Source organism: Brachyistius frenatus, unplaced genomic scaffold (genome assembly GCF_029030835.1).
Source record: "Brachyistius frenatus isolate BFR_SWC_R1_liver_20210118 unplaced genomic scaffold, ASM2903083v1 Contig_29, whole genome shotgun sequence".
NCBI lineage: Eukaryota > Metazoa > Chordata > Actinopteri > Embiotocidae > Brachyistius > Brachyistius frenatus.
This window is the reverse complement of record NW_027210628.1, coordinates 1,723,278-1,867,456: the sequence shown is the minus strand read 5'-3', so window position 1 is coordinate 1,867,456 and position 144,179 is coordinate 1,723,278. Positions and strand designations below refer to the sequence as shown.

Here is a 144,179-nt window from a genome sequence, read left to right as displayed (position 1 = left end):
AAGAGATGTTGGTGGGCCATGAGGTGGAAGCAGGAGACAGTGCTGCCGGGAGCTCCCGCTGCAAAATGGAGGTTTGTTTTCGACTGACAGGAACGAAAGGAGGGTGTGTGTGTGTGTGTGTGTGTGTGTGTGTGTGTGTGTGTGTGTGTGTGTGTGTGTGTGTGTGTGTGTGTGTGTGTGTGTGTGTGTGTGTGTGTGTGTGTGTGTGTGTGTGTGTTGAGGGTGTGGTGGGGGGTTAATCAGGGGGTAGATGGGGAAGAGATGACGAGAGGGAGGGAGAGCACTCAGGGTCTTTGGTTGTGAGAGCCACTGTGTCTTTAAAATAATGAGCCATCTCCTCCCTCTATCCTCCCAGGTTTGGTAGGAGGGGAGGACACACACACACACACACACACACACACACACACACACACAGGAGAAGCAATGTGAGCGAAGGGGGGTGGGGGTTCGGAGGGAAGAAGGGGTCTGCGGGCAAAAAAGAAGCGGAAAGAAGCCCGGGGTGAAGGGGGGCAGAGGGATGATGGGAGGGGCAGCGGGTGGGGGTGAAAGTGTAACCTGAGCCCAGGCAGGAACGCAGGGTGAAGTAAGGGACCTACAGGACGGTTGGTGATCACATGCATGAATGGAGGGCCGCTATGGACCACTGTTACATGACAAGCAACACGCACACAGCCTCTCAGGGGGAGGAGGACAGAGGAGGCGGGCAGAGCTCAATACCTACTGGCCACAAACACAGCAACAAGCAATGTCCACCTATAATATATAGAAACCCTCAAATTAAGCCTACGACTGGCTATAAGAAGAAGGAATCAGAGACTAAATGAAAGACAGAAACATGAAACGGAAAGAGGAAAACACCTGCTACACAATTTTTATTTTTGTTACATCTAAAGTAAGGAATTATTCAATTTAAAAATGCTTCAAAAGGCATAACAACTATAACTTGAACCTATATTTTAATTTACAATTTGACAAACACAACTGCAGATAACATTTAAAAAAAAAAAAGCTGTTGGACATTGTGTAGGTGGGAGGTTTGGTGGACAATGACAGTGATCCCACTATAGCCCACCCTGCCACTGAGGACCACCCATAAGCAGACGGCTTGGTGCTCTCACTGGATGCACAGGGTCCCTTAATTACAATAACAACCCAATCAGCCACTAATGAGCCCCTGTTTTTTTGTTTTGTTTTGTTTTGGGGTTTTTTTTGGCAGGGGGGGGGGGGCAATAGAGCCCAGACTGGAATTTACTGTACCATACTGTCATCCTGTAGACCTCTATAGGGGAAATTTGGGCCATGCACCTGCCTTCCCTGTCTGTTTGACACTTAATTTGGCAGCAGGAATGAGAGGAGGAGGAATGGGGAGGGAGGTGTATCTGGGGGCGGGGGGTGTCAGACAAACAGAAACAGCAGAGAAAAAAATTTGGATTTGGAGCGAGGTCTTCAAGAGGAGATGAACAAATTTGTCAGAGAAGTTAGATTTTTTTTTTTCCTGACCAATTATTAAGATAGTCTAGACATTTGTCACTGCCTGTTGCTTGAAGAGCTGCGAGGTCGTTTTTACACGTTCATGCTGCGACATGAACTGAATAAATTATGCGAATGGTTGCAGTGAAGACAACAGCTTCTGTTGTTTACACACCCTTTAATGTTAATTTGATGGATGCTGATGGGACCATTCAAAGATCACCAGGACTGCAGAGGGTCCATACACAGATGACAGAATAGTACAATATGCCGTGTGGGATAGGGCTGGACAAACTGTGATTTGTATTTTTCTAAATTTAGAGACCAAGGTATTTAAAAACTAAAAAGATGCAGTTTTTAAGATCTGTAAATCAAAGAGAAAACAAAGAGTGCCATATGTTTTGATCCAGATTATCGTTTCTATATGTCAAGGATTTTCCCACCACCAAATCTATTTATTTATTCAAACATTTAAATGTTAGAAACTCTGGATAGGACCCTCACACTGCTCTGGGGACAACTATTAGAGGATGCATGTGAAGCCAGTGACCAAAATGTAATTAAATGGGGCTTAATTATAAGATTAGGGACTGGCTGTTTGTCTCTACTACTAGTCATGAAAAAGAGAATCGTTATAGTTTTCTCTTTCTATCAGGTTGTAAAATGGTTTCTTGGAGCCCGACCGATTTATTGGTTGGCGGATTTCATTAGCAGATATTGGCCTATCACAGATATGATATTGCGTGTATGTTGTCTGATATAAAACTTCTCTTTAATGTGCAGAATGCAGAAAAAGATGCTTGGGGGGTAAGAAAGATATTGTTCTATTTGTGCACTGGAGCTACACTCTAAAATATACCATATCTCTGTCCCAAGTGTTTGGTAACCCCATTTCGGTTGATATATAGATATCTGAATACATTATTTTTCCTCTTTACTTACGAATATCAGCATTAGCCCCCAAAATCCAGTAGAAGTCAGGCTTTAATTTGGCTTATTAATTTGCATGGCTTGCAATTTGACCATCGCGTGGATTTGAATGCTGAAACAATATATTTTTCGGCCCCAAAATAAAACTTGTGTGGTCCAGTTGCTTTTACAGACAATAACCAGGATATTATGGCATCATCTTATTGATCAAACAACCCTTTAACAGAAAAATGGAGTCAAAAAGTCAGAGTAAATGCTGCATCTGTGCAGCCAGTGAGCACCGTGTAGTGATCCAGCATGTGTATAATCCACTTCTGCTTTCCATAATGTGCGAGTGTGTAATATGAAACTAATCTGTCAAAATTACTCTGCACTGACAACTTCTCAAAAAATTCCAGCACTTTTCCTCGACTTGGCAACTGATCAGATTTTGATTATAAGATTTAAAAAAAAGGAGATGAACACTGGTATCCGGTTGCGATATGTGCTGGTTCACGGGCACGCAGACCATCTTTACGCTGTGGGCAATCCAGCCACAGTGTGAAGAGGCTATATGGTGCTAACTGAGAAAAATATATTCCGATTTAGGTTCGATCAGAAATTTATAGCAGCGCGTTCAGAGGAAAATGAAAGCAACTCCGCACCTCCTCTCCTTTACTGCTCCTCTTGCACATTTTCCTTAGATCATAGAAATATCTGTCACAATGGCTTTAAATCATTAGTGCTGGCTGTGTAGTTATGAGTGTCATCAAAAAAATTTAATTTGCACTATTACTATGTTACTATATTACTATATACTATATCTAATCACAGTATTAAATGTCACTTTACTCCCTGCCATCATGTGTCAGGTCTTTCTCTCCTCGTCAAATATGAAGCAGAATTAGCTCATCATTATTACAGCTCAAAAATGACTTGACTGGTGCAACTGAGGTCAGACCAATGTATCGGCTATCTGTGACAGAAACTGCCATCTCCACTGTTGGTGAGCACCCACAGCTGCAACCTCCATTATAGCGTAGCTACAATTTCAGACAGATTCTTCTCTTATTTTTAGAGTTGTGCTCCCTGCAGAGAATTTAATATGCATCGACTAACCGAAGCTGGCTGGCACTGAGAGAGCGTATCATGGTGGCAGGTCTTAGAAGGCGAGAGCGGAGCCCTCTGTGGCCCGCGGATAGGCCTGCCTCTGCCTTTCACTGAAGCAGAGGGCAGCCGCACATTAGCTTAGCGTGAAACCAGACCTGTCTAGCATGAAACCAGGTGGCAGCTAACTCTGGACTGTGAGAAGTTTCCTCTCGCTGTCAGCTTAGGCACATGTTCCCCCTGATGAGGTGATCTGCCAATTATAGATTTGTCAACAGCTCAGTTGCTGAACAAACCCCTGCGAGAGAGAATATGCGTCTGCGGTGCCAAGTGGACTGCCAGCGGAAAAATGCATTTGTTTGTTAATATAACTGTGGAAAGTCCTGAGAAGTAAAGCCAGCTCCCCGTGCGCCCACTGCCAAGCTGTGGCTTCTACAGAGAAAAATGAGGCTGAGAAACTGCATGTGAGGCATTTTGATTAACATGTACCAACATGTACCTCCAAAACAAAGAGAGCTGACGACCAGGATAACAGTGCCTGAGCCAGGGAAAGACACAGAGGGGGGCTCTGTAGGCTCGGTGCCATCCAGTTAAAACACACAGGGAAATGTATTTAAAAAAAAAAAAAAAAATCTGTTGACAGACCAAGTGACAGAGCAAGCAAGCGTAGCTAACACGTGCATCGTGACTGTCCTGTACTTCCACATTTGAGGACATCAGATAAAGGTGAGCGAATCGAGAGAAAAGGAGTGTGTGGGTTGGAACACCTGTTCCTCCATTGCCTCAGCTTCCCATTGAGGAGCATGGCAAACGGTGCTGGCCCAGCCTATTTATATACAACGCTGGGTCCCGTTACAGCTGTGGCAGAGGGCCAGGCTGTGGCAGATTGAAGCTGGTAGAAAAGAGCAACATGCAGGCCCCGTGCTGTCAGATGGCTCGCCAAGAGAAGAGAGAGGCCTAAATCAGATCACACTGGTGACTTTGGCTCGCCTCTTTCTCTTTACCTTCCGGCACTGGCAAAGGAGAGAGGGAGGGAGGTGGAGGGGAGCAGAGGAAGAGTGGAAGGTGAGGTGCAAAGAGAGGGAGACAAAGGGAGATCAGGTAATAGATATATGTGTGTGTGTGTGTGTGTATATATATATATATATATATATATATATATATATATATAAACAAGAGAAAAAGAAGTGAGCGGGGAGGGGGTGGTGGCAAGGTGCTATCACTGTCACTTGTTTTTAAAAACAATGACTCCTTATATTCTAGTTTCACAGTCCCTCCTGCTGCCGGGAGGGAGGAGGAGGTGAAAGACAGGTGTAGAAGCAGAGGGGAGGAGACGCAAGCAGATGAAACCAAATTGACTCCCCTGTTTGACATGCTCTCAGAATGACAGGGTACCTGATAGGAACTGGTCTCTACCAACCATCAACACCAAATATCCACGATGCAGACATGTGGAGTCTGACAGTGAAACATGTCTCACACATCAGCTGGACATGACTGAGACTCCAAGGTCTGCTCAGTAGCTCCCTTTGTACTAAAAAAAAAACCAGGAACACAAGGTTAAAGGAAAGGTTTCAGCCTGCCAAACAATTCAGACACATTTTATTCTGCAATCTGGAGGACGGCTAACCTTCATTTATTCATGAAACCAGTAACATGTCATCCAGAGCAGGCTCGCAACAGCGAACCGAAAGAAGTTGAGACTTTTCTCCACACTTCTATCTACTTTAAACTAACCATTTGTCAAGATATGCCGATGAGTGGCTGTGAAGTTAGATACACCAACAATAATAAAAACAATTGCTTGCTCTGCTATTTCCTTAAAAAGATCCCCGCTTTACAGCTCTTTATGGTATTATACGAAGGGAAGACAACTGGACGCTGTGGGTTCAAATGTACCTCCGTCAGTTGTCACAGCAGAATGCTAATGTTCGCTAGAATACTGTTCATAGAGCAGGACTGAGCACTTCAATATTTCGCTCGTAATTTGCTTCCCTGGAGACCCAGAACGTTAAAAAGAGACGTCTGGGCCCGACACCTCTGGCCATTGAGTGGCATTGTGGCAATAGCTTCATACCAGCCGGGAGACTGAAGAGACACTAGTGAACAGGGATCAAATTAAAATGTTTCATCTATTTAGCGTGTTCAGAGGAGACATGTATTTACTGATAGTAAATTTAAAAAAAAAAATAAAAACAGTGTCTTTGGGTCAATTATAAACTAATTTAATTCTGGTGGTGTTCTAATTGTTTGGTTTTGTACCATAATCTGTGGCTACTGTCCCCCCCCCCCAAAAAAAAAAGAAAGGGCACAGGGACGTGTTGCAAGCCAAAGTTTCCGGATGTGCCAGTCTGATGTATACCTTCAATATACTGTTGCCTTGTTGTACAAAAAAAAAAAGTTATTTGTATTTGTCTTTGGATTGTGTCTTTGAGCTTTTTCCTTACTGCCCAGTTCTTCATGTTACTCCAGAAGAAAACAAACGTTTCAAGATTTTCAACAACTTCTTTATCGCCATGTGCACCATAAACTTCATTCAATCGAACAGTTTATTCCTTTCCTGGGGTTTCACAATAAAAGTACCCATTTCCAATGAACACGTGACAGCATGTATAACTTATCATAGGCCATTACCTGATCAAATGGATATATATATTCCCAAACAGAATAAACTAGTGCCTTTTAACTTCACACTTGATTCCCAGCCTTTTCTCCGTTTCTCCTTCTCCTAGTGCCATTCAGACTGTTGAGAAGGAAATACTGTCAAGGAATTTAAAACACAGGGCCACTGATGCCAGCTGTATCTGCATAATAACATAATACCTGTTATGACTGTAATGCACTTATCCATTCAGTCTTTTCCCTTTATTTCCATGACACAATTGCAACCAGCGTGTCTAGAAAATAATTGGACAGCTGGTAATACACAAGCCGGAAAACAAAAATCCAAAATATTCTGGCCACGCCTCACAAAAATAGCAAAAACCAGGTGGTGCTCCAAACAAATAAAAAAGCATGTTTGGAGGGGGGAGGGGAGGGAGGAGGGCATTCCTGACATAGTCAAGCATTTTGGAGTAGACAGACAGAGGACCGTGAAACAGGAGCAGGTAATCAACTGCAGGCTGGACTCTGCTGAAGATACAGTACAAGACAGACAGACAGACACAGACACAGACAGACAGACACAGACACACACACACACACACACACACACACACACACACACACACACACACACACACACAGAGAGAGAGAGAGAGTGAGTAATACAAAAAACATCTGATGTTCCTTTTCATCTTCCCACGTTAGCGAGCGGAGCACAGCGCAGCGTCTTGGTGTGGTGAGCCTCGACCCAAGAGGGAGGCAGCCAGGGCTCGGTTACCCTGCTTGACTTGCAGCCACACGGCAGCAGCTGCAGGGCCCGGCCCCACCAACGCTGCGACCCACATAACCAGAGCTACACATGAGGCTGGAGGAGCTACGCCTGCCTGATGGCTCTGCCAAATCTGCTCCTTCCATCCCGTATGGCTAGCTTTCTTCTTCCAGATCTGCCCGCCTCTATGGTTGAAAAGTGGCTGTGGCGCTACATTTCGGATCTTAACCGGCTTCCTGTAGGACTGAAGTTTGTGATTTATCCACTCGGCATTAAGAAAGAATGAAGGTTTAGACGTACTCGGGCAAGAAAAGAAAAGTACAGTCATTGTGGTTAAACTGCTGCCCTTGCTGTGTCTCCACATGGTAACATGCCTTTTTCTAAATGTTGTAGTTTTACTATCCGGCTCTAACAGTTTTGCGGTTTAGAGGTATTCCCTGTGTGGGGAATGGATGAGTGAGCTCATCCCGAGCATGGCAAATCCTATCGATTTGACCGGATTGCTGCATGGCCGCCAACTCCGAGCAAGCACCTGAATCCAACACTTGATGCAAGTACAGAAAACACCCAGAAAGGAGGAAATCATTTGAATCTAACTGCCTTGAAATTGAACTCGGATTGTTTGTTTGTGTACGTATGAATGTGTCTGCATGTGAGCCTCAGACTATAGAGAGGAGTGAGGAGACAAATTAACAAGCCGGGGAGATGTGAAAGCAAGAAGGAAAGAAAAGGAAAACGAAGGCAGAGTTTGAGCAAACAGCGAGACAGACAGAGGGATTTGATGTTTGGGGAGTTGACAAACTAAGATGGAAAAGAAGGAGAAGCGGAGGCTGGAGGGATGGAGAGCAGAGGGGCCAGGTCAGTTTAATGGCCCGTTTGTCTGCACTGTTAGACCACCAGCCCTCACTGGCTGCTGCAGGACACACACACACACACACACACACACACACACACACACACACACACACACACACACACACACACACACACACACACACACACACACACACACACACACAGCCGCCCTGCTTCCTTCTTTCCATATCTCTCCCTCCCTCCACCTTTTCCATTGCTCAGGCCTGGACCTGGAGCCTCCTTCCATTCACCAAACCACAATCGTGCCATAAATCTGCAGAAATGTGTTTTCACCACCCTCCGCCTTTGAACACCAGTTTCTTATTGATCTGATATGACTGCACATGAAGCAGCAGTGTACTGCAAACATGATCAATAAACACTCAGACCTGGGGTTTTGACTATGGACAAATACCCCTCCCTATGTTGTTGTTGTTATTTCTCTCTCTCTCTCTCTCTCTCTCTCTCTCTCTCTCACACACACACACACACACACACACACACACACACACACACACACAGCAGATGGATGGATATCACACCAGTACATTTATTCATAAAACTTTCTCAGTATATTAAATATTGTTCCTATTTTAGAACTATTTTAGTGACCAACAATATGATAGTTAGTCAGTGTTAAATCAAATGCAGAATTTTGTACAATCATGCTGATTGTTTTGTTCAGTGTTGTTCTAACCTGAAATTGATTTCACATGCCTTGTAGTTCAGAGAGTTTCTCATTTTCTTGTCTAAGAATGATTTTAACAGCCCTGCATGTTGGTTATTGCTAATGATTTTCAAAACTGGAAATACAGATGCAGAGTTATGAATCATTTTATATCTAAAATGCATATAGTTTTAAGTATCATGCAATTGTGAGCAGCAATGAGTCATGTAATCATCTATACACTCCTCATAGCTGGTTGATTGATCTGGTGCAAATCTGAGTGAGCTCAAGTTATTAGCTCTAACTTTTTTTTCCATGTTTGACAAAAGCTGCCCTCAGCCACTGGTGTGTACTGGGCTTAGTGGCTTTATTATTACATGTGTGACTGCCAAGGATTAACGAAAGGTTGCTGGTCAGCAGATCAAATTTGTCTTCACAGCTGAAATGCAGAAACATACCAGTTAACAGTTAATTTAAAAAAAAAAAAGCCCTAATAAAATAATACAAGCATGTGTTCTGTAATGAAAAGATTACATTTACTGCCTGGCTAGTGGTTTTGTGAGGCATGGCCAGACTCTCACTCTGGTTTTATGGCTGCAGTGAGTGAAGTGGTGCAGAGGTGGACTGAAACTACAGTAGGTCTGAGAAGGAGGGAGCTTTGTACCCCTTCTGTAGGTGGGGCAGGTGGTTTCCATCTCCTTCTATCTGCTGGTGAGGATGCAGTGATGAGTGTGTGTGTGTGTGTGTGTGTGTGTGTGTGTGTGTGTGTGTGTGTGCGCTATAAGTTGTTGGAGGATATGAGGAAGGCTGCAGTCTCGAGCAGGACAACCGTGGGTGTCTGTGATTAGTAAGCACTGACCATGCAAAATTGATGAGTAAACCACAGGTCACAAGTATGTGAATCAATAAAATCACTTCAGTTACTGCAGTTAGTGTAGAGAGATTCGAGCAGTACAGTGGAGCTGGACTCTGCCTCTCACCAGTTATTGACAGACTGTTGGTGGGTTACTCCCACTAACTACAGGCTGATTGGCGAGAGGTCTTGACTTGATTACAGGTGTTAAGGCTGATTTTTATTACACAGGAAAACAATCACGACAGATTAGGGTTTGTTAATAGAGGACACCTATCTGGGGTCAAACAAGGGACAATCAAGACACATTTGTACTGCAAGTAGCAACATTCAATAAAATCAATCAACAGCAGCTCAATAGACAACATTAAAGATCGCCTCCGGGCATTGATTAAACCCCTACATACTCATCTGTCCATCAAAATTATATATTTATTTTATAAACATTAAAATACATTTTATTTATCCATTTTATTTTCTAAAAATAAAAAACACCCTAATGCCTTAAAGTGGCTTACATAAAACCATAGCCTTGATTCAGTACATGTGGATCTATATGTTAGTAGTTCCTGCTTCCACTCACCCCTTCGCCATTCACCTGCAGCTCCAACTGACAGTTTGATGATATAAAAAGCTCTACCATGCAAGTTGACATGGTTGGTTCGTTAGGTGTGTGATGTATGAAACCCTGGCTGTCTGAATCGGTGGTGTTTACTGCTTATTTTGCTCATTGTGTCGTGTAGCATATTAAAAAAATAAAAAAAAAACACCACGTGGACAAGGTTAAGAAGTGGATTCTCACAGGAGGCAGTCTTTAAGACAAAACTGATTATTCATCACACACTAAAATAGAGAAATGCATTAAGTGCAGTGAGGCTAGAAGTGTCTTTAGACAGGGGAGGTGGGGGAGCGCTGAAGCCAACTGCCAGCACAGCCAGTGCTGTCACCATAGTAACCTATCTCATTCTAGTTCATCAGGACAAAAACAGACCCCCCCCCCACACACACACACACACACACACACACACACACACACACACACACACACACACACACACACACACACCCCACAAACACACACAGTCGCTGAACGCATTACATGTACAAGCATGAGTGCTCATAAAAAGATGCACAAACACATACAGACACACAGCGCAGCAAATACAACATAATCAGAGAGGGCCATGTGACTGGGTGCTGTTGTTCACGATGTGCAGGTGTACATGTTGAGCATCATTTAGGCCCAGCTGGAGCAAGCAGGCTTAATGAGAAGAGAGAAAACAAAAACGTGGAGGGAGAGAGGTGTCAGATGGATGGTGTTCACACCTTTAAGAGGTTTGAAAGAGGAGGCTTTCCCACACCATAGAGCGGGATTAGCAGGTGGGTATGTGTGTTTGTGCGTGTGTGTGTGTGTGTGTGTGTGTGTGTGTGTGTGTGTGTGTGTGTGTGTGTGTGTGTTAGTGGAAGGCAGGTCCGCAGGCTGTGCGCATCTGCAGTGTAAAAGAAAAACAAATCAGTAGATGACAGTGAACCCTCTTACCGCTGAACGTAGAAGCCAATGAAGGTGGGAGGGCGAAAGAGAGTAGAGACGGAGCTTCAGGGTAAGAAATACAGCCACGAGTGGCAAGGCACGGCCACAGGAGGGGGGGCCGGCGTGTGTGTGTGTGTGTGTGGGAGGGGGGGGGGGGATTTGCTATGGTGCATTCATATTTCACCTGTCACATTTAGCTGCATAAAAAAATATGTAATACATTAAACTATATATGCTACATTTTTATACAGGGTCATTTCTCTCCCTGTGTTTCATGCATTTTTCCTGACTTTCAAACTAAATTTTCCAGGTGCCCATTATGCATTGCTATGTGAAGCTAGGCTCATTCATTGAATTGCTTTATGTAGAAATGCCTGCTGATTAGTACATTTATTAATTTCTCTAATTTGACCAGATTTAACAAACCTACAAGCTGTTAATAAAAAAGCGTGGCTGAAACTGTGTGACAGTTGCTTGAAATTATAAAAACATAATGTGTGAATTATTTACTGTTCAATCAGCTAATGTCCCTGATTGATTTCTACATGACGTATTCATCATCTGTAGCCAATATTCCCTTATTTTACAGCTTGAATCGGTCCATTCTTCAGTTCAGTGATCAATATTGTCCCCGTGTATGTGTGCATGCATGCGCGCGTGTGTGTGTGTGTGTGTGTGTGTGTGTGTGTGTGGTTGTAATTAACTGCTAACGGGCTCACTGGGCAGTGTGTCAAAGGTCCACCTCTCAGTCATATGACAATCCTCAAAATAAATTTCACCCAGCAGGTTCAGTTAAGACAGCCTCTTGAGCCCAACAAACACACATGCACCCGTGCACCCAGTGCCCTCACACACTCAGACACATGATATAGATACAAAGAGAGCATCTATCGTTGCGCTCATACAGTGCTATGCAAAAAAATGCAGACATCCCCTGAGTTTTCGCAACACTGGTGAAGCCCGTGTTGAAAGAAAATAGAAAGAAAGGTCTATTTTTATGAAATTCAATTAATTAACAGCATATATTTGGCTGAAAGGCAGAATAATCATAATTTTAATGGTAATTAGTGTTCAAACCGTGTAATTACTACAAGAGAGTTATGAAATTAAATATAAATCACCAAGTCTTCATGGCACAGCTGACACATTTCATTTGAACTTTATTATCTACATCAGCGTAGAGTATATTTTATTACTTCATCCTATATAATGTATTCTAAAGATCTGTTAAAAAAAACTCAAGCGGTGTTTTCAAAGCACCGTCTTCACCAATGACTTACAAAGACTCTAGATTCATCTACCACACGCCCTGTAGAGTTGCTCAGTCCTCTGGCACAGCTTTCCAGCAGCAACAGTACAGAGACATTCTAGATGTGTATATGTTTTCATCCTGGATTGCATAACTACATAGAGTATGTGTAGATATTTTGGAAAAGTAAAATTTTTCACAAGACCAAGATGGACATTTTAACTTGATCAGTTTTGGACAGCATCTTTGCAGAAAGCTGCATTTTTTTTTTTGCTGGGAAATGACAACAGCCGTGACCTCAGACCGTTTCTGGTCCGGCCTGCAAAATACCCCCAAAAGATCCCCGTGTTGATCCCGGCATTACAGGGCCGGCTCAACGTGGATTTTACAGTGTGAAGTCACCAACGGTTAAAATAGGGCAGATTCAAACAGCAACAAGGACTATCAAATCAGATTGTTGCAGCATGGCGTAACGGCCCTGTCTGTGTGTTAGTCTGTGTGTGTGTGTGTGTGTGTGTGTGTGTGTGTGTGTGTGTGTGTGTGTGTGTGTGTGTGTGTGTGTGTGTGTGTGTGTGTGTGTTTCCCGCACCCCATCCTTCCCCTCCCAACTGGACCACATTTCTGTGCAGTGAGCAGAGGTTTACATAAACAGTCACAGTGCTCTATCTAGGAATGGGAGCTGGAGAGGAGGGCATCAGCTCAGCCCTGTGTTTAAAAACAACAGCTCTAACTGTTCACTAAACTGACGCATATATTTCAGACTGAAATCACATTGTGTTGCACAGGAGGAACTCATCTGCTCACAGCGGTCTCAGGACGGCTTGTCAATCGAGAGACAAATCATTTGTGTTTTATAATTGTGAGTGCTTCCTCTTCATCTTCCAGATGTCTGATAGGAAAACTAGAGCTGAGGTCAGAGTACACAATGTAAAGTTTCTGTCGTATGGAGTTTGTTGCATCTTTTAAGTGGCTTCATATTCTTTGTTTAAAGTTGACACTAATGTGCATAAATTATCTTTAAGTTTAATATACATTCACAATCAATGAGTACCTTAACTCAAGTACTATATTCAAGTACAATTTTAAAAAATAGTTTTATTTTAGTATTTTCAGTTGATACTATTTCATTCTTCCACTCAGAGGAAAATATTGTACTTTCTACTCCACTAAATGTAATTTCCAACCTGTTTGTCTGCTGCTATATTACAAACAGCAGTGTAGTTGGGGTCACATTTCAGATGTCTATAAGTTATTAACAGCTCCACCCAAGAGTGAATTTTTTTTTTCCTCTAAACTTCTCACATGGTTTCATTTTAATAAATCTTGAAAAGATCCGATATCTTACCAAAAATCTAGTTTAGATAAAAACTCCACAAACTGAAAACAGATTTGTGGATCAGCACTTTCCTCTCCAGGTAATCATCTGACGACCCCTCACACTTATCTGCTGTCCCAGTTGGGATACAAAGTAGTTCAAACTCGCTCCACCAGCAGCAGTTACAACAGTAACATGCTGCTCACACACAAATTTGATGTCACATATAATAATATACCAACCAGAGGGACCAAACCAAGACTTTTACTTTAATATTTTAAATATATTTTGTTGCCATTACTTAAGTAGGATTATTTATGCAGGATTTGTACTTGTAATGGAGTATTTCTGACTCTGTTATAATGAAATTTTTCCTTTGGTAAAGCATCTGAATACTTCTACCAGTAATAACTAAGTTATTTGCACAGTTTAACCTTCAACAAAACAGATGCTCGTCACTGGTATAAACTTGTTTATAGACTTAAAAAAAAAAAAAAAAAAATAAAATCAAGTAAGAGGAAATGTGGGAAATAACCGGTTTAAAGTTATCAGTAACCCCCTAACTGACATGTTATGCCTCAAAACTAGACTTCAAATCTTCAAGAGAGTCTAACAATGTGTGTGAGTTAGTAAGCATGCTGGTGTCAAAACCCTTCTGAGGGAGAACTTCCCTCCTGCCCCTTTAACTGGGTTTATATCTGTTAGTTGAAAACATTAATAATTATCATCTTTGCCATTGAATAGGTGGAAATTAAAAATCCTCAGCCTTTTCACATTATTATAAAATGTTAACATAGCACTGAAGTGTTTGTTGAAAGCAGACAAAGCGAAACAGACAAGCAAACACGCTACAGAAATGTAGTAATTTGCTTGTCGGCCGACCCGAGTCAACGGGCCGACCCGAGTCAACGGGTCAGGTTGTGTTTTTTTTTTTATCCACGACTTTACTGCTGTTGAAAAAGACTGCCTGGAACAGACGCACATACACACAAGCGCAAACAAGACGAAAAAAAAAAAAAAAAACATTTGGCAAGGAGAGGTTGAATGGGATACTTGGAAAGATAAGAGCAGTGGAGGAAGCACTTAGGGAAGGCACCCCAACAGTTAATTTCCTCTTGCAGTACATATTGCCTTCCTGGCCAACACACACAATGCAATACACAGCTGCTGGAGCCTCAGTTCATGACCCCCATTGTCTGATGCCTGTGTGAACACGGACTACCCAAATATACAATGGCAATTTGCAATCAGCTGTAGGGCTGCATTGTTAAAGATGATTCTGCGTGTAGCCGATTAAAAATACAGTACAGAGTGTGCTGAAGGCAAAGCACGAGAAGAGCAGATAATTTTTTTTTTTTAAAAACGAATAATGAAGCAAACAGAGAAGAACAACGACGCTACAGTAGAAAATCATCCAGAACCCATTCTGAATGTTTCAAACACTGCAACGGTTATTAACAGTCAAACCAATATTATACAGATTTCATTATATTTTACACCTTTGTGAGAGTTTTTCAGATGTGAGGATGTTCTTTCCTTTAGAGTAAAATTATTATCTTTGTGATTTTATAGTCGATCTGACAAAACTGTTTGAAGACATCACCTTAGTCTTTGGGAAACAAAGATGGGCATTTTCTAATTTTCCTGAATTTTGGCACAAACAATCAATTGAGTGTGAAAACAATAGTCATATCAGAATACAGACATTTTAAAAATGTTAATTTGCAAACAGTGCCTCTGTTTTCAGTCTGTTATCTGATTTTTCAAATAAATAGATAAAATAATCTTTTCGAAAATGACTGATTACTTCTTTTCTGTTCACTATGGCTGCAAATAATTATTTTCATTAAAGATTTATCTGTTGATTATATTTTCCAATAACTAATTAGCTGTTGGTTCTGTAAAATATCAGGAACTGGTGAGAAATGTTGAGCCTAAAATGTATTTTTTTGTCCTAACAAACAGTCCACAACCAAAATATATTGTGTTTATATCAGGAAGGACTGAAGGAAACATAAAATATTCACATTTAAAAGCTGGAATACATTTTTTTTTTGTTAAAAAAACGACTCAAAACGATTATCAAAATAGTTGGCGATTAATTTTCTGTCCATCATGAATCATTGCAGCTCTGTTGTTTGCCAACCATCACACAGACAGAATATAATTCCCTTCGACGTGTCTTGAAATGAAGTAATGGTTCAGCAGAGGATGCTCACTCCGCTTTACACGGTGTCATTCTTCACCTCCACCTCATTCATTGTTTTCATGTATCAGGACCACCTCCTAATGCAATTTGTCTGTTTGATGAATTGGATGTGTGGTGGGTCAAGGGGCCACTCAGGGCTCAGGGGCTAGTGCTAACAGGCAGCCCACTCGTGAGCCTGCCGATCGAGTACACACTGTTCTCATGCATGGCCACCTCCTCTAGACACACACAGTCTCTCACCGAAACACACACACACACATAGATATATAGAAAACATACATTGCCCGGAAGTGGGCAGGTCAGGAGCTGAGAGTTGAGATCCTGCAGACAGCACAGAGTTACTGGGGAGCATACCGATATATATATATACACACACACACACACACACACACACACACACACACACACACACACACACACACACACACACACACACACACACACACACACACACACACACACACACACAGGCAGGCACGCACACACACACACACACACACACAGGCACCTACATGGTGGGCCACTTCAAAGACATTCCACAACATGCACAGCATTGTCAGAAAATGCCAATGTGCACTTCAGTGAAGAGTGCCTGAGTATCCAAATGGGATACAGACAAACTCACACAAATGGAGGGCAACTCTTCTCGCCTTGATTTTATAACTCCACATGTTTCTCCATCAGCAGAGCAGGCAGAGTGACTATTCGACTGCTCCTCCTGAACAAATGCTGTGGACGTTGGATTCAGATGGTCAGAGAGGGAGATTCATGAGGCGATCTGTGTGACAGCGCTGCTTAAAGGAGCATATATACTGCAGAAAGCATACGTAATAACGCATGCATACACACATGCACGCTACCAACCAAGCTGCGCTTACAAGACTGAAAGGAGAAAGGCTCCCAAGTTGCACAACCTGTTTTTCACGAGTTCGACCAGGAGACAGCTCAGCGGTTACTTCAGAAAACATTTTGCTGATAACAAACAGTCCAATTAAAGTCATTATATTTTGTGGAGTGCAGTCAGCGGATCACAGCCACGGCAGTTTTATATCAATACTCCCTCTCCGTTTCCCATGGCTGAGGCTGAGACGTCAGGCAGCATGTGGATTCAGAATGAAACAGTCCAAGTATTTTGGTTGTTACACCCCACCCCCCCTTTGGCGTAAACATCTCAAAAGTTCCAAATATGGTCACTTCCCAGAGTACTGAGGAACCAGAAGCAGCCAATGACATGTACCCCACTCCCTGAGAGACAGAAAAAAGGAAAGGAAGGAGGGGTCCCAGCAGCCCAGTCTCATAAGACTCCCTTTCAGGGGCCTCTGTTCTGTCTGCATACATGACCTGTGTAGAGTAGTCAGATTATTTCCTTTGAACCTGGCCACTGGGAGACATTTTTAAGTAATACAACCAATTACCGTCATTACTAAATTCAAGACAAGAAACAGCAAGCGCCACTTTATGAATGGTTTCTTTAAGGTGATTTGTTCCCACATTTTAAACTGGTGTACCTGTTCATGTACAGAAAGACGTTATAAGCTTGTGCAACACACCATCTAAAACACTGAACATAAGTCTTACAGGGAGAAGTGTGGACCAAAGGTTAGACCGCTAAAAAAAACAGAGTTCCCGTCATTCTGTTTGTACAATGAATTTGTTTTACATAGAGACATTCGTCCATTTAAACTGAGACAACACAACACGGTATTATCTACCTAAAGTAATATGGGTGCTTTTGACTTATGTGAGTGTGAACGGCAATCACATGGAGGAGTGGGGAAGGGGGGCAGACAAACAGAAACAGCAGAGTCAAAGTGTCCCATATGGATAGCAAATGTGCTATTTGCAATGAGTGTGTCAGTGTGAGGAGGAGCAACGTTACATTCCTTTAACAACACAAATGAATAAAGAGAATATGTGCATATATCAGTAGCTGCATTGGGGGCAAAACCGTTGGAAAATCCAATATCAAGCATCCCTGTATCAAGTTGAAAATTGAATTATAATAGGGTAAAACATTTAATACAAAATTAAGTCAATTTTGCTGCCTATGACATAGGTGGTCAATCTGAAATTTCGTATATCAGCCCATAGAGATGTGTCTGACTGTTCGTTGACATTATTCCGCCGATTGAAAGCAGGCCATCCTGAACAATATCCCAACAGCAGCCTGCAGTAAACGCACCATCTGATAAACACAACTCCCTGGTCCACTGATATCATTATTAAGACGAGGTCATTAGGAGGCCGTTTAGAGCGGGATCGTTACCTCCAGCCCTCTCAGTGTCTTCTAGCAAACGCATCACGGGACTTTAAAAGATAACGCGCCGTTATATTGTTACAATCAAGCCTCTAATTGATTGATTAAAAACACAAACGGGGACAGAACAACACGCATCCTCCGGTGAGGAAGACGCCCGCACCTCGCTCCGATCTGGAGCCAAAAGCGCAATGTAGGCTAATCCACCACACGAAGAGACGTCTTAGCGTCGGCGGCTAATTTGTTTACATTCAGGCTGCTGCAGCAGCAGCGCCGCGCGCATGTGTGTGTGTGTTGTTGTTGTTGTTGTTGTTGGTGCGAGTCTGTCGCCATGAGAGGCCTAGCTCCGCTCACAGGGCCGATCCTGCTGCTCCCAGTTTAGACTCGCTGCAGCAGACCACCCTCGTCCAGTTACAGCGACTAATCTGGCCCTGGGGCTGACGCATCCAGCACAGGCCGCTCACAAAAAGATGTACCTTTAAGAGGCAGCGCGAGAGGGCGGGCATATTCCTCAATAACTTTACGGAGGAATATCAATTATTAGCGCGCGGCCACGCATACGCAACAACGGAAATTACAAGCCCCTTAATTGGAGCCGCGCAAGAGTCTGAGCATGCGCCAAAAATAAAAATAAAAACAATAACATAATCCTGCTTCTTCCTCTTTCCCCATAATATTATTCGGGACTTCAAGCGACCTAAAATGTGTCTTATTTGTTACCCCGTTGAAGTCGGAAACATATTCACGAGAAATATTTATACTTTAGGCGATTTATAAGGCTGTAACGCAAATTTGACATCACGATAAACGTGAATCAGTATATGCAGTATGTTAGGTGGCATTTAGAGCAGTTATAAATTTTTAAAAAAAGTAACTTGGTTGACAAACATGCGTTGATTCAAAAAGCAATACTTACTTTCTCCGTTGATTAGTCCACACTGGCATATAATGCAGGTGCAGATGATAAAAAACACCATTTGTGCTCGCATCTTCAGCGTCAGCCGCCTCATTTTGACGGCAGGATAAGTTGTGCTCTCCTCTTGAAGGTTCTCCAAAATGAAATGTTAATTCGAGAGTAAACAACTTAAGGTCCAATAACTGATTGAAGGTTGCCCCCCCTGTAAACCGGGGGCTGGAGGGGGCGGGGGGTAAGAAGCGGATGATTATCTCCCCCCAGATAAGTTTGTGATGTGTGTGGGGAAGATGCAGGCCATTAAATAACGTGATCTTGGGTTCTGGCAACACATGTGCGAGTAAAAATCTTCATTTTTCCATAAATGAAGGCGACAGTCCACGTTCATCTGTTTGGTTTTGGTGCTTCGCTGAATTAAGAGGAAAATAATAATAACAATAATAATAATAATAATAATGGTAACGCACGCAGGAAGCTATTTGGGAGGTCCCCGAAGAAGGTGCGCTGGCCCCGGGCTCATTTCTCTGTAGCGCACCGCTGCAGTCAGTGAAGAAAGAGCCACTTCGAAAACAAACTGTTTCTTCTGCACCGCGTTTACAAACACGGCGAGTCCTCCTGCAGACACGGGCTGAAGTTGGGAGACACGGCAGGAGTTGGCAGCTCCGTCCTCAGAAAGTCTTTATATCCCCCACCACCACCACCACCACCACCACCACCCCCTGTTTTCCTCGTATCTTCTCACGAGCACATCCCAGGAAGGAAGCTCCTCGGAGCCGCTACGTGCAGGAAAAAAAAAAAAAAAAAACCCAAGCAGCTTTCCCCACAACGACCTTCCTCTGAACTCCTTCACCCCCGCTGCTGACCACCGCGCCGCGCACGAATGAACACTCATAAAAGGGGGAGAGAAAAAAAAAACGCAGAGAAAGAAATCAGGAAAACTTGGGAGGCAAACGCTACTCCTTTCCCCATTCACCCGCGAGGAGGGGGAAACGACGGGGGGAAGAAAAAAAAAAAAATGTCCGTATTTCACCTGCACGTTGCTGCGAAGTGAGGAAACTCTCCCACCACGCCGCTCGTCTCTTCTCTCAGATTAGCTGCTGGGGAGGAGGAGGGGAAAAAAAAAAAAACACAGCTAACGTTAGCGAGCTAATCCAAAACAAACGAGGTTTCAGTGTCGGTGGAGTTAAAAATTAAAAAAAAAAAAAAAAAACACACACACATACACATACACACACACACACACGCGCGCGCGCGCGTAAAGTGAGTATCCCGTCTCCGATAGTCCCAAAAGGACGAGGTAAACAAACAAGAAAAAAGACTTTAACACCAAAAAAAAAAAAAAGACGGGTCAAGTTGTTAAAAAAAAAAAAAAAAAAACTTGGATTCCCGTTCCGTTTAGCGGTCGCTCTCCCTTCAGGTTCCCCTCTTTCCGTCTCTCTTTCTGCGAGTCTCTCCACCAGTAAACAAGTCCTGCCAGTCACTTCAGCTGGGGGTTCTCGGTCTGCGGGGAAACACGGAGCGCGCAGCCGCCGAAAAGCTCCAGCGCCGGGGTCCGGATCTGGACCGTCTGAGGCGGCGCTGCTCTTTGTCAGGGAGGGGAGGAAGGTGAACTCACTTGCAACACCTGAAAATAACATTTAAAAATAAATAAAAAATAAAAATGGAGTAATATCAGTTGAAACATGGAGAATTACATGTTAAATCCACTACTATATTATACTAATAGGCTATAATATAACATAGCTAATATAATACTCATACTCACCACGGTCTATTACTGCTGTTATTTAAGTTTGGACAAAATAATATAAACACAGGAGCCCCGAGGTTTTTAGTGCTGCAACATTTATTTAATCATTTGATCTATTTATTATTTAATTTATAAAATAGTGGAAAAAAATACACAATATGATTTATCATCCAAAGTTACAATGTGTACTATCATATGTGGCCAAAAAAAATTTAAAAATTTTAAAAAAATCCTCATATTTGAGAAAATGCAATCTGAGACTGATTGTAATTTGTTCAATTTGAGTTGATTTAAATATATAACATTTGCTGAGCAGCCGCAGCAGCGCGCTCTGTGGCCACATATGGTAATTACAGGACTGGTGCTTGCACGAGGGGGTAAACCCATGAGACATCGCTCAGGTCCACTCACTGTGGCCACACCTATTCTAGATGAGGTTATGGACGCTATTGAAGTCCTTTTCTAAAAGTAAGAAAGAAACAAAGACAATGATATGGGCATGCTGGAAAAAGCCAGAGAGAAGGCCAAGACCTGCTCCTCCCTGTGCTGTGTTTCAGTTCCCAGTCAGTTGTGTCCAAAGGGGTGCTGACTAGGGGAACTGTGCGGAGTTGGTCGGAAGGAGAGCCAGACCGTATTTCAGTATCTGACATCTGAAGTCCTGGAGCTGGGTGGAAATGCTGCCCGTGATAACAAGAAGAAGCCCAAGACCATCCCCGGTCTACTACAGTTACCCATCTACAACCACGAGGAGTTCAACAAGCTGCTGCTGGTGAATAGTGCACTTTTCACAGGGGGTCCGAACCACTTACCAAAGTCACACAGTGCGAGAACAGGCAGTCAGGATGCGGAGTGGGAGTGAAAGAGGTCCCGGGCTCCTTATTACACGTTCAGCCTACCATCACAATGGTTTTGAAGATGATGTTGAGGCTACCCTTAACACAAAAATCAAGTATTACATATGTACATGCCCATTCACTGACAGGTGCCCATTGGCTCATTATTATTCCTGCCCTTAACTACACCAGCCTTGAGATGGCAGAGCGGAAATGAAGGGTTTCTGCTATTAATTGAGAAATCTATCTTTTTTTTTTTTTAAACTCATGTCAGGCTCACATTTTGTCTGTCGCTGCAGAAGACAAACTCATGACTAAGTTAGTGTTGAAGTACAGGATTCATCTTGGTTCAAGCCCGACTGATACCCATAGTGGTCAATAGTATTTTTTTCAACACAACCACATTATGCAGCCTAAGTAAGTACTTTCATGTGTATCCCTTAAATTAGTTTATTAAAGATCTTCTAAGCAACTCAGTTGCAACTTCTAAATCACAGAAAGCAAATCTTTAGCGTCTCTGTACAGCAAATATGTGATTAGCTTTTATCATAGATGGTTTCTGAGGTGCTAATGGTGATACATATACTTAGGGGACAGGTATTTTTTGAGGACAATGTAATTTGTTAAAAAGATACGTAGCATTTTAGCATTAAACGTCAGCAATGTGCAAATGCCGCATTTATTAAAACCACAGGTGAAGCAAACACACACATTAACAACTTACTGCACCAAGTAGCACATAACAATCGACTATTTGAGATCAATCAGCACTTCACACCATCATACGGCAGGATAATATGAAACTATTTTATGATCCTTTCACCAGATTTTCTTTTCTGTTCAGACTAAACAAAGTCACCGTGTTGTAGAGCAGTGTAAACATCACACACTGCCGTAAACAAGGTACTCGTAGTTCCCTCAGATTTGCATAGCAAATATTAATTTAATGAAACCTGCTCCATTGAATGAGCTTAGCTGCACACAATACCTGGACGTTTTCCCTGCAGGATGGCTGAATCCAGTGTGTCTTCACTTCAACTTAAGAGAAGAGGAGAATAGATCAGAATAGAGGGGAACATTTGCTTCTTATTTATCACATAGGAGTGCAGTTTGTGAGCGTGGATGGGTACACACCGCTCTGCTCAGCTAAGAGCTGGCGGAGCAGGCTTGTTGTTAATCTGAGGAATGTTGTTACCCAGTGAACAGAGTAAATGAGGTCTTAGTGAGATTAAATGTCACAGGTCTGAAGGACTAAGGGTTGTGGAATCTAGTCAAAACAGATCTCTTTGTGGTAGTCACACTGTCTGACGCCAACTGGAGGCGTACACATGCCTCCTCTCTTCTCTTCTCACACTTGTCCCACTTCCTCTCAGGTGCAGCTTCTCTCCTTTTTTCAGTGGGAGTGGAGGAGGTTGCGTGAATGGCTTTTTATCCCACTAACCTACCTACAGTGCTGTTGTGCAGCACTACAGCCCTGCTGCTGCTCTGTTGTACTACGACTTCGTTTCAGTAGGTGGCACCAAAAATAAAAGCCAATTCACTCACTCCAAATGTCAAACAGGGACAAAGGGATACAACGTCGGGAATAAATAGGATTCAAATCTGATGAGAGAGCAAGCGAAGGGAGCTCCACATCAAATGAACATAATGGGATTCTGTCAGCGTATACGCAGGCTTGTGAGGTTGTAGGAATAATTCAGGAGAGGTCGCTTGAAATAATGACTGAATGAAGAATTTGAAATCGAGTGTGGCTTTTTAAAATTCCTAAACAACTTGAGTTCTCTAAAGTGCCCCCCCCCCCCGTCACTCACAAAGGCACCATTCTCCACTGGGAGCACGAATATTGTGAGGCAGTCGTGCCTGTCATTAATGTGTTGACACTTCTCTTTTTATCACATGCTCGGGGCAGAATTATGATGTTTCCACCTGGCAGCTGATAGTTTAGTCAGACCGGAGGACATGCAGACGTCCCAATGATGGCTGTAATTCGACTGCTGACGAAAAAGCGGCAGGGTCAGCACTCATCACATCACTGAAAACTGTTCCTCAAGTCTCCAAAGAACCCCCCCTTTCTTTTTTTTTCATAGTTTTAATTCTTTCTCTGGCAAAAACAAACACATATTATTTGCATATAAAACTGTCAGCACTGACACAACAAAAATATATGTATTTCTAGCCACCAAGGTCTGTTTTATTCCCTTAGGCCCAAGGAGGTATCAAAGCAGGTCAAGTGTTGTTCTCAGTCAGACAGAATATTCCCTCTGAAACCCAAAATAGAAATGTCCTAAATAAGGGAACAGGTGTCTCTGTCAAAGTTTGACTTGAAGACCGCCGCTCTGGTGATCACAGTTTGTCATTTGATGAGCCAGGATGCTGTTTTCACAAGTGGTACAAATTCACTATTGACTCATTTTTACTTATATATTTAGACTGTTTTTTTTTTTTTTTTACTGTACATAGGCATGTTCTGGTTTAATGCACAAAAATAAAGTTTCTCTGTGTTCAACATATGATATGATGAGATTACCTGTTTGTTTCCTTCAATTTACCACGTCAAACACTGGAGCCGAAAAGCTTTGCGAATCAACAGAATATTGAATTGGTAAATGTTCTACATTTATATAACACCTTTATGTCTTAGCGGTCTACAAAGTGCTTGACAATTTGTGCCTCACATCCACATCCAAAGCTATTTGTGTCTCATAATGTGTCGAATGCTTTAGCTTAGGCAACGGAAATGATGTGGTTAGGGTTCGGAAAAGATCACGGTTTAGGTTACTTAAAACAAATCCACACTGACTTTTGCCTTGAACGCTATGCTCCCAAGTGAATGTGATGGATTCGTGCCATCCAATCACCTCCAACCTTCTCCCAACGCAGACTTTCCCTCCATTATAGTACATCACATTACCGTTTTCGATCCTCCTCATCACTGTGCATACGACATGAGGTACTTTGTTTGTCTTAGACGCCAATAGCCTTATTTGATCCGAGAATGAGAACGATCTGAAATCTTTCACTAGTTGGGATTCTATTGACTAAACAAGAAATTGACTAATAAAAATAATCAGCAGATGAATAAACAATGACAACAAACTGTGGCATTGACCTAATGACATGAAGTGGCCGTTGAATGATTTAATTAGGGAGGCACCTCTTTCTCTCCTGACATCAATAAAGACCTCTTTACAAAGTTCCCCAGATCAGATCATTTTTCCGTACAATGAGAAGATGCCAAAGATTGTTGTGGCACTAAAATCGGACTCAACTGCCGCAGATGGTAGAAACACATCATTTTATAATAGCATGGAAAAAGATGCTTGATTGGTCACATTGTGGCCGATACCTTGACTTCATAAGAATCCGTCATTTTGGATTGGTGCATCGCTCAGTTGTGTGAGCATGAAATAATTCATATGTTGTGACCTTCACTGAACACCAGTGGGAGGTTGTTGTGTTTGTCTGTCCAGTAGAGCTGGAGAAGCTACAGAACACCAAGGACCATTGGAGCTCTTTCAGTGGTTTATATTTAGCCCCACAACCTACAAAGAGACTGCTGGTTCCAAACCCATTTCTATGTTTGTACATTATGGTTCCTTCATAATACACTAGTATAGTAGCAGTAGCCTATATCTACATGCAGCAGCATCAGCCAGCATCAGCCTTCATTAGTACACTTTGCATTCAGTACACACACACACACACACACACACACACACACACACACACACACACACACACACACACACACACACACACACACACACACACACACACACGAGTAAATAAATTACAAATCCATGTATTTCCATTTCCCCTCTGCTTCATGCCATAAACTTCTGCAACATTAACTCCTCCCTCTCTCTCTGACTTTCTCTCTCACACACACACACACACACACACACACACACACACACACACACACACACACACACACACACACACACACACACACACACACACACACACACACACACACACACACACACACACACACAGAGAGAGAGCAGAAGGCAAAACAAACTTCCGCTGATTCTCTCTGCAGCCTGTAAATGGAGGGATTAATATATTTGAATGGAGAGAGTCTCTTTCCTTTGTTGGCGTGTAAGGCTCAGTAATTAGCTGCCTGGGGAGTCAGGAAGCAAGAGCCTCCGTTCAGCCTCTGTGTGTGTCGGCCGGTGTGTTTATGCATGAGGGCATCTGTGTGTACGTGTGTGAGATACAGGCTGCGTCCACCAAGGAGAGGGTCATGAGCTTAAACAGACAAAGCGTTCCTGGATTATCCTCTTCAAACGGCTCCCTGTGTTACTGATTTATACTCTTTAGCACTTTGTGTTCCTGCACTTCAGACTCCGGACCCTGTGGCTGAGACAAACAACTGGATCTCGCACCATCTGAATCCCTCTCAATCAGACAAGCAGAATGCAATCACATAGTATATTGAAATTAAAGCCAGAGGGTGCACACCAATTCTCAAGTGAAGCAGCTGATCACTTGTCTGCATATGACGACGCTTCGGTAAGACAGGAAGAAGGCGTTTAGAAAAATATATACAACAGGACACATGCCTGATACACTGCACACACATCATCTGTGACCAAAGGAAGCTTTGAGTTTTGGTACAGCTGCAGAAAACATGTACAGCCGATCAGTTGATCCACTTTGTATCAGTCATCAGTAACCAAGGTTGAGATGCAGAACTATGAACCATCAGTGTGTGTGTGTGTGTGTGTGTGTGTGTGTGTGTGTGTGTGTGTGTGTGTGTGTGTGTGTGTGTGTGTGTGTGTGTGTGTGTGTGTGTGTGTGTGTGTGTGTGTGTGTTTGGGTGAGAGAAAGATCCTGAAAAAGTCTTCATCATCATCGTACTTGAATAAATAGTCATAACAGATTAAATCATAATGGAATCAAATTTGTCCACTGACATGTGGTTGTTCAGATACATACACTCATTTTTGTACGGTTGAGTCATTGCTTGTAATTTATAAAACCTGCTCTGTACCTCTCTTTGTTTACTTCTTTAGAGTATTCTATTTTAGTGTGTGTGTACAGTATATTCTATTTCGTAATGTGTCTTTCTTTTCTTGCACTAACATCTAAGAAAATCACTTTTACACTATAAGCAGAGTCCGTGTATTTCATGCTGCTTAACTGCTGTCTGCAGACACTTTACTTATCAGTCTGTTCATTCCCTCATATTCAATTTTTGTTTCATTTTCTTGGTACAACCTCCTTGTCTCCTCACTCTATTTGCGACTAGTTTTGTCCTGTCTGGTATCTCGTCAAACGAGTGTGATACGGCCAACGGTCTACCAGAGGATACCGTGTCACAATTCGCCTCGCCTGGGCGAGTACCCGCGAGATGGATCAAACCCAGGACTTTCACCTGGGAGACCAGGGTTTCACTGTGAGAAACCGACGCAGATTTTGTAAAGGAAATCTTTACCTAAACATAACCACTTGGTTTTTGTTTGCTACACTTGAGTGGACAAATGGGTGAATGCGTCAGTCGGTCCACACTTCGGTACAGACTGAAACATTTTGAACTGATGCCTTTAAGCTTTGTGTCGGCATTCAAGCTCCCCAGAGGATGAATCCTACTGATGATATACTTCTACAGCTCCAGGTTGACATTTTGAGCTATTGGGTTATGAAGGACAGCCATGAAATTTTATTCACACATTCATGTCCCTCTCAGGATGAGCTGTAGTAACTTTGATCGTCCCTCTGGTGGCACCATGAGGTTGAAATTTCAATTTATATGACCAAATACCTGCCAAACTAATGGTAGTGGTACTTTGTGTTTAGTGTGTTTAACCATTTCCAAACGAACCCGATGATTATTTACAACATGGTAAATATCAAACCTGCATCAGCATGATAGCATCGTGACGGCTGTCACGTTAGCACGTAGCTCTGAACACTGCTGCCTAAGTATAAAACCTTTCAACTGGCAGACACAGTTAATCCGAAATAAGAGCAGCGAGGATGATGCTGAGAGCTGCTGACTATAACAGTAGATGTCACTTAAGGCCATCGATGAGGAAGACTAAAGCTTTTGGAAAGAACACCGTGCTCGGGTCAACACTGTGATAATGAAGCCGCATGATGCAGTGAGTGATCTGAAAAATCTCACACACAGACCGCTCAAGTCATGTTGATAATCTAGGTACATAACTGCTGTCTTTCAGGTCGGCGGATTGATCACCGTTCCGTCTCTGTCCCATCAATCACTTATGAAACCATAACCAAGAGTGCTCTGAGCCATCTTTAAACCAGCTTGACGTGCTTTACTGGGGATTTATGAATCACACATACTGTACAGTACATACTGTGTGTCAATCAGCCTCTCGCATGAGGAATCTCTTATTGTACACAGTTTACTGTGCCCTCAGTGTCATTATCACAGTATGCATTCACATGTTTTTAGATATTTAAAGGGAACTGGATCCTTTGTTCTAGTCAGCGTTTAGGATTAAATTATTTATTAAGAAGCACTGATAAAAACTCTCCAAACACAACAGCATAAAAACAATGATAATTGACAATTTTGTACCTGTAATTTTGGGATTAAATTATAAAATGGGATTTTTAAAAGTGTTTGAAATTGACTATTGACTATTTTTATGTGCCCAACATTTAATTTGTTATTCAACAGAAAAACTTTAATGGTAAATAAAGATACCATGGACATTTGCATCACATTGGACGCTGGGAAGTTGTGATGAATTTTTCTTCACTATTAATATATTATATGCAACAAATGAATCAGTAATGACAATAATTGTTAGTTGATTCCTCGTGGAAAGTAGCAGTACATTTACGCAAGTGGAGGAATTAAGTGTTTGAGCAGAGGGGGAGGGAGTATTCAGGTCATTTACTTACTTAAAAGTACTAATACCACACTGTGAAAATAATAAGTAAAAGTCCTGATTTCAAAACCTTACTTTAGTAAAATTATGTGAGTATTATCAGTAAAACGAAGTATTCAATCCTTATAAAATTGTCTCTGACATTTACTGTTACATACAATGTTTTTGGATTAATGTTAATGCCTTAATGTGCATTTTACTGCTGTAGATATTTACTTGCTTTATATAATGTTTGTTGGTCACAGCAATGTATCATATTACATAACAACATCATGTATTTGCGGCTTACCTGTCCTTTGAGAACAATGACTCTCTAAACAACCTCAGAAAAAACAGTCATGTTTTTGGCTTTGTGACATTTTCTAACAAACAAAAAAGGGATGTGAGATAATCTATTTATCTTGAGAAATTTAATTTTATAACGCACCATTTCATCTTTCAGTTTACCAGAAACATTCAAAATTCAAATTCACCAAATTTGGAGATACATGGTTTTTACGGAATAGTAAAGACATGAAGAATTGTAATGGTACGAGTAACTAGTAACTAAAGCTGTCAGACAAATGTAATAGCGTAGAAAGTACAAGATTTGCCTCTGAGATTTTGTGGAATAGAAGTATTAAGTGACATAAAATGGAAATACTCAAGTAAAAAGACAACCATACATTTTTACTTGAGTACAGTGCTCGAGTAAATGTACTTAGTTACATTCCAGGTACTTTAAATCAATATCTCTATTTCCTGCGGCTTTGTGCTGTAAATCCAAAGTTAAAATATGATGCATTGGTAGAACGAAAACTCCCCAACAGTTTATCCGGGTGTAGACATTTATTTACCTCAACCATCTACAACAAATAACCTCCATAATCAGTCAGAAATGATCACCAGGGATCTCATTATGAGCTGGTTACTTTTCCTGTGGATATTTTAAGTGTATTTTCATGCTCACACATGAGTGCAGGACTTTAACTTGTGAAGTATTTTCCATGAGAAGTTGCTTCTCTTAGTAAAAGATATGAGACCTGTTTTCCACCAGTGGTCCTCGTAATTACCATCTTCCCTTGTTAAACAGTTTGTGTGTCAAACAGGAAGCTGTTAGTGAGGATAAGAGGCTGTTCGGCATAATTGTGAATGTTTTGAGGTGAATTAGTTACAACTAATGTGACAATCTGACTTCCTTTTGTTCCCTATTTCATGCTGACCAAGTGAATTCTGCGAGCACGCTGAAGAAAGAACGTACAGTGGCAAAGGTTTTACTTCCTCTTTCAGACAGCTCTATCTCTGACACAATGTCCTGAACTGTGGGACCCTTCAGTAAACCCAGCCTCTGCCCCTGCTGTACTCTGCTCCATCATGTGTGCTGCGTGTCCCTGTTTGTGTGCCCCTGGTCTGTGCGTGAGGCACTTAACCCCGGGTCACGTGCATGTCCCGGAGCGCCTTGTTTTCCCATACATGGACCACAACACACTTATCTATAAACAGATTAGACTGTCAAGGTCATCTCTGTTGCCCACTCCTCTGCATTCCCTGTTCAAACTCTCATCACCTGCTCGGTTCTGTCACACTTCTCCCCATTTTGGCTCCCTCCTCTTCCTCCTCTTCCTCCTCCTCCTCCTCCCTGTGAGAGCAACTGAAAAAAATAGTCCTCTTTCTCACACTGATGGGAGGTTCAGGGGGCCACGAGGCAACGTGCCGGGTCAAAGGATTCGTTTTATCATTAATAAGGAATGCTGCGTGGCGAACTTTAACCTGAATGCCCTTCCTGAGAGGATGTCAGTGACAGCTTTATCCACTTATTGTCAGAGTGTCAACGAAAGCAACACATCCAGCGAGAGAGGCTCAGTAAATACTAGAGGACAGTCAAGGTCAGGTCGGAGTCACAGGCCCCTGAGCAGCGTCGGCCCCTGGGGGGAAAGGGTGTATTGGCTCACGCACTTCCCATCACAATGGGAATATGGGGACACCGTTGTTTTATTGCTTCCCTTCACACGTAAATGTGCACACGTACGTGCACACATGCAAGGGGCTCAGTTCTTAGAACCATTTATTCTGGAAAGTGTCGAGATAGCCGGGTGACGAGTCATATCATCTCCTGTGAGCTACGAGTGAAAGAAAAACATGCAGTAAAAGCAAACAATTAAGTCACAATCACAAACAATAAATTAACAACAAAGGAGAGATTACGAGACTGAAAGATAATGACAAGTAACGGACAGAAGTATGGTGACACCAGAGTGAAGTCATGGCACAATTTGATAGAGCTGATTTTTTTTTTTATCTTTCATTGCATGGTGATACGAGACTACAGTCACTCCAGGAAATCACAATTAATACAAACTTAAATGATCTCTGGAATATTTGTGCTTCCTTAACAAAAATAACTCTTTACATACAATTAGCGAGGCTCTCCTCCCTCTCCTTTCACCATCAAAACAAACCGCACGCTAGCTAACTGGAAGAAATCGGAACAACCGGAGGAGACAGGGTCTGTAAGAAATGTGGTCTTTTGATTTGAATGAGGAATTTGTTTAAAGGTTTTAAACACACTTCCAGCTGTAAGAGACTGCACTTTTCTTTTATGCATGCAGTAGGCCTATGTGTCGAACTAATATTATTGAAAAAGCATTTAAGACCCTCGTTTTTTTCAGCAGATTTAGCTTTTGTATTCTACAATCACAGATTTATTGTTTTGTAAAACAACTTTTATGGATTTTTTTTTTTTTGTAACTTTGAGCTCCATGGTCCTCTCAGTTAAAACATTGTTCATATCTAAAAAGCAATGTGTCTTTTTTTTTTTCACAGCATCTTTGGTTGTTTTAGGAATTTACTACAAATGAGTGTCACTATATCGAAACAAGACAGAAAGAATCAGATCACAACATTCATTTCAGCAACAGCAAATTTCCTCAAAAACCTGAATTAAGAAAAATCTTTAAAAACTTCTCCTGCTGTAAGAGAAACAAGTGGCAAATTTCACCTCATTACATTATAACACAATTGAATATTAGGATATTGTTCGAAAGAAGTTTTTTTGCACTGTGGTGTGGTGTATTGGTGGGCATTAGTCTTTCCGTTGTTAATATTAATGAATATATATTGCCTTATTGTCATTTAATGTGCCATTTGCAGTGTTTTTTTTTTTAAAATCATCAGCCTTTTTCCTTAACTGCATGTGAAATCAGTGGCGGGTCGACACGTGAATGCAGATCAGAGCGGGGATAAAAATTCCCAGGATTTCCGTGACACTGGGGTCTGACAATGATGCATACATCCAGCACTGTAAGGATTTAAATATATATCAAGGCACAGTGGATCCGAATGATCTAATGAGTTAGGAGAAGAGGATATCTGGTCTCTCCAAAATAAAAGTGTCTTTGCCCTGAACTGTGTGTGTAAAGATTTTCCTACAATCTGGCCTCCATACGTGCAGAAATGAACAACATTTCAAAAAAAGAGAAAATGTCTCGTGGCTAAATTTGACGTTAAACTGACACACGTTGAAAGCAAATTTGTTGATGGATATGCTAATGAGTTTAATATAATATTCCCGCTCAAGATTCAATTCAGCTTTTCTAACATTTCGGATAAAGTAGTTCACGATTTATGGCTGTTTTTTTTCAAGAAGAAGTAGAAAAAAAAAATCTTGATATCTGAATAACATTTTTAAGCCACAACAAGCCACACTGACAAACCTGTAAATATTTATTGGACACACATTGTCACTAAGCATCCAGCAGCATTTTCATCAGTGTTTTCCTGACCTTTGACCTGAGCAGGAAATTGTTTGTGCCTTAAATCTTGCGTTTGGTAAAATTACAAACATACAAGAGGAATGTGTTTGCTCCTGACAACAAGCTATAAATATTTACAGCCGATATGTGTTGTGAAAGAATAAAAAAAAAAGTGAACAACAAAGATGTCTTCGTTGAAATGAGTTTAGCTGAGAGGCATGTGCAGGTCTGAGAGCGGGGTGAGTTTTCTTCCTGACTCTCAGGTCGACTGAGACCGAAACGAGAGAAAGGGCAAACACTTAATTGCTTCCCGCAGAGCGAGGCATGGTTATGGGATAAATGCGGCAGCACTGTATTCGTGTTTACAGAGGAAACAGACCAAGTGGCACACCACCCACCCTGGATGCAGCGAGCGCCACATCCAAGGTGACAACTACTTTTTCTCAGAGGATCAAAGACAGATTGCAGCGTTCGTCCCAGCATCAATCACAGGGGAGGAGGAGACTAACTGCTACTCTTGACACTCACTCGGCCCAACGTCTGCAAAGCTATTTACCCGTGAACTCTCTTCCCAAAACAAAATTAGAAGTAACACGGTCGTCGCCAAACAAACTGCCAAAATCCTTGATTAGTTTCCTCCACCGTCTGCTTTTAACTATTGTTAGTGACCTAGTGGAACGAACCCTAAGTGCTGTCCCCTGAGCCCGTCACTTGTTTGAGAGAGATGTTTGAGAGAGAGAGAGACTGTGTGGTTGTGCGTGTGCGTGTGCGTGTGGCATGGCCTGTTCTTTTCCGTCCCAGAGGATCAGAAGTGGGGACGCCAGGCATCAAGGCTTTAACTGCTCGCTCTTCTCGAGTCCTATTTCCGTCCAGCAGCCCTGAGGCACGGTACTTGAACATCCTGCGACTCAGGCCTGACTGACCAGAGCGCTGCTCTCTGACCCCCGGGGGCCAACTCTCTGCACGGTGAGAATGGGGGGAACCGGGAGGTAGAGGGGGACGTGTTGTGTCTCGAGGCTTCCCAGAATGACAAGAATAAAACCATTGTTTGTTTATGTTCTCACAAGGCGAGGGACGAGGAAGTTGGGGATCAGGGAAGTTGGATGAGTGTAAAAGTTCAGCGCGAGGTCTGGGAGTCAACAAACAAACTGGGGACTTACGCAAGCTGGAGTTATTGTAATGTAATGACATTTACTTGACAGTGTGCAAGTGTGTGTGGTGATCGCATGCCTGAAAGAGGCCGCCAGTGTGAGAGTACAGTGTGTCTCGTCACTATAAATAACCCCAGTTTAAAAAACATTAGAGAAAAATAGCCCAAATTAGGACATAAATATTCAGAGTGTGCAAAAAAGAAGCAGTCCGATGAAGCGTGCAGCCTCAGAGTGGACAGGTGACGACGGTCTGGAACATGTTGTAACTCCATCACCGTGACATGTCTGTGCATTTTGCTGAATATTGATCTGCTCGCCGAGTTTGATTTTAATAGGCAGTGGTCAACCGTTTACATGGACTTAGTCATTTCTGCACCCTATTCAGAAACAAATTGTTTCCTTCATAAGTTTCTTTGTGGGAGTGCCTCTTCATTTTCTGCCCATGAAATGTATACGTATATATATATACACAACTGCAATGTCCATAGTTGAGCGTGCAAGCAGGTGACTTTTGTTGGACACCCATATTTGTACTGCTTCTATTGAATAAAGGCAAATAATGGCTAAAATTTCTCCACAAAGTCCTGAAGCCAACATGATCAATAGTATGCGGACTGCCCTAAAATCACGAGTCACTACAAGAAAAAGAAATAGCAGGAATAATTATAATCTCTATAATCAATTCCTACATGAGTGACAGCCGGAAGAAAGAAAAAACTTGTTTTTAACACGAACAAAAATTTCCAACAACAGGAAGGAAAAACTCCCGGTCATCTGCCTCAACGCGTTGGAGATGACTGTTGGAAAATTCAGTGGTGGTTCCCAGACGGATCAGGTGGTGATGGGGAGGAAGAGGAGGGTTGAGTATCAGTAGGAGAATTACGATGATTTTTAAAGACCAGGGATGAAAAACGGATTGGCTCAAAAAGCACAGACAGAAAGATCATCAGGCAAATATGATGACAACAAGATTATAAATGAGAGATTTGACAGTGTAGGAAAGAGGACGTGACAAAACAAAATAGAGCAGCAAGAAACGCATGCCCACAGAGAAAATGAAGATGAAACATGAGGGAACAGGTCTTCCTTACCAAATTTATGCATAGGCTTCATATGTAAACTTTTGACACCAACTGTTCTCCTCAGCTCTCTTTGATCCTGTCTGCTGTATTGATTTCCTGTGCTCGTAGATGTCCAGATGAAAACTTTATTTAAGCCTTGAACTGTGATCAATAGCTCTGCCTGTGCTCCTCCATGCACCGTCACCTGCCCTGTGCTCAGTCTGCAGGACAGTCGGCTCTTTAGCTCGCCAGCTTCGATCACATTCAAGTGATGCAAAAAAAAGAAGCCCCCATTAGAAGACAACATTTTCAGTTTTTTAAAGCAACAACACACTTAGTGTTAATATCCTCGGTTGCCCCGCGCTGTTGTGCAGCAGGAGGGTTTAACCAAAAGATCTCTGAGCTGCTAAATTAAAAAAAATAAAAACACTTGACTTCTAGGTCAAAGCTTCTCACAACCTCCTCGCTGCTCCTCTGATGTTTTGCTCTGCTGCAACAGTCCTCTTATTGTTCTTGCTGCAGTGTGGGATACATCGAGAGAGAGAGAGAGAGAAGGGGGCGTAGAGGGAGAGGTGAACAGGTAAAACTGGGAAGAGGCTGAGAGCGATACATGAGGCTGCAGAGGAGACATGAGTGGAGAGATGAGACAGAATGAATTATCAGAAACAGCTGCAGCAGCGGTCGAGGCCAGCGTGACATTTACTGAGAAGTGTCACTTTCACACTGGGCCGTGCAGGAAACCTGTAAAGACACTGAGAAGTGTGCAGTGGAGGAAGCTTTCGGTAACAGGAGCAGTACAACAGTTTAGAAATACTCCGAGTCTTGCATTCAATATCCTACGAACGAAGTAAACAAACGTAAATGTGTTATGCTGTAAAAAAAAAAAACACGATCGTGATTAGATTATCGTTGTGGCATTGATGTGGAAACTGTAGTTTATTTCAGAGATACAATTCTAATTATATTATTTGTTGCCGGGTGTTTAATCTGTAGCAATACAACATATTTTAGAAATGAATCACGTGTTTTGTAACATCCTAATCTTAGAGCTGTCGGACTGCTCAAATGCAGAGCAGCAGAAGGACAATGTGGCATAAAATGGAGGCGGTGATGTGTTGTTTTAAATCTACTGTAGATTCTGTGATTTACTGTCGTTTTATGTATCTTTCTGTTATATTTCAGAGGTTTCTGTTAATATTTTGCAGGTGCAACATGCATATCCTTTTAGAGCAGAGGTGCCCAAATTCTTTCCTCGGAAAGGCCAAAAAATGTTCTGGATGGAGGGACGCTGACCACAAATAGATGTTTACGTTTTCTGAAATTATAAAGAAATTGAATATATTTGACAGAAAATAAACATTTTAAATCAAAAATTTAATTTCAAAATAATTTAAATACTACAATTGAATCTACATTACGGTAAATGTATTGTTATGCAGAAATTCTTGTAAAAAAAAAAACCCCGCCAATTTAAGTTAATAGGGGATCTTGACAGCACTGTGCTATACATTCCTGTAAAACTCATATAATGTATTTTGTATCCGCACAAAATTCACAGTTAGCCATTACGTTAGGATTTAGAAGAAGTGCGTTTGTGTCCTGAGTCTTGTTGTTAGATACGCACCCTTCCAAGACATCCAGGCATTTAACAAGGCAGAAGAAATATAGCAAGAAAAGACTCAATAGTCAAATCAGAGCTGGTCGAACAACCAAACAGGCGGCATCAGTATTGATGTGGATGGGTTGGAGTATGTTGGCCCGGAGAAGACGACCCTCCACTTCTGTCCATGTGAATGGTTGTGAAACATGAGAATATGAGCAGGATGCTGAAGCGTGACTGAAATAACATTCACAGAAAGTAACTGCACTGAGAAAGTAACAAGTCAATGAAGACCTTGGAGAAGAAATTTGCCACTTTTGTGTTTGCAATTCATTGAGGACCATCTGGCCGGCCTTGACGTACCACCTCAGCGGACAAGACATTTGATGAATGACGTCGAAACTACCCTTGGAAAGAAACCTTGGTCTCAAACATCCTCACAAATAACAAGCTCCGCCAAGGATTCTGTCTTTTTTTTTTTTTTTTTTTAAATCAGCTCGCTGCTTTACATCCACACAATGGAAACAATTTCTGAAATTTGATGTCGGACTCAAAAGAATCTCGGCTTGTTTGTGACCATTTCTGTGTCCGCTGTCAGTGTTTTGTTCACCAGCGTTCCAGAACATCATGCAGGGTAGATGAAAGCGAAAACAGAAACACTCATACTGCTAATCTGCTACTCCGAGGAGCCTCCCTTGTACGAGGCGGGGCCCCGCACCTGCTGTGGTGGATCCGGGCCTCCTGGGGGTGGGGGTGGGGGGAAGAGAGAGAGAACAGCGAAGGGGCCCGGGAGAGGTGCGCCCGGTTCCAACATATCACTTTTTGTTAAACAGCACACGATTCGTGGGACCCACCCAGGACGCAGCCCGGCCTGGGTGGGCTCCAGCCTCAGGTTGAGCCGGGCCCAGCTCTCTCGCTGTCTACGTCACCTCTGACAGTTTTTACCCTCACGACCGCCTCCCTGTCTGAGCAGCTCCTCCCAGCCGGAGGCTCAGAGAGAAGGACGTGTTGCATCCGAGCCACCTGTAACCTCCTTTCTCAGTCCTAATTCTTAGATGTTAGAGGTTGGAGTTAGATGAGGGGGCTGACACAAAGCTACTGTCTGTTACTGAAAGTCAGTGGTGCAAAGTAACTCAAGTCCTGTTCTTTTCTTTGGTGCATGTTCTGTACTTCAGTATTTTTGACTTCATGCTATTTTGCATTTCCACTCCACCACATTTATCTGACAGCTGCAGTTACTACAAGGCTTCAAGATGAGTCATTTAAAAAAAAAAAAAAAAAGAAGAGTAGCAGCGTCTACTTGCAGCCTCTCGTCACACATTTTACATATTCTTATATTTCACAGGAAGCAAAGAGTACATTGCAAAAACTGTGGATCTAACCAGTTAAGAGAGTAAAATAACCTTATATTTAGATTAAATCTAGTTGGTCTTGTTTGTAGTATAAAGGGATCATCTAGTGCCTTCTCAACAGATCATCTGACTTTATTTAAGTTAATATTACTTGCCTTTACTGATAAGCATTTTTGTCTTTCGGGACATGTTAACTAAAGGTGTTGAGCACTTGTTTCACTGCTGCATTTAAGCTGCTTGGTATAAATTGATTTGTGCTTTTTTGATTTGGTTTTGGATAGATTAAAGAAATGAGAGAAATGTGTTAACGAAGGAGCTTTAAAGTTGCCGGTAGGAGGTTTTGTTCCCGTGGACACAGCCAGGCTAGCCGCTTCCCCGTGTCTCCAGTCTTTACGCTAAGCTAAACTAAGGTCGTACCTCAATGTTTCTCGAAGTGTATCCATAAATGTGGCGCCTCCTGGCCGACAAGCCTCAAAGCCTCCTATAATACCATCAACAGCCGCGGCCTTCGGTCCTGCCTGCTGGGAGATCCTGAACCACTAAAAGGTGAAGGAGCAAAGAAGCAAGAAATTAAGCCTCTCAGCAGCAGCAGCAGCTACCTGGGCTCTTGTACATCAAAGGCCGGGCACAAACCAGCAGGGAGGTTTTTCTTCCACTGGGGACTCTTTCAGCGCCGCGCTGCCTGACAAATAGGCTGGAAGGTTCAGTCCATTAACCCACATGTTGACACTAGGCTGGGAACACGGAGTGATAGAGAGGCAATAGGCGGCTGCTGCAGGGAATGACATATGGCTCAGGCCTTCGGGGGGCAATAAATATACATGCGTGCACAGGCGAAAAACACACAGGCATGTACCGACACACACCAAACACACAGCCGAGGAAATGCTGCTACGGCTGCTCAAGTTATCTGCGGTTTACTCTCAACGGCCAACATGACTGTCTGAAATCGGGCTGCATCCTCAGGCACTGGAGGGGAAAGTTGGCCTTCTGGGTGTTTCAGCTATTTCACACTCCAATCAGAGGACAAGCCACAACACAGCTGAATGTGTGTGTGTGTGTGTGTGTGTGTGTGTGTGTGTGTGTGTGTGTGTGTGTGTGTGTGTGTGTGTGTGTGTGTGTGTGTGAGCTTTGAGAGGAACCCTCATTAGGGTGTTAAGACTGAGGAAGAGCCACAGACACAACACAACCACACAGATAGATGGCGATACAGAAACACACACACACACACACACACACACACACACACACACACACACACACACACACACACACACACACACACACACACACACACACACACACACACACACACAGGAGGCAGGTGCTGCAGAGAGAAACGACAACGGCAAAATGAAAGCAGAGAAAACTCCACAACACCTGCACAGACGAGGGATTAGCAGATTGAAATCAGCAGTGATGAACCTCTGATCAGAAGACACGCACTCCAGAAAACACTGTGGGAAAGTTTCACTGTTTCAATATGAATTGGCTTTAAAGGTTCAGTTCGGGATTACACGGCAAGAAATGGAACAGAACTATTTACAGTTATGTTTTCATTAGTGTGTCGTCACCTGAAACTGAGAATTGTTGTGTTTTCACTACTTTAAAATGAGCCCCTACCATCTACAATGGGAGCAGGTCCTCTTCCATTGCACCCCCATATTTCTACAGTAGCAGAAAGGACAAACCAAACACCGGTTTGACGAGGGGCCTTCCGCCTGTTCCGCGGGGTTTTTTTTGCAGCCAGCGCTTTCTTACACACTTGGAGGTGGAGAGTGTTCATGCCACCGTAGGTGTAGTGCTGCCAGAGATATAAAGTGTTCACAGTTCATTTCAAGTTTTTGAGTGCTTGACGAGCAAATCATCTCCGAAGCATCTCTTAAAAATCAAGAGCTAACAACCAGAAAATTCAACTATAACAGCAAAAAAAAAAAAAAAAAAAAATCAATAAAAACATTGGAGGAGTTAATTGGCTCCTGGAGATTTAACTGTAAAGTGTCTAAACTCTGCAGCTGCAGAGCATGTGACAGCGACTGGAGCTGGAGTATGTGTGGAAGATAGTGACTCAACTTCATAGGCTATAATAAGTGCTCCTTTTACACTCCTATTAGGTCATTAACATTACAGCACATTCAAAATGTCAGCAGAAAAGAGAGGGGGGGGGGGGGAAAGAAAAGAAAAGTCTCCTTCATCTCTGTAGGCATCCCAAAATCTTCAGCGTGGCTGCGGCCAAAAACTAATTTAAAAAGACTGGAGTGTTGGGATGTTTAACAGGCGCACCGCCGGGCTAAGACGGGAGAGAACTTCTCCCATCCCCCCCCCCCCACACACACACACACGACACACACACACGACACACACACACACACAGTGATTCTTCGAGTGATGCATCGTGGTCACAGCTGATGTGTAAGAAAAGTATGAAACGTGTTTGGATGTGTGCACATATTTATATGACTATTTACATCGATACAGGAACAGTATTGCAGTCCTGCGTATTTACAATAATCTGTGTTTATATCTCATGTTGCATTTTTAATATTATTTTAAACCACAACTGACCAAATTATTAAAGGTTTTAATCACCTCTGCATCAGTACAATGTTATTTACGAGCTGCCTGCTCAGACGTTCTTATTGTAGGCTGAAGCATCTATAAGGCATCAGTGAAAGATTCATTAACTCTTAATAAAGGCATTAGTTATACGACTATTTTAGAAAGACATCCCTTCGACAGTGAGAGCTGTGGTGTGAAGTGGTGTGAAGTTAAAGCATTACAGTGAAGTACGCTCGTGTTTCACGGCTGTGCTTCACCAGTTATTTTCCACCACTGGTTATAAATTGTAACCTCTTATTAAGGGTGCCGTATTAGGAAGCGGTACTGAATTGATGAGGCTAAATTTACAAAACACGTCTTTGAGCAGACGCGATGCGGGACTATTTTCAGATCCTCGCTGTGGGAAAAGCCTTCAGGAAGGAGCCCATTCTTGTTTCCCTGGGTCAGAGGTTAAAAGAGCCCTTAATGAGCCTCTCACAGAGGTATTTTCCAACAACTCGTACTTAACACATCCCAGACTCTGGAGGCCACACGGGAAACTAAAAATGAAGCTAATGGGATAATACGAGCATAATGAAAAAGAGAAACCCCTGATGAAGTCACGTCCTGCAGTTTGAGAAGCTGCAGCCTCACGGAGCCAGAGCATTACCAAAGCCCTGAGAATGGAGGCGCAAACAGCTGTGATTAAACTGAGGGATGATGATCCTCCGCTGTGACACAGCCTCATTTGGTCTCCTGGTGGCCCGCATACCTCGGCTTCCAGCCGGCAAAATACCCCCCAGGGATCTTAAAATACACGGCAGGCCGGGTCCCGGCCCAGCCAGCCGAGGGAGGAGAGGGGAGAGAGGAAGGGCCGGGGGCAGAGCTGCAAGCCTGGGCAGGCTTCACAGGCCGACAAGTCAGCCTCACAGCACGGTGGAACTGTCTGCTTCAGTGTGTGTGTGTGTGTGTGTGTGTGTGTGTGTGTGTGTGTGTGTGTGTGTGTGTGTGTGTGTGTGTGTGTGTGTGTGTGTGTGTGTGTGTGTGTGTCTGCAGGACACAAAACAGACACCTAAAGCTCCGACGCCGAACTGTTATCAGGCTAAATTAAAGAGCAACAACAACAACAAAAAAAAGCTGACAAACGCACGGCTCTCCGGAGTCACGTTTGCTCGTCGTGTGCTTTTCCTGCAGCCGGCTGCCTTTATTTAGCCGCACTTCAATCCTCAGAGACCTTCTAAATGAGTCGGGGGGATAAATTAGGAGTCACGGCTTGAACAGGCCACCGGGGTCATGGAGGTCGTCTTCCGTTTGATACTCAAAGGTCAAGAGCGCCACACACTGGCCACACGAAGTCACTGCATCAGTTATGACAGAGGGCACTGTTTGGCATTTGAGTTTATGAGGGAGGGAGGGAAGGACACACACACACACACGCACACACACACACACACACACACACACACACAAATACACACAATACACACAATAGAAACAGAATTATTTCACTCTCTGGAGTCAGAGTTGGACTTTTTTTTGGTGATCCTTTAAACACACAACTTTGACTCTAAATGTGACACGAGTCCTCATACGGATGTGAAATATGGAGTTACAGTCATTTAATGAGAAATCTCTCCTCAGCAGTCATCACCACCGACAACAAACATATGAAGTCAGACACCAAAACGCACAACGAACAGGACTGAGGACAGTGGACCGATACAGAGAGGGGAATCTAACAGCAGAGACTTCAACCTCCTCGTAGTGAACGTCTGCACACCTCAACAGGAAGGAAAACAACCACGATGCTTGAAATGAATTCTGTAATCTGTGATATCGTTTCATTTGAGTGAAACATTTGGTGGCAGTTTAAAGGTGCAGTACGCAGACTATAAACATGTTGGAGGTGGTTTGTGACGCACTACAATTTAGTTATGAGCAGATATATACCAGTTTATGAACATTTCGTCAACACCTGTAAACAGAGGCTTCTATATAAACACATAATGGACTCACATTCAAGTGAATCACAGTTACCCAATTTAATAAGCACTTTAAAAATGTCCATATATCTGCTTACAACTACTTTATGGTGCGTTAAAAAACATTTATCAAATGTTTATATGGTGATAAATACTAAACAGGGGAGTTAGAGTTACCAAATAATTGTTTCTATTTATCAATCAGATCTTTTTTTTAAAGGAATTGAATCTGTGAACTGTGTCTACAGTAGATGGTGGATGCTCCTCGATGCACACACGGTGGAAAGAAACGCTCCTTAAAAAGGACTCTCACTTACTGGCAAAGTGCATCCACGTGTTCGATGGCTGGTCGCCTCCCTGATGAGGGGTTACAATAATTAAGGCTCAGTCCCTGTCCTCTCCGTATTAAGACTCTGCTGCTCCTTCAAGTAGCTCTTTACCTCGATTCACACGCTGCTCTGTTTAAAGAAAAATACTGATGCTTCAAACCATATTTTAAACTTCCATCAGCCCGTTTAGAGGAAGAATTTCAGTTTCCAAAGTGCAAATGATTCAGCTCAGTTGTTTTGGTTTTGACCACTAGTGATCTCACACATAGAGAGAGACGTGCTGGAGAGACCTCCGGAGGCCTACGTCGTTACTGCTCTTGTAAACACAAGAGGATGAAGCACTGAAGAGTTCAGGGAGGTGCACAGTCATCATCTGAGTCGGGGGAAGATTCTGATGAAGAGGATCATGCTGATGAAGGTGAAGGAGACCAGGATGAGCATCAGCCAGAGCAGCCAGTTCACGGACTTCTTGGTGTGCTGCTCCAAACGCTCCGACTCCGTCTTCAGCTTCTCAAAGTTCAGGTCCGCCTGACGCATGGACTGGCTCAGAGTCTGCGAGGCAGAGAGAGACGTCGCTGATGTAAATATCAAGATAAAGAAAAAAAATATAGTGGAAGGAATAATCACACCTCAAAAGTTCACATGCTGGCTGTGAACCTTAGCTGTCATATGCTGCCCCCTTGTGGCCGGAATCGGGTAACACATCAAGAGGAGAAAACGTTTGAGCAGCAGAAACTCAGTAATCCTCGGACAAAATTACACATAAAAAAACCAACAAAAAACAAAAATCAAACAGAAAAAAATGCTAAATATCTGACAAAAAAAAAGAAGCTTTCTTTGTAGGGACACTGATGGGAAAAGAACTGAAAGTTTAGCAGTAAAATACAATGTTGTCAATCGACCTAATGAGCCTAACTCGATTTGTCCTGTCCTGTTTCCGACTCTTCATAAAACAACATAATCCAGTCACGTGACCCTGCCTCAGTGATCTCTCATCATTAACTTGTAATAACTTGTAATCATTAAAAACATGTCGGTTTAATACAATGACGGATTTCAGATAGTGAATTTCTGCCCTTGTCAGCAGCAATAAATCTCAGAGAGGAACAAAAGGGGGACGATATGCGGCAAAGGTCCACGGCCTGAATCAAATCGGAGATGTTGCGATAAGACGCGACCCGCCTCACACCACCCGGCCTGCCGGGACACCGTAGTTATGATCTCAAACTTGGTCCACAGCAGCTCTGTCGTCCCCTATGCAGCTACCTGGTTGTCCTGCTTGATGATGTTCTGCGCTGCCAGAGTGTTGTTCTTCAGGTTGCGGGCCAGGTTGAGCATGTCGTCGGCCAGCTTCTCCTGCAGGTTGTGGTGGTGCTGCAGGACGGCGTCCAGCTCGGCCGCCGACTGACGCTCATCCAGAGGAAGACCTCTGCGGACAGACAGTCAACGTCTTTTTTATTTTAACTCTAGGTGCGAGGCTGAGGCTCTTATACACCGTCACAATGAGGAGTCCAGGAGATACAATAATTCACGATGGAAGGGGTGAGCCTGAACAAACAAACAAACACACAAGACGGTAGCTCTTACAGACAAAACGTTACGTTTTACCTTCTGTTTCTCAAGTCGGACGTGCCTGTAGAGAGAAAAGGACCAAAAATCACCTCAAAGAAAAACATCTTGGATCTGAATATTTGAGCTCGTTAAAATAATTTGCCGTCGTGTTTAAGTCGAGGTGCTGAATTCAAATACTTCTTACCTTTGCCTGACAAGCCCTATAAATGACAAGAGAACGCCAGACAAACGAGTTAAACAAAAATACTGCACACAAAGCTTCACAATCTAGTTCACCAATTCGACTTTTTCTACCGAACGACTTTCTCGAGGCGCAGACTTGTCGAGGTTATGCATGAGAATACAGTGCGTTTAATTAAGCAACTACTTCTCCCAATTAACATCCGCGACGGCTGTGAACTAAACACCGGATATCTGGGCTGCTCCGCGCGTCGGCCGAGCAGCGTCCACCCCGTCCTACCGTGCCGAGCAGCTCGTCCCTCATCTCCCCGGTGCATCGGGCCTTCGTCTGCATGTGGACGGTCTTCGTGGCAGGCATCCTCTCGTTGGCTATCGTGGGTGTGCGGCCGGGGGCGAGGAACTGGTTCGCTAGAGCCTTCTCTGTTGGCGAGGACTGTAAAGAGGAGCGGGACAGACACCAGATCAGGGAAACGTCCTGACCTGAAGAACAACTCGGGGAGACTGAGCAACGTTTTGTTTTTCAGTATTCGGGATGTCAAATTCTTCGAACAAATAAGAAACACAGGAAGGGTTGTAAGATATTGCCACCAACCAGTTTCTCTGCCTCTAGAAGTCCTTTCAGAAAATCTACTTTTCTCGTGTATTCAGTCAGGACCTCTGGTGTTGGTTTGCTGAAAGCAGACACGAGGACGGGCAGAAATGTGTGAAAAACTGGCATACATAATAATAATAATAATAACAATAATAATAACACATTGAGCCTCATTTTACTGCTAATCTTTGGTGCTTTTTCATGCACATCTTTCACAGGAATAGAAAATAAAACATTATGACGTGTGAAGGTGAAGGGTTGGCGTTACCTTAGACTTTTCCTCAGAGCCACCAGCATCTCTTCCAGGGCTCCAACGTACTGGAGGAGACAAAGCAGGCAAAGTGAGGCAGGTCTCAGCCCACCTTTCATTTATAAAGGTCACAGCAGCGGCACTGAATATCGAAATGCTTCGTTCTTTAAGAGTACAAATCATACACGACATACAATTGAGCACCCGAGATAAACTGGGTTAAACTGTTCATTTGTTCTCACGCTGATCTGATCTGATCAATACAGTAATAATGTGGAGATCATGTTTAACACACGTGTGGCCGACCTTTTTAAAACGAGGCCCTCACATGAACTCGGGTCCAGATGTAAGTCTGACACCAACAACACTGAAACATCACAACCTTCATGAGCTCCATCTATTTTATTACACTGAGATAGCTGCACCTCCTAAACTCACCTGAAACACTCGAGTGAACGATACAAAAATAATAGATATAAATATTTATGGACAATTTGTGAGGTCTTTGAATGCAGCACCGTGTAAAAGGACGTGACTGACGTTACACGAGAGGCAGCTCACCGGTTCGGCTGCTAAATGTGTGTTTTTTTTTTTTAAAGCGTATCGTTGTGTAAACAGAGGTAAACAACAGAGGTAAACAACAACAGAGGTAAACACCAACAGAGGTAAACAACAACAGAGGTAAACACCGCTCCCGTCGTGGGTCTCTGTGACGACGTGGCTAAACAACAACAGCTAACTTTAGCTCAGGAAGGTCAGACTAAAAAAAACAACAACAACAACCAGCTCCGACACGTCACTCCGGGCTTCACCGCTTTACCTTTTCGAGCCTCCATTCCGCCTCCCCTCGTTTCTCCGACGCTATAGATTCACAGCGAGACAATAATCTGATGAAATTGATCTCTAATCTGGAAGCCATGTTTGACGCCGATGCACCGTCGCGGCCGTTTGGCGTCACGCAGTTTAAGAGCGGATGTGGGCGGGGCGTCATCAGCCGCAGACCGTCCCACCACCGCTCATTAAAAACACGGCGGGACAGTCCCATGGTGAATGTCTGCACTAGTAACACGTCATATTTCAGCGTGGTTTATGTGTGCCAATAAATGATCGTCAACTCTGTTATTTGTATATATATATTTTTTTTATAGAAGTTTTACAATAACGTCCTGCAGCTCTTTTATTCTGTTAAGAAAGAAAGAAAGAAAGAAAGAAAGAAAGAAAGAAAGAAAGAAAGAAAGAAAGAAAGAAAGAAAGAAAGAAAGAAAGAAAGAAAGATCACATCGCCTCGAGAACATTTGTGATATTTGCAGTTTACTTCATTAAATGGAGGATGGACTGAACACCGAAAACAACATGTCCCGTTGAAACGCTAATTGCATCGCTTAATAAAGACATGAAGTTATGGTTTCCTGTTTCTTTAAGCGGTTATATCTGGGTCTGAGCTCCCCGGTCATATTGTATACCATCTATAGATTGCTTGATTTTATTATTTGGGGATTTTTAGTGGCAAACATAAGGGTGGATACAACTTTTATCTTCTTTCTGACTCCACTTGGAGATAATTATAGTGATGGGTAACGACTATGACGCATACAAGGGAACCATCTGCCCTCATCAGACCTCCTGTCAGGACAGCGTTCATGTACAGGACTTTGTTTGTTTGACATCTCCCTCACAATCTTTTGAGCTTTGTTGCAGCTGTTGGGTGGGATAAACATACACTTTATGAACCTTTATGAATAATTGGTAGATGCAGTTCAGTGACCTCACGTAATCATCTACATAGCTCCGCCCACCTTCAACCTGCTCAGAGGTCCAATTAATCAGAAGGGTTATTAATGAATGTGGATGGTGCACTCAACAAAAACAAACGTGAGGAAGTGTGTCCTTTAGAGTAAAATATCAGAATAGAATTTATACTAACTCGCATACAAGAAAATAAAATTATTAGAACTTTAATTTGTGACATATTGTGGTCTGCAGGAAATGAAACGCGATCTCAAGGCCAAGCTGAATACTAAATAAAATTCAGCCAAAGAGTCGTTTACAGAAAAATCTTAATATACTATTGATGTATCAAAACAGCTGTATAACTTCATTAAGTCTAATCACGTTACATGACTTGAAAATCAGATGTTGCATTATGGCGTACCTGTTCATCCCGCAGGGTGGCGCCCTCTGGTGGGCTTCTCCCAATTCTCAAGGGGCATTTTTGGCCTCGTCCGTTCTCTGCCACGTCAAATTAAAAACATTTCCAATAACTTTCAAATCAATTTAACAATAAAAAAAAAAAACAATACCGAGAAGAGAGCCTGACTTTACACGGCTGTGGATTATAGTGTAAGAGCTCAACCTGCAAAGACAAAGTGCTGCAGTAATATGATTTTGTAAAACCTGAAGATCAATAAGTACAACTGGCAGGTTTGATGGTTGCACAATGCACACATCATTTCCTGCGTGACAGAGATCAGAATCCAAAGACGGAGAGACCTAATGTTGAGGTACATCTCATGGGATGTATGTAATGATGCACTAATTTATGGAGCTGGAACTTATGGAGAGGTCATAAACAGCTTTTTATGCATCCATATTCTTCCTTTACTAAGTTGATTTGACCTTTTCTTTAGCGCCGTCTACTGTGTCCAAAATATAAAAAAAAAAACATTTGATCTGCACCTGATGGAACGACACGGCAGCGGATGTTACAAGCATCATGTACTGTATTTTCATGTTAATACTAATAACCATTACAGTTCACGTCATTCAGTCCCAAACATACACTCTCTGTTACACATTACACATCAGAACATCTTCCTCGTACTCCAGACAGACTAACAAACATCATTCAACAGCAGTCAGAGAGGAACATTAGTATTACATTTCTTACAAAGTTGACCAGAGGTGTGCTTCATCGTGTCCACAGCTGAGTGAAACATTTTTAGAGGGCACGCTCCGAGGACTTTGAGCTTTAAGGACATCGTGGCACGGGCGTCGCGTCATGGTTGGGTTTGTGTTTTTGTCGTTTGGGTGGAGAAAGTGGCGTGTGCTGCTCCCATTTCCCTTTGCTATGTAAAAGCAATGACTTCCTATCTGGGGTTTGTTGTGTGGCAGGTCAAAGGTGAAGGTAAGCAGAGTCTGTGGTCCTTTGTGCAACAGTCACAATGTTCATGTTTAGGTCCTTGTTTTGAGCACGTGTTGTGTCAGTTCAGTACAAGAAAAAGGTCTCCTAAATACTCCTGCCTCCCTCTGCGAGCACTGTTCCATGTTGATGACATGAGAAATGAGTTCCCTGTCAACTCAATGTACAATAATGAAGGCACTAGCTAACATTTCAGTGAGCATGTTGTGCTCTTGAGTAGAACCAAGAAATGAAAAGTGTGACTGGAACCTGCAATGTTTTCTTGAATTAGCAAAAATTAAAATTTAAAAAAAAAAAAAAAAAAAAAAATTGAATTCATCGACTGTAACCACAATATATTAAAATGATAGAAAAGGTGCTAGGCATCATCTTGTCCAGTTCATATTGGCGAACACAAGACTTGAGACACATTTGCAGTGCCTTGATTAGTTTCCCTCTGACAGCAGCAGGAACGGCCTCCATTTTATGTAACTTTATTTCAAATTTGTGGAACCGCTGCAGCAACTGCACATCTCATCACGTTTTCTCATTTCTATTCACATGTACAGGTCACGATCCTCTGCCCAGGCTCTCTACTGCCGTCTGCGTCAGCTCTCGATGCCATTTATACTCATTAACGTTCGTCCACTCTTCCATCCTCTCTGCTCTGCCCCGGTCAGACATCATCGTCCATGTAGGGTATGTCCGGGTCAGAAAACCGTCTTTGGCCCGTCGGGGCCTCTGTCTCGTGGTGCTGCAGCTGAGGAGAGGGTGTAACCATGGAGATGGAGGAGGACGAGGAGGAATTGGAGGGAGGGCAGGAGGAAAAATGCAACAGCAGGTCGCACTCGGGGCCGTCCACGTACAGGGACTGGGTGCTGTCTTTACGGCGGCCGGGCCGCTCTCTCATCCTGACCCAGGGCTTTAGTAACGCTTGGTTTCCAGGGGGAGTGCGAGACGGACTCGTGGCTGCGGGCTGGGAGAGGACGCCGGGGGGGAGTTTAACTGTGTCTGGGATGACAGGGTTGCGGCGTTGCAGCGGATGCCTGAAGGAGGCGCCGGAGGACTCACAGATGGAGGAGGGGCAGCTGGACACAGAGGAGGTGGAGCTAGCAGGCGTGAGGTTTGGCAGAGAGACGCGTCCACCGAGGACTTTAGGTCGCTGGGCCAGATCTGATGGTTTGGGAGGACAAACGGGCCTGTACCTCCTCAGCTGAAGGCCACCTCGTCCTGGAAGAGAGGGAGGGAAGAGGAGGAGTTGAGGAAGAATAAGATAAACATGTTTAACTCAAAGAGTCACACACAGGAGTCCTAAAAGGGTGAAGACAAATGGAAGATCATGCAACCATGTTATCTAAGAAGACATTTATTCGGTGATTAACGATTGTAAAACATTTGACTTGAGAGGGTGCCAAATTTGGAATGAATTAACTTTGGACAAAATTTGCCCATGCCTCTGTGCCACTCATGCATTTACATGCACACAAACACACAAACACGGTTGCTGTTCCTCCAACCTGCTGTGTTACAGAGCAGACGTCACCGCCCCATCACCATCACTGGTCCAGACCTGCACCACAAAAGACAGGAAGGGCCCAACCCAGCGGCCCCATGGTCTGGTCAGAAACCCACAGGTGAGTGAGAGAAACGGGTAGAAGGAAGGAGAGTCCCGACTGTACCTTAATACTGACCTTCAGGCTCCGAGCTGTGGGCGGAGGAGCGCTGCTGCTCGTCCAAAAGACTCTCGGAGCTCAGCGAGGCTTCAGAGTCCAAGTTCTCCTGGTCTGAACCCGGCTGCTCCATTTCTGGCAGTCGACAGGCCAGGTCCTCTCTGAAGAGGGACACCGGAGACATGAGAGACTGGAGAGGAAGCACGACACATCACGGAGAACAAGCAAGTAAAAAGAGAGCGTCCTCACTTCTCCTGCTTGATGGACTTGATGCGTTCCACCAGGTTCTTCTCAGCCTCTGTGTCGGAGTCCAGCGGCTCGTTCTCAGGGACCACGCTGAGATCAGAACTGACCTTCTCATGCACCTACAGAGGACGGAGCATCATACACTCATTGCTCAACCAAATCAACCTGGGAATATCCATTATCACATAAATGGTGGTATTTATATGATGAATAACAAACGTAAAATGGAAACAAACTACACACGACTACATCAGCCCAGATCTGAAACTTAACCAAAGTTTGTTAGTAAGGTAGAGAAAAGCAGGGTGGATGGTGTCCGTGGGTTTCATGCATCTGCACATGAATTCTTCCAGCACTTTTGTAAAAAGGTCAAGTTTAAAGGGAGAAAGAAAAATGCACACGTTTCCCCTTCTCAAAACTGCTGATGTGAGAAGACTTACAAGGTCTTCATAGATGAGGTCGAAGTTAGACACTTCACTAAAATCCTACAACTCGATAAATAACATGACTTTCAGAGCTTCGTGGTCTTCTTTCAATAAGAAGGGGAATAAGACAAAAGTGCATCATTACCATCAAGCTGTGCCGGTCACACTGTTGTTAGGTCATTGTCTTCCAAAGACAAGAATTACAAACCAGAACCAGCCTGTCCTCTCACACAGAGAACAAGAATCCTTCACTTCACAAGCAGGACATAAACCAAACTAACAGCCACATGCAATCTACTCCCAGTTAGTATGGAAGAGTAAAAAAAAGGATTAAGGAAAGATAACTAAAAAAAAAAAAATTAAAAAAAATTCAACAGCCAGAGCGTCACCCACATCTAACATGCCATGCACAGGCGCTTCGACATGGCACACTACTACACACCACTACTGCTAGATCTACCGTGCCAGGAGAACTCGATGATACATACCACCACTCCTTTGTAAGGAGCTGAGAACCTGAGAGGTAAATGCCAGAAGTGCTAAAGAGAGACAAGGAACATTGGCCATGTTACCCATGTAACCTAAGGACAGCAGCTTCTCACTGCGGTTGTGTGATTTTAAATGATGCAGGAAAATGTTACTGACAAGTTTTATTATGCGGCATCAGAAGTCATTCTTCATATCAAACTTTTATTCAGGTTTTATCTCATAATATCCGAGCTGCTGATCTAAACATGTTAGGTGCTAACTGCCACGGTGCTGACACCACATTAAATCGATCACAGGTGATCCAGAGCGAGGCGGCGTTTTTTTCCCTCACCGTGTTCTTCCTCTTGAGTTTGAGCTGGTTAAGAGCCAGAGCCTCAGCGTACTCAAGCTGCTCGATCTCCTCCATCTTCTCATTGTAGAGTCTGATCTGCTCATTGATGAGCATCTCTACACACCTACAGACCAAAGACACATCAGGTCAAGCAGCATGAGCATTTATGCTAATTTGCAGGTGTTACTATGCGTTACATATTTGATATGATTAAAAATAAAAAAGCAAATGTACATCCTGGAAAAGCCAAAAGCAGGTTCAGTTTTTTTTCTTTTATGTCAGTCTTACGTGGTCGTCTTGGCGACGTCTTTCATGCTGAGCAGCGGGTCTGCGCTGTCCGGGCAGCGCAGGATACACGGCGCAAACACGATGGCCAGCGAGTTAGGAGACATGCGGTTGTGAGCCTCCTCTTTACAAACCCTGCAGGAACATTATCAGACACGATCTTGTAATTCAGTAACATGGAACTGTAACTTTGTCAGCATCCATGCTATTAATAATCCAGGGCATGGCCTGTTGAGGTGAACTGAATACTAAATGACAGGACAAGTGACAAATAAAATGTGCAACCACTTTGCGAATGAGTGATCATTCATGACTGATTTATAACATGACCACATTAAAACACACAGTACAAGAACCTCTACCTGACGAGGTGGAAGACGAGTCTCTCCAACGTGTTGAAGTTTGCTGTAGGAAGCTCCTCTAGGCCTTTATAGATGGCATGAAGCTGCTCCTGCTTCTCTGGAAGTTCTAACAAGAAAAGAAAAACACCATGAATCAAGTCTCCAACTGAGTTTTTAACACGAACAGTGCCTCCATTTCATTTTTAATCACAAACAATTTTGACCTAATAAACATAAACAACTTGTGTATTCTACAACGCAGCAGCAGGTAAGGGAAACGTAACAAAGCACACATTTTCTGTTGTAAAATGTCTTTCCCCCCCCGCCCCCTGGTGGGTAATGTCCTCCTCACCCACTGCATGCAGGAAGTCATTGTAATGTATAAAGGTCATGAGAGGGTCCGGCAGCTCCCTCAACCATTGCTTCACCAGGCCTGTGACTGTGTGGATGGGATAGTCTTCGAGGCAGACGAGGTGGGGGTCTAGACACATCAAAAATACCACATCAGCAAAGAGACCACGAGACGGGTTTACTTGTGCGAGTGTTGGCATAAGTACAAACAGGCTAAAGTTTATTATGAGTTAGAAAAAGAAGAAAATATAGACAAGGGGTGTAACCTGTGTCGAGTCGCTGGTGCAGTTCTTTCATACGGTTGGCAGAGCCAGATTTACGATAGATGCCCTCGGTGTAGAGGCCATGCATCTCCACATGCTCCAGCATCATCTCCAGCACCATGGGCACCGGGTTCTTTTCATTGACCAGGTGACACACGCGCACCCCGAAGTGCTGCCCGTTGAACTCTTCGTCACTCTGCGGAATCATCAGACAGCAGCAACCAGTAAGAACTTGTCTCATCCAAACTGCTCACCTCAATCCGCCCAAAACCTTCACGTACATTACACATTCTTCACCGCAATTGGGTTTACTGTCTGGTAGTCCGGTCCATTTCCCAGGGGTTCATACTAAATTACATGTACTGTATGTAAACATACTAATGTTGTGCCCCACCTCTCAGATGGAGGGATTATCTTGGCAAAGGTGAACGGCTCACCAACACTGATTTCAACAAATTTGTGAAAAATGAACCTTTTGTGTGCATAAAAGACATCTTGGATCATTTACCTCATCTCATGAAAAGTGGGCGAAAAAGCAAAAGTGTTACATTTAAATTTTCGTGGAGTCTAAGTATCAACTATTGTACTGGCAAATGAAATGTGAACTTGTGAGCTTTTTAAAAAGACAGCGGAACGAAACCCTTTATAAGAAAACACGTTTGGTTGAACAATCGAGGAAAAGAGGCTGAATGATTGATTGTATAACGTCTCGCATCACTGTGAGGTGTTATATTGCACAAACGCATTAATAGACCAGATCTGTACTTTATCCAAATAAAAATATACCTTTTTGGCACAGAAGGTGGAGCAGTCAGTGACTATTTTGGAGAGGCACTTCTTGTGGCACACCATTTTACAATCTGCAGGACAAGAATTAAAAATGTATCAGAAAATGCAGGAGCTTCTATCTTTAATATATGTTGTGTTGCAAACGTCAGTCTTTGTTGGAGGGTTTGACTCACAGCTGCACATGTAGGCTTTCTCCATGCCCCAGATGTAAGAACTACACTGGTCACATGACTGCATAATGTTGACCTGATAGTTGATGAAGACGTGATCCAGGGGGCTCTCCATCTAACAAGGCAGAAACTCAATTAGAAATCCTCCTCTACACTGAATTAAAATCATTATTGTGAAGAAAGTCAAACCATGTACACTTACACGTTTATCTTTTTTCCTCCTCTTCTTTCTAGCTTTGGCAGGCTGAAATCCAGACAAAGAGAACACGGATACATTATATTTTTATCTTTGGACTCATTTCACTGAATCACAATGAACCTCAGTGTTTTACCTTTGCAGGTTCAGCCTCCTCCTTCTTCATCTCTCCTCTGATGAAGCCATCCAGCACCGACTGGAACAGGTTGACCACTAGCTGGACCTCTTCTTTCTGTTTGCTGCCCGCCAGGTGGATCACTTTGTTCTGGTAGCCCGTCATCAGACCTTTGTAGCCAATGGTGGTTTTCTGTCAGAGTTTAGGGGACAGGGGAGACAATATGGACGGTGAGGACGAACTCTGATCAGTGTGCGTGATGTGTCTCTTTCCTGCCTGTGTGCTGACTTACTGAGAGAGAATACATGGCTTTGATGTTCTCTCTGAACTGCATGGTGGCTGTGACAAAGATGGTCTCTGTGGCTGACAGCGACTTGCCCCTGGAGCGGAAATCATTGACCTACAGACAAATGCAGACAAATATTATTTTTCTGTCGAAAAAATGTGTAAATCAGATTAAATTATTTGCCACAACGAGTCAGCATCTTGTTGCTTTTTACTCACCTGGTTGCCCAGGAACTCATCGAGGTGCCGCAGCTCGTTGGCGTTGGTGATTTCTCGGTCCAGCGAGGCGTTCCACTGCTCGGAGACCCGTGTGGCACGGCTGATCTTAATGGTGGGGTTTCTGCCTAAACTTTTACCAGCCCGGTCCCCATGGGGCTGGGAGAGAGGCCGGGACGGATGTCCAGCTCCTGGGGCTGAAAGGGTGAACATTTTCATTCAGAAAGTACAGTATGCATAAGATCCATGGATAAAACAAAACAGAGAGGAACATTTTTCCGTTATCACAGAGCTTAAATCAGCACGGGTCGGTGTTTTCTCAGAAAGCAGACAGTGGGGTTAGTTAAAGCTTGGGAATAATAATGATAATACACCTGTGTTTTCTTGCCATGTCTCACTTCATGAGGTGTAACGTAAGAGAACTAGAGCAGTTCAAGCAAAAGAAGCCTGAGTCTTGACAAGAGCAGGCTGAACAGTGTCCTTTTTGTCTAACTTACCTTCCCCTGCTGTTGACTTCTCATTGAGAATCTGGGCGAATGTCAGCTCTCCGTTGTCTGGAGTCTGGGCCTCTTTGTGGGGTCGTTTTTTCAAAATCTTGCTGAAGAAACCACCTGGCCTGCAGGGCACAGAAACACAAGCAGCTCTAAAGGATATTCAGACACTTCCAACAGTGTTGTATAAAGTGACTCATACTTGGACAGAAACACTTCAGAGACTTTCACAGGGAACTTACAATTTTACAACTCCTTCTTTTATAGCAGTAAAGTTACTTTTATGCTTCTGACCCGTTTTGTGTTTGTAATCTTACGGATGTTTATAAATCTCGGGGTTGTTTCTTGGCAATAGGAAAAACAGATGAAGATCTTGAGTAAACAATTACAATGTCCATTTTTTTTTCCCAATATAATCAAAAGTGAATTATTGACAAATCTGTTTACCGTGTTACCATAGCAACAGTACAAATGGAAAACAAAGCAATCCACTTGATGCCTTAAGCGTTCATTTCTGGCTTATAAATCTATTTAGAGTAATTTCAGTTTTGAGGAAACTCCAGCTGTGAACGTGCGACGCCACACAAGGAGGTCAGCGTAGTTTGATTACATAAGGCAAAGAGTTTCCAACGAATCTGATGTAAACAGTACATCATACAACCGAAGGGGTCTTTACTGATGTTATATACACAGTCATATACATGTGTATATAATGCTCTGCTTCTCCTTGCATCACAGTCATTTTATTTTAAAACACATGTTTTTTTCCCCCCACATTAAAGGTTAACCCTGCTCCTCCCATCACCACACCATGTTTCCAGGTCATTCCACAGAAGTGCAGTACCTGTCGGGTGTGGATGGGTTGGAGTGGGCCGAGTCTTGGTGACCCTCTTGGTGTCTCCTTCTGATGGAGCTTCCCTTTGAGCCATCACCATGACTTTCTGATGGGGAAATGATCTGCTGAACAGAAAACATCATTCACAAGTGATGAAGTAGGTTCAGAAATGTACTGGCTCAACAGAATTTAACAAAGTAAAATGAGTGTCAAAAATGTATATCTTAACTTTAAAAACAAGAAATCTTGCATTAAAACAGACCAACAATGTAAATACCTCTTTGCCTGAAAAAGCAGCAGCCCCTTCAAAACCTGAAGGCACGCTGTCAAAGGATGAGGAGGCTGTTTCACTCCTGCAGATGGACACAAGAGAAACACAGGAGAGATACAAATCAATTTGTGGTTTAGCACCGAGAACTGCAGGGTTACTACACAAATGGTGTGTTCTACTGTCATTTATTGTCTAAGGAAAATAGTATGAATAATGTAAACAGAAGCAAAGAATTCCTGTAGTTTAAAGGATAATGCTTGTGATAGCAATTTGTGTTATTGTCAACAAATCCCATAAAAAAGACAAGAGCCACCAATGTAAGTGTCTCTCAGATTTCCTTACACAAAGCCTATTAATCGCTACAGAAGATTTTAATCATTAAAAATGAATCACAAATACACGTGCTTTCATTTTTTAAAGGTAATATGTCATTCCCTAAAACAGCAGAGCTTTGTAGTTTGAGCAAATCTTACTCAAACAGGAATAAATAGTGTATTTGTTGGGAACTAATATTGGATTAAACTTCCTAGTGAGTATAGCAAGTTTTAGCTACACAGGAAAATAAGTTTGTTATTTGGATCAATTCAGAGTTGCTTTTGAGATTTGTTCAAAGGTTGATAAATACAGAATGCCACCAAGTTATCCTCTAAGATGAAGGTAATAGGACAGTAACAGAAGACGTACAGCGGTGTTTTTTTTGTTCTTTCTTCTCTGTTGTGAAGTGGAGGAGAGCTGGTCCCCTCAGCGTGTTCTCCATCACTCCTCCTCCCCTTCCACTTCTCTGGCTTCTCCTTCATTGCACCGGTGCGGCGATGCAGATTTACTGCTCCGACACCCTCAGCTAAGCCATTTTTCTCCGAGTCAGCGGGTTGCAGGGATAATGTAGACGGACGGACAGGACCGGGAGAGGGAGAGGGAGAGGGAGGAGAACTTTTTGCCTCCTTCTTCCCTCCCTTGTCTTCCTTCATTTTCCAGGCCACAAAGGTGTACTGGTCCAGTTCCTTGCTGTCTGACCGCCCTTTCAGCTTAGACGTCTCCTGGGTTTTGCTCTTCGGTGGGGATGTTTGATCCTTGCCGATGGCTGAGGGAGAGGAGGAGGAGGAGGAGGCGGCTCGTTCAGTCTCTCTCTGGTTGTGTTCCAGCCCTCTTCGTCTCCTCTGCTCTCTCTTCTCCTGACTCCTGGATGACTGGACCCTGTTAAGAGCTGAAGGTTGTGCTTTCTTTTGTTCAGCATTGGGAGGTGTACTAGCCTCTTCATCCACCCCCTGAGCTGGAGATCTGGGCCTAAGTGCACTGGAGGTGTCCCCATCAGAGGGCAGACGAGGTTCTGAATCTGACTGACCCAGTGTTTGCTTCTCCAAATCCTCCTCTTCTTCCTCATTCAGCTGGGGTCCAGCCTCAGCCTGGGTACCGTTGGTCTTTAAACTCAGTTCCTCATCCTCCACCTCCTCCTCTGTATGTGAGCTTGTATTAACCTGCTCTCCTCTTTCCTCCTCCTCCTCCTCCTCCATCTCCTGGACAGGGAGGTTTTTATCCAGCATCTCCTCTGTGACCAGCTCTATATCTGGATGCTCTCTCGTTTGAGGCTCTCTGGCCAGTCTCTTCTCCTCTTCCTCCCTTTTTTTCTTTTCTTCCAGAGCTTTCCTAGCTGCCTCCTCTTCTGCCTTCCTCTTGGCTTCTTCCTCTTCCAGTCGAATTCTTTCTTCCTCCTCTGCTGCATTTCTTCTGACCTCCTCCTCCTCCCTCTTCCTCCTTTCCTCTTCTTCTGCTCTCCTCAGAGCCTCTTCCTCCTCCTCTTCTTTCTTCCGTTTCTCCTCACGAATGGAATGGCACCTGTAATGTATAAGACATAATATGAAATCCAAACATGTTTAAAAAAAAAAATGCTATTAGAACATTATATGTCCACCAGGGGTCCAGTGAACTTGTTGTAAATCTTCCTGAATTATACTCTCCTACAAAGCCAACTACAGGGACACAATGTTTTTACCTCCTGCGTGCTGAGTGTCCTCTGACTAGAGCTTGTATTTTTGTAGCACCCTGTCTTTGTCGGTGGTTCTCTGATCTCTGTCTGTGGCCTCTCCACACAGACTGGATCAGAGTGGCTGCTTGTCGCATTTGCTCCTCTTTGCAGTATCTACGCCATGAACACTGAGAGACAGGACAGGGAACATCGGGATTTCATTTAAACCCTTTCAGAAAGTGAAAAAAAAAAAAAAAAAGGAATACCTTGAGATGGAAGACCACAAAATAAATGTTGCTTTTGTGTTTACCTGGATCAAGATGGCTGCCTGTCTCATGTCGAGAAACTCTTTCCTCTGCAGGCGAGCTCTGAACCAGCGCTGAAGGAAGATGATCTTGCGCATTACATCCTTGTGCAGCATGTCCTGCAGCTGCTGTCGCTCCAGCTCCTTCAGGAACACCTGAATAGACAAAACACATCAGTATATGTCAATGCAAAGAAATGGGGTTCGTAAGCTGAAGTGAAATAATTAGATTCAGGAGCAGAGACAGGAGTTTAGGGGTGCACCTTAGTTTTGCCAATCTGGTATGTGGTTGGGTCGAGGCCCATCTTCTTGCCAAGCAGCGCTGAGATGTCCTCTTTAGAGACCATTGCGTTCTTTGGCAGCAAAACTCTGAACTGCTCTATGAACTCCTGCAGGAACAAGACAAGGAAGGTAGTGCAAATATGAAATGAATGGACTGTTCCAGAGAGGTGTTGAATGATCAAAACCTAATGCCCAATATTTACTAGTATTTTATATACAGCGATGCCATTCAAAACTAGTTCTATTATTACAGCACAGTAACAATTACAGCTTTATATTTTGAACCTGTCTAAATTTGTGTCTGTGGTATTAATAAAGGCCATTACATCAACATCTCTTCAACAGCCAAACGTTATAAAACATAATACCGATGGTTTGTTGAGACAATATATCGGTGATTAAGTTGAACAAATGTTTTCCTAACATAGGAGGTTTGCATTACCTGGAATGTGTACTTGGCGCCGTAGCCTGACCTCCTGATGCGAACAGTTTCCAGCATTCCTGTGTATCGCAGCTGCTGAAGGACCAACGCCTCGTCCAGATACATCTCCTTCTGCTCACATACGATTAAAGCATTATTCAACGGAGGGAAGAGGTTTGTTTAACAGAGTTGTCTGAAATATCATTGCACTAAATAGAATGAACACTCAATATTTCCTCTTGTAATGCACAAGGGAAGAAAGAAACGTGTGGATTTGAACAAAAGATATTCAAGAAGGAATGACATGACAAAGTTTTACCTTCTCGGCATTGGAGCGGATGCAACGAATGAAGTAAGGCTCAGCTCTGTTCAGAGTCTCCAAGAGTTTAGTGAGAGAAGTCTGAAAACAAGGACAGGGGTTTGCTGATTGTTCAGGAAAATCTGCAGTTTCAGAGTATATTGTACGTACTGTTGCAGTTACCTGGAACTGGGCACTGATACTGGGGGCCTTCTTCTTCTTGTGCAGGTGCAGCAGAGACTTGGTTGTGCGATCTTGCAGCGTCATGCTTACTATGAACTTTAGAGATCGAGAATCCAGCAAACTCTGCACAGCAGGAATATAGTAGATTAATTTTCTCCTTGCAATCACAGATTTAATGAAATGCCTGCAAGCTAATAAAATAAACCTGATTGTTTATGTATGAATAGAGCAGTATTCTCTTTATCTGTCTCTGAACTTTGAGCAGTATTCTCTTTATCTGCCTCTGAACTTTGAGTTTCCTGTCTTTACTCAGGTTTACCTTGGGGATGGCCTGCCTAGGTTTGGTGGTCTTGTTTTTCCTGTGAAAGGGAGAAAGAAGGAACAGAATGAGTTCGAGGGAAAGAGACACTAAACGCTTGACGCTGGAGGATGGGATGGAGCAGCAGATGGAGGGTGTGAAGCCAGGTTAGTACGGTCGGGTGACTTCTTCATGCGCAGTCAGTCAGTCGGAAACTAAGGTTTGCACCTGGATCGGATGAATGACAGAGACAAGGCTTGAAGGAGTGGCAAGAGAAGGATAATGGAAAAGAAAATGGAGTTTGCTGTAGGAGATGGGACGTAGCTTTAAACAATCAGCCCAGCAGAGACTCACCATACAAACACAGACATGCTCTCTTGCTTTCATCACAACACAAGAGGCTCTAAACGTATGTTCATGTTCTCTCGTGTCAGACTGCATAACTTGCTGCAAACATGCTAAGAGGCTGCTGGATGTATTTTCACAAGATGGCTTGATAGACCTTACATGCCGACACAGTTTTCTGTTGATATTCATGCAGCGGTTTAGTATTTATGGCATTTCAGCCTTTGCCTTCAAGAAAACTAGATAGCGTCTACAAACTAGAGCTAATAACAAAATGATGATGTAGCAGGAGTGGGTTGTTTTTATTAGAATTAAACTCATGCTATAAATGTGGTAGGTGCAGCTATACATGGCTAGTTATACTAAACTGACAAAACATGGTAGGTCAAAATGGCTATAATCTACATTAGTCTGGGGGAAAAAAAAAAAGCTTTGATAGGAGCATGTTCTGCCAGAGCCGACTGGACTGATCTGGAGAAGAGCTGAAGCCAGCTCTGTCTGCAGACTCACTGGAGGACATGTCGCGGGAAGCGAAGGCGACCCCAGGACTGCAACAGCTTGCGAGGGTCCTCGCCATCCAGCTGCAAGTTCTTAATGGAGCTGATGATCTCTGCATGCATGTCTCTGATCACAACACACACGCACACACAACCAGTGTGAATAGGAAAAGGGGGAGTAAAGGGAGTGGGGGGGGGGGGAGACGAGAGAACGATCGGACGGACATAAAGGGGGAAGGAAGGAGAAAAATAAAATAAAACATATAAAGCAGTGCATGATAGAACACCACTGTCAAGACACCTCAGGAGAAAACATACCACCGTAGTTACCCAAGACACAAAAACACACGATAACGCAAGATAGCTGGGGGTCTGATATCAAGAGAAAACTCAGCTTTCACACTCTGCTCATCTGTGAAGAATAACCCACAAACTCTTCTTGCCCATGGTTCAAGCTCACTTACAAGAAAACCACAAGACACACTAGACCACCCAACCATGCTGCCATTTCCCTTTTGAGAGAAGACACACACACACACACACACACACACACACACACACACACACACACACACACACACACACACACACACACACACACACAGAAACATAAACAGAGACTGGGGCATGTAGGGGTTGTATTGACACACATACGACTGGTACTGTGGTAGTTAACATGCAGAGCTGAGCTGACGTCAGCGTGGTTGGCCGTCTGATTCCATGCTGTGGCTTCGTGACTGTAAGTTGTTACTGTTGAGGTTGTTGTCCTTTAAGTGGAGCTGGTGTAACACTGAACACTGGTGAGGTTAATATGGAGACGTTTCCTTGTCCCAGAGCTAATCCATGCAGTACTTTTCATTACTTACCATGACTGATGATGAAAACAGAGGCCAGGCAGTGAAGGAATAAACACTAATAAATGAGTCTCCGTGAATCTCACCTCTACACCTCAGTGTTTGCAGATCTGAAAGAACTGGATGATTTAATTATGGTAAAAATGTGCCAGTAATTTCAGAACTGAAAGCAGGAGGTATAAGGTCGAGGTGCAGAGGCCCAACAATCCAAAAATACTCTTCATGGTTTAGTTCCAACTCTGTGAAAGCTCTCACAGTTGTCTTTGTCTAGTTGAGTCTCTGTCTGTGTATGAATACATGTGTGCTTCTAAGGCTTCGCAGCTGATGTAAGTAATCCGGGTGGCTAATCACAGTAGGCCAGCACAAACACTTTCCTGTGCTCTATAGCAAGAATAATAAATTGAGGAAGGAGAAGGATTATTGCAGCAACAGAAAAAGATGGGGATCACAGTGAGGGAAGAGAGGGGATACAAGGTAAAGGGCAGCTTTGTTGTGCTGCGTTATGCAACTGTACTGAACTTCCGCAAAGAGTTGGCTCGCTACTTTCATATTTAAAGAAGCAGATGTTGCAACATTTAAGAACGCCTGACCTTTTTGATAAAAACCCATTTGACTCACTAATCTATTTTCCACTATATTTAAGAATATTCTCTTTTCTTTGTGTTTTTTTTTCCAATGAGAGCAAACTCAGAAAATGGAGCAAACCGATATCTATTATTTAAAACACAATACATTTCCTTCCTGCTTGGCCTCACGTCCTCATTTTTTTCCCTCCTGTTCACCAAATTCACTTACTTCTTACTCTCATAGCTAGCAAAGATGTCTTCAAAGGCCTCTAGAGGGCGCTCTTCTGAGTGATCAAAGTAGAAATCGAGCATAGAGGCTCGTCTGTGGAGGGGAGAGGGAGAGGAGAGAACCGCACACAGTGGGGTCACCAAAAGGTGGAGAGGATGTTGGTGACTGAGGTGAAGGACAAGTTATCTGTCAGGGTGACACCAAAAGATTTAGTAACTAAGCTGAACATATTTCAGGTGTCTGACATTGTCCTTCATCTCATCCAGTACCACAGGATCAATGTGGAGGTCCACAGTTCACCAAGTTAAACATTATGGAGAAATAAACACAAAGTGTGTTGCTGTGTATTTTATGAGGAGAGGAAAAGTGGTAGTTTCAGGGAGGGTGAATATTGTCTTGATCCTATATAAAATAATCTGTGTTTAGTGAAAATGAAAAGTAACACAGTTATTAACCACAAAGCAAGAAGGACCGACAGTCGGCAGCCACGTCCACAGGTACATAGGCAGACAGATTTCCTCCGGAGGAAACAGACGTGATAATTAGAAAACCAGTCCAAACACAACAAAGAGGCAAGTTTCAGAGTTTCATATTCCACTGTGTGCATTACTTACTTGTACATTCTCTCTATTGGGGCATTGGAGCGCTGAAGCTCTCCTAAAGGAGTTCTGGAGATTGGACGGACAACACCTAAAACATCAAACAAAAACATAAACCCACAGTTAAAATGCATTATTAACAACTGAAACGCTGCTTAATGATAAGTAGGTTTTCTAGCAGAGTAATGTTTGAGCAGAGTCACATCACTAAAGCCGTTTTTGTTGTTTTGATTTTTGTCTTCAATTTATCCAATCTTGTTAATCCTCACAAGAACGCCGCTGCGTCAATGGACTGTGTCTGAAAGCACCAAAATAGTCTGGAGGATTGAGAATTGCAGAGTACATTTTTAAATCTCCTAAATCCTTAAATTTGTGGCCTCCGTATTATTCCTATGTGCTGACCTGAAAGCTTAATTACAGAGCAGAGAAACTGCAGCACTCTGAAGCTAAGGCAAAGGCAGCTTTGGTATAACACCATGTTGCACACCTATTGAAACCAATGCACCACTGCCTCCCATCAATACCAGCTTTACAATTATTTTGACTGATTAAGGATCAGCAAAAACATATACATAAAATACTTCAAAGATAAAATATTCAATATATATGGCAGAAGTTATCGTGAGAGATTATTCCAACAAAAATGGGCTGACACGAATAGTGTACCTGAAGTTTTGGCTGCTCTGGTGCGACCAGCCTCGTTGAAAGCAGCGATGCCCCTAATCGTAGCTCGCAGGATGCCCCATCGAAACATGGCCACCGGGTCCATGCCAATGAGCTGCCGCACATAAGCTCTATCGCTGCTCCGCAGCAGTGCCACGATGTCTGGACGCATGTGGTCTGTGTTCTTCTCCCGGAAATCCTGGTGAGGTCAAAGATATCAACGCCATTACAAGGGACAACGGAAACACTCATACTTAAGGGGAGGTAACGTCTCTTGTTTACATTTAATGAAAGTATTACATAATGTCTTCTGTCTTTCCTCGTTACCTTGATTTGATATTTGACCCTCCCAGCAAAGTGTTGGATGACGAAGGCGGGCTCCATGACCGCTGTGGGTACAAAGTATTTGTTCCCTTGGTGCTGCTGCTTGAATTTGGCTAATAACGTCTCGTCTGTAGCATGTGGGAAGCTGGGGCACAGAGGGGACGGAAAGAGCAGAGCAGGAGGGATAGAAAGAGGAGAGAAGAAATCTGAATAAATGGACAGCTTCGATTGAATCAAAACAAACATTCATTTGTACCCACAGTCATGCAACATGAATGAAACTGAAGCATCTGCAGCTGCTCTTACTTGCTCTCCTCATCCAGCAGGTAGAGCAGGCCAGTGGGTTTCTTGCTGATGAGATGGATGCAGCCCACGTTGTCTGTGTAGTCGATGTTGTGCCAGGTGATTCCCTCTGCTTGGTACTCCTCCTGGATGAGGCAGGAAAGAACATTTTAGACAACCATATTTTTCAAGGAAGTTTGATAACGTCAATGCTGCTCTTTTAGCCTAAACTGCTGGACCAACTGGAGTCAAATGAGATCATTACAAACATGCAAAAGCAGAAAAGATTGAAATAAGTTTTTCTTGTGTATGCTAAAAAATGCATTAGTATGTTGTCCAAGTTGTGTTTGACTGAATAACTCAGTATTATAATAATAATTTGATTTGTATTCCTATCATCCCCTTGAACTGTTGTGGATTAGGTAAACTAGCATCACCTCGCACATTACATTCCCCCCTTTAGAGAGTAGGACATGTTTGAATAAGTCATCATTTTAGAATTTATTATAAACATGGAACAGAAAAAGGAGTGTGGACAACACAGCTGATGGTGTATAAGTCAAGTTTTGTCATGTTAAATGATTTTAGGGAGAGGGAAACAAACCTGCTCCAGATTAAAGATGTGATGGTTGAAGTAATACTGCAGCTGCTCGTTTGCATAGTTGATGCAGAACTGCTCGAAGCTGTTTGTCTCAAAGTCCTCGAAGCCGAAAATGTCCAGGACACCAATGGACAAGCACTGAAAAACAGGACCATGAACACCAGCTGAGCACGAGAGAGGGAGGCGTAAAACAATATTCATCCCAAAGAAAACAGAGAGCGTTTAATGATGATCAACATCAAAATGAAGTCCATTCACTTGTACCAGGACTTTGCACTGTTTTTCTGCAATGCTGGGTGAGAGCTGATATTTTGCATGTGTGAGTGTCTTACCGGGACAGATTCCTCCATGTCTCTCTTGTTGAGCAGTGCGTGATTGATGCGCAGGACGATCCAGTCAAACAAGGCACTGTACAGAGATTTGGCCATGGAGTCTCTGGCTGTAATAGCCTGAGGGGGGTGATACATATTGTGACTTCATCGATTGTTACAGCAGTCAATGCACTTTCATAGTGTGCTTTCAAATGAGAATATAACACAATAAATTGTAAACAAAAACAGACCACACTGAACATTACACAAAAACAGGAAGAAGATATCTAAGAGATCTACGGTAGGTGTGTCATCAACAAAGAGGAAGACGCAGAAAGACACAAGAAAGAAATAGACACACAAGTGAGCAGCTGGACACTGTTAGACTAATGAGAGGTTGCAGAGATGTTTTCCTGCCTGGGGGCTTACCTCAGAATGGCTGTAGGGGAGGATCAGCTTGTCATTGACTGTCACCGTTTTCCTCTTCGTTAGCGCCTCAACCAGCAGCTCCTCTTTAACCTGAGACGGACACCCGCAGATTAATACTGACAGTCATACATACAGTGTAGTATGGAGTCACAAAGACACACACACACACACACACACACACACACACACACACACACACACACACACACACACACACACACACACACACACACACACACACAAAGGTCACCTTAAGCAGATCAGAGAGGGTAGCCAGGACTTCTGGTGGTCCCACATCCAACCCCTCATCTCGGCCTGTTGACTTCCTCCTGTAGGTCACGTTGCCAAGATACAAGATGGCGGAGAGCACGGAAAAGATCCTGTGACACAGCAATAATAAACATGACATTAACCGAGAGCAACGGAAACATTACAGTCATATGACACAAGCAGTAACTATGCCGTTCTTCATTCTGATCATCTGTTTATGTTCAATGACTTGTAAACTGAATGGAGCTATTGTGCACGGCTGTAACTGCACACAGTCTCTAATAAACTGCTATAATAGCTCATTAGATGGAGATATTGTTGTGTTCTAAAACAAATCTTTGTTGTAATTTGTAGATTTGGTAATTTGACTCAAGGCTTAGACCCAAATAACTTGTGTTTCCAGGATTGAGTGAAAAAATGCTTCAGGATGGACTTTCAACACAGTTCCTTCAATTTGTTTGGAAGAATATACAACCCCTTCCTGCATTACATACACAATACATAACATGTTCACTTACTGTTTCTTGGTGGTGGGAAGGAAGCCAACCATCTCCATTGCCTGCTGCAGCCTTTCGAAATCATGACGCAAGTCTTCCTCATCCTCTATCTTAAAATTTTGCTACAAAAAAACAAGGCGAGTTAGTGACCGTGTATGAAAATAAGGAAATAAAAGCACAAAGTGGACAAACAAACAAGTGAAGAACAGAGATGAATATAAAGCAGGGTGAGGAAAGAGGGGAATAAAAACAAGTAAGGGAACAAAGACTGCTTCATTAGCATGCAGTGGACATGTGTGCAGTAAGCTGAGAGTGTATACAGCAGCGTATTCAGAGGCTTGGCAGGCTGTAGGAGTACCATGTCCACTCAAAGTGAATTACAGTGGTACATCACTGTCTGTCAAATCACACAACAGGTTATATTCCATTAACACGGCTAAAAAAAAAAACGTATTCAGTGGGATAAACACAGCAGGATGTTTTGCAGTTCACATCAAACGGATGGACCATGAATCACTGTATGTGAAGGGGAAGTGGAGCATCACTGTACCTGCTTGAGGTAGAAGTATTCTTCAGGCGGCAGCAATTTAAACTCTTTCCTTTCTTCCGCCGAAGCACCCAACAGCAGGTAGTAAAACACGTGGTAGTTCCTGAATGAAAAACAAAATGTACTTTCCGTAAACTGTACTTAATACGGAAACCGAGCTTCCATTACACTGATCAAAACAAAGTTTACTAGCAAACATTTCACTGAATTAATGAATTAATATTAGCATCCAACATTTGTTTGTTTCATTAACTGGCAAGCAGTGATCAGTGGGTATGAGCCTCACATTTATGGTTGGTGATAAACCAAGTCAACACATTGTCCAAAGCTAATAGAAACAAGACCATGTTTGGAGCTCAGTGATGCTGATATCAGTTTTCCACTTGTGCTATCAGTGTGCAGGTAGAAAGGCGACAGGGCTTTGCTATAAAAGCATGCGGGAGTAATGAGTTTCCACATTTATCACTCAGAAACAATAATATACAGTACAATAGAGTCACTCCCAGACTAGACAGCAGAGATGCACTGTCAACAGCAACTGTAGGCTTGGCGATTAGTAGGCGGAGGATTACGGAGACGCACTTGTCAGTGGAGGGTGAATAGAGTTTCCAAAACCATCTGGGGAAATCTAGACAGGAAACTACTGAATGAGTAATACTCTTCCTACTCAGTAATTTTTTTTTATACAAGGCATCAACTAATTCAGCCGATATATATTGTGATGTTAGAGACTAACGCCCAGAAGCACTTTTTGTTTACCTGCAGTAAGCAAGGCTGGCTGTGTACATAACTGTTAAATCATTAACACACTTAATGTTTTGCTGTATCTACAACCAGCAGGGGATCCTTTTATATTAATGTAAAGTTTATTCATGGCTTTCATTGATGCAACAGTTTAACCTCTTGATAATCAAACTGTCAGTCTCTTTCTTTGACTCATTCATCACTAACATGTCACACAGCAAACGATGCGACAGTAGAGGATTCGCTCACTCCTCTAACAGTCTGACTGAACTTCTCAATTACCAAAGCCCAAATATTTGTTTGCACATGACTCACAAAAGTAGCAACAGACTATCAGTCTAGTGGTTGGGAGTAAAAAAGACCTGCAGGACTCGAAGATGTGAGCGGCAACATGAGGTCATCTCTCTCAGAGGTGACAAGGCTGGAAAGTGATTTTTTTTCTTTTCTTTCTTTGGATAGCAGTCGATCATTAACTCACGAGGTCACATTAAATTAGGCAAAACCATGTACATGGCTTTAAAAATATCATTATGATCTATTGCTGCTACATTCAGGGTGTTGGATTAGTTAATGAATTCACTGGGTAACATTTCTCAGTTTACTATGGATGTACAGGTAATGCCAATTGTAATAAGAGATGCGTATAAACCAGCATTTAGGGGGTTAACAACCTACACTGTCTGAATATATGTTAGCGTGCATGTGGGCGTGTCAGTGTTTAGACAGATGAACATATAAAGTCAAAGAATTAAGTCTGAAGCCTTCAGCTGAACTTCATATCCAGCCATCAGAGGCTCCTCAGGGAAACTCCTCATGTTTATACAGAAGGCTCCGTGAAGGTCGGCAGGGCTCAGGGGTCAAGACCCCCCTTTCGCTCCTCACCTCTCATTCTTCTCTCTGGAGACCAGGCGAGACTTCTCCAGGAGGTACTTCTCCACCACAGCCCTAAAAGACAGAGAGACACACAGTGACCGGGGAAGGGGGGGGGGGAGAACAACAAGAAAGAGGATGAATGACTTAACACCAAAGGTCATTCAGCTCTGTCTTTCTGTGTGAGTGTGACTGTGTGTGTGTGTGTGTGTGTGTGTGTGTGTGTGTGTGTGTGTGTGTGTGTGTGTGTGTGTGTGTGTGTGTGTGTGTGTGTGTGTGTGTGTGTGTGTGTGTGCGCGCGCGTGTGTGAGTGTGTTTTCAGATCATATGTGAAAGTGGGCTGGTACTAAAAGAATGAGGGGAGGAGCGGGAGGGGAAGTGGGGGCAGATGGAACAATCAGAGAGTGAACCAAGCGGTTTGGAGACGGTTTGGAGATGGTTGGTCGGTCTCGGTTGTTGTACTGGTAGCACAACACACACCACCTAACAACCACAGACAACTTTGGCTTTCATGTATTTTAATGTATAGAGGGGGTGACGGAGAGCCGACTCAGAATAAAGGAGAGGTACGCTTTCACTGCAGTCACGAGATATGCAGTTTTAAAAGCAGTGGTATTTACCCACTCTACTCAGCCAAGGCCATAAAGTTGTCTCAATCAGATTTTATAAGTCAGATTTGTTTTTTCTACAGCCAAGCAAAAACAACCCTGACGCCAGTCCTCATGACTCACTAAGAATAGAGCCACACTGTGAGAAACATGGTTGGGTCCATCGACTAAAACTTCAGCATTAGACGGATTAACAACACAAAGTTCATACGTCTGCTGTATGTACCTGCTCGTTTACATTCTGTGATGTTAGGGTGTGAATTGTTGTGGACATCACACCCACAAAATACTATTTAATCAACTTTAAGATATATACGTATAAAGTATTTGTTTTCAAGGACAAAGCCTTGTGGCGCATCCTAAGTAACTGACAGGAATTCAGTTGAGGTTACCCTCAAACACTGATGCACCAGTTATAGGCAACTCTGGCAGCCATCAAGTATGTATGAATATATACAGAAATACAGGCCATGTGAGTCCTTAAAACGTGGCATCTGAAGTCATTGTGAGAGTGTCCAGTATTTCACCTGTTTATGGAATTTGTTTCAGAGAACCTTCTTTCACACCTGAACCTAGTCTGGGATCTGTATATGGTGCTGTTAGACAATGTGATATATTTACTACATAATATACTATATACTAGTTATATTTTTATAAATATATCTTCAGGGGTGTCTGAGCAATAAGGTCAGAATCTGAAGGGCCACCACAGGAAATATGAATATGATAGCTCCCTAAAAGTTAATATAACTTCTTCTCATCCATACAGGAGCTTCTTAGTAAAATTACAGAGAAGCCAAGAGGCATACTGGTGATACATCTGTCAGTATCAATGAAAGGAGTCATAAGTCTCTCTCACACACACACACACACACACACACACACACACACACACACACACACACACACACACACACACACACACACACACACACACAAAGACTACATGTTCATGCTCAGACATCATTCTCTCAAGAGAGAGACCCAGAGAGAGAGAGAGAAAAAGAGAACCAGAGAGAGTGACCTAGAGAGAGGGCGAGAGAGAGAGAGAGAGAGAGAGAGAGAGAGAGAGAGAGAGTGACCTAGAGAGAGAGAGAGAGAGAGAGAGAGAAAGAGAGAGAGAGACACAGAGAGAGAGAGAGAGAGAGAGAGAGAGAGAGAGAGAGAGAGAGAGAGAGAGAGAGAGAGAGAGAGAGAGAGAGAGAGAGAGAGAGAGAGAGAGAGAGAGAGAGAGAGAGAGAGAGAGAGAGAGAGAGAGAGAGAGAGAGAGAGAGAGAGAGAGAGAGAGAGAGAGACCATGAAAACATCCAGTCTGTCAGTTTGTCTGCAGAGCAGCAGCCTCCCTGTTGTTAATCTCCTCTATTGACTGTCTGAATGGCTGCCACTGGAGATGGAGAGACAGACAGGCAGCCTTTGTTAAGTACACAGAACAGAGCTGTGATGGCCTTCTGAGTCTTTTACTGTCAAGAAGCAGAAAGCTACACTAGCATGAACAGTGGTGCTGAACTATGAGGCAGTTTGCTTCGAGTAGATCAGACATTTTCTTCAGTTCCTTGTCCAAGAAAGTTCACTTTATAGCACAACAAAGCCTCAGCTGACTAAAATTAACTCTGCAGCCTGAATTAGAGAGCGTTCTCTGATTCTCTGAGTAGGTAATTCAATAGAGCATGATGGCCATGAGGGGATCCCCACTTGCTGTGGAGCCAAGCAGCTGTCGCCCACAAGCATTTACATGTTTCAGATCACAATTTATTTTGAGGACCGGTCAGTTTTGTTTATACAGGAGTGTTAGAAATATCTCCCTGTTACTTCTTCGTCTGAACATTGCACTCAATGATTTATGCAGCCCTTCAGTTTTTCAGTTTGACCACAATCAAAGTGCAACATGTTGCCATTTTAAAGCTGTTCTCCTCTCCTGATGAGCAAATGAGGAAGTGACACAGCTGACTAGACTTTGATGCAGCTCCTCACCAGAGTGGGACTGCTGAGAAAAAGGAAGGACCCGCTGGTGGTTGAACATTTCAGTCCACATACACACTGCACATAGGAAGAACCGCATGACCAGCCATAAAAAGAGTAAAGAGGAAGATATTTGGCTTTAGAGAGGTAGAAGATCTTGATGACAAGCTACAGGAAGAGGATACAGAGACAATCTTGTAAATGTCACAGCATGTCTTTTACAGCAGTCTTTGTATGTGGCTTTGTTTAGAGTGGTTAGTCACACTGATATACACACAAAAACACACACACATGCACAGTGTTAATTACTCACCCTCTGACCACTCCACTCTCCAGGTAATTAACCTGGATGAATTTACCAAAGCGGCTGGAGTTGTTGTTGTGGGCTGTCTTGGCGTTCCCGAAGGCCTGACAGAGACGAGAGGAGAGGACAGGAACACATAGTTAAAGGGAATAAAGCCAACGACATGCAGTCCATCATCAAATCCACCAAAACCTTTAATATATCTTCATTTTCACAATTTCGGTTCAGCACAGAAGAACAGATCAGGCTTGATTTTAAGTGTTGATTGTTTGAATAAATAACGGTTGTAGCACCAACTAATGTTCCCAAAATGTTTAAATCTCCTGCTGCTCATTGTTGACGTTTTGAAACTCAACTGTGAACCATGTTGACTTTCAAACCATATAAGGAAGTGCTTTTGAGAGCACTAACAGAATCTGGAGTGGAGGCTAGTCTCAAGCAAGCACCTCTATCTATACCCTTACTGAAGTCAACAAAAACAACAACAAATCTCCACGACAACAAAGAAACTGAATATCCCAGGGGTGAAATATTGTTTTTTACAAAGCAGCTGAAACAGTAGGAGTGTGTGTGTGTGTGTGCTGGGGGGTGTGTGTGTCTTAAGTATAGGGTGAGCATCTGCAACTCGGTGTCCCATCTTGCCCTTCTCTCACTCTTCCCATCCATCTCCTTCTTCTCTTTCCTCCTTTAATACCTTTTCCTTCATTCTCTTGGTCACACTGTGTGTGTGTGTGTGTGTGTGTGTGTGTGTGTGTGTGTGTGTGTGTGTGTGTGTGTGTGTGTGTGTGTGTGTGTGTGTGTGTGTGTGTGTGTGTGTGTGTGTGTGTGTGTGTGTGTGTGTGTGTGTGTGTGTGTGTGTGTGTGTGTGTGTGTGTGTGTGTGTGTGTGTGTGTGTGTGTGTGTGTGTGTGTGTGTGTGTGTGTGTGTGTGTGTGTGTGTGTGTGTGTGTGTGTGTGGTGTGTGTGTGTGTGTGTGTGTGAAACAGAAACACGAAGGGACCACAGCTTCTCTCCGGGCCTCAGGCTAATTCTGAGCCAGCCAGCGGCGCAGAGAGCCCAGCCGCCGGGCCTCACTGAGGGGCCCCGTTTAGTGCATTGATACGCTAACAGAATAGCACTCTTTTTTTTTTTTTGTCTTCGTGATGCGCATGTTCACATGGTTACAAATACACACACAGACACACACTCACACTCAACAAAAGGCCACCGCAGGGGAAGTTAACTCGGTGCATGTTAAATAGGAACCACATTGTATTTCCAAAGCAGTTGCAGGGTGAATTTGATGCAGTGATGTTGGGGCTGATTAGAGAAAGGGGGCACACACACACACACACACACACACACACACACACACACACACACACACACACACACACACACACACACACACACACACACACACACACACACACACACACACACACACACACACCTTCTGGGTGTGATGGGGATTTCTTAGGATGAACCGTTGACCTATTTTTTCTGCTACATTTTGCACTTGCTTTTAATTGTACTATTAGACTTTTTAATCATTTTGCACAGATATAACATTGCACCAATGTTCATTTTGTCAGTGCACTAAAACCAGCAAAGCAGAATGTGCTTTGAAAATAGTTTTGACACATGAAGGAAGTGAGGCAACAGTTGTTACTTGTTGATGAATGACGAAAGAGATGCTCAGTTGTGACCAGAATAATCTTCAGTCTAACTCTGACATGTTCAGACAAGGCGTTACCAACCCACTCACCACTCTCTCTTTCTCTTGTTCTGAATGTGTGTTTTTACACTACACAAGAACTCCACTTCACTAGTTTTATGTCTGTGTACTTCAGACGTATGATTAGCATGCCAATACATAAAAAAACAGGGTGTTTTTTTCCCTGTGTTTACAGAGTACAATGCCATTGCTAGTTGTCCATGTGTGAGGGGGTCAGTAAATGTGTTTAGGAGCTGACAGCGTCTCACTGCTCATTGCTGCCCACTGTGCCCAGATCTGCCTCTTTCACAAACCTTGCAGCCAAGAGTACAAAACCCTGGGAAATCTCTGCAAAGCCCAGGCCGCTGCACCATGGAGGGAATTCTAAACATGTCACAGCATCATTCGTATTCAAGCATGCCCGGCAGCAGACAGGCTGATTAGCTGGAAGGCTCAGCAGGTATGAGGAAGAAGACCAACGGCTTGCCAAACCGCATCCATGGAACGACGTGGTCTAATCTGTTTCTTACGAAATAGAGTTTGCATTCATGGAGTTTATGGAAGAAAAAAAGTGAGACAGAGAGAGGGGAGGGGGCTCATCAATCTGTAGGGTGTACGTACGTACGCGCGTGTTGCAGGTGTGCATATCCAGTGAACATCTCATGAAATGAGGATGTCTTATCTGATTTCTTTCTGTGCGAGCAGAAGTACATGAGTACATTTCCACTTGAACTGAGCCAGCTCTACCAGAGTGAAAGCTCACATCCCCATTCAGCCCAGCCCCCCCTCCCCCCCCCAACACACACACACACTTCTCCTTACAAACCAAGCTAGGGGAGTGTCTCTAAAATAGTGCAGTTTATGAGTTGTTTGTCTCAACAAAAAATTATATAATTAAAACCACCTTCAATATTAGGTCAAGTATGAACTTGCACAAACATGAACAAAGAAACCACAAAAAGTTAAACCCTCTGATGTTTTATACAAGATACAACCCCCCAGGCAACAACTCTCTCTGCTCTGAGACTTGTCATATTTCCCCAGTTTTTGCATACTTCAACATGCTACTAAAAAAACAGACAGAGAACTATGTGGTCAGTAAAAACGTACTGGTAACAGGTCCTATTGGTATGACAGTGAAGAACTGCAGCATCCTTTCAGGTCTTGCTGCTCAAAAGAGCTCCAGTTAAATGTTTCCACAGGAGCTGCCAAGGCCCCGACACTGACACCTCACCACAGCATGGATACACCCACAAAGGACTCCAAATAATCCAACTGCCACAAAGACAGCTCCCACATTCACAACGGACAACGGCAGTCACTCATGCAAAAATGAATCAAACTCCTGCGGACATAGTTACTCTCTGAGCTTCAAAATCTTTATCAACAATATCAATCATGTTCTTTAAGCCCAACTGAACTTCATCTACTTGTCGATGACAGGTTAAATCAGAAAAATCAAACAGCAGGATAATGACCTACATAATCACTGGTGGCTGCAACATTCAGGCTAAACACCGATAGTACTTAGTGACAAAATAATCACTGTTGTTGTCCTGAATGTGAAAAATCCTTTGGTGAGATCACATGTCGTTGGCAGTGATTAAATGCAACCACGTCTCTACACAGTTCCTCCTCTATGCTTGGCTTTGCTTCAAGCCGTCAGTATATCCACCAACTACACTTAAACCCCTCAAGCTTAACTCATCTGAATTGTTAACAAAGAAGTGATTCTTTGAAGTACAATCACTGCCATTAATGGCACTCAGAGCGGCTGTTGCTTCATTGCAATAACGGCGAAGCTTCCAATGAGTGCGGCTTTACTGAGCCACGTCATGAATTCATCGCATGAAGGTCAGAAACAAACAAATATCTTTCTTTTAGCCTTGAACACAATGATGTGGCCACACTGCAGATGGTTTACATGTGATCTAAAATGATCAATCAGTCATTCTTAAGTAATTTATGAAGCAAATATGGCAAATATTTGGTCGTTCTATTGTCACAACCTCTGCTCTGTTGCTTGGACAAAACAAGCATGATTTTCATTACTTTCTAAATCGACAGATGAATGTACAATGACAACAATTGTTAGTTGAAATCTTAAGCGATTTACAGATTTGCACATAGAAGACAGTCAATGATGTCATGAAAAAGCAGGAAGGAAGTCACCACATCAACTACAGTAGAACCAAACTAACTTGTTTTGGATGACGCAGCATGGTGGAAATAAAGCAGTGGTTCGGAGAAAAAAAACTATAATTGTTTCAGTATGCAGTAGCTGATTGGAATAGATTATTGCTTTTATTAGTGAAGACTAGAAAGCAGATCAGACACTTTACTGAACTAACTTTATAGGAAATGATGATGCTTTTGCCCAACTGCGCAAGGGATTAACATAATATTGTAAACACCTCATTATGAACTACAAAGTTCAAAGAAGTACATTAACTCCAGTTACACATGGCAGCAAGTCCAACCATCTTGGCCCAACTTTAGTTTCATAATAAACTGCACAGTCATCAAAATCGTAGGTACAACATCTAAAACTACTGACGCATACACAGAAGCACAGACAAAGTGAATCTGCAAACAGGAACATTTGTCATGTAGTTACAGAGTCACTGTGCAGCAGAGATCACCTTAAGAACAAGAAGGAACCCGGAACATGCAACTTCTTTGTTATTTATCTCATGCAAGAATTTCAGCAATGTTGATCTTTAAAGTGCGTTTAGCCTGAACATCAGGCATCTCAACATTGTGAGTATACATCATGCATGATGTAACAACGGATAGCTCACTCCTGCAGCTCACAGGGGCAATATGGACCATGTAACTGTGCACCAATAAAGGAGTCAAATTATAACTTTGCTGCAGTATTAACATTTTTGGCAATCATCGAGAAGCTCCTGCAGAGAGGCCGCTGAACTTAATAAGAAACTGAACCTCTCATTTCCTGTATTACATCTTATCCAAATTTCTGATCTGTAAGATTATGTTTATTTTTTACAAGGTACATCATTTTTCATAGTTACCTTTGCTGTTCAAATAGAAAACAATGGTTGATATTTGCATTCAACATATATATAACATGGGTTAGCAATTTTGCAGTCTGCAGAAAGCACTGATGTTAAAGTAACTGTTTAAATAGTTGCGCCCACCCTCAGGAGTCTTCTCTTGGTCCGTTAAAACAATAAGTAAAAATGGAGAAGAGGTAAAAAAGTTTCAATAGTTAGGATAAAGTTTCCAAGTACCAATTTTGCTCTTCTTGTGGTCTGGTGTTTTACCAGATCGGAGACATTTCAAGCAGCTCCACCCATGTCTAGATGGGTACCACATCAAACTACAGCTTGTGGTGTGGTCAGAGCACCACAAATAGACCCTAAAGTGGCCAGCAGCTACATGTAAGCTGTGTACTCTATGGCCTGTGAGGAGAAGCATGTTCTGCTCTTCAATAATATTCTGAAGAGTATGATTACACGAAGGCCTTTTTATATACTGTATATCTCGGTGTGTTTTTAAGACAATTGACTCATGGGCATGACACAGTGACTTAAACACACTAATACCAGCTTTTCCCAGACTCAAACACAATGCCACCCAGCCTGAAAAACTACCCATAAGCAAGAGATAAACAATGGATCAGCAGACAGAATGACCAGCTACTCCTCTGCACTTCCTGAACAACAATACAATACTCCGGCTGATCCGCACCCCTCAAGGCTCTGAGCTAACAGCGGAGTGAACTGCTGCTGTTACTTCCCGTGTCGTAACTGTTTCCTGTTAAAGGGTTCCGGATGATAGGAACTTCCTGTCTGAAGCTGTGAGACAGAGTGGTATGAAGGAGGCAGGGGACTTTGAACAGGAATGGCAACTTAACTAGGACCTTAAGTTTTACTTAGAACACTGTATACTATCTCACCAATTGGTCACCTGATAAAGCACATCATTCATGGCTTATTCATATGCACACTGTCCTATAACAAAACGTATGCAATTTACTTGATCATCTGTCATGTGTAAAACTTAATAGTCAGCCTTTAATAATGTGGTTAAACCTACAACAACCACAAACCCTATTGGTATTATTTCCTGTTTCCAGATTATTTTCTTCTCACCAACTAGACTAACTGGATGAGAGAATAAATAAATAATGACATGCAACATACCTTGCACCATGAGTGCTTCATGTTTATGAGGAAGAAACTACATTATGTTCACAGATGTCTTGCCAAACAGCTATCCTTCTGTATTAGAAAAGGGGTCATATTGGAAGTTGATTTGCAGGACCTTGAAAGACTAATAGAAGCTTTTATCCTGAGCAAGCGGCTTAACCGGTAATACACTTCTTTCTGATGTTGAAATAAAAGCTATTCAGAATGCCGCTGGAATGGACTGGAAACAGTCTAGAACACTGAAAGCACTGCAGGCTTTAAAAAAAAAAAAAATCCTATTCCTGAATTAGCAGATGCATATAAGGAAACATGCTTTAAAGATATATTATATTCCACTCTGAAAATGTTGCCAATTTTTCAACATTTTTTAGACATTTAATATCACTCTAAGGTCCTAAAATTTCTTCACGACAGCTTTTAGACATGTTCCTCAAAAGCATAACAAGGATATAAAACAGTTTAATATTTACAAGGGTGCAAAACCCACACAAAAACTATCTCTAACATTCAGCCTTCCACGTAAAGGTTGAGCCAACTTGCTGAAAAAGAGGCTGGCCCTGCTGACATTACAAACAAATAGGCATAAGAAAACAGAGAGAGTAACTTAACAGAGGATCAACCAGTTAAACCAGTTCACAAGTGAAGCCCTCGGAGTTAGTGAGCTACTCTGCAGATAGAGGCCTCATGCGTTCAGACTGCACAAAGTATTAAAGAAAATCTCCTTTTTACCTACTTTACTTTCAAGACAAAGGGAGAAAATGTATAGAATACAATGGAATACAGAAGAAAGGACATGATACAATGCACTTAAGTAGGACAGCAGCTTTCTCAAATGGTTTCAGGTTGGGGCCATTCAATCTGCCAGCAACACAGTACACAGCCAGAATCCAGCACCACAAATGATGATCTCATCTCCTTAAAATGTGACCCAGGCCTGGAGACCTCCCCTATAGCTTGAGGACACACACACACACACACACACACACACACACACACACACACACACACACACACACACACACACACACACACACACACACACACACACACACACACACACACACACACACACACACACACACACACACACATTTTCCACCACTGTAATCTGATCAGCTGCCACCAGCAAAAAAAACAACAACAGATAAAATCCTTTTATATATATATATATAAAAGGCTATATACAAGACTGGGAGTTGTCAGGAATGAACCATAAGAGGTGGTGAGGAACTGCAGGAAAAAGTTTAGAGGACCTTCCTCTGTAAAGCAACATTTATTTCATGTCAGCCATCTTATGAGCACGCTGCAGAATTTGGCTAAACAGAATCCTTTCACATCAACTAAAACAAAGGTTCTCTTAATACTGCGGATAAAGGCAACAGCTCCCACTGATGCTAAAACGTTTCTAAGTAAAATGCATGTTTAGATGCAATAATGATGCCAGGAGGAAATGCACAGCTGTTCAACCAGGTACGTTGGCATGATGAGCCCAATCTCCACTTCCTCCACTGACCAGGCCAGTAAAAGCTGAACCCGTCTCCCTGTCTGGCCCTGAAACCACAGCTCTGGACTACACACACACACACACACACACACACACGCGCGCGCGCACGCACGCACGCACGCACGCACGCACGCACGCACGCACGCACAGCTTTCTGGGAGCAAACGGCAGAGTGGCAGTGTGTCTGCCAAAGGGACCAGAACTCTGCTGATAGAGGGGAAAAAAATCTCTCCATCGCCTCCCCCTTCTACCCTCAATCTGCTGTCCGGAACCAAAGACTCTGACAGACTGACACGCATCAAGGGACCAAAGCTGCACTTATTCAAATGCATCTGAAAGCACCAGCAGTTCTGTGAGTGAAAGCTCGGGTACCGAGTCAGACGGTCTGGAGACGATAGAGACGTGACATGATAGATGAACACACTGTGCCTGGAAGTTTACTGTAGCCGCACACCCTGTATTCTTAGCATTAAGCCTTCAGCTGACAACTTGTGGCAAATTCCCCTCAAACTTCTGTTTAATTCTGTTCTGTTCCCAAGTGTTGCATGTTTCAATGACCTTACTTTCACAGATCAGGGGGTTTTCATTTTTCAGCACTATTTTATACTTTGCATAAGCCACATTCCACATACGGCTTTTCTGAGTAAAAGTCTATATTTAGCCACATCACTGCAAAATTAAACTGAAAAACATGTAGAGGAGCTTTTCTTCCAGATCAGGGCTGAGAGTCATTAGTTCCCCAAACCAAGGAAAGTCATCAACCCGAAATCAAGTACTGGGAAATCTGCTTTTTGGTTACATGGTATTTAGGTGATTGTGCTGAGATAGAGGGCTTCCCAGTCTCATACTAACTCTGCAGCCTCAGGCAGAAATTCATTAGATCTTTTTTCATCTTTATTCCTTCCATATATATTAAATTAAAAACATAAAACAAGACTACATCACTGACAGGAAGCAATCTAAAACATAATATGACCAAGGCTCTCACCTTGCAGTATGTCACATACATGCACCCACACATGCAAACAGTGTTATGGTTAATTCAGCAGAGATTAAACTGTAGGACAGCCCAATAGTCAACAGTGTTGAAAATATACATTAGAAGCCGAGTTAAACTTCCAGTAATGGAGGCCTACACTACAGAGTTCAATGCGAGACAACACTCACAATGGACCATGCTTTTAAGAGAGTATGAGAACGTAAAGGATGTGAATGCTGCAAATGACTTCACAATAATAACGCTGCTCGAGGTCTGACCAGAGGTAAATTCTTCCATATGTGAAAGTGGAGGAGACCCCGTTTCTCATTACATGAAAACTAAACAAAGTGAAGCCAACTCTGTGCTTTGCCACGTAGTACAAGGATTAAACTCAAGCAAAAGCAACACTGTGTAGGTGCTCACCCTTCATAATGCAACCATTGTTATTAAAACAATGTTCGAGCTAACAGACATGTACTTTTCTTCACATATTTGTGTGGGGTTGTTTTGTCACCAAACATAGAGTTGTAGTTTGTCCTGGATATGAAGGTGTCTGTAGCATATAAATGCCCTCAGGGGCCTTAAAGACAGACAAACTTTCACTCAATGATGAGACCACATTCAGTACACAATTTATTCACTGCTACTTTCTATTTTACAGCTGACACAAGTGAAACCTGCTGACAAGATCAGAAAGGTCAAATAAAAACGACAAAAGTATGATCAAGTTGGCTGGACTATGAATGCATGAGTCAAGAGAAGATGTGTATTGTGGTGGTGTTTTTTTCATGTGTTCAACACGGCCTTTTCCTGTGTAATGGAGAGACAGTTAATCTCTGGTTAATCAAACAGCTAATAACAGGAGACACAATGTCTGTTCTGAGTTCATACGTCCTGTTACTGTCATGCCTGCACACCATTATTGTATTGCCAGTATAATCTAATTTATTAATACATACAGTGTATGACCAGTGCCTTATCAATCAATCAGTCACTTATAAAAGGTTTTACGTGTCAGTTTGGTTGTAGTTTTTGTTCTTTCTGTCATGTCAGCGGTTGCACACAGCGAGTCACTACAAGCACCTAATTTCTGAGAGCAAAAAGCAGGAAGAGGAGAACAGTCACCTGGCTGAAACAGCAATAAAGTCATATCAGCGTTTGATCAACAATTAAAATAAAATCTAGGTATTCTTCATTCCTATGGCAAATTTTTTTTTGTAATTTCCCCTTGGGGATTAATAAAGTAACTACCTAACCTACTTAACCTACCTAACCTAAAAAACAGAATCCAGACAACGGTATTAAATCGTCAGCTATCCAAAAAGACCAAACTGCATTGAAATCAACACCCTTAACACCCAGACATCCATGTCTGCTTAAAAGTTTTTAGAGATAGAAAACCAACAAACTGTCCTATTATATCTGGATTCCCACAGTTCACATGAAAGGGTTCACAAAGCAACTTCCGCTCTTCTTCTTTCATTTCTTCTTTCTAGGTAGACCACGAGTCGACAGCCGTGTCTTTCACACTGCACCTAGACTGCTCCATTAGCTCAGCCCACGCAGCAGCCTGAAAATACATTTTCTCAGTACAGCATGGGATCAGAATCTTCAATGGAGTGTTTTATCGTTCATAACTACAGACATATTATACCATAAAATAATCTCAGAATATAGTTCACTGTATTTTGAATCCTCTGCCTGAGCTTTTGTATGCCATAGCAACAGCACGAGTCACTTTTGAGGAAGCACTCTCACCGTTGGATATGGCTTAATCAAAAGAGCAAAGCATTTCTTACCTGATTGAAGCCAGTGCCAGAAAATGGATATGTGATTTGCTACAACAATCATCCATAATGTGAGATCAATTTCTATTTGACTGATGAAATGCACAGACAAGTCCCTGGTAGCGACTCACTTGTTTTACTAACTACATTTTATTCTTTTTATTCTTTCTTTTGTTGAATCCTTATCTAAAAGAATATATGGCTTTAATACCACAGAGTTTAACACTTTCTTTACTCTTCATCAGCAATAATGTGGCCCTCAACACAACTGATCACTAGGCTTTGAGCCACAGTGAGTTATACTGATTCTTGTTCAGGTAAAGTGTCTGGTGGAGTAGAGACCATAAAAAAAAAAAAAAAAAAGGTTTTAACCCTGCTGTCCCACATGTTAGTATCTTACCTCCAGGACTGGTCCAGCCCCCAGGATGGTCCTCTCCACCCCGCTGGCATAGCCCTTCTGGCTTAGCGCAGTCAGACAGTGGATCAGGAAGTTGGTACTCTGAGTCTTGCCTGAGCCACTCTCACCAGAGATGACGATGCACTGGTTGACCCTCTTCTTGAGCATTGCATAGTAGGCCACGTCTGCGATAGCGAAAATATGAGGCTCCAGTTTGCCCAGCTGGTGGTTCTCGTACATCTTGACATACTTGGGGTTGTAGATGGGCAGGAACTTAAAGGGGTTGATCGCGATGAGGATGCTGCCTGCATAGGTGTAGATCTTTTTCTTGTAAAAGCGCATGCGCAGGTTGTCTAATATGCTGTCCTCATTGAGGACGGGGAGGTTGCAGAGGTCTGCAAAGTCATCCTGTTGAGGGGGAAGGAAGCCCCTGGCGGCTAGCCGCCGTGCCTCTTGCTCCTTGGACAAGGTCGGGAGGTGGACATAATGGATAGAGCCATCATGATTCCTCTCCTGGATCAAGTAAAAGGGAAAGAAAAAAACTTGTATTAGCACTGCTGAAACTGAAACAATGATTCTGAGACAAATCTCCTGGGCTGTTTAAATGTCTTAAAACAAGTCAAAATGGTTAAGAGCAGGCCCAAATGGCACTTACCTCACACATGCTGCGGTTACAAGTGGTGCTGGGAAATGATACTTTGTGGCTAATTTACTGTTCTTGCCTTCTTTGCTATTTTTTTTTTCCATCATTAGAGTGCAACTTATTGTCTCGAAGTCTACTACTTGCTTTTGTTTCTGGCTTACATAGCAACAAAGAGGAAGGGAGAGCAGAAGGAAGCACAATGCAATAGTCAGACAGCAGAAGGACTTTCTGAGCGGTCCATATTCACTGCACCTGACTATAAAGTGAACGGTGTGCTGTCAACTCTACCTGCAGTAAGAAGTAGAAGCCAAAGCTCTGGGGGTGTTGCTCCTGGGCTTTCCGAGGCCACAGCAGAAACCTCTGTACTGGCAAATCTCCGGCCTCCAGTACCCACTCTTCCCCACCGCATTCCTTCACCTCTGCCAGCACATACAGGCGGCCAGGGTCCAGCCCCAGTGCCGTAGCAGAGTCCAAGATCACCGAGGATGCTGTCGCATCCTTCTGCACTCTGATGAGCAGATCAAAGTCATTTTAAAAGAAGTCTTATCAATGGAAAATTGAAATTGTTCCACTGCTTGAAATACTGTTATATATCATGCATATAATAAATATTATGATGAAACTTAACTAACCATTAACATATAAGCTAAAGGTTTGATGCTTGCATTGCCCAGGTGTAACATTGAGGGACACTCACCTCAGGTTGCAGCAGGTGGAGTTCTGGGCAGCCAACCGTGGATAGATCTGGAGCAGGTATGAGCGGCCATCGTTATCGTTAGGGCTAGCTGGCCCACCTCCCCCTCCTCCTCCACCTGCATTCGTTGCCATGTTGGCAGCGCCATCTCTGACACTCATCCTGAGCCAGGGGGAGTGGCCTCAGCATGCCGCACCCACTGCTTCGCTCTCACCACGCAGCACCTGAGGATGACAGATTAGTTGATCAGAAACAAATATTTGTTTTGTTTATTAACCCACACTGATAAAGGGGCAGCATTTGAGATGAAGGCTTGGGAGAAGACTGATGGTCCCGCCAGTAATGACCCATCGTATTTTAGGATTTGACACAGGTCTTAAGCCTGTAGAAAAACAGTAAGATGACCCAGATGAAGAATGCTCCCTAGTATAAAGCATTTCAGCTTTCTAAAAGCATAAACAATGATTCACTACAGCTCTGAGAAAGCATTCTAAAATGCAAACAAATTAGTTCATTTTTAAACAAAGTTTCAAACCACTTGTGAAGCTCATCTGAGATATTTGACCCTTGAAACCTCACTCAACATAATATATATGCAGCTACAGAGGGGCCTCTGGTTAGCCAAAAAAGAGAACTATAAAGGTAAATGTAAGAGTTTGATGGGTCATTGGCCTTAATATAATGAATAATCAACAGAGTTCTGTTTTGTTGCAATCAGTAGTTTATCATAAAATGATGGAACATTAAAATGATTGTCTGTGCTGTAAGAGCAGGAGGATAATAAGACGAGACACCTGAGACAGGGCCTGAATCATCAGTCTGCACTCAGTCCCCCTTAAAAGGCTTAAAATGACACCTCAACATTTAAATCTTCACCTCATCAAATACATTTTTTCTGCAGCTGATGTGACAAAAGAAAATAGGTCAGGAGAAAATTACTTAAATTTTAACATGTGACTCATCATGACAAATTATCAACACTATACGTGGTGTGAATACTAACTAACTAACTTGGAATATTTGACTAAGAGAAAGTTAATGCCTGAAAGGAGTGAATGCAACCACTTTTTAGTTTGTGGTTTTCGTCCCATCTGAAAATACACTTCAGTCATCGGAGTAGGTCAAAAGAAATTTCTGGAGCCTTCAGATGCACATTGTTGTCACATCCGATCTAAATGTCTTTGAAATGTTACCAGAAGTTGCAGCAGCAGATGCTGCAGAGAAATTCAACCCTTCCGTTCAGTGATAGCAACTGAGACACAAAAAACAGACAACACTTTGGGTAAACCACAAATAGTGTAATGACTGCACACTATTTGCTCCACTGCTGTAGTTGTGATGTAGAACTTGGTGGCAGCAGTAATTAACATCAACAGCTTTTCACCACAACCACTCGTTTCTGCATCCATTAATGGCTTGATTTTCTCTGCCTGGCAAAGTACAACACAAAAGTTCTTACAAGCATACAGAGCCCGAGCACACCAGAGAACAAAGTAGAGGTTTGTTCAGTCCTCACTACGCAGATCTCTGACTTCCCCAGCGAAGTGAAGCTGCCTGTCAGATGCAGCAGGCTCTTTTATGAACTAAACAACAGTAAAAATCAAGCAAACTTCTAACATGACTGGCATTCACGCCTTACATTATATTGTAGTATTCTGGGTGTCATCCGGGAAAAAAAACAAAATAGAAAATAAAACTTCATTACCTTATCAGTAAAACCTGCTGACTCCCAGCTCTCCATAGCATACGACAGTCAGTTATGGAAGGTTAATACCAGCATTAATAAGGTTATATTACACAAGCGTGTATAAAACGGAAGAGACTCACCTACATCTTTTACACAATGTTATGTAAAAGGTGAGTAAGAGTTTATAGCATGATGAACTTTAGGTGATGTTTGCGCCACACTGTCTCATGTTCTTTTAAAGAAAACCAAACCTTAAGTACCAATCTATAACTCTAATCAACATATCTTTCTGCAACCTGCACAGAACAGTTGGGTTCATCTGTGTATAAGTAGCAGTTATCTACACCACAATCGACTGCACAGTAATGTCAGTACAAAACCATGTAGGGCTAACACTACTCTGTAATCAGTATTCAAGTCATCGTACGATGGCAACTGCAGGTTCACTTCACCTCACACCCAGATGACCGATGGTGTCAGTTGCTGTGGTTACTTTGACAGATTGGCATGATGACAGCTTTGCATCATCATCAGCGAGCAGAAACACTGGCTGTCATTACGGGGTCATTTAAAGCCAACTCCAACAGCGCTGAAATAATGCCGAGGTATTTCAGGACTGATTCGGTGTGACATCCAGCTGGATTGCAGCCAAACGAATATAATCAGGGTTAATGTCATAAAATGTAATTCTAAACTGTAATCTATAGTTGAGTGTGAGTTACACAGACAGCGGTTGGGTAAGGCTTGGTCTAATGATAGATCGTGTAGCGTGGCTTTGCATCAGTAATGCATGCTGTGTAAACTGTGAGCCCCCCTTGGGGAAACAGAAACCCAGTTTAAATGGCTGCATGGCGGCCAGACTGCACTGCTTTGGTAACCTGATCCAAGGTCGAGTCCCGTAAGCACAGAGGACTATAGTTTATCACTTTTGTCATTTAAGTGGAGACAGTTTATTTTCTTGATTTGAAAAATTTAAAAATGTTATAGTCTGGAAGATGTCCAAAATAAGCAGGCCTCGGGAAAAGATCTTGAATGTATTATGAAACCAACAATTTTTCCATTTTAATAGTTGTTTTTAATGAAAGGTTCCAGTGTCCAAATTGATTTAATTGTGTAAAATTAGGTGATTAATTTGTATAAGAGGAAATCAAATTTCTATCCTGTGCAAAATTATCTATCTGTGATTCACAAGATCTTACCCATGTTTAGAAGTAATTAACTTTATTTAACTTACAAGACATACCAAATGAAACAGCAGGGTGCTCCTATTAACTGGTTGGGTATTTGTCCAATATAAGAATTGAATTAATTGATTGTTGTTTTACATCCACTTTTCTTTTTTCCTCAATGATGAATGAGCCTTATATGTCTGTTTAAGTTTCTGTTTGTACACATCCATAAAAAAGCATTATGCTGTATATATAATTGGAATTAGTTGTTCAATACATTCAAAAAGACAATAATACAAGAATACAACAACAAAGATATCTTAACAAAGCCAACTCTGGAGTGATCTAGGTCACAGTAGAGAATCAGAGGAAAAATAGAGCAACTTGAGCCTCATGAGCTTGTGCCTTTGCCAGACTAGCTGACCACAGTCCCAAAAACATGCAAGCCTGTAAAATGCCAAAGCATGCAAAACTGCAGCGACCACAAAGGACAGCATCATCATTATCCTCCATCATGAGTTCTGTCTGGTTTAAATCTGTCACTTTAACTCCTGAGCTGCTTTACTTGCTTCAAAAGAGCAAACATAAAAGCTACACTATCTGTGTGAAAGAATGCAAAGATGTTCCTGCGCAGAGAGAATAAAAGCTGAAGGTAGGTAGGAAGCGACCGAGAAAAGAGAGATCGGCAGAGGGAGAGACGAAGAGAGAAAGGTAAACATCGAGTAAGATAGAAAAGAGAGAGGTCTCAGGAGACAGAGGCTTTGAGATAATACAGCTTCCTCCCTGCAGAGGAGATCCTCTGTGACGAGGCCGAGCATTCCACAGATAAGACTCGGTGTTGTCTGCTTTGAACAGACTTAGCCTGGAACTTTAGCTGCTTACTGGGGGTTGACACAAGAGCAGAGGGGTACAGCTGAGAGAGGAGAGGGATCTGTTTAACTGCTTTGGGCAGGAGGAGGCATTACCAAACTAACAAGCTCCTTAAACCAGACATGTCTTACTGCCCATCCCCACTGAACTCCCTCAACTCATCCCACCTAACCACTCGGGCATGCGAGGAAATAAACGACATAACAACTGTTAGGCAGCTTATTTATTAGTATGCAAAAGTTTGACTAACCCTGGGGAATTTACCTATTGATGTTTGAAGTGAAAAGAAGTAAATACAGCTGCATCAGGAAACACGGATTAAAATGAGTACTTTATATGAATGCACTGGTGCTTTTAATTTGATGAACATAAAAAAAGAGGGAGGCATTAATTAGTAATCGTGGTGGGTGCAAATAGCACTTAATCACCCCCCTTTGGCAGATATTTAGGGTTAGGTCACCCCACCGCTTACAAGGAGTACCTCCAATATTTATGTATTCCATTTCTTAGACCACACATGTTCATGTACAGAACGATTTTAGGTGCTCTACTGCAGGGCAACCCTTACACAGTCGTCTGGGGGTCAATATGTAACGGAGCCTTCCTGATTTACACCGACTGTAAAGGTACATTTTAAATGCTATGTTTCTGACTAGCACCATTTTAAAAGAGTAACAGTATACACAAGCAGGTAGGTATGAAGTAAAGTAAATACCACTGTGACAAAGGGAAAGGGTAGCTGCATGAAACAAGTACTTGATCACAACTAAAGGTGGAGTTTGCAATGAGACAGGAATTTGTGTGACACTCACTGGCAAAAGTGAAGGAAGACAATCAGGTCTTACTCACTCTCCTGAGTCTTTCAAAGAAATCATAAAAAGCTCCACCCAGAGAAAAAAGGAGTAGGAGGAGGAGTGATTCTTAGTCTCGAGTGCCAATTAGTGTCGAGAGAAAAGAAATATTTTGCCTTTATATGGACACTTGTAGTGTTTTATGATCTCACTAAGAGATGTGTGAAAGCCTTGAGTGTTAGTTAGCCTCTTAGTTAGTCTGCTACAGACAGTAAATTCTCTTCCTAATGGACCTCCTAAGACTGACACACACACTCCCACTCATATATATATATATATATATATATATATGTAGAGTGTACAAACAGCAACCAGTCAGTGGTGAGACAACACTGACTGACTCTGATGTGGCAGGAAGTGAATGACCCAATGACACACACAGGGTCAACGAACTTGAAATGGAATACTCTAGCCATCCCTCTGTACTGTTGACTCTCTTTCCCCCTCCTCTCGTCGCTCCCTGACTGTATGCTTTACAACATACACATCGGAAGATCCACAAGGAGGCAAGACGTGATGTCAGCTGAGTGTGCTCCAAACATGTAGTGACTCCCAGCATTCCAGTAAAGTCAGAGGAGGGCGCCTGATGAATCTCATGAGTCAGGGCTACAAAACCGCTCCCACCATGGACGCAACTACACTGACATGACCATGACAGCAGTCAGTCTCCACAAAATGGTCACATTTCCACCAACATTCATGTAAACCATCTTTAGATTCACACATGTAACTCTACTATTTATTTGGAAAATTTCAACAAAAAAAACAAAAAAATCAAAAACATATTGAATTGTTAAGAAATTACCATAAATTATTGTGATAACAACAAAACAAAACGACCTTATCTACACAATATATACCCAACAGTATACATACATTTGTCAGGCAGGGAACACATAGATGCTTAATGATAAATTAGCAACACAGGTCAAATTTTTCATGACTCATCTTTTTTTTAAACTATTAAGTAAAACAATGAGAATAAAGGAATACGTTTCAAACATAAGCGGTGCCAAACAGAGCCATAATCAGAAGTCTCTCTGCATTATAAGTATAAAGCATTATGTGCATTACCAAGTTATTGCTCAAATAACACAACATAGATAGTGGGAAAAAAGGGGGGTCAAGAGAAGTGAGTCTGGACTCTTAAACACCAAACACTGACTCCATTAGTTTTCAGTTTGTGGAGGTATGCAGGGTCCCTGGAAGAGCTGTTCTAACAGCAAGAGCTTTCAATTTAATATAAAATACTGCCGTGACTGATAAAATCAACAGTAATCTCTTCCACTTTGTTCTGGAGGACCCAGCTTTGTACCGACAAGGCGAAGGCCATATCCACATGAAAAGCACTTCAGCTCCATTTTTCAGTTGTCTGTCTCAATCAAGTCTCACAGAAGAGATATGCTCTTATTTAAATCCCTTCAGCTGTCAACACCGGTGGCGTGGCAGCTCTACATCTCCCTGTTTTCCTATGCTTCAAGTTTATTTTCCTGTGTTTTATGCATGTAACTACAGTGATTGTGTATTAGGCTCTAAACGCTGCCAAACCATGGGTGACCTACAGTTCAGAACTACACCTGAACGTATCCTGTGTAGACACTGTCTAATGAGTAAATGCTACACTTCCCATCGTGAGTGTTTTGTAAAGGAGACATTTCTGACTCGCCTATGATGAGCAAGTCAGTTGAAAGTGGACCACTAATTGTGACTGGAGCTTTAATGTAATCACATTTCCAACAAAAGAAAAAAAAAGTGTCTGACTGCTTCAACATGAAACCAAACTTCTGTACTGTTGGAAGAGACACTAACAACCTCAGTGTTAATGGTATAAATTATCAATGTCGACCTTCCACAAGTAGCTTTAAATATAAAATGTTTTAATCATTTCTTGAAGAAATTGTATTTTCTTGATTCCTGTTGTTCTGGGTTTTGTACCCTCATGGTTGAAATGCACTTATTGTAAGTCGCTTTGGATAAAAGCGTCAGCTAAATGAAATGAAATGTAATGAAATCACTTTTGGAAAAACTGTTTAGGCATGCTATGTATTGTTTTACCAAGACTTTGAGCTCTTTGTTTTTCAATGAATCAACAACTTCAATCCAAATCAACACATTTTCTCTTTTGATTATTGTACACCTGTATAACTGTGGTATGTTTGGGAAACTTTTAAACATCCCTGTGAATTTAAAAAAATGCTCTGTACTTTTACACAGTGCTTGTTCTGAAAGCATGTGTTTACAGTGATTGATCTGCTGAGGGCTTTGTGAGGTGGGAAAGTTGAACAATGTGAGCAGCTGTGTTGAAGTTAACTGTAACCATTTTGTTTTCCTTCAAATATTTTAAAATCCACAGGTCTACCTACCTACCAGGCTGCATCTGTGTTTCTGGCTGCATTGCTGTAGATCAAGCTCTTTTCCTCTCCCCAGGGAAAGTGGAGCTGGGGGCCACTGAGGTATCCATCACCACTACAACTCTCTCTGCATGACCTAATGGAGATGAGAGGAGTTGGCTCTTTGCCAAAGCAGGCAGCATTGTCCTCTGGGCACAATGAGAGACAGAAGCAAGGGAAGTACAGATTCAATCTGTGTGTGTGCACCTCTTTGTATGTGTTCTCCCTGTGGTTTTTGGCTTATGTTCTCTTAGAGATTCATAAATGCACTCCGGACTTGCGTGATAGAGAGAGACTGCTCCTGTTGCTGCTGAGTGGTGGTAAATCAGCCTCAGGGTTGAGGCTCTATAGGACGTGTAGTTGCACCCAAAATGGCTGTGAATGGTTCAGAGCCCTCCCACTAGAGCCATGTGGCCTATTCAAAGATACAGCCTTTTGTTTAAAGGGACCAAAACCTCAATCAGGGAATTAACTCATCCAACAGACACCAACTGGGCTCTATAAGACAAACACAGATAGAGAGGGAACTGTGAAGAGAGAGTGAAGGAAAAAGAAGAAAAGGGGGCACTAAAAGCTCATCTCCTCCCCCATGTCTTTAAGTCAGCTCCCAGGCTAGCCAGCCATGAACAATAAAACCAGAGCTGAGGAGCATCTGCTGCCTCCCTCGAAAGAAGAGGATAAAGGAGAGAGGAGCCACAGGGATCCAGTCTTTGACTTGATGATATTCCCCTATTCATTCAACGTAGAGCCCATGATCACGGTCAAAGTTATCTTCCCTGCCACAAGCAAGCTGCCTCGAAAGGAACATAAAAGAGCAGAGACAGCATTATTAGAGATTGTATATGTATGTCAAACTATGAGTGAGGAACAATACTATTTGATTTCGCTCTTGTGACTGCGTAGTTTCAATGCCACCACTAAAAGTAACCTTGCCAGCTGTCTGGCCAAATAAATAACCATAATTGTGATGGACAATGCTAATCAATCATAACATGGTCATCTGAGTGCACCGCATTGATCGGTCACTTCCAATATCACATGTCTGAGTCATTTATTGACAAACTGGAGCAGGCTGCTGTTCATTTGACATCCCTTGGAGGTAGGTATGACCTCGTATTGTTCACACGATTCCAAGCCAAGCGAGAAGGGTAAACATCAACAGCTGGGGCGGGTTGCAAGCACACTGGACAACCTCATATAAAAGCAACTTGAAGCCATGGCTGTATTACTCCTATAAGGCTCCACATGTCAGTCTGTTCTGTTGTTGCTCGAGGCAATCCAACCGAACTTTTAGCCACAGCTTTATGAACTCTTACTTTATGTACATTTCACAGCAGGTCAGTAATCCAAGAGGCCTCGGTATAGCCTTCCTCTACTCCCCCGTGTCTCACCACCCGTCTGCCTCAGCTGTACTGCTGTGTTTTTAACGGCTTCCTTAATTGTGCCCCTTTCCCTCCATCTCTCCCTGTCATATCACAGAATCTCCCCCGACTCTACCCTCCAACGCCGCCCCTTCCACCCCCCACTGGTCCCCAAGGCCAAACACTTATTACTGCTGGTTTATAACTCAGTCCAGATGCCAAGCCTCAGAGAGCAGAGGGGCGAGGAGAAGCACAATCTTTAAGAAACCCGGCTTATAACAACCAATGCCCTGGTGTTTTTCATTTACATATAAAACCTCTTTACTATTCTGTCGCCCAGTCAGTCAGAACAGAGGGCAAGGTCCAGTGAGCAGAGTAGAGAAACCATCAAAGAACCGCGAATGAATGAAACACAAATTATTAGTGTTGCGTTCATGTTTTGTGTTTTATCCAACCTCTTGCAGAGAGCTGCAACAGCCCAATGCAAATATACATGCAAACTTTTCCTAAAAACAATTCCAACCTTGAACGCCTGCCTTGCACAGATCCAAGTCCCAAAGTTCTTTCATCCAGTGGTTAATACAGGGATGAAAAGATGCATAGCAACCGGTGTAGAGAAATATATGTTTTCAATCAGCATGACGAGCTGAAAGTCTAGATTCAAAGCAGCAGCGTCCACATGAAATACACCAGACCAGTGAGGCCATAGCATGTCTGACTTAATGCATCCCAGGAGGCTCTGCTCAGTGTGATTGGCTGGTTCGGGATTCCACGCTGGTAGGTGGTGACAGGAGATTCCAGAGCGTCTTCTGGACTGGTCATCTCAGCCATGTTGGACTAAGAGAGTAGTTTAGACCAGCAGCGGACAAATATAGTACCGTGAAAACATGTAGGATACAAGCATATTCTTCCTTAGTATTACAGACATTTATGGGGTGGAAAAAAACAACATCAACACCAGTAAAATCTCCAATAAATTCTGCTTTTGTAAAACTCTTTGATGTTTGATTCTATGTCAGACCATAGCAGACAGCTGAAAGAATCAATATTAACCAATTAGATGGCAAATGGAAAATTATTATACCAAAAATCCTGATAATCAATTCATTTTCAAGGAAAAAAAAAAAGAAGCAAAACCACACTGCTTCCACCCTCAAAACAGAATATTTGCTGTAATACTAAACTAAATATATTTGGGCTTTAATATTGTTGGTCAGACAAATAAGCCATCTAAAAATGCCAATTTGGAATCAGAAAAAAACATTTGTTGACTGGTTTGGTGACACCTCCAGCAACCCCATTCACAAAATGTCATTATTTGAGTTATTGGAGGTCAATTGGTCTTGATACACGGACACGGATTTGGTGAGATTTAAGTGGCGAAGCATGGAGTTCACCAGAGTTCATATTAATTATTCTGAGTTGGACTGGTTTACCTTTAAAATGGAAGTGAGTGATAATGTGAAAACACTGCAAAAGTAGGTGGCTATTGGACTGGGTTGCATTGAGCATATTTATATTATTGTGTCCACACCTGGTATATTTAATCAGTTTCAAAAAAGATATGTGCCCGTTCTAGCATCAAGAAGACGATTCTAAAATAAATGCAAATATAGGAGTGTGTTTATTTGATTCAGTGCATTTGATAGTAGGTAAACAGCGGCTGCTCGGGACGGTCAGGAAACACTTCCTTCCCGTTTAGCGTGACAAACCACATTCACAAGCACAAACAAACATACAGTGCATCATCTGGAGATGTGGGGCAGCTGCAGGCACAAATCGGGAAGAAGAGAAAAAGGAAGCGAAGGGAAGGAGGCAGACAGAGGGGATTATTGTACACGCTCACTCATGTGGGCTACCCGGCACTAAAAACACTTCCCAAACACATGACTCTATTGTAACACCAGAATAGTCACTGCACTCCACCAACTACATACTTATTTAAAATCCCTTACTCACACCGCCCATTCACATGCCACATGCAGACGCGCACTTTTCTTTGTTGAGAAGAGAGAAAAAAAAAAAGTCTAGACAGGTGGGTGCAATGCCATTTTCTTGATGCCAAAACTGATCACACTGGGAAGTAACCAAGCTAATATGGACTAAAGCCTCTGTTTTCTCTGCTATGACAGAAGTTAATTGTGGGAGGCTCAAAGCAGCGCCAATGTAATGCTCACCCAACTACGAAACACCTCAATGTTAGTAGTAATACTCATCTAACATTTTATACATGCTCCGACCTTAGTTTGAACTTGAAAGTGGGATAAAGAGCGGCAAGGGGACAAAGTATAGAGAGTTTGTTGGAAAGGAAGTGTAATTAACAGAAGGAAATAAAGCTAATCTAATATATGGTATACTGTATCCATTGTAGTGAGTATGACCTATTGAAAGCATCCTCCCTGTGTTGTCTTGATGATGAAGGGCTAGCCTGGCAGATTTACACAGCAACATGAGAAAGGATCATGTTGTTCTAATATGTAGGGCTTATGATGAACGTTTTCTAAATTAACCCATTTACATTGTTTTAAAAGACAACTTAAGGAAAGAACAAAACTGACTTATGAACATTATAAGAAACCCAGTTTGGAGTAAAAAGCTATTTTCCAAAAGGCAAAACCTTTTCTTCTACTGTCTCTCTCTTTTCTCCTTTATGGATCACATCATGTCTCTTAACACTCCCCCTCTCCCACCTGGGCCAGACATCCTGCATGATTTCTGTTAGATGAAATGTAACTTACATATGGAGTCATTCATCAGTGACCGGAGTCAGACTGGGCGGTAAAAATAGAGCAAAAACAAACAGAACAGAGCGGCGCTCAGCCAACAGCGAGCACATAGCCAAGGTCTACTGTTCCTGCTCCATCTCTTTCTCCTTCAACCCTCAGCTGGTTACTTTCTTTCCGTCTCTTTCCCCGTCTGTGCCTCCCTAGTCTGTACTCTGCCGTGCTTTTTCTTTTTTCTCTTTCACTTCTCTTGTCACTCTCCACAGCTCTAGTTCAGGCATCCAGTAGTGAGACTAAGCTGCAGTCAGCACATTGGGACACAGAGTTCAACCCCCATGCTGAAAACAAAGTGCTAAAAATGTCCAAAATAAATCTGGATGTGAAATGAATATCAAAGGCAAACAGTAACTACACAATACAATACAACACAACAATACACTGCGTTCTATTTTGTTCTCTGAAGAACAAGTCTTGTCACATTGTAATCCAAAGCTAATAATTTACAGATGATAGTAATGACTATGTTTACATGAAGTGTAAACACCTCAACAATGCTACATTAATTAAAATATCCTGTGTTTTGTTCGTGTGATTTAGTCCAGTTTCACTCTCAACTTTACACACCTAGACTAATGGGACAACAGCAACATGTGCTTCAAGTGGTGCTACGTAGAATATATTCCCTGTTTGAACACTGTGCCACCGACACCATCGTCCTCTGTGACACACTGGCTGGCTTCGACTCTGCCACAGACAGTATAATGGGAATGGTTGGCCATCTTTACAGCCTAACCTTGCTGACATTTTGCTTTTTTTCCCCTGATGTCATTTCCAACGGAGTAACTAAGGAATGACGCTTCAGTGTATTTCTTTCAGCCAAGATGTAAACAACTCCAACTAAATTTGTGTAAATAAAGACACGCCTTTTGAACTTGGAGGATTTACGGTCAGGTGTTTTAACAAGCAAACTTAATAATGAATCATAATGTCAACACATTTTTTTCTGGTCATCATATAATATGCATAATTATTCAAACTCGACTTATTGCTCTTCAAAAAGAAAATCACTACTCACAACTATAAATACCAAAAACACACCATCAGTTACACGTGACAATTGTGTAACTTCTGTGGTTTGACTACAGTGAACAAAAAAAAAAAGCATGTGAAATGAGAAAGATGAGGGTCGTTTCAAACCTGCTTATTGGAAGCAGTATTTTGTTTATTTGAAATATTATTTGAAGTCCAATATAAACCATTTTCTTGATTTCAAATGTGACCCTGCTGGTTAGCATACAACCCAGTTAAACAGAAAGACACTAAGATATAACCCTACTTACAGACATAGCTAGATAGCTTCTAAATAGACAGACAGGCCGAGCGACAGACACATACCCTTTACGTAGTGTACAGCATGTGACTGGCCCTCATTAGTCATTCCTACTGATCAAATTTTGCACTGTGGCGCAGAACAACAGCAAACAGAGCTTCAGGGTGTGCCCTCTCTTTGCCCATAATCCAGAGCCAAAGGACAGGCTCAGCGACCGCAGAGAGGATGGAGGGGGAGGTTACAGCATTCACCACAACTAGTCAGTCTATATCCACAGACACAGAAGAACCCTCCTCCACAGGAAGGATTGACAGAAACCCAATATGTCAGACTTGAAATCTTGAGTTTTAAGCACATCTGGGATTTAAGTTTCTTTTTTTTTTTTAAATAATGCATGGGCTGTTGACCAGAAGTTATAATGATGCCGGGAAAATAAAATGGCAAAATCATGCAAACAATGCCACAATCTGTGGTGGACAATAAAATGACTTTAGAGCGTTTTAATAACGGAAACGTTTTTGTTTGGTGGCATTGTGTGGCCGCTGCTCATTTTTGGCTGACGGGTTGCAGGCTCTCACTGGGAGTTCTCCAACCACAGGAGTCACTGTTGAAGCTGAAGGTCATGCATCAAATTCAGAGCAGAGAGTAACTCCAAAAAAGTATAACTTTCCCTTCTGCAGCATGAACAGCCAAACAGTCAAAAAAAAAAAGCTATGCGATGAAAGCAAAGTAACACTGCTGAGGGATTGATACCCAAAACTGTGAGTAAGAATAAAGATTTGACGTGTAGATTTGAACCTAAACGCCAAATGAAATCACTCTACTCGAGCTGGTAAAGCGGTTTTAATGTGTCTTCCATGACGTTGACAGACCACTGTGTTCACTTCACTGTGGAAAAATCTGGAGTTGTATATTTTAGTTCAACTTTTGGCTTATTACGCCGCCTATGCTCAGAATATAAACACGCAGATTTGGTATAATCATAATCATTGCAATCAAGCTTTGATCCCAATCATTTTGACCTGATGTGTTTGGACACTGCAACGATGGCTGAGTGAAGACTAAGTCACAGCAAACAAATGCACTGCAAGTAGGCCATCTCTAAACAGCCGCTCTGCCTTTTCCTCACTTGTACCCTATCATTACGGCCGGGTCTATTTATAAAGCCCATAAATTCAACTTAAATTCAGTTTACCACATTGAAAGAGCATAATGGGGGAGAGTTACCAAGGAGTTTGTAGAGCTGAATCACTTTACCACTCTCCCCCTCTTCTCCTCTCCTCGTCTACTCAGTCTACCTTGTTCACTAACTTTCTTTTTCTGGCTCTCTCCACTCTCTACAAAATACAGACTGCAACGCTTATTTTTTTCTCCCCATTTCTTTGCTAGAGAAAGGTGAAGCTTGGAGCATTCCTGTGACAGTACTAGTCTAAGACCGGACACACTCTATGTACACAAAAGCACACGCATATGTGAGCACACTGGTTTCCCATTTCTTCTTTCTGACCTTCTTCTTTCCATTCATCACTTCCTCCATATTCATAAACGTACCCAGCTTGCTTTACTGTGTGAGTGTTTGACACTGAAGGGAATCCTCCAGTTTTACCAACCGCAGTCTATTCAAATCAGCTGTCAATGTCTGTGATACGAAGATAAGGAGATGACGCTCATTCAACGGCTGAGTGATGTTAAATCTTGGATTCTGCTGCACTGAAGTTAAGATACTAGCGCCTGAATCCACATGTTTACAAAAGGCAGATTAATATGTAGCCCAGCTCATCCTCGTGTTGTACAGCAGCAGTGGAAGTAACAGAGCGATGCAGACATTTTCCTCATGAGCACACACGTAAATAGAAACACGAGCCTTTCCAAGCCCTTGGCAATGAGCCCTTCACTATACTCCACGTAGAAGAAAAACTTTCATTCATTTCCAAACATTTACAGGACCTCATATTTCCAAAGAATGCAGCATAATCATCACATACTTTAGTTTGTGTATTAATAATGCTTCCTTTGTCCTTCAGTTCACACTAAAAGTGCCCAAACAAAAACCAGCAATCTGACAATCTATCATATCAATTTCAGTTTGTTTGACTAGAGAATATGTGAGTGATCTATATGGGAAGTGTGTTTCATATGCCTCAAAACAGTTGAGCTATCTGGTCTATGCTATCTACTCGGGCTACTCTGCAGAGTCATGGGACTGCAGTAGTCTGCTTCATGCCACAGGTAGCCTACATAGGCAGTACACCAGCTGCACATAGTGACTGTGCATGCTGCAAAGGGACTCATTAGAAACCCCTGTGCTGCCGCAGCACACGTTCTTCTGTCCTTGTTCTGTCAGAGACCTACATTTGACAGAATCGGAAGCAAAACATGAAAAGAAGAACCTTGGAAACCAAAGAGCACTCAAGCTGAACTCACATGAACAGAGTTATAAACAGCATTTTGTGTTTTTAGAAAAAAAATTGAAAATGGTAAAGCCAGTCAACCTCACTCATTCTGCAGATTTTATACATAATCAAAAAAGTCAAGCTGCAAAGGGGAATTGCCAACATTACAGTACACAGAAAACACAGTACCCATTTTAACCTAATTTCCCACACTAATCATGAGTCATCAGCTAACAGTTGTGCGAAACCAAATAGTTTTCAAGTGATTCTAGAAATCCCCGTCTACATTTGACCCTGAAAACACTTCAGATAAGATACAGATCCTCTACAACCTCCACAAAGTTACTTCTGCTGTCGTCACAAAATGCAAAAAACACCCACACCTCTGGAGTCATTCGCTAAAAATAAAATGCTCTATGTCGCTAACCACAAGACACTTGGTTATTTCTCATCACATCAGTGTCAAGATAGGCAAGTGCAGTTTCTTTACCAATACTTCACCCACCACTTCATTATTGTTCCCTTAAAAACATTCAACATTTTTCTAAAATATTTTGCTGGCTGTGGTTGGGATGTCACAGCAAAGAACATCTTGTTTGATAACTGTTGCATTACGAAACAACAAAACTTCCTCTTATGTGGTTCATGTTCGTGATCCAAATCATTTACAGCCCTAAACTTATTAAAAACAGAGCGTGCGACAACAAGCGAGATACAGCCTTTACCGATAAAACTAACAGCTCTGTGAACTTGTAAGATAAACAAAGCTTCGCAGATATAAAGCTTATTCATAGTGCTATCTGTGGGGAAAAAATAGTATCTAACAGCACACTAGGTGAGATCTAGTCTTTGGAAATAAATGTAATAAGGCTGAATATGAGAGCTGGGACTCCTCGAGTCTCCTCTGGGAAATATTGGCACAGCTATGATTGAGGCAATTATCTTTTCATCCAGTGTTTCACACAATTGCTTCCACCAGGATGTGTAGACAATTACAACTGGAGGCTGGGCAAGAGATGTAAGTGGTCTTCTCTCCCCTCCCCCTTCTTATCCTCAACCACTGTCAGATCTGCAGTGGGGCTCGCAGACTACAAACCATTAGCAGGGGGCCATATGGCCCTTTTCTTTCAAAAGATGGCAGAGAGCCATTCTCAAGACTGCCTCAGTGTTTAGACGCATTTTAAGGAGATATGGGACAAAATAGGGTGTAACGCAGATTTATGTGAGGGGGGTTTGTGTTTGAAATCATTTAAGATGCTGGGAAAGGTTTGTTTAGAGGGTAAAAACCAAGTAAGAAAGCCATCCATGTTGGTTTAGGGAGCTTCATGTGTTCACAAAAGAGTAATTGCCTTTTTAATTTCTTAACAGCCAACATAACTTAAATTTTTAGACAGGAAGCATCTTTAATAAATTAATATCTGAATCCTACAGCTTTTACTGAGGGATTGGGAAGTTAATTTAATTTTGAAACGACAGATGGGGGCATTGCTTGCATTGAATATGTTGATGCTTGATTGGCACCACTGTATAGTTGTCAGGCCCGACACAGACAGGCTTGCAGGTGCTGCACACACCCACACCAGCTCCACACGCCTCCTGTGTCATTCACTTTACCCATTACACCTGGAGAATGGGATCACTTTTTAATTAAAACCACCTCTCGTTTCATTTATTACTTTACATACAGTCTTTCAGCTGAATTACTTTATAAGGCTCTATTAACGGGACCATTTTTTTTATGTAAATAATATGCATGGATGGTAACATATCTTGTATAAACCAAAGGCAAACCTAAACATTTTATTTAAAACCTGACTAGACATGGTCCTTAATGAGATGTCATCTGAAAGGTTTTAATGCAGAAGCTTTGGCAGTTTGTGAAATGACTAACTACTGCCATAGGTATTACAGTTTGTGAGAAATTAATTCAGAACAGTTACAAAATCTATATTAATTCAAATAAACACACAACTACATTGACATAACTAAAAACAAGTGAAATAAAACATGTTTGACCCGAACAGCTTCAGGTTCTTATTTATTCAAACGTTAATTGAACAAAGTGTGAAAAATGTGATACTCAATTAAAAACAGGAAGTTGCTCTTAAAAGTGCAATGAAACTAAAGTGAGACGCTGTTCCAGCCCACCACTGGTTGTTGTCCAACCCACTTCTGTTATGCAGGATCGCCAGAAAACAGATGTTACATTTGTCGCACATCCCCAAACCATCCAGTAGAGGAAATTGATCATTCTCCACTCTTTGGTCTTACAATTTATTTCAATCCATTCCTTAAGGCCTGGTCCCAACCTGTGGCTGTCAGTGTGACTCAAGCAAGCGTAAATACATTATTGTAGCATGATGAGAAGGTTAACGCACTATTCAGTACAGGCTAAATCAGAAAAATGGCAGGAGGGAAACGGGGAGGGAGAGGGCTTTTTCTTCGTGAAGTGCCTGACTATGTAATGCTGTTATGTATGATTACTTTTTTCCACCACCCAGACGTTGGTTATGTAGCCAGAGTTTGGTACTGCAGCTTGTGTGAAAGATTGCATTAAGGTTCGGCCAGTGTGTTACCGTATGGAATAAACAGCTAGAAAATGATCACATCAGTCTGATTATTTTTAATGCGATTGTGTACACACTTGCCATATTGTGATATTAATCAACATTGGAAAACCTCTTTGGGAACAGTGGTTGACAGGTTTCACCCAATTTCTGACATTTTAAACCAAATAGCTAATCATTTAATATAAGATGAATCAACAGATGATTTCATGGTGAAAATAATATATATAATATTTGCATCCCTACTGGTGAGGTGGGAATGGCTTGACATGATTACAGATGTAAACCAGGGATGGGAAAAATGGTTAAGAGCAGTCACTGCTGATATTACTCAGCCAAGCAGTCAGTTTAACTTTGGATAGTCAGTCCAGTTACAATAGAGTTGTTGTGCCTGAGGGAAAAGACAATACATAGGCTTGATTTCAGAATAAAATGATTCCCATATGAAGACAATACTATGTCAACATATCTCACAGCTCTACAAAGATCTATTGTTTCATTATTGCTGTATTTCACTTCACTTATCACTTGCAATCATGGCTGCACTCAGCCATAAATTGTGCCCCATGCAAGAAACATAATAACAGTTATGATAAACTGGTCATTTAGATAAGCTGCAGCTGCCTCTCTTCCAGACATCCCCCATCAAAGACTCCCAATGGTCTGCACCAAACACAAAACCACCGTTGGACCTTTTTTCTTTTTTTTTCTTTCTTTCTTTCTTTCTTTCTTCTTCTTCTCCTCCTAAAGTCAAAGTGAGTCGGGTTCACGCAAACAAAACATCAGCTCTCTGACATATAAGGTTATAGTCCCAGTGTGCACCAGGCCTGGTGACACCGCACTGCGTGCAACTGTGTGTCACCGACTAATTAACACATGCTGCCGGTTACATTAAAGCCAGCCAGGACGACCGTGATAGTTACACATTATTTAGCTCTATTTTAATCTTCAAATCACACGTTTACACTTTGAACAGATAAAATGGGTTAATGTGACGTGCTACTTTACAATAACTTCCTATAACAGGTCTGTCAATGCAGCGCCCCGGGGTAGCCGTACAAATTAAAACAACGTATACACCAACAAAAAAACAACAACACACCGACACACGTATTACTTTGACATATTGACTTTTGCTCGAAAGATTAAGGTCGTAAACGAGCAGAAGCCGCCTGTATTTAACGTACCTTTCCCGGCTGTTTGTCTCATTGTCCCGGTGTAATCCTCAACTGCATGCTCCGCGGTTCAACCGACTGCTGGAAAAAAAACAAAAAAACAAAAAAAAAAACATAAAAGGATAATCTCGTCGCAGCTTCTTCCGTCTTTTTTTTTTTTTTCTTCGCTTTCCTCCTTTAATGGAAACAGCACTGAGACTAAACGACGGCGGAGTCCCGGACAGACAAAGCTCAGAGTTGAGTCAGTTTGAAGGTTTAAAACCTGGACTGGAAAAAAAAAAAAAAAAAAAAAATGAACCGAGGGGAGAGAGAGAGAGGAGGGGAGAGAGGGGAGAGAGGGTCGTCAACGGTTGTATTAAATAGCGAGGAGACGTTTCCGGGGTAAAATAGGCTGAAAAGTCCGGTCTTTCCTGACAGATTGTGTGGTTACAGACCAGCTAACCTGCTAGCCTGCCGCTACTTCCTTTCTCTGTGTGAATAACAGCAGCAGCGGTGGAGAAAAGTTCAGGGAAAAGACACGAGCCCGACTCGACACAATGAAGGCGCCCTGTTGCTCCGAGGCGTTTGTTGACCAGCAGCGCCCCCTGCAGGGTTATAATGGTGGTACTGCAGCGTGGCACAATTTGCTCTGTGTATTGCTCGAGGGAAAACAGATTATATATTTTAATTTGTTAACCCAGGTGATACGGATTAGTCTTGACTGTTATACCGTCATATTGTTGTTTATATATTCATATATTATATACTGTTATATTGTTGTTTATACATTATATATTGTTGTTTGTTATATTATATATTGTTGTTTATTATATTATATATTGTTATATTCCATCCGTTATCTATACCCGCTTTATCCTGAACAGGGCCACATAGAGACAGATGAAACCAAAGACCATTCACGCTCTCATTCACACCTAAGGGACAAACATTTGTAGAATCACCAATTAACCTGAGGTGCATGTTTTTGGATGGTGGGAGGAAGCCGGAGTACCCGGAGAGAGAACCCACGCAGGCACAAGGAGAACATGCAAACTCCGAACACAAAGACCCGGATTCGAACCCAGAACCTTTCCGCTGTGAGGCGACAATGCTAACCTCTGCACCTATATAGTTGTTCATATATTGTATATTGTTATATTGTTGTCTATATATTATATATTGTTGTTTATATATTATATATTGTTGTTTATATATATTATATATTGTTGTCTATATATTACATATTGTTATATTGTTGTTTATATATTATATATTGTTATATATTGTTGTCTATATATTACATATTGTTATATTGTTGTTTATATATTTTATATTGTTGTATTGTTGTCTATATATTATATATTGTTCTATTGTTGTTTATATATTGTTCTATTGTTGTCTATATATTATATATTGTTGCCTATATATTAGATATTGTTCTATTGTCGTTTATATATTATATATTGTTGTATTGTTGATGAACCACATCGAAGCCAAAATCTGATTTTACTCAAGTGATATTTTGATTCTTCCTATTTGGAGGCACAATATATCTAATTTAACAGCAAGTCCACAGTTTCACTGTAGCTACTTATTACTGTGCGTATGGCAAGCCATTTTAACATTTAATAGCAAGACTGGATGTGGATAAATTGCAGCTATTTGTAATTCAATTCTTCCAAATCAAAAAGAACCTTTCAACATTAGCATTCTTCCTATAAGACAAATAATAGGTTTGACGAGGAGAGATGGATATCTAAAATGAAATCACAGATAGGGGTGTGGTTCGATTAAATGTTTAAATGGCCTGCTACACTGTGCTAGCTAGTTGATTCATTTGTTGAGAAGCTAATTGTGTATGTGAACGCTGCTTTGATTTGATTAATTTGAAACTGATTTAAGAAATGTTTTTTGAAGGCACTATAACCAGCAGAACAGGTGAAACTGTGATTTACAATTCAAGTTACATAAAAAAAAAAGAAAATAACTTATGTTAAATTACGTCTGCCATCCACAGCTACAATTAAATCTCTACAGACAAAAAAAAAAAAATAAAAAAAAAAAAATAATAATATTCAATTCAGTCGCCTGCCGGATTTTTTTTTTTTTTTTTTTTTTTTTTACCATGTAAATGATTGTAATACTACTTTATGGCCACAAGGTGTCGCCAGCTCAACACCAAGCACCTATTTTCCTCAGAGACAGAAAAGTCTTGCAAAATCTATTGAAAATGGGTTGTTTAATAAATTACGCCAGTTGGTGTCACCGTAATAAAAAGCTGTGTTGTGACCAGTGAACTTTCTGCTAACATGACATTTGTTTTGTGTCCACTGCCACCAATCAAGCCATTTCTCCAACAAACTGTCCGTAATTGCTATCAGATTTCCAGTACGCAGCCCATTTGAACTGTCTCAATTATCCTTGTGTCAAACACTTCTGATATTTGTTGCTGTTTTCTCACAACACACAATGGAGGCTGATATCAAGCATCAACAACAGGAAGGGAGGCGGTTTCCCTCAACGTTTAAAACTCCACTCATCAATATTCTTTTTATATTGAAAATTAATCAAGTGGCTGTGTGTCATGTGAAAGGGCAGGTGGTGTAGTAGAAGGACATACTTGCCGTTATTTAAAAAATTGATAATCAGTTTGAGAAATCTTGGGCTGGAACAAGGACTGTTGGCTGGTAATTGTCCATCCCTGAACCCACAAATCTGGACTGTGTATCTGTCAGCTTGCTGTGGAGTTTGTTTGCCCTCGGCTGGTCAGAAAAGGAAAAAATGCAGCTTTAAATGCCTGAAAAAAATGTCAATTACATAAAACAGAAACATGCTGCATTGCCCGGATTAAAACTTTAAAAGGGCTCTCCACTGACTTTGCACATCAAATCGTCCTTGCAGGAGCACTTTTGCACATTACTGAACTCTTCCTTCCCTTAGTGAAACCTCAGTGTGGCTAAAAACAGCAACTGAATCTTAATGTTTAAACTCATGGACAGAGGTGCGGTAGTAACTTTCTGGGTTATTGTATCTTTGACTGTTAGTGTCGTTGTATTTCTCTTTGAAATAACAGGGGAAGACTGAAATCTGTCAAATGCAAGCCTACAAGCCTACAAGTTTCCATGCTGACAGTGTCTACAGTAGCAAGGTCTTTGAAGGCAAGATGATGGTGATTTTTTTTTAGAATTAATAACAAACGTGCCCAGTTTGATTAAATTAGACAAGAACTATCAACTCCATCCCCCTGTATTCATCCATTTCCAGAGATTTATGTCCCATGTGGTCCAACGCGACTTTTCTCAGTGAATTTGACATCTTGGAATCAGGTTTCCTCCATGCAGTATCCATAATGTGTGTTACTCCTGCAATAGACCCGCCACCTGGTTACATGCCCTGCTTCTCAACAAGTGCACTCTGGAATGCGCTTCATCCCCCCTGCATGTCCAGGATAAGTCAATCTCAAAGATGCTTGTGGCAGTAAATTGATGGATGTCACTGGACAAACAATATTATTACTGAGCTGACTTGAGGGTACAATCTTGTTTAAATCAAACACAATAGAAGTCTACAGAGCTGGCTCTGTTTATCAGCAGAAAAATAACACACACACACACACACACACACACACACACACACACACACACACACACACACACACACACACACACACACACACACACTTGTAGTTTAAGATACGCACTTTGTGGTAACAGCACTATTTGAAGTTATATCGCTATAGAAAGGGCGTTTTCAACTGTCACGGGTGTGTTCACACCTCAGGTTGCAGGAGCTTGTTGAGTTTCTTTTTTTAAATTGTGTTTTTCCTTTTCCTTATTTCACAACCACAGCATTATATTAGAGTTAGAGTGGCAGCCATCCTGCATCAACATTTTTGCTGCGGTGATACATGCCTACTCTTTTACATCTCAAGACTAGAAAAAGGAGAAGTTGTGTGAGAAATTAACTACTTAAGTTTCATAGGGGAGGTCCAGAAATGTTATGCCTCGTTACAGTTATTCAAAATATAGGTCAATTGTCTCAGTTATATTACCTGTGCATTGTTTTTGACTGTTTATCAGAAACACTGTGTAAAGAGGAACCACAGAAACCTATTTGTGGTAGATGGATGATACTTAATACCTTTTTGCAGTTTTTTTTTATTACTGAAATGATAAGATGCACTATGAGCATATAAGCAATAAAGGATGTCTGCTCGTGAAAACATTTAGGACACTGGTATGATTATAGCTATATTTAGATATAGGTTTCATCTGACATTTTTTTTCAGCATTTGATAAATGATCGTTATAGTGCGGTGACACAATTACAGTCTGCTTTGCTGAAAGGTTGAAATATATAATCATAGCTCTCTGGAAGCTCCACTGTGAGGGGTGACAGTGCTCAGCCACAAGCTCTGGTTTTGATCATATTTGAAAAGCGGTTTCTTGATTTTGGGGTCTGGCAACCCTTTTCTGGTGCTCGCAGGATGCATCATATGTTGGCTCTCAGTATATTATGTGCTTTTGGTTGACTTGAAAGCGGTCGCAGCCTCAGTGCAGCTGTCAGGTTTATGACATGTGGTTGTAGGGCCCCACTGGCGCATGGCTAGGGTTTTATTGAAGTCAAGTGTACCATGCATAGTGACAATAACCGTATGGTGTGAACAGCATGACTGCAATGAGCACACAGCTGTGCGATGAGCTATATGAAACCCTCCATCAGCAGGGGGGGGCACATTTTCATCTGATTGGAAGTTCCTGTTTTTCTCTACTACTTTCTGAGAAATATTGAGAAAAAAAATCTATTCTAATTTATGGCCTTTTGTTATTGAGCCTTTGCTGGGTGTCACGGTCTTGTAAATGCAAGTGAGTGTTGCCACATATCCTTAAAAATATTGCATCATGAGCAATTACAAAACATTTACAACTAGTTGAGTTTTGAAAGAGCCTTTCCCGCATAAGTTATCATAGGGCAGCTTGAGCAATACAATTTGATGTGCAGTGGTTGTAATGTCTGTGATGTCTTGATGCACCAGAAAAGTGATTTTTCTGACTAAAGTAGTCGTAGAACAACATTTGGTCTCCTGGACTTTGAAATGTTTTAAATTGTGTACAATTGTGAAATTCTCAGTTGTTTTTTTTAATTTCATGAGGTGATGGAACCAAAGCGATGCCAATCTCTCTATTGCGCACGTGTGTGTGTATGTGTGTATGTGTGTGTGGGAGGGGGGTGGGGTGGGTGGGGGGGTGAGGGTGTGTGTGTGTGTGTGTGTGTGTGTTTGGGTGTGGTGGTGTGGTGTGTGACTACCTAAGCCCTCTTTGGTTTACTTCCCCATCAAAAATGTGCTGCAAAAATCTGTAGTCAGCGACAGCTACGCTACAAAACACTCAGCACCAGCAGCAGCAGCATCCAGAGTAAGTACTCTCCCCACTGCATCTTTACTTCACTCTACACCTCAGATAATTACCTGTAATGGATTTCATCAAGGTGTAATGGGATGAAATTAGAATAAAATTTGAAATATTTTAGTTCCTAAACAGATTTCTTTAACTTTAGTGCTCTTGTGGGGCAAAGTTCAGAACTTAAGGTGGAAAAATCAATGTATTTTTTGCTCAGATTTTATTTAAAATAACATAAACCTGGGGAAAAAAAATCCTTATCTCTTATTATAATTTTGGTTAATTGATTCGGATTAATTTTTATTGAACATGATTTCAGGAGAAAAAAAAAGATAACTGATGTTTTTTGCTATTTGGCAGTATTTATTATAGTGCAGTAATTCAGTTATTGTTGCTGCTTGAAACTTTTAAACAACCATTTCCCAGCATTCTTGATAAAAACAGGTTGTGTTTCCTCCACGTGCTGATTTAAATGCCCTCTCTGCTCACTCATTCTGTGTTAACCACAGCTAGGTGGAGATTATGGCACACGAGGGAGGCATTTAAATGATGCCATTTAACCTGAATGATGCACAGTAATGAAGAGGCACACGGTGCAGCTCTGAGAGGGAGGGGACTTTGATTTTCTCACATATGCCGTGTTGAAATATTTCTTCTTTTTTCCTCTCAGGTGTGTGCAGGTCCAGAGCTCCAGTGGTTAGAGTGTGCTGATAGCCTGTTTGATCACAGGACTTCCACACTAATTCCCCGTGCAGCTCATACCAGCTCGGTTCCGGTCCTGTTCAGCACTTTTGATCTCAGCTGTCACTATGAACATCTTCTCCTCCTTCACTTCTGCCTCCTCCTGCCCCCACATCTACCACTTGTCTAGTTACCCCAGCAACACCACCACATCAAATGGGATCAGCAACGTGATCCTGCGGCATTATAACCACACGGGCCGCCTGCAGAACAGGACCATCTCAAACACCCAGAACCACATCAGCACCTCCATGGCCATATTCCTCTTCTTCAGCGTCTTCATCGTGCTGGAGAACCTCTTGGTGCTGGTGGCCGTCATCTCCCGCATCCGCCACAGCCAGCGCTGGGTTTACGTCTGCATTGCCAACATCACACTCAGTGATCTCCTCACTGGTGCTGCCTACCTCGTCAACATCTGCATGTCTGGCAGCCAGACGTTTCGCCTCACGCCTGCCCTCTGGCTCTTCAGGGAGGGCATGCTGTTTGTGGCCCTGGCAGCCTCCATATTCAGTTTGCTGCTGATCGCTGTGGAGAGATACACCACCATGATGAAGCCACTGCACCAGAAGTCAGCCAGGAAGACCTACTGTCGGATCTATGGCCTGGTGGCACTGTGCTGGGTTTTGGCTCTGGTGATTGGCTTCCTCCCTTTGCTAGGCTGGAACTGTGTGTGCAGCCTGGATGAATGCTCCACTCTCCTCCCCCTTTACTCCAAGACCTACATCTTTTTCTCTGTCATCATCTTCTTCCTCATCCTCCTGACTATTGGCGTACTTTATGGTGCCATCTACTGCCACGTACAGAAGAGTGCTCAGCTGGGCCCCCAGCGCAGTCGCAAGCGCTCCTTGGCTCTGCTGAAAACAGTGATCACCATTGTTGGGCTCTTTATGCTGTGCTGGGGGCCACTGTTCCTGCTGCTACTGGTGGATTTTTTCTGTGGCTCCCACCAGTGTGCACTGCTGTTCAGTGCTGATTTTTGCATCTCCCTTGCTGTCCTAAATTCCGGCCTCAACCCCATCATCTACGCCCTGGGCAGCAGTGAGATGAGGAAGGCTTTTGCTCAGCTGCTGTGCTGCTGCTGCCTGAAGACCGGCCTCTGCCACCCGGACACGTTCACATCCAAGGAGACCAGCAGCACCTCAGGGAGTCGGAGGGACAGTTTGAGGAACAGTTTTAACAAAGTCAGGAATCTGAGCGTGGCCTCCCCACCATCGACCCCGAGCAAGCCTCGCAGGGCAAACAGAAAGAGTAGGCTGAGCACCACCACCAGCTGCCTGTCAGTTTCAAGTGGTTAAACCACAACCTGCTCCCCTCCCAAAACCTGTGTTCACTCATTCACATCTAACCATGTTTCCTCTGAGTTTTGGTGTGACTATGCACCGCTGTGCAAAAAGACACGTGGACTGATGAGTACCTGCTGGAAGAAAACATGACTGAATAATGACTTCATCCTTAAAAATATGAATTTATCCTTTAGTTTGCAGAGATATGACAAATAGAAGGGGTTGTTTTTGCATCACAAGGCATTACTTCTGTCAAGGCAATTTATGCTGGTCAGATAAGATATATATATATATATATATATATATATATTAGGATTTTGATGAAGATTTTCTATATAAAATGTGTGTATATGTGTATTACATTGTAATTTGTTGTAGTTTTGTGTTAAACTGGAAGAAAAATATGAATAAAGTTTATTTTGCTTTATGTAGGAGTGTATGCTGTTTTCACTATAGTACCTCTGCTTTCCTCTGGAGGGAGGCACATCATCAGAGCCTTCCTTAAAGCGCTCCTGTTGATGCAACATGATTCAAAATACTTAACATTTGTCCAGGCTGAAATACATGACAGTAACCTCAACAGCATTTTTTTAATAGTTTTCTTGATCCACCAAATCTATATTTTACACATACCACCACATTAATGTGATAATTATTCATTTTAATGCAGATTTTGTAAACTATGTAGCTGTACATGAGAGAAAAAATATTTCTTTGTTTCACTAGTATTCACAGACTTTTGAAAAGGCTGCTCTCTGCTCGCTGCCTTTCTGACAGGATGACTGATTGAAGTTCAGTGCAGAGGAGGTGAGGGCTGGGACTGCAGCCCCAAGGGCACACACAGCCACGGCTAATTGATAAATTCATTATGACTGTCTGGCAGGGGCGAGAGATAAGGTTCAGCAGACAGTATGCACCCCTAAGTCACACAGGCTCTACTGTACTGTACTTCTGCTGCTGCATACTGGGACAACTTGTTTTGTCTTGATTTCAGATTGAAGGAGGCATTTTCACACAACAAAACGAACCCTCTACCATTGTGCAGAGTTTGCAAAATGTGCTCCACTGGCAGTTTCTCTATTTATTAAACAGTAGCTGCAATAGATCAAAGCCACAGCTTCCTCACTAGCTGTGAGAACTCAATGCTGCATGCTGTTTAAAAGTTAAAGCTGTGAAAGTTCACTTTCACCACTTGTTTTTTCCTCTGAAGCCCATTTCTCAAAGTAGATTCTAAAGGAATGACAATTTATGTCTTAAATATTCTGAAATTATAGGCAACAAATTTATTTTATCATCTGAAATAGGCATTCTTAGTTATTATTTTTTAACTCTCAAATGCTCAAATAGAATTGTGTGGTTTGATCAGATGTGTGTGACGGTTTGCCTGACATTGCAAACAACCAGTCAACTGTTATCAAAATATGATTCAAATGGTGGTCAGTCTTGACAGTTTGTTCAAATCACTCAGAATAAAGAGGCTGATTGAGAACATGAGTCTTCAGGGGCAGGATGGAGGTTATAAATATAGATGAAAAATAGAGGCCGATTATGTCCCATTGTTTATTTTCACTTCACAGGTTCTATGAAGTGTGAAACTTAAACCCTTTTGAAAAATATTGAAATAATAATGTGTCAGTGGACCGTCTGGAAAGGATGTATAATAACAATTCATGGCAGAGATGACTATTTATTACCTATTACAGTTGGCTGATTGATGTGCTGATAAGAGTTTGTGCCTGTGTGTTAAGTGAGTCATAGTGTTGCTGATAAAGGAGATTAAGCGAGATGGCAAATAGCTTTAATCCATGTCCTCAGCCAGAATTTGCACACACTTGTTCTAAATGCCTCAAAATGTCCCTGTGGACCCGGATGCTAAAGCCCCATGCCCTCCTCAAGTCAGCCTGAGGTCCATTAGCCTCCCCAGGAAGTCTGTTTTCTCATAGAGAAGTTTTAAAAGCTCAAACATGATACTGGGATTTTCTGTCTATTGTCTAATAGCGACTTGTTTTGCTACCGTACTGGATAGAGCACTTCAATTCTCAATGCTTTGTCAAGAAAATAGGCAATAACAAACAACATGTCCCAGGAGGCTCTCAAAACCTGTAATGGAAGCTGTGATTCATTCAAACAAAATAATACCTCTTGTATATGTTTAAGCAGCAATGCACAGATAATACTAATATCATATTTCTGTTATTCATAAAGACTGACAACAGAAGAAAGACAGAGGCTAATCTAGACAGTGAGACTTCTTTAATATACTGTTATTATAGCAAGGAACAATGATTGAGTTTGCTCAGCATTCTTTTTGCATTGGTGCAAACACATCAGAACTAAAATAAAATCCAAAAACTTAACTTTAAAAGCATTTTATTTTATTATAAATAATGGCTGCTGAGATGTTGCACTACCTTGGCAGCCTTTCCTGCAGAAGTTCCCGTTCATGACGTGTGTAAGCTGCTCGGGCTCGTTGGTGACTGGAAAAAAAAAGAAAAGAAAATGAGGCATTGGGGTGAGGAAGAAAGAATCCGGCTTTATCCTTTTACCTGAAAAGGCCACCCACGCAGCATCTGAGGTGATTGTGCTGTGCCATACCAGCAGCAAAACACACACACACACACACACACACACACACACACACACACACACACACACACACACACACACACACACACACACACACACACACACACACACACACACACACACACACACACACACACACTCACACGCACGCGCACACGCACACACATGGCAGTGAACCTACTTGAAATTGAACACATATGAATACATGCAAATATGCCCACAGTATACACATACATACTGTAGGGAATGGAAAAACAAACACACACTCTAAATCTGCTCTCTGCAGTTGTTTATGTGGTTTTTTTTTAGGAGCAAGGATTTCTGAGGCTGGCTCTCCTCAAAATCTCCTGTTTTTTGTAGCAGTGGAAGCAAACAAATCATTGCTGGTTATGTGTGTGTATGGGTTTGTGTGAGTTCCCCTCTCATGAATTCCTGCATCTTTACTGTTAAGTGTAGGGGATAAACCTCCCTCATCCTCAGTCGTGGCATGACTCCAGGTCCAGTACCTGATGAAAAAGCAAAAGCAAATTCCAGGCTTTATTAGCTCAAGGCTCAGAGACATTTGTTGTATTATATTTGATGTGTCAGGGGCTGATCACCAACCCTCTCTCTCTCTCTCTCTCTCTCTCTCTCTCTTTCTCTCTCTCTCTCTCTCTCTCTCTCTCTCTTTCTGCCCTTACAACAACAAGGCCTTTTCTCTGCTCTAAATGAGATATGATGGGTTAATGATGGTTGCGTGCAGACATGGCTATGCCCTCAATAATTACCTCGCTGGCTTTGCCTCCAGGTGTTCAGCAGACAGCTAATGATGTGCTGTCTGAGCAGAGGGGAAGGAAGTGGGTGAGGCACAAAGCTGCTCGGGGAAGAGTGTGATAGGTTGCCATCAGCACAGTGACAACTTGGTGACACAAGAACTGAATGTGACAACAGTCTTGAAAAATAAAAAAAACCTCAGTAATATTCAAATCTCAAATAAATCACTGAGGATAAGCTTTTTAAAAATGTAATCGGTTTACATTTTTATTCCTCCACACTGGTGACAACTAAGACATTATGTTTTCAGTGAACTGATTAGATCTTCACACTATTTTGCACAAATGTCTAATAGGATAAAATGATGACATTTTATGTTAAAAAGATCAAAGGTCAACTTCACCATGAACTCACAAAGTGCAGAGAAAACACTTTTCTGGTCATTATTAAAAAACAGAAGGGAAGATTGTGACCTTATATTTCAGATGTGACTTGGTGACACTAATCGTTGGTGTCCACATTGAAACTGAGCTGATTCTATAGATCTTCTGTTCTGTCCGGTTGAAGATGTGTGTGAAGCCTTCAGGTTTTACAATTTGCAGCTTCTTTACAGAAACATCCATATTTGAAGCACCGTCTACTGCCAGGCTACAACTTTGCGCTGCAAGATCAGATTTACTGGCCATTTTCCTTCAAAGTCTTTACTACATATATTTTATGAGTCTGGACAGACATGGATGTAAACTGCAACTTGACTGGTTGGTGAAGGCAAACAAACAAAAGGTTGTAATTCTAGTTATTTATGAAGGAAAGTTTAATCATAAAATAATACATTTTATTTATACAGCACTATTCATGGTACTCGAAGACACGTTACAAAAGTTAAAATGATTAAAGAAAACAACTTAATAAATGTATAAAACACTCAACATTAATAAGACATCAAAAGCGGCTCTATGAGGGTTTTGAGTTGGGTTTTTGAACATGGACAGATTGGTGCATTCAAGGATGTGTTTGGGGACAGATTTCCAGAGGGAGGAGGCATCCTCATTCTCATCAATTATAATAACGCTATAATGACAGTTACTAGTTTCATTGCAGAAATGCAGGTTTGACAGCTTTACAACGGACTCTGCCTGGCAATGCTGACAGACACAGCAATCAATATAAAGGGATAGTCCATCCAAAACCCTACTTGTGAGTATGAGCCACAACCCACACAGACTTTAATGGTGGTTCAAAGTTTGCAGCTTATTCTTTCAGGTCGACATCGGTTACAATACGACCCAGTTTTATATATATATAAATATTATATACATATCCCACTGCCTGATCTGCTTCTCTGTCCATCAGTGCACATATTATGACCCAACCACTTAATGTTTGCCCTAATATGGCTAAATGCACAGCTTTTGCGTTCCACTTCAGCACAGTGGTTCACAGAGTTCAGTCAACCGTGGAAAAAAAAAAGCAATGTATGTGCAGCAGAGGTGGTCTCAGTACTCATGGGACTAAAAGGGAGCCCAAGCAGGACATGAATAAGACAGAATTGAGGTTAAATATATATATATGCTCTGGACATGACCACGACTGCAATTTGCACGAGCTGCGGAAAGAGTTGACAGATTTTTTTTATGGGATTGAAAACATTCAGAACCAGGTCCACTTATGGCCCACTTTCATAGCAAACTGCTCAAACTACAGGATGCATTTAAATAAGGACTATAGGCACAGTTTTACAAGAAGAAGAGCCAGTGGCTGTATAGAATGAGGCCATTCTGTGAAATCAGCTGCTCTAAGACTGAAGAAAAAAAACTATGTGGTATTTTGTTTGGACACAAATGTTTCCAGGATGGTCTCTATGGCTGTTAAATCGCTATGGAAACACTGATCAGAAACCATATTATAAGAAAATCTGTTGCAGCACTTCTAAAGCTGCTGAAAATGATCCTTCAGATGATCAAAGATATGATATGAGTACTGTCCAGAGAAAAGAAAAGACACATGTTGACTCTTCAGTCCACACAGAAGCCAAAGAGAAGGCAACCGTAGTGTGTTTAAGCACCCGAACTACAGTATGACTGACACCATGCTTGATGAAAGACACACAGCTCACTTCACTGACAGAAATTACAAAAAATGTGTCGGCTGCGGTTGGAAAAAAAAAACCACCCACAATGTAGTAAATGTCTGAAATTACAGGAATGCATGGGCTCAGATGAGTGAATATTTCAGAGAGGGAAGGATTATCATTGCTGCTGTGATGACATGTTGTCACACATTCACCTGCAACATCTTGTTCTGCTTTCTTCTAGTTCTCTGGAAAAGTGGAAGGAAGAACGTGTTATGTATATGAGAGATAATGCAGTTGGAGACAGTCTAACGGTCTGATGTTTTGTTACAAAAAAAATATTTGCATAATCCGCCACCCGGCAATCAATTTACAAAGCAGAAGGTGTAAGAAACAAAAGCAATGATTTAAGGAATACAGCACATTGCTGCATAATTTAATTTGTAATCATTTGGCACACAGCTTCTGTCACTTACATTTATTTTATGCATAGTGTTGGTGTTTGTACTATACATACTGTATATCAGTCTCAAGTGTGCATACGGCCATGCATCTGAGCATATGCAGCTCTAATATAATACCGACAGCAAGAACCAGATGTGCGTCGAGGCAGTCGGTCAGTATCTGGTCTTTCTCACTCACACAGAGGATGATTTCATAAACTAGCAGCATCAGGACACTCTACCTTTATTTAACCCAGCACACTCTCTCCTTGGGAAAAGCTCCCAATAAGAAAGCAGCTCATTTAGCTGGCTATTCCGCATTCAGACATCAATAATAGCTATGCAAATTTTCAGAATTGTGGTTACAGTTACACCCAATCAATCAGTGCATTAGCCATTTTCGTTTGGGCATGCTCCTGCCAACAAGGAGAAAAAAAGAACAGGAAGGGCGTACTCGCTGTATGTCCCCATGAACTAATCAAACATTTCCATAGAAGACCCTTTTCTTCCTTATTTGTCAGTCTCTGTGGAATAGTACCTCTGGATCTTACTCAAGATTACAGTAAAGCTTAAAATTATGCATGTTTCTGTAGCTGTGCATAAATACACCCACAAATGAGTTCATTAAGTGTGGACACGCAGCAGGAAGAGATGAGCTGAAGAGGAACAAAGACGAACACAGGAAGCAGTGAGCAACAAATTATACTCAGTTGTTTCCTGATTAAAGAGGAAAGCACTGCCACGTTGCCGTCATTCTCCATTTTTCTCTGCATCATTAGGAGAATAACTCAGAGAAAAGGCAATTGTCGAGAGATTAATTCTGATCTCAGTAGGGGCATATGTGGAGGAGGCAGGGCTCTTCAAATCTACACCAGCTCCGGGACCAGCTGTTTCCTCTTTATCAGATTGTAGGTAGTAGAACAGCGGACACGAAGGAGGATGGCCAGAGGTTATGAGATATAAAATGATGGAGGCAGACACACTGTCAGCACAAATTCTGTTATTAACCATTTTGTTTTGCTTTTAATAAATAAATAACATCTTCCAACAAGATGAAAAATTGCCACAAGCATTCGTACATGTTTTTTCATTTCTCTTTTATTGTAAGGGAAGAATACAATTACCAAAGACAACAACAGTTTTCCCTTGAGGGCTGGATGTCGGCCATCTGCACTGACTTTGTGGTCAACCTTGGGAATAAATGTGAGTATGCTTTCCCTCTTCTCTTAATCCCCTCCGTCATTCTTGCTTTGCTCGGGGCTGAGCACCGTGACCACTTAACTAATTGTGTTTGTGAAAGATGTTCCAAGGGTGAGGATTCGGCTTTGATTTCCAAAAAGTTTCCAAAGTGAGGGCACAGGTTTTCTTTAAGAGGGGATCTGCAGGGGACTCTTTCAGACACAAGGCTGAGAATCTACTGCTCAGTGAGGCTGACATACTCACAATAACAATGCTAACATGCTGACATCAGGCAGGTAGCTAACAATGTTCCCCATCTTATTTTGACATGCTATACCACTGAAGCTCATATTAATGTCAGAATAGCAACAACATCGTTTCTCAAGTATTTAGTCGTAAACCAGAATGTCTGTGAAGATTCTGAGTCACCCAGATCAAGTGTTCTCTGAAGGCAGCTGGACTTGGTTGAAATTCTTGAAGACATTTCAGTTTTAACTAACTGGGGGGAGTCCCAGGTGTTTAACCTCTTGTGGGGTTGTTAACACCTTGAATCATTGAACTCACATTAACTGTGAGCATCAATTGAGCCTTTAGGGTTTAAAGGGGAAATTTTTAAGAAATTTGAGGAAAGTCCTCTTAACCCATGCGACCATAGGTAGTGTGGCTCAACCCACAAGTGTTTTCCTAAAATTGCGCCCCTGGTTGGGCTCAGGCAAAGAAAAATTATTTGTTCAGAAATAGGTAAATACAGTTGTATAATGGTTTGGGTTAAAACAATCACTTAAATCATGTTGTGCCTTAAAGTTACTTCCTTAAAGTTACACAAACTGCATTGTGATAAGCACAGTAAACGAGGTTGTAAATAACAATCCTGACTGATGGTTGGAAACAAGCAAACAGCCGTCTCCTGCACCCAAATCCTCTGTTATATTGAACCATCCAACCAGCCCGCCTCTTCCTAACAAACAACTACACAATGCAAACAATTATTAAGACGTCATCTGAATTGTGCTACTCCTCCGCCGCACATTTGTGTAGCTACGACAAGGATCCTGATTGACTTACCATTGGTTATCATTATTCTGTGGTACTGGTACATAATTTTAACATTATACGTGCATAATGAGGTATTAAGAGGTTGTGGTCATTTCACAAAAAGTCAAAGTTCATGTTCGTGACAAGATACCAGATTGTCATCGTTTATATGACAACTACAGGTTCCTAAACTTTAAATGTTAGTGTGTGTGTAATGAGCTGCTCGCACAAAAGACCTATGGGATAATTTTTTAGAAGAGGACTATTTCTATCATTCACCCTGTGGGGAACGTGAATGTCTGAACTACTTTCATCATAATCCATTCCATAATGTAGAGAAATTTCAATACGTTAAGTCTGAACTTCATGGTGGCACCACAGGACATCAAAAAGATGCTGAGATCTTTCAGTCTCAACCAAATTGGTCCAAAAATACGATGAAGTCATACACTGTGTGCATGTCACTGAACATACTGAGTTCACATGCATCATTTCCATGTGTGTGGGCTGACTGAATGTAATGTCTCAAGGTTTTAAACCTCCTACTGTACATATGAAATCAATAAAACACATCGGCTCGGCTCTACTCATTCTGGATCACTATCAGTTGAACAATAAATCCAACACGACTTTACACATTTGAACCCTGCGTTTCAAAGAGCTGTCACTCTTCCTCTGTCATTGCTCAGATTACTCTTGAGAGGGACTCCAGATTGGGACTTTTGCAGGTTTGGAGGTCCTGTGATGCAGCAGCGGCCCCACCACCCGGTTTCCACGAGGCCCGAGGAACGGAAGGAGCTGAAGCTTTGTAGAACAGATGTTCCCGCTCAGCTCTAAACCAAATTACGCCGCCAAGCTCACAGCCACGGGCCAGAACCACATGGATGCTGATTGAATGGCAAAAAGGGGCAAGAGAAGCAGATCAGGCTCAATAAAGCAGCCACATCATGAAATCTGGTCAGCCTTTGAGGCCTGAAGATGAAAGAGATACTGACATCGTTATGGAGACTAAAAGGAGAGCTGGAGGCTTTGGTCTGGGCGCCCAACTGTGGCTGTGTGGGGGTGTGAGTGTCTTTTCATAAGAACTACGGTTTATTGTCATGTTTTTGGATTTTTGTTTTATGCATGAAACAGTCGGCCAGATGTAAGCAGTGTAACTCATGAAAAGTTGAACCTTTGACCTTTTGAATTTTACTAGAATTCATCTGCTTCAATTCTGACAACAAACAACACTAAGCTTGAGTGTAAGTCAGCACTTCCTGTGGAATTCTTTTGTTTTTTAAGTATTATATATTATATAAAACATCAGTGAAATCATGAATCTCTTAAATGTCCACTTTTCAATTTTCCATTTTATTTTTACTTCTTCAGCTCCTTCTCCCTGACAGTACCAGCTCAGCTCGGCTCACTTTTTTTGGGGTTTTGTCCGTTGATGGTACTTGGTGCCTGCTACAATTTTGGTATCACGTCCGCTAGAGGTTCAAGCGAGCTGAGTCGATATTAAAAGGTGACACTCTCTCTTCAGACGTCCAGACTCGTGGAAGTTTATATCCTATCACTCCCTGACTGGAACAGTTTGTTGCAGGTACATCAATATTTCTTTGAACATTCCGAAGTTTTGCACCCATTGAATGTTTAATGAAGCCGGCCCTGTGTCAGACTCTGTTCCCCCATCAAGATGTGCTCCTGCAAGCCCCGTCCACCTGAAAACAAGGAGGGAAGCCTTGCCACTGCTGCCTTGACAGGGTATCTGCAGTGGAAATCCAGTAAAGGACCTGATACCATAACGTGAGTAGAGTGGAGCAGAGTAAACCCGGTACCATCAGGAGATGGGGCTTTAGTGAGACTTGAATTAGGAAAATATTCTCAATCTAAAAACAAACATTTAATCATTAAAGGTGGACTCCTTTAACTTTTATGGGTCGACAGGAAGCTCCATGAAGTCTGAAAAGTAACGTAACTTCACTTGAGTCAGTCTCCACTTCTATTAGTACATTAACATGCAGTAGTGCATGAATTTTGACCGAGTACCGTTGTTTCAAATTGCACACAGCTGATCTGCACTTACTGGAAATGACTGTAACATTTAAATACATCACCCGCCAACATGTCTGCCGACTTCGTTTGCTATATATGATATATATTATAATGAGCTTTCGCGCCCCCTGTGTCATGCACACAATAGACATACTGATGGTTTCTACCCAACAGCAGTGTAATGGAAGATAAACACTTCTGTGTGGACGTGCACAACTTGCATTTGTAGCGACAGCTGCAGCTTCCTCCGCAGTTTGAAAAAAGGTCGGCGATTCCTCACTCTTCGCTACGTAGCCATGATGGTAACTGAAGACGGTGGAAGTGACCGTTATAAGTACACCATCCGGCTACTCATAGTGCACTGCACGTTCCCATACGATTTGAGACACAGCCCACATCTGTGCTTGATGTTACATAACACATCTGAACGTCTTACTGCAATGTAAGGGGTAGAGATGCATTGTGGGTAAAATGTCGGCACAACATTTTGACCAAGGCAGGAGCAGCCTTTTTATTTCATACCTTTGTAATTACCGCTTTTATCTTTGTCTCCACCTTTGTTCTCTCCTGCTGCAACATGTTTCCCTCCTGGGGATAAGTGATACTGAATAAAAAAATAATGCTAGAATTATTTCTGAAGCTCATGTCAACTTTATTAAATCAAATCAGGGTTGGTTTAAACGGAAACAAAACAATGGTTGCAGCAGCAAAATCAGAATAAATCATTCACCAAATGAACGTAGTTAGAGACATTTAGAATAATGCACTTCATGCACCGTTGTCTCACACATTTTGTTAGATTGAACACAAATCATAGCTAACTCCTCAGTGGCTTGAACAATGCCCTGAAGTCAGTATCACACCGCTGACATGATGACAAAACAACTTTCTAACCTTTCACTGGGTAATCTCCTCCAGGTTTGAATGGAACATTTATCTGCAGAATTTGAAAGTAACAGAAATATAATTTTACGGTGCCAGCCACGATCAGCGGGGTTGCCGGATAAGAACAGATTCATCATGCTTGCTGATGAGCATCCACTTTCCTCTGGGTATGAAATCTACAAGATGAAGCACTTTTCCTTTAGTGGCTGCGAGTCATCTGGAGAGTGGGAAGGAAGCAGCATTGCACACATTCCCAATCACTGATAATGGGGACTGCTGGGTGACATCAATTACACAGACATAGCAGACATTTCTTTGGGATTACCTCACAATGAACACCAGTCTCAGTCTGGCCTTTGACAGCACAGAAAGACAGAGAAAAAGAGAGAGGGTCAGACAGAGAGACACAGGCAGAGAGTGAGAGAGGTGTTCCTATGCTTGTCGAGGGAAGAGTGCAGTCATTAACATGAAGGCTGAGCAGAACAACAAGATCAGCTGCATTAGTATGTAACAGTATTCACAGAGTATTCAGGAAGCCAGGGCCTACCTATCAAGCAAAAAATGGTAAAATCTGCCCATGAAACATTCATGTTTTACCAGTGAAAGGGACAGCCATGGGCTGCACTGCCTTGCATTGACTTCAGGGTTCTGTTGTCTGACAGGTCGGCGGGGCTCGGGTTTGATTGTCATCAGGGCCACTGACTCCATGCAAGTGTCTCTGTGGTGGGTGTGGTTCATTTTGCACAGAAACCACGCTGAGTCAATGAGGTTAAAGGCAGGATATGTACTGTACACGTTGCTGTCAATAGGCTCCACTCCTGTTCCTGCTGAACTGAGCCAGTTTTCAGGTTAAACACTGATACCAGTTCAGTAGGCACGGGAGGGCACAGCCCGGAAATCTGCAGTCCAATAAGACAGAGGGAGCATGCAGTATAAGACCAAAAACAGCAAACAAACAAATAATCTCAATTGTTCAGGTGAAAACCACAAGCTAAGCACTGCTGATGCTATCAGTCAAACTGTGTTGTTGCACAGCACAGTTAACTGTGGTAAAAGTAGAATTCATGACTAAAAGTTATTAGTAATCATTAATGAGCCCACAATATCAGACAGTAGTAGGTTTGTCAATTCTAGCCTGTGCATTTGGCTGGCAAACATGGCAACTGTTATTAACACCCCAGCTGGCTAGTTGATGCACTGGTTAAAATACTGAGACTCTGCAGCTTTTCTTTGTTTTTCTTAAGACTCTTTTTAAAGACAGACTCTCTAAAAAAGATGGGAAAAAAAGATAGTTATATGCAGTGTATTGCATGAAAGAGACTGAAGCCGCCGCTATCACAGGCAAACTATGCTATTCGTAGCTTAGTTCGTCCAAGTACACACTTTTTGTCCTTGGAAGTAACTGTAGTTTGTATTATAATTAACCAGACAGACTAACACTATCAAAAACAGTGTTTTATCAATTGCATACACTTTTTCTCTTGTGTTTTTGGTTTATTTTAAGTACCACTTTTACTCCCCACTGCACACTACTTTAGCTGATAGCCGTGATAGGTCTGCCATGGCTAGCCGCACTTCCTAAGCTATGATTGGACAATCACTTGTTGGGGGGGGGATGAGTTTAGTAAATCTTCAATTAAGTGTATGCAAGTTTGACCACCATGTGACATCAAAATACTGGCAAGGTCCTGATCTAACATGAGCCGGCATGTCCAGACGGGTCTGACATGTAGCACCACATTCCTAAAATTGCAGTACAATCTGTGGCATTTTTAAGACCACAATAAACCTGGGTTGCACTGTCTCACTGAGGCGTTTTCAAACATATTTGGCATGCATGATAATCCTTGCCAGATGCATAAGGTAAGATAAGACAGTGGTCGCTTCAGGCACACACAACGGAAGGGTACAGCTTGTCAAATATCTAGACCTTATTGCACAAGTGAAACCTGCCCTTGGTCCACAGAAACACATGTAACCCCATCTAGAGCCTCCCTCTCGTTCCACCCGCCCTCCGTCTCCACCTAATCTCTCGTCACTCCTCGCCTCCTCCCTCCTTCTTTCTTCATATCCGAGATCATCAAGTTCTTTCCATTCACCGGAACAAATCCCCAACGTCGAATCAACTATTTCACCTCAGGCACTGAACTTAGCCACTGTGAACAACACATAGCAGGGATCAATGCTCACCAATTAGCTAAGCTCTGTGCCTTTAGCAAGTGGGTGGCTGGCTTTGGAAGGAGCAGAGACTCACGCAGACCTTTACCTGACTGCTCAGTGGTAAAGTTGGAGGTTTCAAAGCCTGCAATGCTTATGATGTTGAGGTTTGCCTCCCCTTTGTGTTTCAGACTGTGCTGCCACTGGAGGATCTGAGCCTCGGTTTAATATATCTAAATAATTTCCCTGTTTATAAATCTAAAATCCAAGAGCTGAAACGTGAGCTGCCTCCAAAAATGTGTTCTATCATGTAAAGCTGTATGGCTCTCGTGTGCATTTGCATTGACTTCCTGGCTTGTTTGACAAGGGAGAATAGTGAGGACGATTTAAATTTCAGACAGCTGCACATTCGCTGAAGCTGTAAATGCATTTTCACACTTTTTAAGAGAGAAACATGTCCTTTTGTGGTTTTCCATGTGAGAATCTGATTCCACAAGTTTACTTTTTGAAGTGTGCTGGGAAAGCTGTGCATAAGATCCTCTCAAAATGTATTCCTTTGACTCCACATTAAAATCCGGTGTCAGGAATCAACTGGAAAAAAAATTCAGACCAGCCGAAAACTACACTACAGTGGAAATATAACGATGCGGTGGGTCACCTGCTGAGCTGTGAAGGAGTGGAAATCCCTGGCAATGTGATTTTTGTTTCTCTGTGTGCATCAAATCACGGTGCCAGGAACCCTCCCCACCACAGCCGGGGCAGAGGTTGGATCCCTCTGCCCTCCCATTCCCCTCCGAACAGTGACATCCTCCTTGGCCCCAGATGCCTTCTTCCACAACAGCTGTGGAGCACCTGTGACCTGGAAGAAAGAGAAGAGGAGATGTGGGGTACATTATTTCTCTGAGAATTTGAACTGATCTGATGATAATCTATGATACACTTCAAAACACTTGCATAACCCTAAAACAATGATATGACTTATCACTGCAGCAAAAAAGAAAAAAAATATTACATTTATGGGACATGAGGAATGACTCTGCAGACTTCTTTGCTGCACAGATCAGCAGGAAGCAGCAGATGTGGAGTCTAGTCAGAACATACGGAGCCAGCTACCTGGTCAGTTTATTTAAAGCAAAACACTCCCTGTTTTAAATGGCACAGGCAATGCACACTGTCTGATCCTCCGGATGTCAGTGCACTCACTGTAAAATGCCAGCCGAGGAGAACAGGCACCAGAAAGAGATCGGTGTTCCTTACAGCAAATAATAAACAATCTACCACAAATGGATTTGGTTCTGTTTTGTCCCTGTCTCCCATTAAATGAGGGGATTTCAGGTCATAGAAAACAGTTTGATCTCTTTTCCCTTTCTGAATATCTTGACATTGCTGGGCGGGTTCACAAGGTGAGGCATAGAAAAAACTAATTCCAGCTCTTTTTACAGCTTTGTTTTGCAAAATGATAACGTCACCATGTATTACTATCTTTTGTTGTTGCTGCTTATGCTGTTTTGCAGGCAAAATTCCAGGCCCACCCCGGTGGGGAAGGAATAATGACAGGATTGTTGAGGAGTGAGGAGGAAGATGTGAGGGCCGAGTCTCAACAGTTCCTCCTTTCCTCCTTCCATCACTTTTCTTACTTTGTCAGTGTCACCTTTCCCTAAATTTTAGAAGTAACATTACCTTGAGGTTCCTCTATCAGTCCAGATCCTTTTATTGGAAATAACATATCAGATATCTGTCATTTCTTACAATCTGATTGCCCCATGCTTATAGATGAAAATATTGATACCACTCTCACGTTTGTCTGTTCAAATTACTTTGCAAGTTAATTTAGCTTGGTTTAATGATCTCAAAGTTTAATGTAATGTCTGTTAATTCATTATCTATCATTGAATAAGGTAACACAATGAAGCTTGAGCCTGTAGCCCGCTGATGAAAGCCCTTCTACTTGTAGTATTACGAACTGAACTATAGTGACATGTTTTCCTTCACCCAATAGAGGCTGTTCTGCAAGAGAGGTGGGCGGAGCTAATGTAACAACCTTAACCTTCACCTGCCAAATCTATAGGAAGGGAATTCGGAAAATGAGCTGCACTTACTCCTTATCGCCAGAGGTGCCACCAAAGATCAACGAGAATGCAACTTAAAAAACTGGAAAGAAAAGCAAGCCTGGCTTTGTCTGTTAGCAAAAAAATTGGCTACCAGCCCTTGTAAAGCTCACTGATTAACATTTTATATTTCGTTTGTTTATTCCACACAATGGTCTAGCACATAATCCAGGGGGTTATGTGCTAAACTATTTCATGGCTGGGAACAGTAATTTCCTGGAGAATCTGTAGTTTGAATGTGAATTACTCAGCTCAGAAGTAGTCCAACACAGATACATAAAAGACACTGTCTTACCAAAATAAAATGACCCTATATGTCATTAGTGCATGCAGACAAACAAAACCCATATACGGTTTATTGTACTGTATATGGGTATTAATGGGCCCTCTGGTGTCATTAGTAATAATGATGGGAGCAAAGAAGAAAGTGAGGTGACTTTCAAACTGAAAGTCAATGGTTCCTATCCTATTTTATTTGTTATCCTCTATTTTAACCTTTCCCTACACCTAACCAAGTAGTTTGTGTGCATAAATCTAACCAGAGATGAAAAATGACTGCTATACTTTCTGCCACCATAAAAACAATATGATATCCACTGACAAGACTCTATTGGTCTTTGTCAATGTTTTTATAAGAGGACTTGGTGTCTTCCACAGCCCTGGTGTTCATGCACAGAGCCACAGTTCATGTTGTACAACCTGACAAAGGCATGTAAAATCCTTCCAGACAGAGAAATATGTCTGTCCTGTCAAGCAGCGTTAACAACCCCTCCCTGCACAGGCATCATGAATAAATATGTTTGTCTAGGTTGTGAGTTTTGGAACACAAAGTTGTGCTTCACTGAACAGTAAAGTGGAATGAGGGATTGCCTGTGTGTGTGCATCCATGCCGGTGTGTGTCACTCATTTGTATGCATGAGTTGGAGCGTGTTGAAAAGAAGAAAATGGTAAGACTGAATGAAGGGAGTGGTCATACCCTCCAAGATTTCTGTGACTCACTGTTTGTTTGTCGGGTGTGAGGCTCACTATGGGAAATAACTGATCGATGACTGACATTGGAGTAAAAATGTGACATATTCTTTGGCGAGAAGGGTGAATTTCATAGCCCAGTCCAAATGTGTAATATTGATCCACAGTACAAAACGTATTCGTTTCATAATAATGGCTCTAAAATGGTGAGATGCCAATGTTTTAGATGGGGTTGTGGAAGGAGTAGGTCATGTGAGGGAGTAGAAAGAGAGAGTTTGCTTGTGGAGGATTTGGGATGGTTGGATGGATCAAAACAGGACTTTCACTCAGGAGAGTGGTATTCGAGTCTGTCAGAAAGCAGGACTCAGTGCAGAACTAACACAAAAATATCCAACATTGCGTAACATATGTAACATTATTGCTTAAGCAACAACTTTTTTCAATCTAAACTTCAACCTTTACCTAAACCTGACCATGAGCGTGCTTAAACCTAAGGCAACTTGTGCAAATGTCTGAGTTGGGTTTCTTGGACATTCACATGAAGTGGACGCTGACGCTAGAAAAGAATTAGACAAAAACTTTACACATCTGACAAAGTAATCAGTTCCACACTATGGACCAACACGGTTATTATACACTTTGATATGAGACTGGGCTAAATCACAGGGTGTCATAAAGAGGTTAGATGACTTAATGATGAAAAATAAATGTCATAAAAATATCATCTTTGAAACACATTGATGAACAATTATACCTACAAAAATACTGTGGTGTAAAACCTGAAATATAGAGTAAATAACAGTTGCAAATAACAGGTTGTTTTTTTTTAATCATGGAATAACCTGAAAATTGTTTAGAATAATTGATTGTTTTAACAAGACACAAATTCTGTACTAGTGAAGCATTCAATTTAACATAATTCCCATATGTACACAGCAGCTAAACGCGACTCTGATTGCCATTTGTTTGTGGTTTGTAAAGCCTAATGTAATGTCTCCAGTTTGTGTGAGTCCAAATGAACATAATTTACAGCCTGACGGAACTTATTACTGTACACAAGGCTAAAGGTGTGAACAACTCACCGCATTTAGAAAGCGCAAGGTTTGCACTCTCAGCCGAACAAACTGATCTCATTCACACAGTCTGGAGGAACTGCTTGTTGGGCAAAAGGTTGAAGGCAAGACCGAGTGGAAACAACACTGAGCTAGGTTGAGTAACCCAAAAAAACATGCAGATGCAGCTGCTACAAGACCCGAAAATTAACTGACACATTTATATAGACATGAAAATCTGCAAATCTTTACGTTTCTTTATGTTGCTTTGGCTGCATTTTCTTTCAAAGATGACTAAAGTCACACACCATTTGCTGAAAAGCACTTTCTCGTGTGACTCTGTGCAGTTGGCAGTGTTTACACAGGAGATGTTGTGAGATAGTGTGTGGTGGTGACTATGGGCGTAAGATTCACATCTGAACCTAGTCATGCAGTGCTGACGTCACCCTGCATCTCACACATCGGTGCCACTGAGCTCTCACAAAACACAGACAAAGTGTTGAGAGGGAGAAACAAGAGATGGAGAGAAGTTAAGAATATGAGTATATATGTGTGCGAAAGAGGCAGCAATATCCATTTTACTGCATTAGAAAAGCTCTAGTTCATGGATGCCACACTGTCATACTGTAAAGTGCACAAATTCTTCTTGAAGCTCTTTTTAATACAACAGCAGTGGGAAAGATTCGAATGATGGCACCAACTGAAGTGCTTGTTGGTTGGTTGAATTAGACTTCATTCTCTCCAAACCAGGCAATGTGTGAATAACAGCAGTCCTCCCATTCATATGAATGGGGGTAATGTGTTTAGGTTGAGTGAGTGGGGACCGCATGAAGGGTAGGGTTGGCAGAAAGAAAACGCAGTGGCCATGCATCCTTAAATGCAACCCAACATCGTGCTGTGGTAGTCAATAAGCCATCAATCAGACCACAGAAGGAAGCTTACCATGTGGCATGTAGCAAGTCCTAGCAGCATGAACGATCAAAACATAATGAACATTACGTTTGATGTGTACTCAATCAGTTTGGCCTTGTGTGGCCGTTTAAAACCCACCGCACTGATAGGACTCGCATCACAGTTATTTATTGAAAGTAAATGTGTTGTTTTAATCTGTCAACAGACACACTATCTCTCGTATGACCTGCTAGTGGCATGGCTAGCAAATGCTGCATAACAGTTTAAAACACATCCTTGCATGCATCGTGTCCAAATTATTTAGTTTTAGAAAATCTGTTGGAGTCAATGGTTTAAGTTCCTTCTCTCTTGTTGTTTCATGGCAGTAAGCAGACAGGTTTTAGGTGCATTACCACCACCTTCTGGATTGAAGGTTCACTCCATTATGTCATTTGTTGGCGTAGACCTCAGGTTAATTTTGAAACTGTTGGAGCAGGCATTAACCAATCAACTTTGACCACCATATATGCCGAAGCTCTACTACCACTGCCAGTGTTGGAACAATTATTTTTTTTAAATGCTTGCCTTCAACGTCTTCGCACTTAGCCACTCCCACTGGTCACTGATTGGTCCAAGCTTCAGCGTGGCTGAACAAACCTTAATCCGAACAGGGTTTCAAGACTATAATCACAGCAAACACTGAAGTTGTGTGAGTGCAACCTTACATCTAAAAACTTCTCCCCTAATTTTGTCATCTGACATGTCAAACACCTCAGTCTGTTAAAGTATACCACTGCCTTAAAGGTGTCAGCATGCTGCAAACTACATGTGTTGGATAAAAAAAAAACAGCAGCTTAAGCCCTTAAAACAATCTCTGTAACTTTCCGACAATGTGACATTTAATCAGCAAGCTTTGAGGAGCTGAAGTCAGGGAAGTCCGGGTTTGAACTCCTCTCCAGAGGTTTTTTCAGACAGTAAAAAATTACGCAACTTTTTGTGTCCGCAAACGAAAGCAACACATGATTGCCTTTGAGGAAAAGCGTGCACCACTATTCCCGTATTAAAACAATTATCACGGCGCACCCTTCTCCAAAACGTCTGGCTTTTCACCCCGCCACATACAGTCTGTTTCTACCCCCACATTACGCCTGCCCATCCACCAACACTATGATGAAGAGCACACATTACGTATAACCATTTCCTATAGGACACCACTGACAGATAAAACACGAGACCCCGTCTCACCCAATCGCACCTAACTAAAGTACCCGTGAGCATTAAAAAGTCATTACCAGTGTTCGTTGGGTCTGGCCTTCATTATTTAGCTCATTAGATCACTCAGTCTCGATAAAACAGCCCTCATATGTGACTGATGAAGGGAGCAGGCATCAAGCAGGAGCTTTTTCACATGTCCCATTAACAATAATCCACTTTGCATAACGTTAATGCAATTTGGCAGAGATGTAATTTCACGCAAAATCAATCAATGCCAACCTTTTCTTAGAAAAGAAACAGAATAAGACACATGAGACGAAAGAGACTTGGGGATTTTATGCCAAAAAAGTGCTTGATGCTAAATCATATAAATGTTGTCTTTAAAGAGGCACTGACTCACCTCTTATAGGAACAGTGGGGAAAAATAATCTGGCCCTCTGCTCTGACTGGAACACGATCGATTATAATGCATGAGGGGAAATGGCACAGCTGCATTAAAGCCTGGCATCTTCTGAATCTGATAGTAGTTGCTATTTCGGCTATTAGCTAATAGCTGTGGCTGTGCAGATAACAGTTTGACTCGAAGGGAAAGACTTTCAGCAAGAACCTGAGAAGAGCTGAGGAGCCGGGAGCACGGAGGGAAAGAGAGGACTGAGAGAGTGCCGGTAAAAATGAGGCATGTGAGGTAGAGGAGATGATGCATGGAGCGTGCATGTGTGAGAGTGCGCGGGTGACGTAGTGCCGGAAGAATTATACCCACAGCAACACAATGATACAACAACATTAACATGCTGGGTTCATCAGAGGGCAGTGTGATGTATCAAGGCTGCTATTAGTAGAGCTTACTCTCATAAAGTCTCCTCCTGCTCTCATCTAAACCAACCACTTTTTTAATTTGTGGCACACCCTGAACTCGTCCTTCCTTGATCTGCTTTAGACTTAAGGGCGTCATGTAAAAGTTGAAAAGAAAATTTTAAAAAAACAAAAAACTTGCAGCAGGCTGGTGATGCACCTTTCCAATTATTAAAGTGAGGAGGGAGTGAAGGAGATCTGGGAGGGTTTCTTGACTGACTATTGAGACGCATTCGTCAGCATGGCGTGTGAGAAGGCCAAGAGGAGTTGGCGTGCTCGGATTGTGACCTCTGTAACCGACAGGCTCCCTCCCACTCCAAGCATGCAATCTCTCCACAAACCGAAGCCTGTTTTTCCACAACACATGGCTTCAATTGGAGGCTACTGCTGCTGCTGTGTCTGCAGCAAAAAAATAACAGCAGCTAGGCATAGCACAACAAACCTGATTATGAAATCAGCGACTGGCAAAGACATCGAGGTAGCAGTGTCACTGAGACTGTGATATGTCTGTGGGGTTCAGCGGCTTTGCAGAAGAAATGGGCAACTTGATTACTTGAAAAGTCTTTGTCAATTTGTGTGCGTGTGCTTTCATGCATGTGTGTGTTTGTGAGGGAACAGGCATGCATTTAAAGTCTTGCTCCAGCGCCAACAAGGCAAGCTGTTTACTACTTGGTTGGTTGTAAAAAGTAAATATGCATCAGTCGGGGCCTATCAAAGGCTCCTTCATTTGATTCCTGGCTAAGATGGCTTTGGATGTGTGCTGTAATTGCCTCAGCTCAGACAGAAATTCTCTGTGGTAGGCGCATGGCCGGGCTGAGAGAGCTGAGGGAAACCATGTTGTCCTGTACACTTGAACACTCTGCAGTTGATCTGAGGGGAACGGGCGAATGCACAAAGTGCAGGAAAACCTATGAGAGAGGAAAAGGGCATGTGGCTGCACACACAGGACATACACACACACACACACACACACACACACACACACACACACACACACACACACACACACACACACACACACACACACACACACACACACACACACACAACAAACTACTGTTTGTACATTTGCATGGGGAAAAAAACAGTAAATGCAGTTACACACACACACACACACACACACACACACACACACACACACACACACACACACACACACACACACACACACACACACACACACACACACACACACACACACACACATGTGCTCCCACTCACATAAACTCTATTGATGACAATAAAATTAGCCGCCAAACCCAAATAACAAACATCTGTTCATTGTTCTGGAGACAACGCCCATGTCAACATCTGCCACAAACAGTGGATATGGAATGTTTGGCCTATTCTGAGGTACATTTTGGATTCAAAGCTAAGAGACGTGTGACCGACAGAAACACAGTGTTACGACTTTATATTATCTGTTTATGAAGTTGTTTTGACAAACATATTTCACACTAAATCCCATCTTTGAAGTCCAACATTTACTTGCTCTGGTTGCTTTCCAGAACTCTTCAATATATGCAAAAATATAGATTGTTATGATGCTTGATGCTAGACTTTGCTCAACACACACTCATTTACGGTGGCTTTCTACCATTTCTTTCAGGGCAGGTGGCGTTATGTTGCTTCCTTGGCCAAACGTCTCTGGGTTTTATATATTGGATGGTTGATGAGAGATGAGAGACTCAATTATAAAGCTCATATTTGATCTGGAAAACAACACACACTGAAGATGAATACAGCTGCAGAGTTGGGTGTTAATTTGCGGTCTATTTCGTATTTTGAGTGCCCCCTTCACATTACACATTCATTTATTATTGACTACTTCAATACAGGATCTTCCATCTGCTCCTGTTACAATAAAATTATATTTTTACTGCAGCATGTGACATAAACTCTGTACATTCAAAATTATACAACTTCCTGAAATGCATTAGTGTTGCCTTTGTGTAACACGTCTCTTACACATGGGAACTGATTTAGCAGACCCAGATAACGCCTTGGAGCACGCTCAAATATTTGAACTATTTGTCCAGAAATGTTCTGTGCACTTGACTTTCGAGCTCGTTTATCAAATCAAACTCCTTTTTCCAAATAGTGGTGAGATTATAGCGCTGTACAAAACCCCCCACAGTCATGAGATTGCAGAGAAAAAGTGCTACAACAGCAGTCAGAAGTCATGCAGGTGTGTGTGTGTGTGTGTGTGTGCAGGTATGTGTGAAATATCTGTTTTTCTGTTCACAGGGATCAAAATCAAATGCTGGTTTATTCAACTTTTATAAGGCTTTTATTGATTTGGCATCACAAAACCTACTCTGTTACGCTTTAAAGCAGCCTTTAGTCTGTGAAGATTTTATTTTCTATTTGGCCCTCATGGCACATGATTAAACCACCCTGGATCTTTGGCTGAAAAACCGACTACTTATTTGTCATACAAACAGATGCACTGTCTTCTCCAGTGCCGTCATCAAAAGATCAAAGCAAGATGATGACAACTGCATAAACACCACACCGTCACACTGATGCTTTGATCAAATCTGTTGTCTTGTGTTTGTGACAAGTCAGCTGCCAAAGGAAAAGGGATGAAAAAGAAGCAAGGAGAGGCACAACAGAGCAAAACAAATGAAAAATTCGGAGGAGCATTGCTGCAACTACAGAAAGAAAAGACTCAAAGTCTATAACAAAGCAAGTAAGAGACACAGAGGGATGTTTGCCACTCACCATGCCCACAGGTCCGCTTTTGCAGCATGGTAAGTCTGAGCCAGTCGGAGTCAGAGTTCAGATGAGGATATGCACAAAGTAGAAGAGTTGGGAAGGACCATTGACCGACTGACTAACCATCTGACTAATGACTGACCAGACAACTGCATTGCTGCCTGCTTAACTGTACCAACTGTGCCATTTCAGGTCCAAGAATCAGTCAGCAGTGCAATCCTCAGAACCTGGATCTTCTGCTGAGGTCTGCCAAAGCTGCCCTGTCCTGTCAAGTCCTGCTCTGTCCAGGGCTTCTCTGAGCTGGACAGCCCAGCAAGAAGCAGAGCGAGAGAGGGGAAGAGAGGAAGATCTGTCCTCCCTTGTTCCCACAGTCTGCCTGGAGAGGAGAGGAGAGGAGAGAGGAGAGGGGCTGCTCTGTTCCCATAGAGGTCAGATGTGGAGTTAACACATCCAGCCAGCTGGCTGGTAACTGCTGCCTGCCCGCTACCGGAGTTGTCTCCGTCTCACTCCCTCTGTCTCTCCTCCCCACAAACCTGATAAATCACTCTGGAGACACAGCAGAGCACCGAGCCACTCAGCCACTCACACACAGCCAGGAGTTACAGTAGAGACAGAGAGAGAGACTTTCAACCATTGTCCCAGGAGATCCATATGAGAGTCTGAAGGCAGAGCTGCCAGTTTTCCTCCTTCTTTCCCTCCCTCCATTCCTCCCTCCCTCCCTCCCTGCCTCACTCCCTCCCTGCCTCTCCTCTTACATTCCCCTCTCTAGTTTTTTTTTACAGCCTCCGCTGAGACACTCTTATTGTGTGGCAATTGCATTAGCCTTTAGCGAGCGAGGAATGGCTCTTAGTGTCTAATGCAATGTTGTGTCTCTCCGTCTTTATCTTTCTTCTTATCTTTCTTTCCTCTCTTTCTCTCTGTCTCTTTCACAAGTGTCTATCAGTTTGACATGTACACGTACGCATACACACCTCCTCTCCTTCCTTCTTTGCAGTTTTTCTTCTTCCTCTGCGAGTTATCCCTTAAAGGGACACTGTCTCTCTGTTGCTTTTCCGTGCAGGTGCTTGGGCACTTTGAGGGAGTCCAGGTGCAGGATTATATTTCTGGAGGCTGAGAGGCATCGATTGTGTTTCTCTGTTTGCCTTGTGATTGTCTCAAATGTTTACCCGCTATTACAGAACTAATGGGCTAATGTGCCATTGCAGGAGATACGAATGTCAAATCAATGAAACAACAAAGGGCAGAAAACACATTTGACTACTGAAGTTATGATAATTTATAGTAAGAAGCATATGGTTACCATATATCCAGATGGAAATTTGAGTAGTTTTCAAAGTCTTTTGATTACTTGATTGGAGTACATTAAACTTCACACTTTCATTTCCAGTTAAAGTCAAATTGATGGTTCTCTAATCCAGCATGCAATTTATGGAAATGGTGGTATATTTACCACTTAAAACTTTGATTTTAAATAGAGGCAGGCACCTATGGTGACAAGCGGTAATTGCAGCTGTTTTTGGACTTCACTTTCCAGAGATTCAATCTTTTTCTGACGGCTCGCTCTTCATCTCACTTCTGTGTGAAAAGCGTGATTGTTTTAACTCCGCCTAGCCTACCCTCTCTGGCGTAACAACCACTGCTGGCTAATGGAAACCACCACTTGTGATTTTTCAAAGGGAATGTCCACACCGACAGACAGCCTGTTCAGTGCTTGCAAATGCAAGGGGTTTCATTAGTGGGTCAGAAGCTCAATCATCATCGTGTTACCCGAACTGTCATGGATAGTGACTTAACAGACAAATGTTTCAATGAAAATCAGTGAGACATTCAGGGTGGATCAAGAAGTTCAGAGACTGCTCCTGTTGCGCGTGAACGGAGCGCAGCACGGTGACGTGCACGGAGCACAGAGAATCTGTAACCTTCATCAGTAACTACTCCAACTTTTGTCGCTTGATCAAAATCAGCACCTCTGTAAACCCATTTTTGTGAGCAATGGTCTGGGAGCATCTGAAGTTTCTTACACACCTGAAACTTGAGCAGAGAGCACACATCAAAGTTTGTAACAAATTATTGGGGAACAAAAAGAAGTAGCAGGGAGCCAAGTAGCAGTGGTTGAGAGCGACAATCGTGCTGTTGTGGGAAAGTAACACGAGCACATTGTCATGTTGAAGAACACAAGTGCCATCACGCCACATTTCAGGTTATTTGCACTGAATGTTTTCCCTCAGAAGCCTCAGAAACAGGAGCAGTCTTGGAGCGTATTGATCCACCGTCGTAAGATGATGATTAGGGACAAGTTATAAATGACCAAAAGCCAGAATGCAAACAATGTCTCAAGACATTTGGAACAAAAAGAAGTAGCACCTCAAACAGGATTCAAAGTTTCACTTCATAACTTTATACTGACCACATGTTCTCAGTGTTCACATCCTGAAATGTTACTGCTACTGTTTGTGAATTGCATGAACAGCTCTGTTGTAGAAATGCTACACAAACAGCATTCACAAAGCGTCTAACATTACAGCAGATAAACATACTGTTAAATACTTTGTATTTTGGATCTTCATTTTTTGGTTTTATAAGCCTTAAAAAACACACCAACATCTGAACTCTTCATACACTACAACCACATGCACATGTGCTGAGCCTAGTTACAGTTGCTAAGCAATGATTGTACAATCACTGTTCGAAAAGGAGGGTTTCAACGATCAATAAATACTAAATCAAAGTCCATTTAATGCAACCAAATCTTATCAGTCAGATGTGCTGTGATGCGTCATACAAAATGGTGAAAAACATTTTGAAGGCATCAAACTGTTCGACCAGTAAAACACTCTGTCACAGCAGAGCCGGAGGAGGGCTGACAGTGTTTCATCAGCAGTTTGGGACTTCCTTTAAGTCTGACACTGCTGAGTGACAGGAGGCCCAGAGGAGAGTCACTATTTTAATCCCCACAACAGAGTGTCCAAAACAACTTTCCTGACCCGCTGAAGTGTCTTTAAAAGTACTGAACCCTCATTGTACAAAAAGTCTGTTTGGATAAATCAACTCCATTTTGTTCAAAAGTAGAATTTAATGTGAGTAAGCAAAAGATATGAACAATGAGTTTAAAAAAGAAAAGAAAAGAAAAGAAAAGAAACACAGCAGGCACTGAGGATGTCCCTCTGAGGCAGAAACATGGCTCCTGGTGGCTCCAACTGCTCCCTGCTGTAAATCTAAAATGATTAGAGGGCAGCACCAAAGATTAGACTGTATTTCAAAGGGTATTACGTGTCCAGACATAACATTCATTAATTAAACTCTTGTGTTCCCTTTGAAGTTAGATAATATCTTACAAAAGCAGTTTGGAGGACGAGACCAGCCCTGGCAATGTTCTCTCTTTGGCTCATACAGTAACTCATAGTTACACACTTTATTGGAGCAATGCCACACAAAATGAGACTTCAGTGTCTTTTCCAGGCTTAGTTTTCTCAGTTTCTGAGCTCACACCAAGGGAGGCTACACATTGTGTTTCTCCTGAACAATTCACTGTGGTGTGACAGGCACCCCAAATTATAAAGGACATATTCTTTAATCTAATGATATCGGGCCCTCTGGAAAGTTTGCCCGGTTTTTGAGATATCTGTCACTGAGATTCCTACCTCCATCCAAATGCAGTGAAGGTGAGTGCACTTTGGTTTGTCGTGCTGAAAGATGCATTAGACTATTTTATATGATAGTAACATTAGATGAGATGACTATGTGTAATGTGAGAGGGCTCAGTCATATTGATGGACCCAGAGAGCACCTCTGCTGTTTTCCTCCACTTTTAAAACATTTCAGCATCTTTCAGCTTCTTGTTTCACAGCTTTGCCATTCGGTTCACTTCCACCACTCTCACCATTTCCAATTCTGCAACAGCAGAAGGGATTTTTCTCACAAAAGCTCATTGTAAACAAGCTGTTCAGCACCAATTTGATTTCAGATAAGGCCTGCAACCGGCTGGTGAACATATTGAGGATTATTTAGCAGCTAAAGAAGAGCAAAAACTTTAAGTGAATAGTGAACTTGTATACTATATTTATTAAATACAGACAATCAATGAATGAGTGTTGCTGTATGGCTTCCAAGTGGCAACCAACCATGATGCCACCCACTGGATTATGAGCTGCCATATTGAAGCCTTGATTCTGTAAATTTTGTTGTTGCCATCTTGATTTTTTTTTGGAGCCAGAAGTGGCCATATTTAGATGAGCTGGGGAGAAGTGAGGAGGAAACCTGACTTAATCTGACTTAAAACCAGAGGACACTATGCCCGGCCACCTTCAGCGGAAGACTGCACCTCAGGCATGTCTATCAAACCAGACACGCCCCCTAACATACCGCTTTTTGTGGTCTCATATCTAATTAATAATGGGATTATTTTCAGAAAGACTACCAGGTCACTGATCATATGGACTGAATTTAGCTAATGACATAATAATGACTTGTAAAAAATATTTTTTTTGGAGCCAGCTGCTGGTGGCCCTCAGTGGTTTTGCACATTAAGTCACTTATATTGGCTTCACTTTTAAGACCTGGAGACGTTGTTCATTTTTAGATACAGTCTATTGTGTCTTCTGAATGTGTTAACTTTACAATGTGAAAATACACCAGGGTTGTAGTTTTAGCGTGTTCTGCTGTCCTTAAAAAGCCACTAAAAAGCAATGAAAATTTACATTTAAATATTCAAAAACAACATGCCTTTTGATAAACACAACCCTGCTCAGTATGGCTGACCCAGAAAACCCACTGTGAACAGTTTTCATTGAAACTCATTCTGTCAGGATTGTTCATGTTCTTTGAAGCGACGGTTGTTATTTATCTCTAATCCATTAAGTGCACTCAGCCCACTCATGGTATTTTCAATAAATATGAAGCTTGGTTGCAGAAATATACCAGTTTAAGGGTTATAATTTCTGTAAGTGGACGTATAACCATGAATTCAGCTGTGTCTACGTACTTGTTGCTGTTTTGGTGGCAGTTTTTTCTGTTGCCATCTTTCTGCCACTGGCACAGGAAGATGACAACTGCGTTCTTTGTCCTGCCTACGAATCTCTTATTGGATCAGTTGTTTTTCCAACCAGGGACACAGTCTTCAGTAATACTCAAAGAAGCCTGCGGGGAAAGGTTCAGAGAGCCATAAGAAACGGTCCCTATGATAAACTGCTGTCAGCTCACTCTGCAAATATTCAGAGGCAGAGAAACATTTCTCAAAAGAGATGCAAAACTAAATGTTCAGTGCTTTGAGTGAAACAAATTATATTCCATTATTCACCACTGATTTCAGGTGAAGGCAGAAATGTACAAATATTTTTTTAAAAACGGTCAAATAAAACCCGACTGCAATTCTACTCTGAAAACTGCAGAAATTAATCATCATTTCTGGAAAAAAATAAAATAAAAAAAAGCTTGAGGGGATGAAAACAGACGTGGCATGACATCAATCACAGATCATGTAGGTGATACCATCTCTGCACAAAATGCAGACATGGACGCCCATTACTCAAACCGAGTTGCTGATGTTTGCCTGTATTTCTCATACTTTCCCTCTGGGATTATTTGTTTGTTTAAAGTAGTCGGAGGCATTCAGACTTTCCAGCAGATTGAGCCAGGATAAAGCAAAGATGCAGGGCGAGCCGCCTGGATCGTACCCTCATTTTTCAGCAACTAAAACCAAACATTCATTGAAATACCAAGTGCGGCAGTTTTGCGGCATGCAAAGAGTTTCACTTTGTCACACATGTCTATGTTACATTATATACACAATGTCACACTGTTTGTATGATGTGGTCTTGTTTTCAGAAAGAAAGTATTTAGTAATACTTTCCCTTTACGTCATGAATCAACATCAGTGTCTATCAGGACACTGGAGACTTTGTGTCAAGCAGTTTAATTTTCTTCTTCTTCTTCAGTTTCCAATGTGACTCTTGAAATGTCACTCAAGTAGAGCTGTTTTTGTGTCTGTTTTGGCAGTTTGAAGTCAATCTCCCAAATCCAAGTTAGGTCACAAGTCTTTTTTTCTGTTATTTTAAGGAGGTGAGGGAGATATTTAATGCCTTTAAAAGAGACTATTGACAGTCCAGAAATGACAGGCCTGGTTGGAGATTGCGGTTCAAGGTCAGTGCCTTGACCTCTAATACAATGTCTACACAACCCGCGCAGTGAAAGCAGCGCATGAGCAGAGCAGCAGCTTCAGTTCTCTGTCTGTGTGTACACAGGATGCATTCAGGGACAGTAACGAGTGTAGATCACCAACGTTTTGGCAGAGCGTAACACAGAGTAACCGTAGTTATGTTAAAAAAAAAAAAGAACAGATATACATAATGAATATGCTACAGGTCTATGTTTTATTGACTATTTTAATCAAAAAAGTGCACTCATTTTGACACAAGTCAGAAAGCAAGTCTTTCAGGTCTCAAAATATGGGATACGACCATCTTGCTTACAAAGATGTGTTCATACTGTTTTTTACCTGCAATAGCTGAGATCAAGTCTTTTCAGTGCACGAAGGCCTAATAATTAAGTAATCCATATACATCTTCAGGTTGAATTGAGTCAGCCCGGATTATTTTCAGATGGACCACCAGAAAATGTATGAGAAGAAAAACTCGAGTCACAGTCTCATGGCAGTAATGCACCTAAGAATTAAGAAGAGGAAAAGTGCCAGTCTGAAGTCTACAGTTCTATAATTAAGTCACTTTCCTTGACAGCTGCTAAACTTATATTCTTCTTGAAAGAAATTAAACCAAAGCCAGAGCAAGATTTATTTACTTGTTAAGGTAAATATTTTTTTTCCATGTTGCTCCTGCCTCGTCGCGTCTCCTTATTTTGATATTGAACTGCGCACTGCCAGAGTAGAAAGATGGCGAGTCGAGTCTGATGACAGGACTGAGGGAGACAGACAGCAGGGTGGGCTGAAGACAGTGCCAGCGGGGATGCCATGCAGGGTGCTGTGCCAGGAAAAGACGCCTACGCAAGAAACGGGGGAGGGAACACACACACACACACATACGCACTTGTTATACACAAGAGCCTCACTAAACAGGGGCATGAACCAAAAATGTGCAAGTATACATGCAAAAACTGACAACAGACAAAGGCACACAAGGATTTCTCTGGACAACCGGCTACAAAGCAAACACACACATATGCAAATTAGCTCCAGAGGCTCCATGGCATGTGGCTGATGCCCAGGTCTCCTGCCCACATCCTGTTTCCAGACCGAACCAGAGCTCGCCTCTTCACACAGGGCAGCACCAGATGAAAAAGGAGCATTTTCAAATGTTTATCATCTGGTTTTCTCTAAATCTTGAAATCACTCCCAATTTCACATCTCTGTGCATGTGCTCAAAGAACCTAGAAGAGGTGAGCATACGTGAGTTTTCAGTTTGCTGTTCAAGGGCGCTGCGAGCATGGCAGAGACTTGCTGAAACAGGACTCAGATCTCATACTGTAGTTTGAGGCTGTTTTCTGCATCTTTGGAGTCAAATTGTCTCGAAGGTTGGTTTTTTTACACTCCTGCTCCTCTTCATAGCAACAAAACCTCCAGTGACCGTTCGAGCACCCTCTGTGCAGCTGTACTCTATTGTTAGCCAGATATAGTGAGAGAAAGTAACTGAAATAGAAGCCAACACACACACACACACACACACACACACACACACACACACACACACTAGATGACTGTTTTGAGTGAAAATCGACACATATGTTGACCAAAGCTGAGGGACTTTTTTGCTGTAAGCCCTAAAAGAGAGGGATTGTGTGTGATGCATGCTGCCTGGAGGGCCCTCTGTCCGACTTCTCACTCTTCTCTTTCCCATACTCCTCAAGCATAAGGTCATCTGTAGCCCAGCTTAAAACAAACTCCACAGCCACATGTGTGTACGTTCTGAATGCACATACTTGTCCACTCCAGTACACAGATTTTTATTTATTTATGAGTCCATTTTCTGTTTTTTTCCAGTTTCTTTTTCCACTGCAGACATATTGATTTGTCACGGCAGGAGAACCACAGGTGTGTCGAGTAACATTTCCAATGGCCCAGTCAAGTTTCAGTATCTCAGTGAGCCACAACAGTGAGTCAGCAATTCCCGGGCCCTGGGCGTTATGTTATTAATTATACCTGTGGTTTTCCTACCTCAAAATGAATGATGATGTAATGTGATGTGTCAATGTCCACTTGGAAAAAAGTAGAGACATTGAAGCAAATTAACCACAGGAGAGAATCACAACGTTTTTTCTATTACTTTAATCTGAGACTGATACCGTAGAGCTTAATGTGATTACTATATCCGACCGAGGAAGTAAAAAAATCAGCTGCAGTTGGGAATTTAAGAGGCCTCCCAGATGGTGATGAAAAGATTAAATACAGGGAGGAAGGTGAAAGACTCGAAGGAGGAAGTGATGAGGAGGTCAGATGAAGGAGTAGCAGGGTATCTGAAGAGTGAAGGAGACGCACAGAGGAAAGTACCATATGAATGGAGGGAAGGATGAACCGAGAGAGAGATGAGAGCAAAGACACACGTCGGCTGTATGGGCCTTCCCAGCGGCTGTGCCTGCGCAAGGGGCTCAGGGGGGAAAATCCCCAGGGACTAACTGAACTCTTCGCTCCTCTGCTGCCACATCTGGATGACACACCACCGCCCCACATCAAAGAAAAAGGACATGGTGGACAGCTCGACAGGTGGTGGGAGAGTGCGGGACTGGGACACACACATACTGTTCATACATATCAAAATATGAAATAAAACATATGTACAGGCCTAAACATGTACATGAGCTCACAAAAACATGCATGAGCATATGCTACTAATTTCTATTCAACCATTTAAAATCTTGTGTACTGACATTGTCATGGAAAAAAAACACAGTCATCCTTGAATAGATTTATTCGGACAGTGTGTAATGACCCTCCCCACCTATGTATACATGTCCTCATACCGAAATGACAAAATAGGTCTATTTCCAATGACTCCCAAAATAACATGTCTGAGTCATAGACTGTATGTAAAAGTGGATGTAGCATCCAAGTTATTCCTTTTTATTAGTTTTCTGGCAGTCCATCTGAAAGTAGTTAGATCATTATTTACATATTAGGCCTCAAAAAGCAGTATATTTGGGGTCATGTCTGTTTGATTGACAGGCCTGTGGTTCAGTCAGGTTTCAACTGTAGGTGGGTGGGGCTTAGGGTCTTCAGATCGAGTCAGATTCACCACTCGCTCCTCCCCAGCTTGCCCAAATGTGGTCACTTCTGGCCTTAAAACAGCAAGATGGCGACGGCCGAAATGCTGAGCTCGAGGCTTCAGAATGGCAGTCCAAAAACCAATGGGTGATGTCACGGTTGGTTGCCACTTGATTTGAAAGTTTTCAGCATCCTATAATAAGGGCCAACACATCTGTTAAATAACTACACTAAAGTACCAATGACAGCCATACGGGACTGTTGTTGTCATGGTAACACAAATCCATGGCTGATGTTGTGAAATGGTCGCAGTTTGATTGGGTTTTGGCACAATGAGGTTTAGAAAAAGATGTTAACAGTAAGTATATTACTTATGCAAGTTATTTTACGTACATGACGTAAACTGAATATGCTATACAAGTTAACTTAGGCGAGTTAAAATATGACAACGCTACTTTTGTTGTCACACCGCAGCGGTCTTCTGGGTGAAAGTCTGGTATTTGAGGTCTCCCACATTAACATTGTCGTTTTAACAACAAAAAGTTTTTTAGTCACACTTGAGTGCGAGTATCACCTGGCAACAGCTAAAACAAAACTGTCACTGATCTTTTTTAAAAAAAGCAGAAACTCCTAAGCTGAGGCCTCCTGCTGAGCTTCAAATGTCTTTTCTTTTCATCTCATCAAAGGTTCGAGAAGTTAGATAATTCAGACTGAGTCTTACAAAATGTGACTGTGTCCTTTCTTCCAGGACTCAGATTGCATCAGGTCTCTCTGCTGTTGTGATGACATTAATAGATGTCCTGTAACCTCTGCCTACTTTCTCTTTTTCCCAATCTATCACCTCAACATGTGGAGACTGCACAGGCTGAACTAATCACTCCACTTCACTACAGGAAGCTCTCCGGAGCACATGTTGGACTGAGCACCCAGTGGGGCACTCGGAGCAGAGTGCTCCCCAGTCGTTCGTGGGCTCTCTCCCAGCCCGACGCTGCTCCTCTGCCTGCCACTGGTGATGGATGGCCTGTGAGGGGTGATGAATCGACTCCTGTCAGGTCCTCAACACATCCTCATCTGGGATTCAGCCATAAGGAGTGAGGAGCAACAGCAGCACCCTGTATTGTACTACTTTAAAATACAACCCACATGCCTTCAGGCAGGATGGTCATTAACACAATGCGTTATAGGATTACTTCGAAATAATGTAGTGGAGTGTAAAAGTTGTTCTGGGATTATTGTTTTTAGTGATGATTTCATATTTGAATTGAACTAAAAGAGTTCTTTCTTTACAAGGAAAATAGGCTTTTGAGACTATTTATAAGCCAATAAAAAACACAAGCATAAAATGCACTCCAGGCAGACTAAAACACACATGAAAACACATCAAAACCTGTCAGAAATGCAAAGATAGTTCCCACATTGACTATAATCTATCTGTATAATGACATCATTACTTTCAGGGGGAATTCAAAATGAAGCATAAGAGATCAGGGTTTTGGCTTCAGCATTTCTACAGGCAGTTACTTCAAGTATCTTGATCATGTTTTTCAGGCACCACCCGCAATATTTGAGGATGAGAAAAATACATTTGAATTACTGTCCCTATTAAAAAATATTTAAACGTGGATTTTAAAATGAGCATTTGTCACATCTTGCTCTAGCTCTTAGCTTATGTTTTTGTTATATCTTCATTCTTAGTTTCCATTTCCTGTTTGATTTTAGTTACTCACCATGTCTCTCGTTTCAGGTGTCTTCACTTCCTGCCCTCGTTTCCTACCACCAGTGTGATTGTCTGTCCCGCCCTGATTGTGAGCACCTGTGTTCAATTATCTCCCCGCCCTCATGTGTATTAATGCTGTGTTCAAATGGGATCGTATTTACCGTGTAGACAAGAAGAGTCCATATGAATGGCCCCCTCGTGCTATTCACGACGCTGGAACTCAAAATTTTCTATAAGCCATGAGTTCACGAGTTTTGATGTGATAGCTAACGTTTACGGAAATGGCAGAGGACATGGAAGTTCATTTTTTGTTGGATGCTTCGCTAATATAGTGTATCTTTAGTCATGTAGAGTTTGTCTTCATAGATAACTGTTTATGTCTGAGGAAAATGTTGAACTTCCCAATGGTCTCTTTTACCTCTAGGCTTTTGCATTTTCTGCATTACGTTACCCCGTTAGCTTGTTAAATTATTAGCCTCTGTAACTTCTAGACGCTGTCACGTAGTGATGTTTTTACAATTTAACCACTTTAACCCCAAAAATACAGTGCACACAACTTCACATGTTGTAACCTCAAGCTCATGACTTCCATTTGAATGCAGCATTTGTCTGCCCCGCCCTGATCGTGTTCAATTATCTCCCCGTCCTCATTTAATCTGATCTGCTCGCTCCACAAACTGTTTCAGTTTGTTGTTGTAGTCTGTGCTCCTTTCTTCCTGATAATTCCAGTCATTGTCTTCCTAGCGTGTTATTGTCTTGCTTTTTTGTATCTTTGCTTTGCCTATGCTTTGGCGTTTTAGTTTCCTCAGTAAAGGTTTGCCAAATTTTTACTCCCTGTATTTTCAGTCATTATTTTGGGTCTGAAATCTGGAGTCCCTCATTACAGCATTATGCTATAGTTGGGATTTACTGATGTGTTTGAGTTTCGCACTTTGCCAGTCTTTAATTTGGTCTTTTGCCCTTTTTAATACTTTTAATATGTATTTTCATTAGTTTGCATTTCTGGCTGATTTATGATCAGTTCTTATGATGTATTGTGTTTGTGCACTGCTCTATTAGGATTTACTGCATGCCCCACGTGTACTCATGAGACAAAGCAAAACATGCTCTGTTTGATGGTATTATAAGATTTAAGATTCCCCTTTTGTCAAACATATAACCAATGAAGGTCTAAAGATTTGCATTATTTGTAAATGACTGCACTGGACCAAAGTGTGCAGAGTCTCCCTTTCACTATTTGATGTTTTTGACCATCTTCCATCTCATTCTTTGTATCATGAGAGGGTATCCTCTCAAAAATAGAAAGCACTTACCGAAAGAGAGTTCTGCTTTCACATTGATCTCAGCCAAACTAATGGATTACAGTTACGGTGTGTCCATTAATAGAAACATTTATTGAATGAAACATTTTCCTTCTGTCAAACTGACTGTTATTATATGCACCAAAGGTATTACTCTTGGTCCACAGTTGACGTCTAACTGCGTTCACATGCCTGATCGGTTCTGGTTTTACTGTTTGAACGTCACACTCGTTGCTTTCCTCACTCATTTCATCAGGTTTTCTTCATTTCCTGTGTGCAGTAAGTAAATAGGTCTGAATTTTGGCAAAGGCCCTGGTGTTATCTGTGCTGAGTGAGGAGGGCTTCCTAGTCGCTTCAAAGCCAGCAGATTTTGATCTCTTTCAAACCAATGAGCCTCTCTGTTATCCCGTATGCTGTTTCTCACTGAGGTGGTCAGTTGGCTTTATGAGAGTCAGCAGCACAGATGTTTTGTGTTTGTGTGGAGAGATCAGGTTAACGCCCCCATGCTGATATCGTGTAAGCAGCTCGATCGATAAGCTGTGGGTCAGTACTGAGATATCCACACGGAGAGATAGAGAGA

At 42.2% G+C, this 144,179-nt stretch overlaps 4 protein-coding genes across 12 annotated transcripts in view; 1 reads left to right on the top strand and 3 right to left on the bottom strand.

Annotated features, from left to right (window-relative positions):
• Positions 1-19,404, bottom strand: part of insrb (insulin receptor b) — a 78,268-nt gene extending 58,864 nt beyond the window's left edge. The window contains exon 1 of the mRNA XM_069699104.1: positions 18,712-19,404. Coding sequence (XP_069555205.1) covers positions 18,712-18,805 — 94 coding nt within the window. The 5' untranslated portion in view covers positions 18,806-19,404. The remainder of the gene's footprint in view (positions 1-18,711) is intronic.
• Positions 19,405-41,195: 21,791 nt separating this feature from the next.
• On the bottom strand, positions 41,196-45,445 carry use1 (unconventional SNARE in the ER 1 homolog (S. cerevisiae)). The gene is made up of 8 exons (XM_069699105.1): positions 45,319-45,445; positions 44,517-44,566; positions 44,249-44,327; positions 43,937-44,089; positions 43,661-43,676; positions 43,513-43,537; positions 43,171-43,333; positions 41,196-42,456 (listed from the first exon to the last, which is right to left on the bottom strand). Exons 1-8 carry the CDS (start codon positions 45,415-45,417, stop codon positions 42,274-42,276), a joined length of 768 nt encoding a protein of 255 aa, XP_069555206.1. The 5' UTR covers positions 45,418-45,445; the 3' UTR covers positions 41,196-42,273.
• A 2,265-nt stretch (positions 45,446-47,710) lies between these two features.
• LOC138621218 (myosin IXB) lies at positions 47,711-101,495 on the bottom strand. Of its 9 annotated transcripts, none has more exons than XM_069699101.1 (45): positions 101,036-101,495; positions 82,511-82,731; positions 82,102-82,321; positions 81,174-81,683; positions 70,643-70,737; positions 67,775-67,837; positions 66,152-66,251; positions 65,623-65,723; positions 65,085-65,214; positions 64,835-64,924; positions 64,427-64,543; positions 64,098-64,232; positions 63,518-63,639; positions 63,215-63,356; positions 62,891-63,086; positions 62,240-62,315; positions 61,626-61,718; positions 59,990-60,103; positions 59,156-59,195; positions 58,837-58,959; positions 58,675-58,755; positions 58,377-58,487; positions 57,916-58,041; positions 57,659-57,808; positions 57,376-57,536; positions 56,070-57,218; positions 55,392-55,467; positions 55,124-55,239; positions 54,286-54,404; positions 53,792-53,985; positions 53,580-53,687; positions 53,309-53,479; positions 53,179-53,220; positions 52,980-53,091; positions 52,804-52,877; positions 52,021-52,213; positions 51,756-51,884; positions 51,425-51,530; positions 51,066-51,197; positions 50,778-50,901; positions 50,446-50,496; positions 49,536-49,651; positions 49,308-49,447; positions 49,134-49,232; positions 48,759-48,846 (listed from the first exon to the last, which is right to left on the bottom strand). In XM_069699101.1, the coding sequence occupies exons 2-44, from the start codon at positions 82,666-82,668 to the stop codon at positions 49,156-49,158; spliced, it is 6,483 nt and encodes a 2,160-aa protein (XP_069555202.1). In that variant the 5' UTR covers positions 82,669-82,731; positions 101,036-101,495; the 3' UTR covers positions 48,759-48,846; positions 49,134-49,155. The 9 variants fall into 9 exon arrangements, with proteins under 9 accessions (XP_069555195.1, XP_069555196.1, XP_069555197.1 ...); XM_069699102.1 differs by having other exon boundaries at positions 49,134-49,186; positions 101,036-101,494; XM_069699094.1 differs by lacking the exon at positions 49,134-49,232 and having other exon boundaries at positions 47,711-48,846; positions 101,036-101,494.
• A 5,595-nt stretch (positions 101,496-107,090) lies between these two features.
• s1pr4 (sphingosine-1-phosphate receptor 4) lies at positions 107,091-108,852 on the top strand. Its single transcript, XM_069698939.1, has one exon. It carries the CDS (start codon positions 107,211-107,213, stop codon positions 108,435-108,437), a length of 1,227 nt encoding a protein of 408 aa, XP_069555040.1. The 5' UTR covers positions 107,091-107,210; the 3' UTR covers positions 108,438-108,852.
• The last annotated feature ends 35,327 nt before the right edge of the window (positions 108,853-144,179 follow it).

Coding starts and splice junctions, on each gene's coding strand:
- use1 (XM_069699105.1), bottom strand. CDS start 45,417: ATGGCTTCCAGATTAGAGATCAATTTCATCAGATTATTGTCTCGCTGT. Junction 44,328..44,516: donor GCTCTGAGGAAAAGTCTAAG/GTAACGCCAACC, acceptor GTCTGCTTTCAG/CAAACCAACACCAGAGGTCC. Junction 42,457..43,170: donor TCATCAAGCAGGACAACCAG/GTAGCTGCATAG, acceptor TCTGCCTCGCAG/ACTCTGAGCCAGTCCATGCG.
- LOC138621218 (XM_069699094.1), bottom strand. CDS start 82,668: ATGAGTGTCAGAGATGGCGCTGCCAACATGGCAACGAATGCAGGTGGA. Junction 55,468..56,069: donor AGAACAAAAAAAACACCGCT/GTACGTCTTCTG, acceptor GTCCATCTGCAG/GAGTGAAACAGCCTCCTCAT. Junction 51,885..52,020: donor GCACCAGCGACTCGACACAG/GTTACACCCCTT, acceptor TGATGTGTCTAG/ACCCCCACCTCGTCTGCCTC.
- s1pr4 (XM_069698939.1), top strand. CDS start 107,211: ATGAACATCTTCTCCTCCTTCACTTCTGCCTCCTCCTGCCCCCACATC.